At 50.7% G+C, this 136,623-nt stretch overlaps 10 protein-coding genes across 22 annotated transcripts; 4 read left to right on the top strand and 6 right to left on the bottom strand.

Annotated features, from left to right (window-relative positions):
• Positions 1–2,719: 2,719 nt before the first annotated feature.
• SYNE4 (spectrin repeat containing nuclear envelope family member 4) lies at positions 2,720–6,865 on the bottom strand. Of its 3 annotated transcripts, none has more exons than XM_028123588.2 (8): positions 6,412–6,865; positions 6,074–6,125; positions 5,464–5,607; positions 5,055–5,249; positions 4,734–4,982; positions 3,774–3,851; positions 3,011–3,066; positions 2,720–2,919 (listed from the first exon to the last, which is right to left on the bottom strand). In XM_028123588.2, exons 1-8 carry the CDS (start codon positions 6,753–6,755, stop codon positions 2,742–2,744), a joined length of 1,296 nt encoding a protein of 431 aa, XP_027979389.1. In that variant the 5' UTR covers positions 6,756–6,865; the 3' UTR covers positions 2,720–2,741. The 3 variants fall into 3 exon arrangements, with proteins under 3 accessions (XP_027979389.1, XP_027979390.1, XP_027979391.1); XM_028123589.1 differs by having other exon boundaries at positions 5,070–5,249; positions 6,412–6,858; XM_028123590.1 differs by lacking the exon at positions 4,734–4,982 and having other exon boundaries at positions 5,024–5,249; positions 6,412–6,858.
• A 160-nt stretch (positions 6,866–7,025) lies between these two features.
• Positions 7,026–12,101, bottom strand: ALKBH6 (alkB homolog 6, nucleotide demethylase). Of its 10 annotated transcripts, none has more exons than XM_028123618.2 (7): positions 12,042–12,101; positions 11,232–11,310; positions 10,860–10,928; positions 9,291–9,351; positions 8,782–8,933; positions 8,459–8,575; positions 7,026–7,383 (listed from the first exon to the last, which is right to left on the bottom strand). In XM_028123618.2, the coding sequence occupies exons 1-7, from the start codon at positions 12,083–12,085 to the stop codon at positions 7,120–7,122; spliced, it is 786 nt and encodes a 261-aa protein (XP_027979419.1). In that variant the 5' UTR covers positions 12,086–12,101; the 3' UTR covers positions 7,026–7,119. The 10 variants fall into 10 exon arrangements, with proteins under 10 accessions (XP_027979419.1, XP_027979417.1, XP_087884613.1 ...); XM_028123616.2 differs by having other exon boundaries at positions 8,782–8,954; XM_088028487.1 differs by lacking the exon at positions 11,232–11,310 and adding an exon at positions 9,911–10,077 and having other exon boundaries at positions 8,782–8,954; positions 12,042–12,058.
• Positions 12,102–12,556: 455 nt separating this feature from the next.
• On the bottom strand, positions 12,557–24,409 carry CLIP3 (CAP-Gly domain containing linker protein 3). The gene is made up of 14 exons (XM_028123570.2): positions 24,329–24,409; positions 23,788–24,013; positions 20,654–20,793; positions 20,476–20,569; positions 20,103–20,264; positions 19,626–19,744; positions 18,890–19,126; positions 16,494–16,629; positions 16,233–16,361; positions 15,444–15,587; positions 15,241–15,364; positions 14,972–15,036; positions 14,505–14,577; positions 12,557–14,113 (listed from the first exon to the last, which is right to left on the bottom strand). Exons 2-14 carry the CDS (start codon positions 23,951–23,953, stop codon positions 14,059–14,061), a joined length of 1,644 nt encoding a protein of 547 aa, XP_027979371.1. The 5' UTR covers positions 23,954–24,013; positions 24,329–24,409; the 3' UTR covers positions 12,557–14,058.
• A 2,168-nt stretch (positions 24,410–26,577) lies between these two features.
• THAP8 (THAP domain containing 8) lies at positions 26,578–37,933 on the bottom strand. Its single transcript, XM_088026934.1, is given in 8 exon segments — positions 26,578–27,419; positions 28,790–28,959; positions 28,962–29,040; positions 29,042–29,128; positions 29,385–29,560; positions 31,931–32,033; positions 36,933–37,061; positions 37,734–37,933. Coding segments are annotated over 8 exon segments (1,509 nt in total). The 5' UTR covers positions 37,803–37,933; the 3' UTR covers positions 26,578–26,723.
• A 563-nt stretch (positions 37,934–38,496) lies between these two features.
• WDR62 (WD repeat domain 62) lies at positions 38,497–81,186 on the top strand. The gene is made up of 31 exons (XM_028123538.2): positions 38,497–38,718; positions 41,617–41,708; positions 42,618–42,680; positions 45,892–45,949; positions 46,187–46,357; positions 47,146–47,283; positions 47,695–47,877; positions 49,455–49,615; positions 50,920–51,109; positions 58,001–58,138; positions 59,991–60,169; positions 61,570–61,661; positions 63,438–63,563; positions 66,141–66,208; positions 66,290–66,411; positions 67,294–67,369; positions 68,126–68,237; positions 68,333–68,396; positions 69,063–69,191; positions 70,598–70,731; positions 73,034–73,086; positions 74,915–75,133; positions 76,817–76,944; positions 77,277–77,380; positions 78,140–78,274; positions 78,554–78,665; positions 78,787–78,928; positions 79,009–79,069; positions 79,257–79,907; positions 80,445–80,593; positions 80,688–81,186. The coding sequence occupies exons 1-31, from the start codon at positions 38,542–38,544 to the stop codon at positions 80,952–80,954; spliced, it is 4,494 nt and encodes a 1,497-aa protein (XP_027979339.2). The 5' UTR covers positions 38,497–38,541; the 3' UTR covers positions 80,955–81,186.
• Positions 81,187–86,459: 5,273 nt separating this feature from the next.
• On the top strand, positions 86,460–88,823 carry OVOL3 (ovo like zinc finger 3). Its single transcript, XM_088028494.1, has 4 exons — positions 86,460–86,562; positions 86,637–86,701; positions 87,884–88,085; positions 88,569–88,823. The coding sequence occupies exons 1-4, from the start codon at positions 86,469–86,471 to the stop codon at positions 88,775–88,777; spliced, it is 570 nt and encodes a 189-aa protein (XP_087884620.1). The 5' UTR covers positions 86,460–86,468; the 3' UTR covers positions 88,778–88,823.
• On the bottom strand, positions 88,580–90,465 carry POLR2I (RNA polymerase II subunit I). Of its 2 annotated transcripts, none has more exons than XM_028123636.2 (6): positions 89,971–90,465; positions 89,839–89,893; positions 89,454–89,527; positions 89,293–89,367; positions 89,100–89,188; positions 88,580–88,932 (listed from the first exon to the last, which is right to left on the bottom strand). In XM_028123636.2, exons 1-6 carry the CDS (start codon positions 90,027–90,029, stop codon positions 88,760–88,762), a joined length of 525 nt encoding a protein of 174 aa, XP_027979437.1. In that variant the 5' UTR covers positions 90,030–90,465; the 3' UTR covers positions 88,580–88,759. The 2 variants fall into 2 exon arrangements, with proteins under 2 accessions (XP_027979437.1, XP_027979439.1); XM_028123638.2 differs by having other exon boundaries at positions 88,825–88,932; positions 89,137–89,188; positions 89,971–90,455.
• Positions 90,466–90,606: 141 nt separating this feature from the next.
• On the top strand, positions 90,607–98,131 carry TBCB (tubulin folding cofactor B). Its single transcript, XM_028123627.2, has 6 exons — positions 90,607–90,819; positions 91,319–91,462; positions 93,941–94,037; positions 94,660–94,851; positions 97,628–97,700; positions 97,862–98,131. The coding sequence occupies exons 1-6, from the start codon at positions 90,706–90,708 to the stop codon at positions 97,974–97,976; spliced, it is 735 nt and encodes a 244-aa protein (XP_027979428.1). The 5' UTR covers positions 90,607–90,705; the 3' UTR covers positions 97,977–98,131.
• A 14,985-nt stretch (positions 98,132–113,116) lies between these two features.
• CAPNS1 (calpain small subunit 1) lies at positions 113,117–121,464 on the top strand. Its single transcript, XM_028123626.2, has 11 exons — positions 113,117–113,274; positions 114,173–114,390; positions 115,353–115,386; positions 115,670–115,759; positions 115,915–115,972; positions 116,070–116,134; positions 118,341–118,409; positions 118,503–118,581; positions 118,723–118,839; positions 120,669–120,727; positions 120,914–121,464. Exons 2-11 carry the CDS (start codon positions 114,191–114,193, stop codon positions 120,938–120,940), a joined length of 798 nt encoding a protein of 265 aa, XP_027979427.1. The 5' UTR covers positions 113,117–113,274; positions 114,173–114,190; the 3' UTR covers positions 120,941–121,464.
• A 692-nt stretch (positions 121,465–122,156) lies between these two features.
• On the bottom strand, positions 122,157–123,903 carry COX7A1 (cytochrome c oxidase subunit 7A1). Its single transcript, XM_028123635.2, has 4 exons — positions 123,789–123,903; positions 122,956–123,042; positions 122,728–122,812; positions 122,157–122,275 (listed from the first exon to the last, which is right to left on the bottom strand). The coding sequence occupies exons 1-4, from the start codon at positions 123,801–123,803 to the stop codon at positions 122,220–122,222; spliced, it is 243 nt and encodes an 80-aa protein (XP_027979436.2). The 5' UTR covers positions 123,804–123,903; the 3' UTR covers positions 122,157–122,219.
• Between the last annotated feature and the right edge of the window lie 12,720 nt (positions 123,904–136,623).

Consider the following 136,623-nt stretch of genomic DNA (forward strand, 5'->3'; position numbering starts at 1 on the left):
GCAAAAAGGCTCATTAAGCGACCCACCTGGAAATAATCATAGGCCTTCACTGACCAATGGGCTACCTCAAGCAGGCACAATTACCAAAAAGGGGAAAATTCCATACATTCCCATACCTTCTCACTCCACCCGGTAACTATAGCCCCTCACCACCGCCTCTTAGCAGAGTCTCTTCTTTGCTGTCCCGCCCACTGCTCCATTGTGGTGTATTCAGTAAACTTCTATCTCCTTTAAAAAGTAATAGAATTATATTTGTGCCTCACATTATATCTGTCTGGGACAGCACTACTCTAGGAGTCCTGTGGCTTGTTTCCTCACTACAGTTTACCCTAATCACATAATTACAATATAATGACAAAATTGTCTCCCTGAGGCCTTCCTCAACCGCCCTAATTAAATTGTATCCCGTTTCCCTTTGCCTACTTTAGTTTTCTCCTTAACACTTAATCGCCATCTGACCTGTTACATATTTTACCTAGTCCTTTTATTGACTGTTGATCGCCTCCATTAGAATGTTGGGCCCACGGGGACAAGAATTTTCACCTGTCTTGTTCACTGTCGTAGTCCTGCTCTTTGACCAGGAACTGACTGACTCAAAGCAGACACTCAGTTTTGAGTGAATGAAAAAATGAATGGCACAGACTTGTTTCATTACCTAGTCAGTTGGGTCAGTATTGCCAAGACTCTGCCCACACACTGTGTGGTGACTCCAGGGAGACATGGCTCTTCCTTGATTGGGGACAGAGACTTGGTGTGGAAACAAGACAGACCCGGGTTTGTGTTCTGGTTTTTCCCCAAACCTGGAGTCTCTTGGAATCTGCTGCTCCTGCCTCCCTCCCTTGGTGTCCATTCCACCTTCTGGTGACAGCCCCTCGGTTTTCTTTGAAGACCCGCTCCCCCCCCATTTTCAGTACACATGGTTTAGGAGGGCTAAGTGCAGCTGCCAGGGGAGCGGGTGACACTGGCCAGGGGAGCCAGCTTTGGGACTCTGGAGCTGTAAGGGAAGAGTGAAGTCCTATTGGCTGCTAGGTGGGATGTGTGCTTGGAGGCTTTGAGGGGCACTCTGGCTACCACTAGGGAAGCCAAACCAGTGGAAAGAACTGAGAGATGGAAATACCATGTGTGCCCCTGGACCCAGCGGTGCTTGCGGCCTGAACTTTTCAGTTACCCACAAATCAGTTCCCATTTCTGCTTACATCAGTGGGGATTGGGCCTCAGCCACTTGCTCCCTGTGTGGCCTTGAGCCAGAGGCTTCCTCTCTTCCCCCAAGAGCCTCAGTTTCATGTTCTGTTAAGTGGGGACGCACCATTGGGTGGCTGTGAGCATTAAAGAAGGGATGTGTGTTTAGTGCACATCCAGGAGCCTGGCACAGGGCTCCTGCCTCTGTTCTTGAGTCTGGCCCTGTTCCTCTTGTCCTGAGTGCATAAACTCCGAGGAGAGGATGAGCTTAGACACCTGAGGCTGAAGACTGGACTCCGGGACCAAGCCCTGGCAATTCAGCTTGGTGTCATCAAGACCCCGGGGAAGTGGGATTTCATGGTCCTACAACAGGGATGGCCCAGTCTGGGAGTCCGCCATGTAGAACTTTTTAAGATTTTATTTATTCATTTGACAGAGGGAGAGAGAGAGAGAGAGAGAGAGAAGCCGGGGGAGCAGCAGGGAGAGGGAGAGGGAGAAGCAGGCTCCCCACAGAGCAGGAAGCCCGATGTGGGGCTCGATCCCAGGACCCCAAGACTATGACCCGAGCCGAAGGCAGATGCTCAACCAAATGAGCCACCCTGGCGCCCCCCCGCCCCATGTAGACTATTTGAACAGAACACCTGTATGGATGCCGAACCCACGTCACCTGCAGCCTTCCCGCACACACTTCAAGCTTCCTGGGGCAAGCACCTATGCCTCTTTCCTGTGGAGCCTGGACAGGCAGGAGAGGCGGGAAGTGCTGGGGAGTTGGCATTCCAGGAACAGTCCCTAACCAATGAGACACGGAAGTTGGCACATAAATGCCACAACTTCTTCACCCTTTGGGTGGAACCACTTTAAGTGTGTTCCACAGACTCTCCCAGAGGTCCCTAGTGGGATGGACCCCAGATGCCCAGCAACCAGCTCATTAACTGCCTTCCCTGACTCACTTCCCCCACACCCCTAATCAATCCGTTTAGGGGGTCACCTCCCCAGTAAACTACTTGTGCTTGAATCTTTGTCTCTGGGGCTGGGGGACCCCGATCCGAGATGGGGTGATTTCGTTCTGTGTTGTACACTCAAAGCAAAAGGATCTGTGGAGGGGCCGTCCAGACATCAGAGCTGTATCCCAAACTCTGAACTCAATCACCCGATATCTTCTCACATTCTGCTATGGTCTGAACGTGCCCCCTCAAGATTCACATGCTGAAATCCTAACCCCCAATGTGATGATATTAGGAGGTGACGCCTTTAGGGAGGGATTAGGTCATGATGGTGGAGCCCTCATGAAAGGGATTGAGAGACCATGTGAAAGCTCCCTGCCCCTTATGTCATGTGAGGAGACAGCGAGAAGGCGACCATCTGTGAAGCAGGAAGCAGCCCTCATCAGATGCCCAGTCTGCTGGCACCTTGATCTTGGACTTCCCAGGCTCCAGAACTGTGAGAAACAAACTTCTATTGTTTACAAGCCACCTAGTCTGTGACATTGTTACAGTAGACCACACGGACTAAGACACATCCTTTGACAGTGACCGTTTATTACATATGTCCGGGCTACGTACTCAGATTGGGGGGGGACCATTGACATAGCTGAGCACCAGGTAAGGTGTCCTGGCCAGTCGGGCAGGACAGCAGCAGGAGCCCCCTGACGGTGGCAGGAGCAAGGTGACACCCACCAGGAAAAGGAAGAGGAGGAGGAGGAGGAAGGTCAGGCAGTGCCCGGATGCAGGAGGAGGGGCTCTGTGAAGGGAAATGCAGTGTTAAGAGCGTGGTGCGCTGCCACCATGAGCCCTGCTCCCCACTCCCCAGACCCATCTCCCAGGCATCTCACCCAGGGTCTACCTCCAACATCACGTCCTGGAGATTGGGAGATGCCTGCTTCTTGTCCTAAGGGGAGACAGCAGCCAGCAGCAGAATGGATGGAAGTAACACTTAGTCTGGACTCTTCCTTACTACTACAGACCTACAGGGCTGAGTTTATACTTCCTCCTTTCCTGGTGCCCCCTGAACCCTAGGACCCAACCCACATGGCCTTGGAATATCTCCAAGTGGGGTGGATATCTGTGCCTGCCCTCCATCCAGTCTTCCTTTTCCTGATAACGGTGGTTCAATGTGTGAAGGGGGTGAAGGGCATCCTGCCTCCCCACCCTCAGGCCTTTGGGCTCTCCCCACTTCCATGACTAGGCATGTGAGCCCGATCTGGCCAATAAGAGCACTCTATTAGCTTGGCCACTGTGATTGGTTCAGGGTGTAGGTCATGACTCAAGCTGGCCAAGTGGCAGTCAGCCCTGAGACTTTGCTGCCAGTAGGTTGGTGGCGCTCTGCTTCTCCTTGGGCGGGTGAACCAGTGGGACGTGAGTGTTTAGCCACTGGGGCTGCCATTTGCTGAGAAGGAAACCACCTTGAAGAAGAAGAGCCCAAGAGAGGGAAGGACTGAGCCCTGATAGCACCTGAGATCTTTTCAGCAGCACCTGGACTTTTCACTTACATGAAAAAATAGCATCCCTTTCTTTTGTGTAATTCAATTTGGGTTAGGTTTCTGTCACTTGCCATCAAGATTCCCGAGTGATAGCCGTGGCTGAGGACCTGCTCACCTGAGACTTCTGGAGCAGGGAACATCTTTGGTGACCTGCCAAGTGTTTCCAGTGGTTGAAGCCCGACATGAGCATGTCCTGTGGGGAAAGAGAGGTGTGGGGTCCTTGGAGAACTAGGGACAGACACAACGTTGGGCAAGGGCCAAGATGGGCTTGTCACAGAGATGAGATTCTGGGGGAAGAAAAAGATCTCAGGGAGAGAGAAAGAGAGGGGGCAGAGCCGAAGACAACAAGAGAAAAGAGACATTACTTATTCATTCATTCAACAAATATTTAATGAGTGTCTATTACATGCCAGGCACTGTTCTAGAATCTATACACAGGCAAAGTCCTAGCGTCCATGGAGCTTATATTCTAGCAGAGAGAGACCACACATAAATAAATGTACAATGCCAAGATGTGGTAAGTACTGTTAGGAAATAAAGAGGTTAAGGAGTGATCATGTTTGGAAGTCAGGGCAGGCCTCTCTGAAGAGGTGACATTTGGGAGGGGCGCCCGGCTGGTTTGGTTGGTAGAGCATGTGACTCTTGATCTCAGGGTTGTGAGTTCAAGACCCACGTTGGGCATAAAACTCAGTTAAAAAAATTCTTTTGTGACATTTCGGGAGAGACTAGAATGAAGTGAGGAGATGAAGGGGCATGAGTCGGGGGGCTTTGAGATAGGAGTGACTTTGGGATGAAGAACAAGGAGGCTAACATGGCTGCAGAGGGGAGAGTGAGGGAGAGTGGGGGAAATGAGGAAGTGCAGATAGAGACCCCAAGAGGGAAAACAGAAGATGCAGAGACCAAGAGAGGCAGGGGGGAGGGAGGGAGGGAGGACAACATTGAGACAGCAAAAGAGAAAGAGACACTGAGAGAGACTGAAGGAGAGACAGAGCCACCAAGAAGTACCTTAATAAGAGACACACAGAGGTGTCCGAAGGGTGCCTGTGGGGGAGGGGTATCCCCCACCTGCTCTCACCTCAAGGCCTTGTCCCCCGCTCTGGGGGCCTCTGTGGCCACACAGCTCACAGCGAGCCCCTGGTGTCCAGGCTGTCTTTTGCCCCAAGGGCCTGAGGCCTCCAACATCCCCTGCCGGGTCCCACTCCAACTCTGCGGGAGTGGGGGAGCTACTGGGTGCCCAGGGCCCCCAGACCCCACCAGGTCCTGGCCCGTCCAAGTCCCCCTCGACTTCCAAGTCCTGATCCAGTGGGTTGGCCTCCTCAAATACCTGGTCAGAGGACAGAGTCATGGGGGGTGTGGAATTGGTACCTGGGGGAGGGACTGCCAGGGTGGGCCGTACCAGGCTAGAGCTGACCAGCTGGGCCTGCAGCCACCACAGTCGCCGAAAGATGCTGCCTCGGTGGGCTCTGAGGGCCCTCAGGACCTGCTCCAGGGATGCCCGGGCCCGAGGCTCACTCCGCTGTGCCAGCCCCTCACCGAATGCCAGCAGGGCATCTACACGCTCCGCTGCCCCACGCAGGTCTGCCTGGAGGGCCTGGGGATACAAGGTCAGACACCACCCCCCACTCCCCACCCGTACCCCCACACACCAGGAGCACCAGAGGTCTGGGACCTGGAGTTACATCTCTTCTTGTCCTTCCTAGCCAGACACCTGGCACATGGAATAAACCCATTTCCCACCCCAGGAAGCTGGCACCCACTCCTGAGGCCCTGCTCACCCTCCCACATCTTGGCCTCCCGCTGCCCACCTGCAGCTGGCCCATCCTGCTCCGGGCTGATGCCCAGGGCCCCAGGCCTTGCTCTTGGTCCTGCAGCCGGAGGCCCAGCCCCAACAGGCATAGGGCTAGGCTGTCCTGCTCGGCCTCCAATACCTCCTGGCCGGAGCTGAGGTGCTGAGGAATACAGGGGACTGAGTTAAGAGCCGGTGGGCCACCCCTCTGCTGCTGCTCCTGTCGCAGCGTCCATCTCTGGGTCTGCACCAGGGTGGCTCCCACCTGGAGTCCTTCCTGGGGGAACCAGGCCTGAAGACCTCTAGTTCAAAGACTCCAGGTTTCCAAGGCTCCTAGAAACATGGACATATGGGGCCTGGGGGCCTGGACAGGGAGAGGTGATGGAGCTGGATATCCCTACAAGGAATGGGACCGTACCAGGGTCAATATGAAATAATTCTCTCCCAGTTGGTAAAATAATGAAAATCTTCTAGTGTGATTGGTAAGTCATTTTCCAGAGCATCCTCCGCCGCTCCCCCCTCCCCCACCACAGATACCCAACGCTTTTCCAGAATCATCATCTCATCCCCAGAATCTGGGGGAGAGGAAGTGAGGACTGCCACAAGGGGCCTGGATCACCTCAGCTTACCTCACAGTGTTTGCCCCCAGCTGGGTCCTCACTGGAAGAGGGTGTTGGCAATCTGAGGGGACAGCAGCAGGCTCAGTGCCCCTCCACCCACCCTGGAAGTGTTGGGGGGGGTCCAAGGCATCTTGCCCCAGTTCTGGGCCTGGTCCAGTCTGAGAGGTATGAGGCATTGACAGGCCTCTGGGTGCCCACGTGCCCATTATCCACCCTACCTGACCCCTCTCCACAGCTCCCTCTGCCACGTCCCTAGGTGATCATAGCCACAGTACCTCTCACCCTCTATGCCCCCACTACTGCCCCCACCCTTTTGGGACCCAAGTTTCAAAAGCCCCAGCCCCTACCTGTTTCTCTCCTCTCCAGATGCAGGGCAGATGGTACATCCAGCAATGTCCAGTTCCCTAAGGCCTCCAGGGGGGTGGTTGAGGGGCTCTGAGGGGAGTCTAGGGCCCAGAGGTGGGGGCAGGGCCATAGCTGTGAGCCTGGGGATAGTCAGTGAGGATCCCCAGTGAGAGCCCTTTCCCTGGCTCCTGGGCAGCCAGAGGCCCAGGAGCAGGCTCAGCTCTACCTTCCAACAAGCAGAACGTGGACACAGGTAACCTGATGCCCAGCTCAGGTGACAGCAGTACCATTTAACTCCTTCCTCCCTAGCCAGCCAGTTAGCTGAACCTAGGCTCACCCCATTCATCCCACCTAAGGGGTTTCCAGATAGAACCCTGACCCAAGAGCCCTGGATTCTGCCCCATACATCTGACCCCAGGGCCCACACCACCCAAGGTCCCAGACACTGCCCCTCAGGAACCCACGCATCTGCGCCCCCCCCCACCCAATCCAAAACCAGAGAGATTTTTATTGGTTTATTTGAAATGCAACCTCTTCCTGTAGTTCCCACAAGGTTACAGGGAAAATAAATAACCCGCGGCGGGGGTGGGGGTGGGGGTGGGGGTAGGGGCCTCCCGCCTCAGCCCCAGGGTTCCAAGGTCACAGGGTCGCAGCTGCCAGGAGGGAGGAGGCGCAGAGCCGGGGAATGCGAGCGGGCCGGGCGCCTGGCTTCACTTGCTGAGCAGGAGGCCGGTGCGCAGCACGCGGGGCACGCGGCGGATGGTCAGCGAGACGCGCGTGCCGCGCACCAGGCTGGCTCCGGGCCGCGCCGACGGGCAGGCGGCGGCGTTGGGCGGCAGGGAGGTGGCGTCCAGCGCGTCCACGCGGGCAGCTGCGATGCCGTGGAGGAGGCGCGTGTAGGCGGTGCCTCGGAGCACCAGCAGGCTGCGCGGTTCCAGCAGCAGCGAGGTGGCTGGCCGGGGCGGGGACTGGGGCTGCGGGGCGGGCTGAAGGTCAGCGGGTCCCCAGAAGTCAGGCACTTAAGAGTGATCAGCGGACTTTAAAGGTGGGGGGGGGGGGAGTGAGTAGGTCAGCGAGTTCCCAGGGGCCAAGGCTGAGGGCAAGCGTGCTCCCTGGGAGAAGCTCTGGAGTGGAAATCCTACGGGACTCGGTTAGTGGGCGCAGGTGGGGGAGGGGCAAGGACCAGCAGTCCCTTGGCTGCAGCTTGGACCCAGGGCTCAGTAGTCCTAGGAAACTGGATGGAACTGGACTGAGGGCTTGGCTGAAGCGAAGGGGCAACAGTGAGGTGGGCAGGAGCGGGTGTGGTCTGGGCCTGTCTGCAAACATCAGGATGTTTGAGGACACCCACACAGTAGAAGGGGGTGTCAGCCTATCCAGGAGCACATAGGGCTAAAAAGGAGCAGCTGGGATCAGGGTGTCCAGGGGAGTTTCTGTGAACCCTGAGGTATGGGAAATGCATTACTCAGAGAAAGGTCAGGGAAGCCGCTATCATACGCAGCCCTCACAGAAGGGAGTCGGTATATCTGGGGGGGGGGGGGGTCTGTCAGCAGCAAGTCATGGGTTGAGGCCCCAAGGAGAATCTGAGGTTGTCCTACAAGGCAGGTCTACACTACTGGAGTGGCAGAGTGGTCTGTGTTGGGGTGCCCTGTGCAGTGCGCAGAGAGAGGATGTCTAAGAGGATGTCAGGGACACCTGCAAGTACATGGTATTGGGGTATCTGAGGATATCAGTGCCTGTTGGAGTACTGGGGAGTCCTGCATAGGGTATATGGACCTTGCGCTATTGGAGCACTCTGAACATGTGGGGCCAGGGGATCCGTAGGGCATCGGGGCATCCATTTAGCAGGTAAGGGTACTGGGGTGTCTACAGATATCATTTCTAGGGCACCCTGGAAATTGATGGGGCTGGAGTCTGGGAGGATGTGGGTGCATTCCATGAGGGGACGGGGGGAAGGTGTCTGGAAGAGTATCAGGGAGGGACTGGGGCCTCTTGGAGGAGGTGGGATGTCGGGATGCCCACGAGTGGCTGGGGCAGTGTCTCGGGGCCCACCTGCTCTGCAGGGTCATCATCCTTTGGCTGCCGCGGCTCGTAGAGGTCCAGCATGGTGTGGGAGCCCAGGCTGATGGTGCTGACGGTCGGGTAGTAGAGTGGCCCGTCCTCGTGGGGCTAGGGAGTGGGCACCAGGGCTGGACAGGGCAGGAGTCCACACCCCCACCCTCTGGGGCTCAAGGAGGGCGCCCCTGCTTGGGATGGGGGGTGGTGAATGCCTGGCTGGGGTATGTGGCTGCTTAATGAGTAGAGGTGGGTCAACACGATGCCCTGCCCCATGATGGATCAGAGGTCTGAGGGTCGGGGCGAAGATGTGTGCTCACCATGATGCCCTCCCCAGGCAGATACTGGTTCACAAGGACGTGGTTGGCTGGGAGACCCCCAAAAAGGCTGAGGTCAGATACTTTGTCCACGTAGCGCTGGAGCCACAGAGGAAGCCGCTCAGGAACCATCCCCCGGGGATGGGGGAGCCCACCTGGGAGAGGGCAATGGGGTCCTGAGGACACCCAACCGAGGAGCCCTGGCACCTGCAGCCCCCATTAGGGATATCCCAGTGGCTGGGAGCACTCTGACCCTGGGAAACCTCTGACTCTGGAGACCACCATCCGACGCTTCCAAGGCATCCTGACTTCTTCAAACCCCTGGACACTTTGAGATACCCCCAACTCATCAGGAAATCCCTCATCTCTCAGAACCTCTGCTCACCCCTCAGAATCCTCCTGGCCCTTGGAACCCCTTGAACCCTCAAGGACCCACCCATTGTCACCAACCTGAGCCACCTGCCCCAGCCTACATCCCCAAATTGCCCATGCCCCCAGGCAGGGACACTTACCCCAGTTCTGTAACTTCCTCCCAGAGAGCTGGGTCCACTTTGGCTTTGGGGCATTGAAGACCTAGGAGGTGGGGAGGGGTCAGTCCTTTTTCAGGACCACTCTGATTCTCCCACCCAGGTCAACAGAAGGCCCTCTACCTAGGATGGAAATGGGTCATCTCAAAGTCTGTGGGATTGTTCTCTGAGACAGTGTTCCCAGGATTGTGTTGTCTGCCCTCGCCCCTGTGTCTACCAGGATCAAGGAAAGGAACCAGAGCTACACAATCGTGGTCTGAATCTACTCAGAGCTCTGGGCTGGACTGGACTCTTTTAGCCCAGCAAATAGTGTGCCCTTTGTAATTTCCTGAATCCTGGGCTATCTCAGCACAGCCTGACTTCTGGAACCTCTTTGTTCCTATCACCTGGGGGAGGAAATGTGCTAGGCTGGGCTATCTCAGCATATAGCAAAGAGAGTACTTTGAAAATTCTCCACTGCCAAGATACCAAGAGTCTAGAATGGGCAATCTCCAAGAAGTCTGTAATCTACTCAATAATCTCCTCATTCCTTTCACAGTTATGGGGCTGGAATGGGCTACCTCAGCACAAGAGTCTGTGTTCTGTGGGGTGCCGGAATGGGCTACCTCAGCACAAGAGTCTGTGTTCTGTGGGGTGCCTGGGTGGCTCAGTCGGTTAAGCATCTGACTCTTGATCTTGGCTCAGGTCATGATCTCAGGGTCCTGAGATGGAGTCCTGCGTCAGTCTCCACGCTCAGCGGGGAGTCTGCTTGAGATTCTCTCTCTCCCTCTCTCTTAAAAAAAAAAAAAAAAGAGTCTGTGTTCTGTTGCTTACTTATTCCTGGGACTCAACTAGACAAGACTACTTGGGATGGCATAAGGAAGATCTGTGCTCTGTAACTAAAGTCTGAGGCTGCAAAAGCTCTGAGCTTTGTAAATTCTTTTTTCCCCAAACCTTAAGAATAGAATACAGAATACTGGGCCATCTCAGCACAGGTGATGTGTGCTTGGTGACCTTGTTCCCAAGACTCTGGCTGGGTCTATGCTGAGCCATCTCAGCAGAGGGAAGAGTTTACCCTGTAGCATTCCGATGCCTGGGTTATGTCAGCCCAGAAATCTGAAACTGCAAATTCTTAATTCCTCCAACCTCAAGGGCCCGAACTGGGCTATCTCAGCCTATGTTTGTAACCCCCTTTTCTCTATGATAGCAGGATTGAGCTACCTCAGCACAGAGGGCAGGAGGTTTGTAACGTCCTTGTTTCCAGCATAAGGAATCTGTTTCTAGCAATTTCATCTCTTTTGGAGGCTGGACTGGGCACAGGGAGTCTGAGCTGCGTAATAACTACCTTTCTAAGAATCACTTTGGTTTCCCCTAAGCCTCCTGGGAAAGGCTCTTTCTGACAGGCCCCAGCAGGTCCTGCGAGAGAAACAGGGAAGATGAAGGATGGGTGCTGGGTGGCACTCTCCTTCCTGCCAGGATCTTCACTGCAGCCTTAGACTCTCTCACACAGAACCTAGGGTTTGGGGAGGGATCTGGGAAGGAGGGAAAAACAAACCAGAAGGGTGCTGGGGTTACCTGTCGAAGCAAATACTCTTCCTCTTCCTTGGAGATGAAGTCAGGGACATAGTAGATTACAGGTGGTGCCTAGGATAGAGAGCCCCCTGAAGGTGCAGCCCTTAGACCTACACAGGAGCCCTAGTATCACTGAGCAGACTCTGAAGAGAGGCTCCGGATGTTCCCAGACAGGCCAGGGCCTGACCTCAAAGGACTAACGTCCATTTTGGGGGTGGGAAGTGGGGGGTGAGGGTGGGGCCATATCCTGAGGGTAAGAAGGAATTTGGAGGGAGGGAGCAGTCCCAGCCCACAGACGCAGGAGTCATTACCCTTACTCTTATCTCCCACCCTCTAGTCCCCATCTTCACCCTCTGCACCCCCAGTCCTGACAACCTGCTCCACCCTGAATGGTTCCAGGGCTGGAACCCTGGCGTCCTGATCCTCCATCGACACCAACTCCATGCACCCAGTCCTGTGGGGGAGGGGAGGACACTCTGAAGTCACCAAGCCTCCCACCCTCAGGCTATGATCCCATTTTCTTCTTTATCAAGGGCCAGGGCCTCACCTCAGCCCTACAGGGAAACTTACTTGGTTTCTAAAACCCGAGTCCTCAGCACCTCAAAAGCCACCCGAACGCTGCCCCGCTGCCCCAAACTCCATCCACAACGGCCCATCAAACTACACACATTTTTGCCCCTCTTAAGCCTCTCACAGAGAACATCCTCTGACCTCACCGGGAGCCATTCTCAAGAGCTCCACGCATAGCTTCCAGGGCTGCACCCAAAGCCCCTTCAGTTTGAGACCCCATCCTAACAACATCAGGTTACCAAGCAACCATGAGTCTGGCTGTCTAACAATATTCAAAGTCACACCACGCACCCTCTTCCCGCCTCAAACCCTTTCAGATGCCCCATTCTCAACACCCATGTACCCCCAATCTGAGTCTCCTGAGATTTCCCCATTCCGGCCCCTTTCACACTTCTCCTCCCGAGACCCCTTCCCTGCAGCAACCTTGGGCCTTCAGTCCGGAGCCTGACTCCTCTCCAACCTTCTTCCTTACCTGAACCCATTAGACTCCCCACCCCGAGTCTCCTAGTATTCCACACTCTGAGCTTCCCTGGACTCCCATCTGAGCTTCCTCAGGTCCCCATTCTCAGCCCTCTCGGACCCCCATCTCCATCCCCAGCCACCCCCAAAACTGACCGTCCACCAGTGTCCCCTCCAGCACCCGAGTTAAACACCCCCATTCCCTTCCCAGCCACTTCCGCCCCACGTTCCTGACGCACGTTTCCTCGGACCAACGGGAACTCTCAAAGGGCCTAAGCGTCCGCCTTCCACCCAATCGGCGCTCTCACCCAATATTGCCCCGCCCCTTCGCCCTCTTTCAGTGATAGGCTGCACCTCCTGGCCCCTGAGCCACTGGGGATCCTTCGGAGACGGGTCTTCATCAGGCACCGACCAATCAGGCTCCAGGACCCTGCCAGTTCTCACTGCGGAGTGGGCCCCAAATGGGAGGGGTAAGCCTTGGAAGGGGCCAGGTGGGAAGGGAAGCCGCCGGAAGGAGACAAGACTGTTAGAACGACTTCCCGCAGGCTAAATCATTCCGTGCCCATTCCGCAGGGAAGCTAGACTGAAGGAAGGACTTCCTCTCTCGTCCTCCCCCGGCAAGGGTCCAGAGGCAAGCCCACAACTCCCCAAACACTGACCTGACGCAGACAAACCATAGAAACGTCTTTATTGAAGGGGATAGGGGTCATGCTGAGTTCGGGGACATGCAGTGAAGGGGCAGTCGTGAGCTGTCCATGTTGGTCAGGGCCCCAGGTCCACCCTAGACCCCCTGGGCCTTTAGGTTCTCCCTCAGGCTGTTGGTCTGGCCCGGGTGCTGTCAGGTCCTTTGGGGCCAGTGACTCAGATTTGGTGTTTTGGACCTGTGACCAGAACGTAGACTGAAATAGGGGGTCCAGGATTTGGGATCCCCTCAAGGCCTTGGGGCCCTTCATGTATTAGAGATGGAGGCTTTAGGATTTGGGGTTCCCTGGGGGCTGGGGCTCTTTGCATTTGGGTATCTTGAGATCCATCGACTCAGGGCATTGAAGTGCTCTGGTTTCCAGGGATGAGAATTCCTGTTTGGGGTCTCCTGGTGCCTATGAATAGGGCTTGAGGTGCCCTGCGAGCCCGGGATGCATATCCTGACTGCAGTCTCCTCCATCCCAGGCACAAGGACCTCCACGATTGGGGTTTCCTGGGGGCTTGGGATTGAATTTTTAAATTTGGGATTCCCTGGGGATTTGGGGATTCCATGATTTGAGGATCCTGGGAGTTAGGGCCTTAGGGTCCTCTAGGGGCTGTAGGACTTAGGGGCACAGGGGAATTTGGGACATGTCCTCTGGGGTTTGGGATCCCCAGAGTCCCAGAATGGGGCCTCCAAATTTTGGGGTCCCCCAAAGGGGGAAGTCATTACTTAAAAAATAGAGAATTTTCTGGGAGCCTGGCCAGCACTGGGGCTGTGGGCCGTGTGGGATGGGCTTCATACAAGGCACTGGGGGTTTCTTGAGGGTGCAGAGGGTAGGAAGACTTAGGGGTCCTGTAATTAGCACTTCCAGGACTGTTTTGGTGTCTGTAAATTGGGGGTGAGAGTGGGCTAGATAATGTGGGTCTCTTCTTGAGGGGTAAGAGCAGGGATTTGTTAATGTAGGGTGTCTTTGATTGCAGTGTAAGCTTTTGGGGTGACCATGGGGGTCACAACATCTTGAGGGGACTGACGTTAAATGTGGTTGTTACTCTGTTGCTCTGGAGGTATGACCTGTGTTTATTTCAAAGGGATTTGATGGGGGGGGTGTCTTTGTTATGGGGGAGGGTTCTGATCCAGTGATGAACGACTCAGGAATGTTCTGCTCTGGAGCATGATGTAGAGGTCACCATCATTTGAGGTGATGTGGAAATATGTTACTGGGGGGGTCTGCTCTGGGGGTTGGGGACAGGGACTAGCCTGAAGGTGCTACACTCAGGGAATCTCTTTCTGGGTACCATGGGGTCTGTATTTGGGGGTTATCATGAGGGAATCTGTTAATAATGGGGCCTCAGTGATCGAGGGCTGGCTAATGGGGGTCTCTATTCTGGATGTGTTACTGGGAATCTCTATCTCAGGGTGACTTGGGGGCTCCTTGTGTCAGGAGATGCTAGAGGGGACTCTTTGACGCTCTGTCAGGTAGCCAGGCCTCTAAGACTGCATCTCCGCCCTCAGCATCCAGGGAAACCAGCAGCAGAAGAGCAACCTGGAAAGGAGAACCACGTCTGTCACACCTTGATGCAAGATACGGGAACATCTGGATTCATCACCCCACCCCACCCCCACTCCTGCTCTTCCCCAGGTGTCTGGGATTTGGCCTTTCTGGATTCTGTCCCTGCCTGTCTGGCCTATGCCTTCTCAGGCTCCAAGTGGAAGGTGTTCTGCCTCCTCTACCTGCCCCTTAAGAGTGGAAGACACCAGAATTCAGTGTGGGACCTCACTCCCTAAAAACCGTTTCTGGGTAAGCTGACTAGTCACAAGTTTTCCTAACCTCTATTTCCAGCCCCAACCAGAAGTCCAGATCCCTATGTCCAATGGCCTCGTGCAACCTCTCCCTGAACATCCCACAGGAGGTGGGCCAAGGGTTGGCTACCCACCTGGAGATGGAGTTCTCTGATGCAATGTCCTTTGGGGTCCGGACTGTCGTGAAAGTGCGTTTGGGTTGTGTCACTGAAGGGGAGAGCAAGGTCTTGGGTGAGGGGATGACAGACCCTCAATACCCAACCAGACTCCTTGTCATTGATACTTATCCATGTCCCCAATACCCACCTGGACCCCACATTTCAATACCCATCTGGATTTCATGTCAGTAATATTCCCTTTATCCCCCATACCTACGCATGTCCCCAGTGCCTGCCCAGAGCCTTGTCGTTAACATCCCCATACCCTACCCCCCATAGCACTTGGCCTCTTTGGGATCCTGTCTCATCATTTTCCTGGACCCTATGTCCCCTCTTAAGTACTGGAGATTCTGTCACAAGCATATACCTGAGAACCCATGACCCTTCCTCCTGTCCCCAAACCCTCACCCCTCCTCCACCTCCTACACCCAGCCCCCACTCACTTGTCACTTGATGCACTTTTTTGGCTCCGACATTGTCCCCAGGGGGGTCAGTGGAGCCACCAATCCTGGGGAGACATGAGAAGAGTGGGAGGGGTCAGAGTCACAAGAGGCCAGGAGAGCTGAACCCAAAGGGCCTACGCAGAAAGAGCTAGAGTGTGGAGGTGGGTAGCCACACTGTCCTGCTGGTCCGAGAGGAAGAGATACCTGACAGGGGTGGGCAGTCAGGGTTCTGGGAGGCACCCTGGGTTGGGGTTGGTGTTTGGGCTCACCTCTGAATTCGGGATCCTGGCGCAAAGACTCCATGCCGTGGGGGGCAGGTGAAGTACCGGACACCGAAGACAGAGCCATCATGCTTGCCAGTGGGCTGGTCTAGCTCAATGCCATACCAGTAACCTGCAGCAGCGGGGTGTCAGGCTGTCTCAAGGTCTTGCCTGCCCACCCCCCACCACCCCTGCTAGATCACTGTCCTCACCGGGGGCAAAGTCTGTCTTCCCATAGAAGCGCACAATCCCTTGCTTCTGGCCCGCGACAAGGACTTGGTCTCCAACCTCAGCCTTGGCTCCCTCCCGCTGTTGCAGGCTGCCCAGAGACGGGGATGACGGGGGCTTCTTTTTGCCTGAGGTAAAGGGTACAGGAGAAGGGAGTGGGGTCCCCAGATGCCAGCCCTGGGGACCCCATGCCACCCAGAAAGACCCAAGATAGAAATTCTGTCCTGACTCCAATCAGGAACTCTAGAGCCTTCCCCAGAACCAAGAGGGCTTTGGGCTTGAAACAGTCAACTGCCAGAAAACTGGGGGTGGGGGGGGTGTTAGGCCTGAGGGGAAACTGAGTCAAGAACCTGGAGAACCCAAAATCCTTTCTCAAAGCTGAGGTTATTTGGGCCAAAGGAAAAACTGAGTCACAGAAGTCAGAAACCCAGAAATTATCCTTTTAAAAAGAAAGAAGGAGCTGGGTGTGAAGATAAGTCACTAAAGCCAGGAACCCCATAAATGCTTCCCTAAAACTGGGGGAAAACCCTTGACCTGAGGGGAGACTAAGTCATAGAAGGCAGAGAACCTACAGATCCTTTGAAGAACTGGGTGGGGGGCCAGTACTACATCAAAGGAGAAACGGAGTCATAGAAGTGAAGAACTCAGAGATCGTCCTCTAACACAGGAGTTTGAGCCTGGGGAGAAACTGAGTCACCGAAGCTGGGTTACCCACTGAATATCCTCAGATTGGCTTGCCTCGCCTTCCTCACCCAGAAGGTTCCCCCTCTGACCTTTGTGTTCCCTGCGGCCTTTGCCAGTGACACGGGAAAAGTCCATCCGAGGAGTCCGAGGTGTGGAGGTGACGGATGAGGGGGGTGCATCCACTACCTTGGAGATCTTGGACACAGAGGCAAAGAGACCTGGAGGGACAGAGCCTGCTCTGGGAGTGGTCCAAGCCTCTGCCCTCTGCCCTCTGCCCACCCCCATCACCAGCATCAGAACTACGGAGGGGACCCCACCACCACCCCTTCTGAGCCCCAGGTGTGACTGACCCTGCTTGGGAGGGCAGATGAAATACCGGACACCCCCAACGCTGCCATCATTCTTGCCCTCGGGTTCATCCAGCTCCACGCCCACCCACTGGCCACTGGCGAACTCCGTGGTCCCGCAGAACCGAAGTGTGCCCGTCTGAGGAAACAAGGGAGGATATGGTTTTTGGGGGGGGCGGTCCTTGAGAGGCCATGATAGATCACTGGCACACAGGCAGCATGGAGAGTGGATGAGGGAGCCCTAAGCTCAAATCGGTTTGGACATCACCATTTACTGGCTATATGACTTAACGTCACTGAGCCTCTGTGTCCTCATCTATGATATGGGAACAGAAATCACACGTACCTTATAGGATGGTTATAGAACTGCCCTGTCCAATGCAGTAAACAGGCATTAGCCACATATAACAATTTAAATGAACTGAAATTAAATTAAAATTTAATTTCCCTGGTTGCACTCAGCACGTCTCAAGTGCTCAATAGCCACACATGGCTCATGGCTATTTTACTGGGCAATACAGACAGAGTATTTCCATCCTCACAGATGGAAAGGTCTATTGGACAGGGCTGTTATAGCCTCAGAACAGGGCCTGGTGCTGAGTGAGGGATCAGTGAGTGTTGATTATTATTATCTTGCAGCTTTGGTCAAATGACCTCTTAGGGCTCAGTTTCACCTGTAAAATAGAGATAACAAAGCACTTCATAGGCTGGTTGGAACATTTGCAATATACGGAAATTCACTTAGTCGCTGTGAGCCCTCAGTGGGTATGGCTATGATCATTGTGTGAGGCTGCTTCGCTCTCCAAGCCCCAGTTCCTTGTCTGTAAGATGGGTGAATTAATAGTGCCTGCTGTGGAGGACTGGTGTGGGGATCAGAAGAGGACCTGCAACACAGAGAGCTCTTGGAATGCACTAAGCCCTATTCTAAGGGTTTTCCGGATTTTAATTAACTTGAGCTTCGTACAACTACCTGAGGTGGGTACTGTTATTAGCTCCATTTTAAAGATGAAGAAACTGATACCCCGAGAGGTAGAATCAGTGGCCCCAGGCCCTGCAGCTGGAAAGCAGCAAAGCTGAGATTTGCCTGAGTGTGTGACCACTGTGTTATGCTGTTTCTCTAAGGGGCAGATTGTTATTATTGTTCTTACCTTCAAACAAAAGGTTTCACCTCTCTGAGCCTCTTACAGTTTTCTGGGTTGTAGAATGGGGAGAGTCAACCCATTTTGCTTTCAGAATTGTCACATGGATTTGATTAGCTCAGGTACAGAAGGTGTTACAGGTGGGGCTGATGCGTGCAGAACCCTTGATCGGGAAACACAATGTGACTTTTACGATTTCTCACGGTACAAGCAACGAAATTCAGATTCCTTCCAGTGGCTTGCAGGTCGGGTGTGATCCAGCCCCTGCTGACCTTTCCACTTCACCTTCCTGTCTTGCTACCCCTTCCCTCCTCTTGGCCTCTGTACCTGCGGTTTCCTCTGCCTCCATGTTGTTGCAGGTGAGCTCCTTCCCCTCTCAGCTCAGCTCAGACGTCAGCTCCTCACAGAAGCCTTTGGAGCACCCCAGCTCCAAAAATGACTGCGTATGTCCTCAGCCAGGGGCAATTTACTAAATCCAAACATTTTTTTAAGCTAAAAAAAATTTTTTTAAAGTAATCTCAACGTCCAACTCAAATTCACGACCTTGAGATCAAGAGTCACATGCTCTACTGACTGAGCCAGCCAGGCGCCCCTAAATTCAAGCATTTAATGGTTTTCAAAGCCCTTGCTGCTACCAGAAATTATTTTACTGATGGGCTTCCTTGACTGGCTGTGTCTCCTTCATCAGAGAAAAAGCTCCACAAGAGTGGGTCTGGACTCACACAGCCCTTAATTTCCAAGGGCAGGCTGGGTCCAGCATGGAGACTGAGGGACACCAGATAAAGAAATCAAAGCTGGAATACCTGGATGAATGAAGATTCTCTCTGCCCTCTGGGCATTTGTACCTGCTCCCCCTACGTGGGACCCCGGCGTGCATCCGTCCCATCATACCCCTGATCGTTCCGTCCTTTCTTTTTCCCCCAAGTACTGACCACTCTGGGAGCAGAGGTGGGCCCTGACTGGGGCCCACAAGGCCCAGGGGAACTCAAAGGTGCATAGCTGCACTGATCACTCTGCTTGTGCTTCCTGGTGACAGCCACGACTGTTCTGGGCTGTCCCTGTCAGGTGACAGATCTGTCTTCCCTCCCTGGGCCGAGAGCTCAGCCCAGGGTGGAGCACAAAGGAAGCACTCACAGAACAACTGTGGGAATGATTGGGAGGGTGGGTGGCCAAAGGAGAGGGTCTACACTCTGTCCAAGGACCCAGCTCTGAGGCATGAGGGCGGAGGCCCGCCCTCCCCACCTTTCCCCAGTCTCTGACCTTCTGGCCATCCAGTAGCACGCGGTCTCCCAGGCGCAGGCCCAGTGCACTGAGCATGAGATTGCCCGGGACGTTGTCATAGTTGGGTAGCGTGACCTTGGGGAGGGCACAGGAGAGTGGCACAGCCTCCTCCAGCAGGGTTCGCAGCTCCTTGGCCACCAGTGCTGCCTCTGCCTTATCCAGGGACATGTCCATGGGGTCTGGGACCACCTCCGCTGGCACCTGTCCCTTTCGGTTCTGGGGGCCAATGGGAAGAAAGGAAGTGAGGATTCAGGGGCACAAGCTGAACCTCCGCTGAGCCCATGCTCCCAGAGACCCCAGTCTAGGTAAAGCCATGGTAGAACTAGGTCATACCCTAGGCCAACATGGGAATAAGAAGGGGTGAGGCACTGAGGTATAGACCATGTCCCCCAGGAAATCCACCCTCAACCTAAGGCTAGGGATTCCAAGTAACTGAGGGTGGAACTAGGGGTGGAGCCAAGGGAATCAAGGTCACACTTCAGTCTCTGGGTCATGATCTTAGGGAAGCCATGTCCCGGGAGATCCTAAGCCTGGAATGGGACCATGTGATGGTAAATACCAGCTATCACTTCATTTGTTGAGTGTACAAATGATTTTTGTAATGAGCTTTCAGAAACGTAAGTGGTCCTGGCCCCCCCTCATCCTCTGCTGGCCGGGAAAAGGTGGGGAAGGAAGAAGAAGGAAGACACTGGGGGCTGGGCCAGGGGTGCAGTACCCGCAGCGCCGGGTTGGCACCATGCTCCAGCAAACATTTGGCTGCACCCAGGCACAGGTTGGAGGCAGCGATGTGCAGGGCTGAGCCGTGGTTGAAGTCACTGCATGTGGAGTTCACCACTGGGTTGTGGGCGAGAGGAGGGTTCCGGATGAGTGGCCTTGGCACCTCGCCTGGCCCCCCAACACCACCTTACAGCCTCCCCAGGTCCATCTCACAACCCGCAGGCCCCAGTGCCTCCCACAGGCTCGCATGCAGAGCCCTGCCCCTCCCAACCAGTTCCTGCTCAGCCCTGGGGATGGGTCACGGATGTCTGGGCCCCGTCTCCCACACTTCTTGCCTCCAACCTACCACTATCTCCTCGGATCCGGGTCCCCTTGCCCTTCCCCCACCTCCTCCCCCAAACACACCCTCCTCCTGCTTCCAGCCTCCTTCTTAGCCTGGGTCCCATCCCCTCCCAGCCCAGACCCTCCCGCTCACCTCTTGGCCGTGCGCCCTTCAGCAGCACGCGGACCAGGTCGGGCACATCGAAGTAGGCAGCGTAGTGAAGAGCGTTCATGTTGGTCCAGCGGCTGCGCAGCGTTACATCAGCGCCCAACGTCAGCAGCTGCTGCGAAAGGCGCACAGCCGCAGCGGGGTCCCCTGCGCAACAGCCCAGCTCAACTTGTGTACCCTCCTCCAAAGCCTGGGCCCAGGGCATGGGGAAGGCCCTGGGCCTCAGGAACTGCGCTTTGGCATCATGGGCTGCGGATTCGGGGTGGCGGTCTGAAGGCCAGGATTCTGAGTGGTTTTGAGGGTGTCCAGTCTGGGGGCCTAGGTGCGGGGGCTCATGCTTTGGGGGTTTGGACCTTACCAACTCCGTGGGCCCCAGCCTTGCATGCATAGTGGAGCAGTGTCATGTCGGTCAGCCCATCACGATCATTCACGTGGCAGCCTCGACGCAGAATCTGGGAGAACCGGGGTCCAGAGAGGTTTACCCAAACATGTGAGGGACCCTATCCTCTCCCTCCCTGGCTTCCCAAATATCTTACCTCGTTGCCGATGACGTCAATCTTGTGTTGGACTTGGGGCACCCACTGGCGCACAATGGCGAACAGTTCAGGGATGGTGGTCTGGGGGTCAAAGAGAATCTCCTGGCACGCTGGGTCATTGGGATCGAAGAATGTGAAGGCTAGGGTAGTAAGAGGTCCAAAGTCACCCCAGGCAAGCTGACCCCCTCTTTCCATCCTGAGGCAGGGCAGCTCTAGGCCTTTGCCTTTAAGATCCTCTAATGCATGGTCTCAAACCGTATGGTGCACGAGCCACAGACATTTTCTCTGTGGCCAGCATGAGGCTTCAAGATCAGGAGATTTCACATCAAACTCTGGATGCCCCAGGTGTCTTGCAAAGATGGAAGATCCAACAATCCTACAGAGCAGCAAACTCCACTCCTTGAAACAAGAGTGTGGAAGGAGTGCAGTACTTTGAGTCTGCACGTGCCCCCCCCCACCCTGGGGGCTGGGACCTGGCGGGGGGGTCTGCTACTGCTCTAGCGCACTACGGCCCTGGCACAGAATGGGCACAGTCTGGCTAAATCTCAAATTGTAAAAAGGCCAGAAAAACCTGGTTTTTAAGAAAAATCTCAATTTTTCAAATACCGTGCAGTATACATTAAAATGTACCCATGGGCAGGATCCAACCTGCAGCCAGCCAGGGTGGGGGTCTAGAGGAACGTGCATCTCCCCCGACCGAGCTCTGATGACTGGTGCTCTCTGTAGTATTGTCAACACTCGGCACAGGGCCTGGCCCGAGGCAGGAGCTCGGCGCATCCTGAATGAATGAGGAAATGAACACCCGGATGCCACACAGCCCGGGAAAGGGCCACAGACACCGCGTCTCCAGGAATCAGCCTGTGTGCTCCTTTTGAAACCCCAGACACGTCACAGCCCTCCTTGGCTCAGGACCCGGCCCTGGCTCCGCCCCACCCCCTCAGCACCCGCGACACACTCGAAATACTGCCCACTGTCCTCCCCACAGCCCACAAGCCCCGCACAAACCGGGCTCGTCTGTTCTCTGCCCTCTCCCCCTCACCCAGCCACACTGGCTCCTTCTGTCCTCCCAACACGCCGGGCAAATTCCTGTCTCAGTGGCTTTGCACTTGCTGTTTTGCTTGCCTGGGACAGTGTTTTCCCCAAGGCTTCTCGGGGTTTTGCAGGCTTTACTCCAGTGTCACCTCCTCAGGGAGGCCTCCCCAGACTACCCTGTGTAAATCAGCGCCTGCGCCCTTCTCCATCCCGGGCCCTTTTTTCTTTCTTTAATCACAGCGCATCCCACTACTTAACGTTAACTTGTTTGCTCCTTCCTTCCTGTTCTCCCTCTTTTCCTGTTTCTCTTCTTCTCTCTTTTCTCCTCTTTTCCTCTCTCACGTGTCTCCCTCACTAGGCTGTAAGCACTACGTTTCCATGCTGTCTGTTCACTCCCTTCCCCCCAAGGCCCACCATCGCGGTTGGCATGCAGTAGGTGCTCAATCAATGTCTGCTGAATTAATTGCACACATTTAATACACAAATACACAGTTTTTCACCGAGGCCACCCTAGCCCTCTCTCTCTCCTAGACCACATTTCCAGATTCCTTCATGTTCTGTGATCAAACCCTCCTTGTTCTACGAGCAAGATTCTGAGGGAGGCGGGGGTGGGGCACAGGGAGCAGCCTACACCCTCTGACTTCCCACCAGGCCACGGGCCCCAACCACATCTAGCTACATTTCCAAACGAGATTTCCAGTTTCCTGGCATGGATTCCCTGCACCGGACACCCAGGTAACGTTTTTATTTTTCTATCAGACTGAGCTCAATTTGGAGCCTCTCTGACCCACCTCTAGCGGGTGATATGGCCACAGAGGCCATCCCTCCTGCCCTATCCTAGCGATGCCAGCTCTTTGAACCTGGTGTCTAGTTTCTGAACTCACAGCTGTTGGGGATTCCCAGCCAACATCTCCTAAAAGCCCCCTCCACCCTCTGTATCCAGTAGCCACAGGGAACTTTTAAAAATATAAATCAGATCCACCACTCCGCTGCTTTTAAGTATCTCCCCAACTGCTCTCCCTTCATCACACTTATTCAACGTCCTCACAGTAGCCCCTAAGGCCCTCCAAGATCTAGTCATTGCCAAACCCTCACCTCAGCTCCCATCACTCCCTAACTACAGCTCCAGGATGGTCTTCTGTTCCTGCCTCAGGGCTTTTGCACTTGCTGCTCACAGCCGGGAACTATCTTTCTCCAGCTCTCCTACAGCTGATTCCTCCTCATGCTCCGGGCTTCAGCCTAAATGCCACCATAATCAGAAAGACCCACTCTGACCACTCCATCTCAAGGTGCTACCCCCGGGCCCCCCTATTATATGTCCCTCTTTTATTTCTTCTATAGCATTCACTCCATCTGAACTTACGAGATTTAACTATTACTTGTTTCCTCCTGAGAACAGGGATCATGCCTGGATCACTCACCATTAAATCTCTATCACCCAGAAGAAGGCTTGCCACAGAGTAGTAGCAATGGATAAATACGCTTGGTGAATGATTAGACACTTACAGCTTCTCCAAGAGGCCATCCTCCCTGCTCCACAACTTCCTACCTCAGAGCCTTTATTCCTGCAGTTATCTCTCTGGGTATTCCCTTTCCCTCGTTAAACCCCAACTCATCCTTGGGTCTTCCTCAAACGCTACCTCCTCATGGAAACCATGTCTTAAAAAGCTCCTGCAGCATCCAATTCTTGACAGACACAATTCTCATCATGTCTTGTAATTATACAATTATATTATATTATATTGTTATCTGTGTAAGTTGTCATTGAGACCTGTAAGTTCTCTCAGGGCAAAGACTGGGTCTGTGTGGCTCCATGCTTTGCTCCAAGCTCCTAGCATAGAGCCAGGTCCATGACAGGCTTTCAGTAAATGTTTGTTGAATGACTAAATGATTGAATGATGTGTCATGAATCAAAGATTAGGATTATTCCAATTCCATTCTCCAAGGGATGAATGAATGAATAAATTAATGAAGGGGGGGTCCAAGGGCCAAGACTCTCCTGGACCACTTTCAAAGCCCCCAGAATCACCAGCAGAGCTCAGCCCAACCTCCCTGGCCACCCAAGGCTCCAGACCAAATTGCAGGGTGGGGAGGGTAGTTACCGTAGTCCTTGGGGAGGGGGGCAGGTGCCGAGGGGTGCACAACAGGCTTTTGCCGGCGCTCCTGGGTGGGGCTGGGGGCCTCGGGGACCAGCTCCTCCTCCTCCTCCTCTTCTTCTTCCTCCCCCCGGAGTGGAGGGGCCATCGGAGCGGGATCTGTCTTAGTCATAGTCTTCAATGGCCCTCCGGGGGGGTGGGTGCAGAGTTGGGGGCGGCTTTCAGGCAAATCCTGGAGACAGCGGTCAGTTAGAGAGAGCGCCTCACAGGGTCTAGGGTCTAAGCCCCCAGAAGCTCCAAGGCCCCCAGTGGCTCCCACGCCCCCAGTTCTAGATTTTGGGCAATCACAGCGACGACCATTACCCCTCAGAGGACCCTGGTATGTGGGCCCAGCGCCTAGCACTTCCCCCAGGTCCAGCCCCCCATTCTTCTCCTCCCGCGTCAGGCTCCTCAGTCTAGGCCGCCCCCTCCCCGGGTTTGTTTATCTCGGGAGGCAGGATGCTTCGCCCCTCCCCTTCTCCGTGGGCCTCAACTCTACCCATCTTACCTGGGGCGGATGGGGCTGGAGACCAAAGCTGAGACTGGGGAGACTGGAGTAATGGGGTGTCGGTGTCCGGAGAAGTGATGGGGGAGGAGAAGGCGACAGAAGGGGACGAGGCCCGGACGCCAACAGTGGATGGGGGTGGAGAGGGAGGGGCGCGGACGGCGCATGCGCAATGTTACCCCCAACCAGGCGCGGGGGCGGAGATACTGGGAGGCTCCTCGCTTTGATGAAAAGACTTGAGGCAGCGTCGAGAAGGGGAGCGACACGGAGGATGGGGAGAGAAAGAAGAGATGGTCACGAAAAAGGATGTGAGACATCAAAACAGAGAGAGATGAAGCAGAGACAAGGGCAAAAGGAGAGGGATGGGAAAGCGGGCCCAGTTCTTTTTTGTGCATACCCCTGGGATGCAGGCTTCCCGCAGGCCCGCAAACCAGGCCAGTTAGGGCAGGGGTCTTGGTGTGGTGGTGGTGATGTTTTCTCTCTCTCAGGTCTCAGACCTAACCCCTTCTCCATGCTCACCGTATACAAAGGGTGTCTCAGAGGGATGATTTTATAGACTCCTTTCATCCTCTTCGGTCATCAGTCATCGTGGTTATCATCACAGAGGGCTCACAGAGCACTTACCAGGCTCAGAGAGGTTAAGCCACTTGCCCAAGGGCACACAGCAAATAGGTGATGGAGCTAAGACTTGAAACCAGACAGCCTGGCTGGAGAGTCTGGGTTTTTAATCACCATGCTACATGGCTGTAGCAGTGTCTAGGAGCAGAGCTGCCAACGAACCTCTCCAAACCTGAATATCCCCCAAGAAGACCCGGAGCCAGCCCAGGGTGGGCCAGGCCTTCCTGGCTCCTTCATCCTGGTTTGGCTGTCATGCCTGCCTGGCTGTGGCCTGCACTGCCCACAACCCCAGCCCAAAGAGGACTGGGTGACTTTGCCTTCCACCCTTCATCCTTCTAATGGTCAGGGCTGGTAAGTTCCATCTCCAAAGTATTCCTTCCAGAATTTCGTCCCTCACCCCCTCACCCCACACCCAGGCCCTCATCCTGGTGCTTCTGTCACCCTCTCCCACCTGGACTGTGACAGCAGCCTCCTCCCTGTTCTCCCTCCTCGTCCCTTACCCCACAACTTGCTCCCTATAATGCAGCCACAGGGACCTAACACATCCCCCATCAGGGCCCTCCTTGACGCGAAGACATCTGCTTGCTGCACCTCATTCTAGATTAAAAACTAATGTTCTCAACTGCAGCCCCCAAGGCCCTAGGTGAAATTTCCCCCATCATCTCTCCAACGTCTCATCCTCTCACTCTCCCCCGAATCTACTGCACTACACTGGCTTCCTTTCTCCTCCTCAGTGCAGGACCTTTGCACTGACTGTTCGTTCTGCCCAGAATGCTCCTCCCCCAGACACTTGGTTCCCTCTCTCCCCTCGTTTGGGATTTTATTATTGGCACCTTTTCAGTGAGACCTTCTCTGCTCTAAAATTGCACCCCCCCACATACTCTCCCTCCCCTGCTTCAGTCTTTGTCATAGCGACACTGCCTTCCTCCAGCTGACCCCCTGGATGTTGGGCATTTCCAGGGGCTGTTCTTCTCCCTGGAGCATCCAGCACATACGCCTCCATACCAGGTCTTCTCATCCAGGTGTCTGCTCAAATGCTGTCTCCTTAGAGAGTCCTCTCCGTCCATCCAGCTGCCACCCCCACCCCATGACATTTTCATTTAGTCTTTACAGCGCTTATCACAATCTGAAATTAATCTTGTTTATTAGTTTACTAGTTTGACTTCCACTCAAGCAGAATAGGAGTACTATGAGGGCAGGATTTTATTGGCTGTGTTCACTGCTGTATACCCAGCTCAACACCATACTTGGCAAAGGGTATGAGGGGCTCTTCAGAACCAGGTACTATTCTCCCCAAATAAGCAATCCTTGTTCTGCTTCGAGACTGTTTTACTGACCGCGAAGTGTCAAGCTAGGGGTAGCAGGAACCTGGCACCAAAGGGAATAAGGATTGATGGGGCTTGGGCCCAGGTCAGCCCCAAGGTTCAAGGGGTCCGTAGAAGGGGGTGCTTGGAGCCAGGCCCTTGAGGGAGGTGCTACAATGGCCCAGGCATGGGTGGTGGGGCTAGGCAGGCCCATGTATGAGGACTATCTCTTCCTTTTTTTTTTTTTTTTAATTATTTATTTGACAGAGAGAGACACAGTGAGAGAGAGAACACAAGCAGGGCGAGTGGGAGAGGGAGAAGCAGGCCTCCCGCTGAGCAGGGAGCCCGATGTGGGGCTCGATCCCAGGACCCCGGGACCATGACCTGAGCCGAAGGCAGCCGCCTACCGACTGAGCCAGCCAGGCGCCCCTCTTCGTTTTCCGTCATCTGTCCCACCACATTATCTGCCCTGGTCCTTACGCACTGGGGGTCTCAGTGTCCAGGAGCTCAGGCTTGGCATCCAGTGTGGGAGGTGCAGGACTCTGGGCAATGACCACAGCTATGTCAGGCCCTCCACAGATGATGGGATTCCTCCGGTCCAGGGAGCCAGGCAGTCCCAGACAAAGAAGTGATAGAGATGGAGAACATAGGGGAAAGAGGGGAGGGCAGGAGAAAGGGCAGAGAGGACGGCGGGAGAAATGATGAACAGGGAGGCCAAGGTGGGGGGGGGATGCCAGGGAACACAGAGATGTGGGCAGAGAGAGATTTGTGGGGAGACGGGAAGAGATGTGAGGCCAGAGAGACATTCGTGCGGGGAATAAAGAAGTATGGGGACAGAGGAAAATGTGGGGGCCATGGAGAGACAGATACGGAGATAGGCCAAACACAGAGGAAGACAGAGAGGGACAGGGATATGAGGGACACAGAAAGAGGCAGGTGAAGAGAGCAGTGGGGAAACGGGGAGACAGACAGGAGGACGGAGATGGGGCAGCAGCAACATAAAGATGAATGTGGGAAGAGAGAAGGACATGGAAAAATAGGATTGAATGGGGGCAGCGGAGGCAGAGAGAGACACTGTCAGCCCAGGGGCCCCGGCAGCCTTCATGAAGAGTCCCAGGCCTGAGTTGGAGCTCTGTCCCTGCTCTTCTGTATGTCCCCCTTATGCCCCAGCATGGTCAGGTCATCGTCTCAAACACAGAGCGTCCAGGGGCAGTCACATTGCAGTTCCAGCTGACTGATGCTAGCTGCGAATACGAGCCCAGTGCTGCTACATCTGCTGAGCCTTCAGGAAAGACCAAAAATTGTTTCAAAACACTGTTGTTGAGGCCAGAAAAAATCCTATCTGTGAGCCATGTCCAACCCACTGGCTGTCAGGCTGAGACACCTTAGCTACAGGGCTACTTTGGGGGGCTCCTTTTTTTTTTTAAAGACCCTTTTCTTTTTTTAAGATTTTATTTATTTGAGAGAGAGACACACACAGAGAGAGAGAAAACACGAATGGGGTGAGGGGCAGAAGGAGAAGCAGGGTCCCTGCTGAGCAGGGAGTCCACTGAGGGGCTCGATCCCGAGACTGCGGGATCATGACCTGAGCCGAAGGCGGATGCTTAACCCACTGAACCACCCAGGCATCCCAGAGGGGCTCCTTTCTGAAACCCCTTCCCACTTCTCTTGTCCAGCCAGGGCTGAGAGCCCTGGGACCTCAAACTTGGCTCTGGGGGTTTTAAGCAGGGAAAAGCCCTGGTCAAACTGATTCTTCAAGACCAGATACCCTCCTCCAATACTCAGTAGTAAGATATAGGAGCAAAAGGGCCTTTAGATGGGGTCGGGGAGACTCTAGGAGATAGGTTGCAAACTCAAGCTCTATTAGGAGCCAGGCAAGGAGCTCTCCCAACAGGAGAGGACTAGCCTCCTGCGCAGTCAGACACCTGGCTTGAATCCTCGTTCTGCAACTTCCTGGCTGCCTGACTTTGGGCAAGTGACTGTAGCATCCTGGCGCCTGTTTTTTCATCTGAAAAATGGGGACCAGAGCCGCATCAAGGTCATAGTGAGTTTTCAGTAAGTTATTAACGCTGCCTGGCAGAGAGTAAGGGCTCCTTAAATATTATTAATAAATAGAGCAGCCATTACCCTGCTCTGACCAATAGCTGGTAGGTGTTGCCAGATGGACTCTTTTCAAGACAAGCCAGAAACTTGGAAACATGAGTGAAATGTTCTTTTAAATACTGGACTCTAGTTTAAACGAAAATACATATGGGGGCGCCTGGCTGGCTCAGTCGTTAAGCGTCTGCCTTCGGCTCAGGTCATGGTCCTGGGGTCCTGGGTTGGAGCCCCGAATCGGGCTCCCTGCTCAGCAGGGAGTCTGCTTCTCCCTCTCCCACTCCCCCTGCTTGTATTCCCTCTCTCGTCTCTCTGTCAAAAAATAAATAAAATCTTTAAAAAAAAGAAAAGAAAAGAAAATACAAATGCTACGGGGGCCAGGTGGCCCCACTCACCAGGCACAGCATGCCCCGGTGCCCCTGGGTGGCAGGCCCTCCTTGCACACCTGCTGCCCCAGCTGCTCTATAGCCCACAGCTGCCCCTGGGGCTGCTCCTGGCGCCCCTGCAGTCTCCGCACCCGCCGCTGCAGCGCTCCCAGTACTGTGCCCAGCCTGGCCAGGGGTTGATGGGCCTGGACTCCAGGCTGTGGGCCCGGCAGGAGCAGGGGGCAGGGGGGGTCAGGAACACGGCGGTCGTGGCCTCAGGGCCTCCGGATGCTGACCCCAGTACCACAATGTGCACGGGGTCCCAGGGGCCACACAGCTGGTCCTGGGGATAGGGGCGTGGCCTCCGGTGGGGAGGGAGGCACGCCTGCCTTCTCAGTGCTTCGGGAACTCTGCTGCCTCTGGAAGACAAGGCATGGGATTGGGAGTGGGCGGGGGGGGGGGTGGGCCATCAGGGCCAGACTCCGAGGGGTACTGCCCTCAGATAAGGCCAGACCTCAAGGAGGAACTTCCCTCAGGAAGGGAGGGCTGGGGATCAGGCTGCAGGAGGGACTTCCCTCAGGAGAGGAGGGCTGGGGATCAGACTCCACGGATCATTTCCGGGGGGGGGGGAAGACTGGGGGTCAGACTCCAGCAGCAGGACCTCCTTTTGCTCACCTTAGCAGGGGGCGCCGGGGAGAAAATGGACAGCACTGCATCAGCCCACAGGTAGCGCACACCCCAGCTCCACTGGACGCAGGATGGTGGGAAGTGCTCACTGCACAGGTGCTGGTGGCAGCTGGGCACCCAGTCCTCACGGCCCATGTGCCGCAGCCAATCCCTGATCTCATGACCTGAGCGGGTTCAGTGGGAACCAGCCAGGGACCGTGGGGTTACGGTGTCAGCAATATCAGGTGCAGTCCCAGCCTTCTCCGAGGACATGCACACCCAGAGATCCCTGGGCTCCAAACCTCGGTCTCCCCAGGCCAGAAGCTGGCCCTGCCTCCTACCCAGGCTCTCTCTACCACCAAACCGCATCCCCCACTTCAGCTCCACCTTTTAAACACCCAACATCAGCCCACCTCTCCCACCTCTGCTGCCCCTCCCATCCAGCCTTCATCCCCTCCTGGCTGGACTTTTGCAGCAGCCTCCTTCCTGATCTCCCCACCCGTGGCCACTCTGTCCTCCCCCACAATCTGTTCCTCCACATGAGCCTGAGAGAGCAGTTTATAAAACTGGACAAATCTAGAATGTGTCCACATTCATGTGGGCAGGGGTGGGGTGGGGTGGGGTGATAGATTAAAAGAGATTTAAGAAACATCCAATTGCAGGTTGTGGAGCTCGTCTGCAACAAATCATTCCATAAAAAGACATCTTAACACAGTTGGGGAAAATTGAACATGAATGGGGTATTGGATAGTTGTAAGAAATTAATTTTGCTAGGTATGATAATTGCATTGGTTTATGCTTCTAAAATAGTCATCTGTTGGAAAAACATTCTGAAATATTTATAGGTAAAAGTAGTAACATCTGGGATTTACTTTAAAATCATGCATTAAAGGTGTAAGTGGATGGGGAAAGACGGAAAAGATTAGCAAAATGTTGACAACTGGTGAATCTGAGTGACAGATGCATGACAATCCATTCATATAACTCTATTTTTTGTGTATGCTTGAAAACACCTGTTAAAAGGTTTTTAAAACAACTCAACAACAACAAAAATTAACCCCATTAAAAATGGGCAAAAGACTTGAACAGGTATTTCTCCAAAGAAGATATACAGATGGGCAACAAGCATATGGAAAGATGCTCAATACCACTAATCATTAGGGAAATGCAATTCAAAACCATCAGATATCACCTCATAACCATCAGAATGGGTACTACAAAAAAATCAAAACGGGGGGGGTGGCGCCTGGGTGGCTGTCGGTTAAGCATCTTCAGCTCAGGTTATGATCTCCGGGTCCTGGGATTGGGCTCCATACTCAGCAGGGAGTCTGCTTGTCCCTCACCCTCTCCACCCCTGCCTGTGCTCACACACTCTCTCTAATAAATAAAATCTTAAAAAAAAAATAGTAAAAACTGAGGGGCCCCTGGGTGGCGCAGTCGGTTAAGTGTCCGACTCTTGGTTTCTGCTCAGGTCATGATCTCAGGGTCACGAAATCAAGCCCCACGTTGGGTTCTGAGCTTAGTGAGGAGTCTGCTAAAAGTTTCTCTCTCCCTCTCCCGCCCCTCTTTGCACTCGTGTGTGTGTGACCTCTCTCTCTCTCAAATAAATAAATCTTTTTAAAAAATAAATAAAAATCAAAACAAGTGCTAGTGAGGATATGCAGAAACTGGAATCCTGTGCGCTGCTGGTGGGAAATGTAACATGGTGCAGCCACTATGGAAAACAGTATGGTACCTCCTCAAAAAAAGTAAAAATAGAATTACCATATGATCCAGCAATTCTGCTTCTAGGTATATACCTAAAAGTATCGTTAAGTGGGGTCTCGAAGAGATATTTGCACACTCATGTTCCTAACAGCATTATTCACAATAGCCAAAAGCTAGAAGAAACCCAATATCCATCAATGGATGAATGGATAAAGAAAATGTGGTACATGCATACAACAGAATATTATTCTTAAAAAGGAAATTTTTTTTTTTTTTTAAGATTTTATTTGACAGAGAGAGACACAGCGAAAGAGGGAACACCAGCAGGGGGAATGGGAGAGGGAGAAGCAAAGCTTCCTGATGCAGGGCTCGATCCCAGGACCCTGGGACCATGACCTGAGTCGAAGGCAGACACTTAACGACTGAGCCACCCAGGTGCCCCTAAAAAGGAAATTCTGACACATGTTATAATATGGTGAGCCTTGAGAACATTACGGTAAGTGAAATAAGCCAGTCACACACACAAAATATATGAGGTATCTAGAGTAGTCAAATTCATAGAAAAAGAAATAGAACAGTGGTTTCCAGGGGCTGGGGGGACTAGGAAATTGGGATCTGTTGTTCAACAGGTATAGAGTTTCAGTTTTGCAAGATGACAAGGTTCTGAAGACTGGTTGCACAATAATGAGAATATCCTTAATATTACTGAGCTGTATATTAAAAAATGGCTATGATGGTAGATTTTATATGTATTTGACAATTAAAAATACAAATTAAAAATTAAAGCTTAAAAAATGAACTAAATAAAAGCTTTCCCTGTGGAAGTGGGTGGATATTATCTGAGACTCAAGACTGTCCAAGATGAAGATCCCTTTTTCCAGCTTCATATGCAGCCAGGGGTGGCCACATAATTGAGTTCTGGCCAGTCTGTCCTGTGGCAGCTGTCAGCACCTGTGACACATTAAATGTTTATTTTAAGCAGTTAAATTTTGAGATAGTTTGTTATGTGGCATTAGATAACCAAATAGTCAGTCATTCACATTCCACCTGCACAATACCTTCCATATCTGTCACATTATTTAATATTTTTCTTAAAATTGACCAACTTTAAAAATGAAACAAAGATACCTCAAAGAGAAACTTTATACCACAACTGAAAATGGAAGACCAGTATCAATTCCATGAACAGAAGTTGACCAGAAATATAGCTGGATACCTTCATCTGCTGCGGGCTCCGAGGCCCTCTCTCTCTTTGTCAAAAGGGCAGACTCAGGGGTGATAGAGAGTGGGGGACACCACCATCTATAGGAGACAAGGTAACAAATTCAGGCACATGCACACAAAGGAATACCACACAAGCCTAAAACAGAATGTGGAGGCGCTCTATGCACTCACATGCTATTTTCAGGCATATACATTCCGTGAAAAGAGCAAAGTTCTAAACAGAGTATATCTGCTTTTAGTAATTGTGGCAGGCTCGGTAACGGCCCCCAAAAGATATCCATGTTCTAATCCCTGGAACCTGTGAATACTACGTTGCACGACCAAAGATGTGATTAAGTTAAGGCTCCTGAGATGAAGTCATCCTAGATCGTTCATTTGGGCCCAACATGCAATCGCAAGGGTCCTTGTAAGAGGGACGAGCGGATATTACACCAGATGAAAGAGAAGCTGATGTGACCACAAAGGCAGAGGTTGGAGTGACGTGGCCACCAGAAATCGGAAGAGGCAAGAAACGGATTCTCTCCTACAGCCAGCCTTGCTGGGAGAGCAACCCTGCCAACACCTTGATTCTGGCCCAGTAAAACTGACTTGCACTTCTGGTCCCCAGAACGGTGAGAGAATAATTTCTGCTGTTTTAAGCCATCAAATTTGTTTCAGTATCCGCAGGAAACCAATACAGTGATAAAGGGGGAAATTAGGACACGTTTTCAGATTTGCTTGTATTTGCATAAAGAAACTGGAAGAGACACATTAGAAAGGAGGTGGGCAGGATGAACAGAGATGGGCATGGGGGCAAGACTTCCCAGCCAAAGGGCCGACGGATGGGGCGGCTGGGGGTGGGGGTGCAGCTGCTCAAAGAGGACAGAGGGGCTGACTCAGAATCTGAGCTGTGGCGCCCAAAGAGCAGAACCCCAGGGCACCCAGCCAGGACCTCTGGTGGCCACAGTCCTTTTCGCCGTTGTTTGGGATGCAAATCCTCCCATCAAGCCCATTCTGCCTGGACACGCACAAGACATCTCTTGCAGCAGCCTTCCCCGCCCCCTCCTCCTTGGTGGAGACTGACAAGTGACTACTCCACACCTCCTTTTCTTCTTCCTTACTAACAAAACTCCAACTTTAGTTGAGGTCAGCATGTGCTGTGCTGAAAGACTATGTTTCCCAGGTTCCTTTATGTAGGTGGGGCCGTGTTCCGGCCAGTGAATGCTTTCGTGTTGTGTGAGCAATCTGGGATGGTACCTTAAATGCGAAGGGTCCTCAAATGGATCAGGACAGTTCAAGGGGCAAAGGAGGAAAGTATCATGAAAACCGTCCTCCTCACTTGGTCTTTTTCTTACTCTCCTTTGTTCCTCTGGATAGCAACACTTTTATAATGGGCAATCTAAAAATCCACTTTAGGGGCACCTGGGTGGCTCAGTCAGTTAAGCATCTGCCTTTGGCTCAGGTCATGATCCCAGGGTCCTGGGATCAAGTCCCAGATCAGGCTCCCTGCTCCGTGGGGAGCCTGCTTCTCCCTCTCCCTCTACTGCTCCCCCTGCCTGTGTTCTCTTGCTCCCTCTGTCAAATAAATAAATACATCTTTTAAAAAATAAAAATAAAATCTACTTCAAGTGGACAGCCAGTGCCCTCCTTTTCTATAGAATAGTGTAGTCTCGTTGGTCATCTTTCTAGATCATGTAGTGGCATACACTGCTAGAAGTCCTTCTTTAAAAAAAAAAAAAAAAAAGTTAAAATCAATTCAAAATGTCTGCAGGGTGGTTAAATGCCCAGCTAAATTACTACATTTCCCAGTCTTCTTTGTAGTTGGGGGTGACCAATGATGAAGAACTCACCATTGGGTGGGGTTTCTGGGAAGGCTTTATAAAGGGGGCTAACTCAGTTCACAGTTGGAGCCCCTTTTGCTCTTCCTTCTCTTTTCTTCTTACCAGGTGATGATGGCTGGGGCACCTGGCGGCCATCTTGCACGGAAGCCACATGCTAAGGATGACAGCACAGAAAGATAGGAACCTGAGCCCTAATGATTGTGGACCTGCCACACAAGTGCTGGCCTGTCAACCTCTGTATTTGTTTTATTTGAGAGAAAAATAAACCCTTGGTGGATTCTATTATTGTTCAAAATATTTGCTGCCCTTCTCCACATGAGGATTACATCTCTCTACTGCAGTGACCTGAGGCTTGACATAGACTTGCTTTGGCCAAAAAGGACTGACAGTGACATGGGCCACTTCTAAATATAGCATTTATGAGGAGCCATTGGGTGATTCTTCCTACTTTCTCTTTTCCCCCTCCTACAAGACCAGCAATATTCTACACAGGGGAGGCTCCTTTGGCCTGAGTCCCAGGTTAGGATATTGCAGAGTAGGTCCACAAATGGTCTGCAAAGGACATAGTGTGAATGAGAAATAAACCTTTGTTATAGTAAGAGATTTTGTGTCTGTTTTTGCAGCATAACTTAACCACGCTGTACCCTATCACCTCCATAATTTTTTTAAGCCAATAATATTTCACAACTTTCTTACTGCCACCCAAATACAATTCCTAACTCATAGGCTTCCCATTAGAGATGACTCTCATATGTTCTGAAAGGGCTGAAAACAGAACTAATGAATGTTTCTTCTGGCTGCCTGGCAGGCTCTTATGTTATTCCCTGGCAGCCACTTCCTTCGATACGTTTCACCTTGTTCCTTCCTGCCATCCATGCCTTCTCCTGAATCTCCTTAGGAAACAGCTCCTCACCAAACTCTTAACCATGTGACTTCTGCAAGACTGACTCGGCTGTGAGCCTTGAGGTGGAAATGGGCAGCCATTGATGAGATTTAAACATAGACATGAACTGATTTTTATAAAGTCATCTGGTTGCTCTGTACAATTGTCATTGTTCTCCTCGTTATTATATGTGAAGCACTTAGAACAGTGCCTGGCATACAATAAGTGCTCTCCAAATAAGTTATTGTTGTTCTTGTAAGGGACGCAGAAGTATAGGCAGGGAGGCCAGCAAGCAGCCATCTCAATGTCTCATTAACGGAGGATGGCGGCCTGAACTAACTATGAGAGCAGAGGTCATGAGAAGTGATCAGGCTGGAGATGTAGGGGTTTTCTGTTATTTCCTAATAGTTCAGTTAGGATATTCCCATTTGCATTTATAACTGTGTTGCCAAGGTATTAGGGGTTTTGTTGTGATTGATGCAGGGTAGGGATGTGTTTGGAGGGTAAGTCAAAGGATGGGTTGATGGACTGGACGGGGGACAGCAGTGCTGAAGAAAGGATGGGGAGTTACTCCCAGGGTTGGGTGTTCAGTTCTTCAATGTTGGACCCTTCACCTATCCAAGAGCTCTGTCCGGACAGGAACAAGATCTGTCAGGGTCCTCTGTGTCCAGCAGGGGCTTCCTTACTCCAGGAGACACTGAGAGTTGCTGAATTAATAAACAGTACCAGAGTGACATATCTAAAAAAGCGATTCTGGACGCGCTGATTTAGTTTTAAAGACCCCTCTGCGTTACTCCTACTCTGCACCAGGGTCCCTCAAGGGACACGGATTGCTGGGTTTCCTGGGGGAGGCCATCTGAAATGCATTAATGAAATTCATCCAACAAATATTTACTGAGCACCCACTATGTGCCAGGCACTGTTTGAGGGCTGGGGAAATAACAGAGAACAAGACAGAGAAAAATCTCTGCCTTCATGGAGCTGACATTCTAGCAGGGGAGTCAATAAATGAATACATCAAATATGTGATATGCCAGATAGTGATAAGCATTAAAAGGAAAAATAAAGCAGGAGAGAGTTATCATTTTACCTAGAGTGGTGACCATAAAGGTAAGACCTTTCCAGGCAGAAGGGAAAGCACAAGCAAAGTCCCTGGGGCAACAGTGTGCCTGACATGCTAGGGGAACACAGAGTTGCCAGTGACACTACAGCATAGTGGTAAGGTGCAGGAGGAAGGAAATGAGGTCATACAGATATTGGGGATCCAGCTCCTGTAGCGTTTTGTAGGGCTCTCTGTCTGCTCCAGTCTCACCATTTTGTCTTTTCTAGAGCGAGGTGGGAGCCAGGGGAGGATCTGAACAGAGGAGGACTCTGATCTGACTCAGGAGTACACAGTTTCCCTGTGACTATGTGTGGGGATCAGAGTGTGGGTGTGGGTTGACTGCCAAAGAGGCTACTAAAATAGTGCAGTCAGGAGATGGTAATGGCCAGAACCAGAATGCAGACAGAGAAGAGGGTCAGAAGTGGTCAGTTCTGGATATATTTTAAAGGGAGAGCCAACAGGATCTGCTGATGGACTGGATGAGGAATGCGTCCTGGCCCATTTAGACTAAGGCCACCAGGGACACACCTGTAGTCCAACAGAGTCCTAGGTTCATTTACCATGGCAATGAGGGAAACTGCACACTGGAGGTACTATAAGGAGTCTCACCCAACAAAGGAAAAGACAGGTTATTATTTGGATTTGAGAGAAGGGTGAATTTTAGGTGAAATGTAAATGGAATTGTTTGGGTAGGCTTAAAGCAAAGCAGAACTGTGTGGATAGATATCAGGTCTGGATTGTGAAGTGAGTCCAGGGTCCTGTCTCCTTGAAAGCAATAAAGTTTAGGTAGATGTGGAAAACTGTGTCCAGAAATGCCTTACCTGAAGCTCTGCACCTGGACAGAAGCAACTGGGGTTGCTTCTCAGTGTCAAAATGACAACTCCTCCAGACATTAAGTGAGATGTTTCATTTTTACTGCTGTAACTCCAAATGGCGAAGTTTAGGACAGCCTATGATTTTAGAGAACAAAGTTTCCTAGTAAAAAAGCAGCAGTCACTCAGACGGGATTTTTTTTTTCACTTTACATCTGCAGCATGTCCCTGAGAAAAATGTAGAAATATTTTTCCCATTAACTCTTCACCCAGATTTTCCCGTGTCTTTTAGTCCAGCCGGGGAATAATAAATGGGAAGACAGATTTTTTTTTTTAACAGTTCAAGCTAATTTTTACTTTCTCAAGTGCTAGGAAAGAAAAGAGGTAGGGATAACTGTAAGGTTACCAGCCTGACAACAGGAAAGATGGAGGAAGCTCTTAACTGAAATAGGAAAGGTTGTGGAAGGTTTGGGAGGGAGACAAGATCAGCTCAGTTTCGGATGTTTTCCGTTTGAGATATCTCAAATTCGTGGAAATAACGAGTGGGCAGTTTTAGGCTCCTCCCTCCACAGTCCCACTTCTCAAGCTCGCCCCTTTCACTACCTGTAGTTAATAGTCTATCCCTGCGCTTTAACACAACTGCACCTTCGTATGTGCCGTATTTAGTGCAGAGAAGACCGTCTCTTCACTTTGCTAGCCTTACTTCTAAACACCTGCAAGCTGCCCAGGCGCCCGGCACAGGGGCAGTTACCCTCGGGCCCCGCCCCCAGAAGCCCCGCCCCGCGCTTGCGCTCACTTGTAGAAGCTCACAGGGAGGTTGTCAGCGCCCAGTCGGCCCGCAGTGTTGGAGCAGTTCGGAGCCCGGCAGTACTTGGGCATGACTGTTCGACCCTGTTGAGTCCCGCCCAGTCTGCAGTCTCACTTTGGTTCTCGCCGAACGCCGCCGAACCCGGCCCCGCCCGCTCTCCGCCTGCCTCACGTGATGGGCCCTGGTGCCTCGTCACGTGCAGGGGAGGGGGGAGAGAGAGCGCCTGCGCGCTACGCGCCCAGCCGTGTTACCAGTTACGCCCTGGTCACGTGGCAAACGGGGAAAGGCGAGGCCTTCGGCGCAAAGCCTGTTCCTAGCTCTCCTGACCTTACCACGTGTTGGGGGAGAGGTGGAGTCACGGCTTTTCTGAGCCTGCGCCAAGTGGTCCGTCTCGTTCGGCTCCGCCCTACGCTTACATCCGGGTGACTGCTATTGCGTGGGTAGTTGGTCGGGGATGGGGAGTGCAGTAAAAAGCGAACCTGAGGCTTTGGTCTTAGCTACCTAAAAGTTAAAACCTAAATGTCTGTTAATGATAAAAAAACACAAACCGCATAAAAAACGCCACTTCCCTTGATCAGGCATCAAGTAAACTAGCTATGGCTCCACCCTGCCATATACTTCGCTCCGCCTCTCAGCCCTCATTGGTCAAAACCGCCGCCCGGCAGCCCTGACATTGGCCAGACGCGGACGGCCGCGTCCAATGGGCGGCGGCGGCGGCTTTTCCCGCGGCCGTTTGCTCTTCTAGTGGGTCGCGGAGGCGGCGGCGGCGGCGGTTAAGGAGCGTAACGGTCGCCGGGCTCCGGCACGACGATGGCAGCCTTGGGGCCCGGAGGCTACGCGCGGAACGATGCAGTCGAGAAGCTGCCGTCCGTCACGGTGGGAGTTTCGGCGCGGAGGGGCCAGGGCTCTCCGCCCCCCGCTCCGCCGCTCTGTCTCCGGCGGCGGACACGACTCTCGGCGGCGCCGGAGGACACGGTGCAGAACCGGGTGAGGAGCTGTTTGCCCAGCCCACCCCAGGTTCAGGGTCCCTGGGCCTCCCCTGGTCCCGACCTTAGATCGTTGGCCCCGCCTATCAGCCCTCGGCTCATCCCCTCAGGCTCCTCTCTGGCCGGCTTCGTTTCAAGGTCCCGCCCCGTTAGCCAGGGCTCTTCCCACTCCCCCGTCTCCTCCTCTCTCGGGTAATGCCCAACATTCCTAGCTCATTTCTCCCCTCGCTCCCAGTGTATTTTAGTTCTAATCACCATTGGCTCCCTCCTTCCTGCGTATCCCTTCAGTCACCTTTATTTATTTATTTTTTTGAGATTTTATTTATTTATTTGACAGAGACAGTGAGAGCAGGAACACAAGCAGGGGGAGTGGGAGAGGGAGAAGCAGGCTTCCCGCTGAGCAGGGAGCCCGAGGTGGGGCTCGATCCCAGGACTCTGGGATCATGACCTGAGCGGAAGGCAGCCGCTTAACAACGGAGCCACCCAGGCGCCCCTTCAGTCACCTTTAGATGTCTCTCTGGGCCCTTCCATTTTTGTTGACCTCTCTCTTCGCTGGATCTTTAGGGTATCTACCAGTGTTCAGTCCCCAGTCCTACCTACCTCGTCTGTCCCTCAGTTCACCTTCTCGCCTTACCTGCCTTCTCTTTCCTTCTCCCTTACCAGTGTGGAATTCATTACCTATTAACCACCCCAAATTATGGAGACCATTTGAGTAATTGTAAAATCTCAGCAGCGCTTCCGGGGGCGGGGGGCGTACAGAACAGTTCCCTGAGTTCTTAGAGAAAGATTTTAGAGTAGGTAGAAGGAATTCCATTAGCACAGCAGCAGTTTAAAAAATTGTTCTCCAACTCTCTGAGCTACAAAGTCTGTTTTTATAAAATAGAAGTTACAATAACCATACCACGGAGTTGCAGGGAGCAGAAATGAAATTGTGACTATGACCTGCTTGGCAGAGTCCAGGTAGAGGGTGGAAACATGGTAGATGCTGGTGGATCTTGTTCCTGCCACAAGGATTCCTGCTGCACTCTGATTATATCACCCATTCCTGGCTGCAAGGCCTGGGCAAGTGGGCCCTGCCCACCTCTCTGGCCATACCTCCATTGTCCTCCCTTTTACCAATTTTCAGTCACCCTAGCCTGCTTTCTGTTTTCCTGAGGCTCCAGGCTCTTTACCACCTCCTAAGTGCTGAGTCCTCTGGGCTTTTCGCTGCAGTCCACCTGGCTGGCTCCTCATCCCTCAAATCTCAGCCTGAATATCCCTACCCTGAGAGGTCTTCTCGAACCCCAGCCTAAGACAGACATCTACTTTAATCTTTTACCTAGCATCTTGTACTTCATAGCCCTTATCTTGTATGTTCCTGAACGTGCCTTGTGAGCTCTAACCTGTGTATAAAATAAAAGAATAGCAATAGCAATTTCAGAGAGGCAGTAAACAATGTGGTTAAACAGCCTCTGGACCCAGACTGCCTGGGCTTAAACCTTAATTCTGTTTTGTTTTGTTTTGTTTTGTTTTTAAGATTTTATTTATTTATTTTGAGAGAGTGAGAGAAAGTAAGCATGAGCCGGGCGCAGAGGGAAAGAGAGAAGCATACTCCCCGTGGAGCAGGGAGCCCAATGCAGGGCTCTATCCCAGGACCCTGAGATCACGACCTGAGCCAAAGGCAGACACTTAACCCACCGAGCCATGCAGGTGCCCCCTTAATTCTGTTCTTGTTATGAACTTTTCTGTGCCTCAATTTCCTCATCTGAGGAAATAAGGATATAATATAAATGAGAATAATGAGGATAATAATGTAAATATGTATTTATAAATATAAAGATTTTCTTGTAGGGTATTTGTGAGGGTTAAGTGAGCTCACATATCTTAAGCATTAGAACAATACCTGGCACGTTGCAATTACTCTTTTAGTGGTAGCTGCCACTGCTTTGATTGTGTATTTTGGGTAATTGGTGTCATTTATTTATTTTTCTTCTTTGGTGGCACAGAGTCCCTCTGGCTGACATAAGAGCTACTTTAAAAATTACCATTATGGGGTGTCTGGGTGGCTCAGTCGGTTAAGCATCTGCCTTTGGTTCAGGTCGTGATCCCGGGATCCTGGGATCGAGCCCCACATAGGGCTCCCAGCTCAGCGGGAAGCCTGCTTCTCCCTCTCCCACTCCCCCTGCTTGTGTTCCCTCTCTCGCTGTGTCTCGCTCTGTCAAATAAATAAATAAAATCTTAAAAAAAAAAAAAAGAAAGAAAAAGATATTCTAGTATGCCTGGGTGGTTCAGTCAGCTAAGTGTCTGCCTTCAGCTCAGGTCATGATCTATGGGTCCTAGGATTGAGCCCCACATCAGGCCTCCTGCTCAGCAGGGAGTCTGCTTCTCTCTCTCCCACTCCCCCTGCTTGTGTTCCCTCTCTCACTGTGTCTCTCTCTGTCAAATAAATAAAAAAAAATTAAAATAAAATAAAATAGGGGTGACCATTGTGCCTTCTTCCTTGGGTTGTTGTGGGGTTTCAAATCTTTCATCCATATAAAATACTTAGAAACTTATTCAGAGGTCACCTTCTCCGTGAGGCCTTCTCTCCTTCCCCTATACTCCCAATGTCTTTCTCTGCTTTATTTTTCTCTTTGCTCCTATCATCACCTGGCATCTATTTTACATATTTGTTGTTTTTTATATCCTCCCTCCCATCACCACTAGAATGTGAGCTCCAGGAAGGCAGGGATTTTATCTGTCTTCGTCACCATTCTGTGTCCTTCAAAGCCGTGTTGAGAAGATCAGATGTCAGCTGTTGGTAGCCTGACTGTAGAAGCTCGGTGTTGGAGGTCACAGGGACTGAATGGGTGGCTGAAGCACTGGTGCCACGAAGGACCTCCTGGGACAGGTCCTTCTGACTTGGACTTTTTCCCCACAGGTGTCACTGGAGAAGGTACTTGGCATCACGGCCCAGAACAGCAGTGGCCTAACCTGTGACCCCAGCACAGGCCACGTGGCCTACCTAGCAGGGTGAGTGAATGGTGGGTTTTCCATATGTAGACTGCAGATAAGCTGCCTACCCCTGAGGGCTGCAGAGAGGATTCCCTGGGCCCATCCGTGTCTAGAGTAGTACCTGGCCTGTGGTGAGCACTACGAAAGCCTTATTGTGACTGCAGGTGGGAGGTGGCAGTGATTCTGGGAAAGACCCAAGCCGTGGTGTCAGACAACCTGGATTCGTGGCATAGCTCCACCACGTGATCCTCTTGGGAGCACCTCCTTTTCCATCCATAAAACAGAACTAGTGATATCCTCCTCTTGGGTAGTTGAGAGGACTGAAAGATATCCTCCTGCTGTTGATTACACAAATACTGATCTAGCCTGGCACTGTTCTAGGCACTGAAGGGACCCTTTCATGCCTATAGGGCAAGCCAGACCTGTAGTTATTCTTAATGAACTGTATCCGTTATTCAGTCTTTGGGATGCAGTCCAGGATAGGGGACAGGGGTGGGCTCTTGAATCTGACAGCGTATGGATTCATATCCCCACTCTGTCCCTGACCAGCTGGCTTGCCCTGGGCAAAGGATTTTTCCCTCTCTGGGCTGCAAGTTTCCTCATCTCTAAAAGCGGACTGAGATGTCCGGCTTCACCTGGCAGTTATGAGGATTTAAAAAGATTATGCCCAAAAAGTCTTTATTATTCATTAGCCCAGGGTCTGACAGAATAGTTACCACAGAGGAAGTGTTGGTTTCTGTTTAAGAATATATTATTTAATAATGTGCAGTGCCCTAGAATTCTCAGCATAGATACCTGGAGGGGGAGGAGAGACTCTTCTGTTCAGAGGGAGCCTTATTTATGTTTGGGCTCTTGTATTGGGAATGGAATCATCCCTGGACCCTAGTACGTCCTTTAGTTTGGGCACATTTTCCTCTTTCTCCCCAGCTGTGTGGTGGTGATTTTGAATCCCAAGGAGAACAAGCAGCAGCACATTTTTAACACTGCCAGGTAGGCTGGGCCCTGGGCTTTGGGTAGGGGTGGGACCGGGGTCCTGGCACCTACCCCCTTCCCCACATTGCTTGGAAGCTTGTAGGTGGGTGGCTAACTCATACCACTCACCCACTGCTGCTTTGTGCTAGGTAGTGTTCCAGGTGCTGAGGACAGTGAGAATCTCTGCTCTTGTAGAGCTGATAGCTCAGCAGGGGAGACGACTAAACCAGTTGGCAAATTACTAGCCAACTCTGACCATTGCTGTGGAGGAAAGAATGAGGATGTGTTAGGGCGGGTGTGCAGGCAGAGAAGGGTGGGGGAGAGGGGAACCATATCAGAGGGCCCAGGGAGGACCTCCTGGAGGCTGAGAAGTAAGGGGGTGACCCCTGTGAAAGTGTGGGGAGAGTGTTCCAGGTAGAGGGAGCAGCAAGCACAAAGGCCCTGCCTTGTGAATCTTGGAGTTTTTTGGGCGCCTGGGTGGCTCAGTCGTTAAGCGTCTGCCTTCGGCTCACGTCATGATCCCAGGGTCCTGGGATCGAGCCCCGCATCGGGCTCCCTCCTCGGAGGGAAGCCGCTCTCCCTCTCCCACTCCCGCTGCTTGTGTTCCTGCTCCTGCTATCTCTGTCTCTGTCAAATAAATAAATAAAATCTTAAAAAAAAAAAAAGAATCTTGGAGTTTTTGAGGAGCAGCCAGGGAGTCCTGTGCCTGGAATGAAGGAGTGAGTGAGGGAGAGATGAGGCGGAGACAGAAGCCACTTCTGGGTATTGGCAACTTTTAAACTTTTTATATTGAAATAATTTTAGACTTTATTTTTTTTTTTTAAAGGTTTTATTTATTTGAGAGAGAGAATGAGAGAGAGAGAGAGCACATGAGAGGAGGGAGGGTCAGAGGGAGAAGCAGACTCCCCGCCGAGCAGGGAGCCCGATGCTGGACTTGATCCTGGAACTCCAGGATCATGACCTGAGCCGAAGGCAGTCGCTTAACCAACTGAGCCACCCAGGCGCCCAATAATTTTAGACTTTAAAGAACAATAGAAAGAATGCCTGTATACCTTTCACCCGTTTTCCCCAAATGTTAACCTTTTGCCACATTTGCTTTATCATTCTTGGTCTATATATGTGGTAATTTTTTTTTTCTGAACCATTTGAGAGCAAACTGCAGACATGGACACCCCTGTACCTCTGATTATTTCGGTGTGTATTTCCGGTGGGGAGGAGCATTATCCTTCAAAACCACAATGTGATCAGCAAAGGCAGGAAATTAGAATTGGTACATCACTACTATCTAAGCCTCTTTCAAGTTTTACCATTTATCCCAAGAATGTTCTTTAGAGCGAAAGGGTTCTGTCCAGTATCACATGTTGCATTTAGTTGTCTCTTCAGGTTTCTTCAGTCTGAAGCGGTTTCTTCATCTGTTGTTGACTTTGATGACCTTGACACTTGAGGATTACAGGCCAGGTATTTTGTAGAATGCCCCAGCCTTTGGGCTTGTCTGATGTTTCCTCATAGACTGAGCTTCTTTATCAGAAGGAATTCTGCTTTCGCCTCTGCATTCTAGCGAGAGGCTAGATACTGATCTCTCCTACGACGGGTGGTGTTCACTCCGGCCCTTGGTGAAGGTGGTGTCTGCCAGGCTTTCCCGCTGTGAAGCCTCTTTTTCTCTGGTGATTAGTGAGTATCTTGCGGGGAGCTTCTGTGAAATTGCAGATATTACCCTGTTCCTCACCAGACTTTTCATTCACTAGTCTTAGCATGGCTTTGACATTTTACAAAGGCTCTGCAGGGCATTCTGATGTGCGGCCAGGGCCCTGCCCTGTCAGGTTAGGTCACATGGGCAGGACTTCCCTGTGTTGAGGTCTCCTCATCTCAAAACTGGCTAAGAGTCCTGACTCCATAGAGTGCGTTGGAGGAATTAGTGCTGTGATGTCCGTATAGCATTTTGCAGAGAGCCGGGCACAGGCTCAAGGCAGGCGACAGGTTAGGAGTGGCTACAGACAACAGAAACCCACAGCAAGCGTGGCTTCAAACACAAGGGCATACCCTTCTTGCCTGGATGAAGTCTGGAGGTGGGCACCCAGGCAGCTGGTGTCTCTGCAAGCATCAGGAACCCCCAGCTGCCTGTCTTTCTGTTCCACCATGCCTATTGTGAGCCTCAGGTTCTTGAGGTTGTCTCATAGTCCGAGATGGAGTTCTGGCTGTCATGTCCTTGATTTGGAAGGGGAATGACTGGGCATCAGGGCAAAGAGTTCCCTTTGAGAAGCTCTTCTGGAAATCACACACAGCATTTCAGCTTACCTCTTGTTGGCCAGAATAAATTGTGCAGCTGTGCCTGTGTAACTGCAAGAGAGGTGAGGAATTGCACTCGCGCTGGGGATGCTGCCATCCCAATTAAAACTCAGATTCTTTCGGTGTGGAAGGAGGGGCAAGTGGCCATCGGATAGGCGGCTTGCCTTGTCTGCTGCTGTAGGAGCGATGGGAGGCCACCAGAGTTGAGGTGACGATGATAAATGCTCTGTGAGATTGTCAAAACGCAGGATTTACTTACATATTTGCACACCGGTTAACTCAGGTGAGGGAGGCAATTACTAGACTATTAAGGAGCACAGATAAAAAAGAGAGGGGAGAAGAAAACAGTGTAGTCCGGGAACCATGAAACTTGCTGCCAAAAAAACACACAGACGAGTCTGGTGACTCAGTCCTTGTGCAGGCTAGAGAGAAACGTGTTGATTGTTCATGGGTTTTCCAGAACACCGTGCATGTTTAGCTGTGGAGCGCATGCTGCAGGCTTGTGTCTGGGTGCGGTCTGCCAGGATCTGCCCTTCAGTACCACCCCCCCATAGTTAGGCCAGATCGGTGCCATTTCCTGTACCTGAATTTCTCAGGGTTACAGGGTGGGTGGGGTCTTGGGGAGCTCACTCCTCCTGAGGGAGAGGAAAGGAAGGTCCCTGTCCAGTGACCCCCCCATCTGGGTTTGGGGCTTTTGCTTTGACCCCCATTTCCCTGTGCCACTGACCCCCTTCTGGCAGCAGGGAATGCAAGGGACGCCCTGTGTGCTCTGCTGGGCACACAGGCAGCTTTGGCTCTGTGGGACCTGATGGCACTCCCCTCTCCTGGCCTTTTTCAAGGCTTGGAAGCAGAGAGTGGGCAGAGTTCTGTGAGCACAGCCAGACAGGGGTCCGGCTGCCTACCGCCCTTGGAACCAGTGACCAGCCCCTTTCTTTACCCCCAGGAAGTCTCTGAGTGCTCTGGCCTTCTCCCCTGATGGGAAGTACATAGTGACGGGGGAGGTGAGTTGTGATGGTGATTGAGTGGGTGGGGAGGGATCTGGGGCCATTCCTTCTACCCCCCAGTAGGTCTGGGAAGTCCCTAGAATAGCTTCTTCCCGGGCCAGAAAGCCCCATGGCAGATGGGGGAGGTGGCTTTTGGACACATCCTGGGGCAATGCCAATTTCAGCCCTAATAGCCTTTCTAGCCCTGCCTGGTGCAGAACCTATCCGCAGTAATGGCTCCACCGCCTTCCCCAGAACGGGCACAGGCCTGCTGTGCGCATCTGGGACGTGGATGAGAAGAGTCAGGTGGCAGAGATGGTGGGCCACAAGTACGGCGTGGCCTGTGTGGCCTTCTCCCCCAATATGAAGCACATTGTGTCCATGGGCTACCAGCACGACATGGTACTCAACGTCTGGGACTGGAAGGTGAGACGACCGATGGGGGTGTGGGCAGGCAGCCAGCTGCCAGAGAACTCTGAGGCCAGGCATTGAGCGAACTAAATGAGATAATTTGGTAAAGTGTTCATTTATCCAGAAAATATTTATTGAGCACCTATTGCATGCTGATCCCTGTTCTAGACGCTTACTGTGAGGCATATGACAAGCTTTCAACTAGTGGAATTACATAATTATTTTCATATCAACCAACTGTGACCTTGAGCAAGTGACTTGACTTCTCTGTGAGTCTGTTTCCTCATCTGTAAGGTGGATATGCCAGCATCTACCTCATTGAGTTGTGAGAATTCAATGAGTTATGTGCTGGAAGGCTGGACTTTGGAACAGCTAGGGGAGGACTTGGCGGTGGCAGAGGTGGGTACCAAATCCTGGCTTTGTTCATTACCTGCTGTGTGACCTTAAGTACATGACACTATCTCTCTGCGCCTGGCAGAGGTGGGCAGAAGCACCTTCCACATAGGATGATGGAGAGGATTTCATGCTGGGAAGGCTCAGCCGTGTGTGAGCTATAGAGCATGGACTCCTGGGGAGAGCTCTGGAACTTACATGTGGAAACCTTTCCAAGCCTCAAGTCTCCTCTGTACTGGGAAAGATAAGAGTGCCACACATAGGTTTCTCCATAAAGCAGCTCACTGGAGGACCCAAAGAAAACTGACTTGGTGCAGGGGAGGGTGAGGAGATATAGGGCTGAGAGCAAAGGCACAAATGATCCAATGGATGGGTGCTGGCATGAACTTGTCTGCATTGATTTTTTCCAGAAAGACATTGTGGTGGCTTCCAACAAGGTATCGTGCAGGGTCATCGCCCTCTCCTTCTCAGAGGACAGCAGCTATTTTGTCACTGTAGGGAACCGGCACGTGAGGTTCTGGTTCTTGGAAGTCTCCACAGAAGCAAAGGTAGGTTTCTTACCCTGCCCCCTTAGCCAGGCTGGGGGAGTAACCATTAGGAGCAGTATGGACTCCTGTTTTTACCTGAGGTTTGGAGGCAATGGCCTCAGAGGTTGTCTGGCCTCTGGTTCAACTTCTGCTTCTGGGCCTGCTCTGTAGGTGCTAACTGTCAGGCCCTGCTGGGAAATCTCCTCCCCACCCACTGACCCTGGGGCCAGATCTCTTTCTTGGACTGCTGCCTTCCAGCCCCTCTGCCTGGAAGTGTGTGTTCTGTTTTATTCTTCCCTTCTCCATTTGGAGGAATGTCCTAGAGTCCTGTTTAGCTATGTGTCATAGTCTCTGGCCATGAGAGTCCCATTGCGACCTTGCTGGGATCTAGGCCATATGGACAGCATCTTACGTGCCCTGCTATGCCTCCAGGTGACGGGCACGGTGCCCCTTGTAGGGCGTTCGGGCATCCTGGGTGAGCTGCACAACAACATCTTCTGCGGCGTGGCTTGCGGCCGGGGCCAGATGGCAGGCAGTACCTTCTGTGTGTCCTACTCGGGCCTCCTTTGCCAGTTCAACGAGAAGAGGGTGCTGGAGAAGTGGATCAACCTGAAGGTACCCCACCACCCCTCCCTGCCATCAAGGGGAAAACACTCTTCCCAGGATGTGTGTCTCCAGGGACACTCAGTAATATCCCTGCCTGATAGTTGATCCCGCTTGCTCTGGGTCTGACTCCTCAGAAGTTCTGCTTGTGAGACTCTGGGTGAGTCACTCTCCCTCTCCGAGCCTCAGTTTCCCCATCTGTAAAATGGAAATCCTGCTGCCCACCTCACAGAGTTGATCAGGGAGTCCCATGAGATAATATGTAGAAGGCAGGCAGCGCAGTTCCTGGTTCCCTGTCATGGGTTCAGGGTTACAATTTTCTCCCATCACTGTTTGACCCAGTTCCCATTTCTTTTCTTCACTGAGTACTCGTAGCTGGTGGGCAGACTGCATCTTTTTTTTTTTTTTTAATCTAAGGTATTATTCACTTTGTTTTTCAGTCAAAAAAGGACTATTTTAAAAATACATAACATTTTATTTTATTTACTTATTTTTTTATTAAAGATTTTATTTATTTATTTGACAGAGAGGGACAGAGCGAGAGAGGGAACACAAGCAGGGGGAGCGGGAGAGGGAGAAGCAGGCCTCCCGCCGAGCAGGGATCCCGATGTGGGTTCGATCCCAGGACCCTGGGATCATGACCTGAGCCGAAGGCAGACGCTTAATGACTGAGCCACCCAGGCACCCCAGAAATACGTAACATTTTAAATTAAAGGATGACATATTTATAAATTGCAGAACCACTTTTCTTTACATTCTAAGGGTTTGAATCCAAACCGTTTTCCTGTTCTGAGACTGGATGGCTCTCAGCAGGAGCATCATGGTTTTCCCTCCTTTTCCTAGCTCTGTTCCTGTGGCTCCCCTTTAGAGCTCACCTTTAGGGCTAATGGTGTCAGGCCTGTGGAAGAATTGGGAGTTTCATCTGTTTTTCCTAGATGGTTAAATGTCATTTGTTTTTTTCTCGTTTGAATCCTTTTTCTAGAACTTTAGCAGCTTAAGCAAGTCCAAAGCTTTCGACAGATGGATGGTTAGCCCCTGAGCAGTTGTCTTAAATGACTTATAAATTAAGTCCCTCTAGATTTGAGAAAGCTCCTCTAATCAGCGTCCAGAGGTCTGGCACTTCCTGTCCCTTCCATCTGGGTATCCTGGCAGGATAGAGAGTCCAAGAGTCTTTCCTGTATACAGTCACATTTTTCCGTGTTGCTCTGAAGTCTAATCTCTCTGAAGTTGTTTTTAAACAATAGGGAATAAAACATAAGCCCCCAATTCCACCTTGGTTCTGCATGTTACCTCTCCGAGGTCATAGTCTGCTGAGCAGATGATTTTCCACACACAGCTGAGTTCCTCTATAGACAGTGATGACAGTTCTGTCGCAGTTTGTGCCTCTGCCTGCCTGCTGGCATGTTTCCTTCAGTAGTGACTGCTAATATTCCTGATTCCAGAAGTTTGCAATTTGCTGAAATGGGTTTCTTAGACCCAAGGAACTCTAAGGCTTCTCTGGAGGCTGACGTCTGCTCTGTTAGTCCCTATGTCTCTGCACTGGGTTATGTGGAGCATCAAGTCCACTTGGGTCCCCTTTGCCCCCACAGGTTTCCTTATCTTCCTGCCTCTGTGTCAGCCAAGAGCTCATCTTCTGCGGCTGCACAGATGGGATAGTCCGCATCTTCCAGGCCCACAGCCTGCAGTACCTCGCGAACCTGCCCAAACCACACTACCTTGGGGTGGACGTGGCCCAGGGCCTGGAGCCCAGGTACTGCCAACAGAGGGTGGGAGAGGGGTCCACCCAGAGTCTGTCTGCTGACATCTGTTCGTGCTTTCAGCTTAACGTACCCACCTGGCCAGCCCTGGGCTGGAAGGATAGAGTTAGAGCGAGGCAGCAAAATCTCTGCCACCATGAAGTCTGTGGTCTAGTGAGGGAGCTTGATGATAAATAAGTATATAAACAAGCTCATTTCAGATAGCCCTAAGTGCTCTGGTGACATAAACCAGGAACTCAGGAAGGAAAGTGCCTGGGGGTAGGGCTGTGTTGCTTGGGAGCCAGAGGAGGTGTCTCTGGTGAGGAGGAGCCAGCTATGTGGAGAGGTGGGTCCTAACAGCAAGTATCAAGACCTGACTGACAAAACGCCCTGGGCTTGGCATGTAGCGTGAACAGCTAGGGGCTGTATGGCTGGAGCCCAGTGCGCCAGGGGAGGATGTTAGAAGACAGGTCTGAACACTGATGGAGGCTGGCAGGGGGAGCTTTGTAGTCTTTTCTGAGGTCAGTGGGTAGCCACTGGAGATTTCAGGCATTGGAGTTAGTTATATGGTCGGCCTTAAGCATTAGAGCCCTCTGGCTGCCATGTTGAGAGCGGGTGGAAGGGCTAATCTGTGGTGTAAGGCGGCTGGGGGGAGGGGCCACCTAACCAGGGGGTGCTGGGTGCTTGGGGTTGCCTCTTTGTAGACTGCCAGACGCTACCTCCTGGGTACATTTTCCGAGTGACCCACAGTGCTGTGTTGCGGTAGCCAGGCCGCTCAGCTCTGCCACCTTCGCTGTGTGTGCTTTAGTTTCCTCATCTGTGAAATAGAGTACCTACCTCTCTTGGAGACTGTGAGAATTCAGTGTAGCTAGAGCTCTCAGATCGGCCCATAGTAAGTGCTCAGTAAACTATAGCCTTTGCAGGGAGGCCCCAGGCCAGGTGACAACTCCCCAGTCCCCCTGGCATAGGGATTTTTGGTCATGTGCTGGTGGGGCTAGTGAGGAAGAACTAAGGTACGTGCCCATTATCCTTCCATGCTCAAAGAGAGGATGGAACTTGGGTGGGTGAAATGAGGGGAGGTGAAAATTCAGATGTTCTCAGGGGCCAGGCAGAAGCTTCCAGTTTACAACCTCTGCACTAGAAGAAAAGCAAAGGAAGAAGGAGGGAGGAGAGAGTAGAGTTGGAGTGGGAGATGACCTACTCCAATTATCATAAGGGATGGCATTGCCAGGCAAGAGGCAGCTCGAGTGTCACCAGAGGCAGCTGTCACTACTGACACTGACATCGATGGTGACTGATGACCATGTGGCCTTGTTAGCTTCCTCTTCCGCAGGAAGGCAGAAGCAGTCTACCCGGATACAGTGGCACTGACCTTCGACCCCATCCATCAGTGGCTGTCTTGCGTGTATAAGGACCACAGCATCTACATTTGGGATGTCAAAGACATCAACAAAGTAGGCAAGATGTGGTCGGAGCTCTTCCACAGCTCCTACGTCTGGAACGTGGAGGTGAGCCCCTCTCTTCCTACCTCTGCCCCTGCTCAGCTCCCCTCCGGGGCTCAGCTGGGGAGAGCTTCTGCAGTTTGGGGAACCCATTCAGCCCTTCCTTCACAAGATACTCGTGGCCCCAGCTTGGTACCAGATGCTGTTCTAGGTGCTGGGGACATAGCTGGGAAGGAAACTGGCAAAAGTCATGCCCTGCTGGAGCTCACATTTGGGCAGGAGAGTAAACACACACATCATCAGTAACAGCCAAGCGGCACTACCTCTGCAAAGACAAAGCAGTGTAGGGGAAAGGGGACCAAGGGTGCTGTTCTAGAGAGGAGGCTGATCAGGGAAGGCCTCTCTGAGGACGTGACATTCAAGCAGAGACCTGCAGGAGGTGAGGGACAGAGGCAGGCAGCCACTGGGGAGAATGGCGGCACGGGTGTGTGGACCTCGGAAAACTTGCTGTGGAGGGCCGCTTGTGTAGCTGAGTGCTTTTTTCAAGTGTTGAAGTTTTCGGAGAATGAGTCTTTGAGGTGTTTTCATTCTCTAAAGCTGTTCTAAGTTTTCCTTGCAAATAAGACAACTGGTGGGGAAATCATTGTCTTCTACCTCCCCCTGCCCCTGAAAATTTCTTACTGCTAGGAGCATTTGTCCTGGAGAAATTATGTTTTCAGTAGCCCAATTCAGAATTGGGAGAAGTTACTTGATCCTTTTGAATAAGCATTATTCAGCCCTTTGACGCTTGAATCCATCTGCCTTCGTGGATCTGACATTTCTGCTGATAGTACTTTTCTCACTTAACAATGTTTTTTAAATAACTTTAAAATTTTGTATATAAATATATTCTCTTTGGAAAAAAAAGGTGAAATATTATAAAGCTAAAGTCTGTTTTGATCACCTCCCCACCCCCCAGTCCTGCTCTCTCTCACCCTCACCTTTGTTATTAGTTTATTATGTGTTCTTTCAGTTCATTTCCTTTGTATCTGCCTGTTGTTTATATATATATATATATTTGTCTCCTCAACAAAAATATCTGTGGGTGCATCTTTTTATCAGTTCTGGAAAGAACAGCCAGTACAATTTAAAAATTGCCTCTACCTGATTCTTTCTCTTCTTCTGCAACTCCCAATGTCCTAACTCTCTATTCTTCATATTTTTTTAAATAACACAGATCTAGAAAACCACATGAAGGAAATGTACAATTTATTGATTATTGTTAGCAGCTGTTGATGCTCAATGCCTAGATCCATTTATTCCTTGGGGGTTGCGATATGGTGATATTCTAATTCTATCATTTCTTTTTATTAGTTGGACTACTTATATGAAGAAACACTTCCCCTCATCTACTATTTGGTCACCCAGTGGTACACTTCATATAGGAAAGGCAGGATAAATGCTTGATTCTTTCCCTTTATTTACCAGTTTTCAAGATAATGAATTGGTTCCCTGTCCTCTAAAGGTAACTAGTTGTTTTTATTTAATATCATTATATACTCATATATGTAAATATATTGGATATATTTTAATCCATTGCAATTATTAACATTATTGAAGCTCAGATTGTCCCATCTTTGACCATTAGGAGCCTCTCCAAGTTGGCTCCTGAGTCCTTTGGATATGACCCTGGTAGTCTTTCTTTGGGAGCTACCTTGCTATTTGAGATGACAAGATGTTCCAGCCACATCTTGTACATTTCCTATCCCAGACCTAGAATCAGCCATTTCTTAAAGAAGCCCTCAGTTTTGTTTTCAGTTTGAATTGGTGTTTCACATTCACAGTCTAAGTGCTGGGGATGCTCATAGGTATTGGATTGATGCTTTTGGAAAGCTAAAGACGGGGATGATGGAATTAGAATATCCCCGTTAATCATTTACTTATTCCCACATTATAGGTACAACAGTCTAAGAATGACCATTATTCAATTTTGAAAAGAGTTAAAACAATTTTTTTGCATATGTTCTTTCCATTCTCCCTCAATTTTTTAAAATAATTATACTACATCTACGTGATCTGATCATGTAGCCATTATATACCATATTCTCTCCCTTATGACCCCATTTATTTAGGAGGATGTAAGTGTACATATATATTATGGTAAAATACACATATCATAAAATGTGCCATTTAAACCATTTTTTTTTTTAATTTTTATTTTTTGAGAGTGTGCACACGCATGCATGCGCAGGATGGGGGGGAAGGGGCAGAGGGAGAGGAAGAGCGAGAATCTTAAGCAGACTTCAAGCTCAGTGCAGAGCCTGACTCGGGGCTCCATCTCATGACCCAGAGATCATGACATGAGCTGAAATCAAGAGTCAGACACTTAACTGACTGAGCCACCCAGGCGTGCCCCTAAATCATTTTAAAATGTACAAGTCAGTGGCATTTAGTACCTTCATAATGCTGTACAACCATCCCTACTATATAGTTCTGGAACATTTTCATCACCCCAAAAGGAAACTCTGTACCCGTTAAGCAATCACTCCCTATTCCCACTCTCTCAGCCCTAATCTGCTTTCTATCACTGTGGATTTGCCTGTCCTGAATATTTCATACAAATGGAATAATAGAATACGTGGACTTTGTGTCTGGCTTCTTTCATTTAGTATATATTCAAGGTTTATCCATGTTGTAACATGTTTCAGTTCTTCTTTCCTTTTTAAGGTTGAAGAATATTCCATTGTGTGGATATACCACATTTTATTCATCTGTTCATCAGTTGATGGCCATTTGTGTTTCCACCTTTTGGCTATTAGGAATAGTGCTGCTCTGAACATTCATGTACGAGCTTTGTTTGAAATCTGTGTTCAGTTCTTTTGGGTATATACCCATGAGCAGAATTGCTGGGTCATAATGGTAATTCTGTTTAGCCTTTCGAGGAACCACTAAACTTTTCCATGCTGTACCATTTTACGTTCCTCTTTTTTTCTTTTTAAGCAATTTCTGCACCCCAGTGTGGGGCTTGAACTCACGACCTTGAATCAAAAGTCGCATACTTCCAACTGAGCCAGCCAGGCGCCCCTCACCATTTTCCATTCCCACCAGTGATGTATGAGGATTCCAATTTCTCTGCATCCTGATCAACACTAGTTTTTTGGGTTTTGCCTTTGAATTAGAGCCATCTTAGTGTTTGTGAAGTGGTACTGTGTTGTGGTTTTGACTTTCATTTCCCTCATGGTTAATGATGTTGAGCATGTTTTCGTGTACCAGTTGGTAATTTGTATGTTTTTGGAGAAATGCCTATTCAAGTTTTTTGCCCTTTTTTTACTTCGGTTGTTTGTCTTTTTGCTGTTGAATTGTAAGAATTCTTTATGTATTCTGGATACTACATTCTTATTAGATATATGCTTTGCAGATATTTTCTCTCATTCTTTGTTATCTTTTCACTTTTTTTTTTGATGGTGTCTTTTGATGTGCAAAGGTTTTTAATTTTGCTGAAGTCTGATTTATCTGTTTTTCTTTTGTTGCTCGTATCTTTGGTGTCATAGCTAACAAACCATTGCCAAATCCACAGTCATGAAGGTTTACTTTTAAGAGTTTTATTGTTTTAGGGGCGCCTGGTGGCTCAGTCAGTTAAATGTGTCCACCTCTTGATCTCAGCACAAGTCTCGATGTCAGGGTCATGAGTTCAGGCCCCGTGTTGGGCTCCACAATGGGTGTGGAGCCTACTTTAAAAAAAAAAAAAGTTTCATTGTTTTAGCTCTTTCATTTAGGTCTTTGATCTCTTTTAATTTTTGTATATACTTGAAGCAGGGGTCCAACTTCATTATTTTGCATGTGAATATATAGTTCAAGCACCATTTATTGAACAAACTATTCTTTCCCCATTGGATAACCTTGGCACACTTGTTGAAAATCAATTCACCATAGATGTATGGGTTTAAGTTTGTACTCTCAATTATATTCCATTGATGTAGGTCTATCTTTATGCCAGGAGCACATTTTTTTGATTACTTTGAAAGCTTTGTAGTAAATTTTGAAATTAGGAAGTATGTTTCCTACAACCTTGTTCTTTTTTTTTTTTTTAAAGATTTTATTTATTTGAGAGAGAGAGAGAGAATGAGAGAGAGCACGAGAGGGAAGAGGGTCAGAGGGAGAAGCAGACTCCCCGCTGAGCAGGGAGCCCGATGCGGGACTCGATCCCGGGACCCCAGGATCATGACCTGAGCCGAAGGCAGTCGCTTAACCAACTGAGCCACCCAGGCGCCCCAACCTTGTTCTTCTTTATCAATATTCGTTTGACTACTTGGGGTCCCTTACAATTCCATATGGATTTTAGGATCACCTTTCCCATTTCTGGGGTGGGGGGGAAGTAATCTTTATTTTCTTCTTCCTGTCAGCTTTTGGTGTAGTTTGCTCTTGTTTTTCTAGTTCCTTAGGGTGAGACCTTATTGATTTGAGATTTTTTTTTTAAGATGTATTTTTTTTATTTTGAGAGAGAGAGAGTGAGTGGGTGGGGGCAGAAGGAGAGAGAATCCCAAGCAGACTGCGCTGATTGCAGAGCTCACGTGGGGCTCCATCCCATGACTCCAAGATCACAACCTGAGCGAAAACCAAGAGTTAGACACTTAACCAACTGTACCACCCAAACACCCCTGAGATCTTTTTTTTCTAAGACTTTTTTTTTTAATTTATTTGAGAGAGAGCATGAGCAGGGGGAGGGGCAGAGAGCGAAGCAGACTCCCTGCTGACCAGAGAGCCCAACTTGGGGCTCCATCCCAGGTCCCTGGGAGCATGACCTGAGCCGAATGTAGACACTTAACCTACTGAGCCACCCAGGCACCTCAGTCTTCTTTTTTTAATGTAGGCATTTACAGCTATAGATTTCCCTCTGAGCATTGCTTTTGCTGCATGCCATAATTTTGGTATACTGTGTTTTCATTTTCATTTGTCTCAGAGTATTTTCTAATTTCTCTTTGATTTCTTCTTTAACCCATTGATTGTGTAAGAGTGTATGGTTTAATATTCATGTATTTGTTAATTCTCCAAATTTCCTTCTGTTATTTGTAATTTCATTCCAGTTGTGGTTGGAGAAGATTGTATGATAAGAGTCTTTAAAAATGTATTGACTTGTTTTGTTACCTGATATGTGGTCTATTCTGGAGAATGCTCCATGTTCACTTGAGAAGAATGTGGATTTTGCTGTTATTGGGTGGCATATTCTTTATATATCTGTTAGTCTGTTTGGTTTATGGTGTTTTTCCAGTCCTCTGTTTCCTTATTGATAATCTCTCTAGATCTGTCTTTTATTGAAAATGGAATGTTGAAGTCTCCAACTGTTACGAAACTGTGTATTTCCAATTCTATTCAGTTTTTGCTTCATGTATTTTGGTTCTTTGTTGTTATGTGTGTATGTTTGTATTTGTTATATGTTCTTTTTTTTTTTTAAAGATTTTATTTATTTATTTGAGGAGGGGGCACGAGCAGGGGGAGGGGCAGAGGCGGAGGGAGAAGCAGACTCCCTGCTGAGCAGGGAGTCCAATGTGGGACTCGATCCCAGGACCCTGGGATCATGACCTGAGCCGAAGGCAGATGCTTAACCAGCTGAGCCACCTAAGCGCCCTTTGTTACATATTCTTGATGATTGACCCCTTTATCAATATATAATGCACTGCTTTGTCACTTGTAACAGTTTTTGATTTAAAATCTATTTTGTCTGGTAGTACTATATACATACAATGTTCTCTTCTAGTTACTATTTGTATGGAATATCTTTCTCTGTACCTTCACTTTCACTCTGTATGTGTCTGGATATAAAGTACCCTCTAATGGACAACAGACAGTGGATCTTTTTTTTTTTTTAAGATTTTATTTATTTATTTGTTCAGGGAGAGAGCGTAAGCAGGGGAAGAGGAAGAGAGAGAATCTCAGGCCAACTTCATACCAAGCACAGAGCCCGATGCAGGGCTCGATCTCATAACCCTGAGATCATGACCTGAGCCAAAATCAGGAGTGGGACACTCAACTGATTGAGCCACCCAGGCGCCCTGTAGTGGATTTTTTTTTATACATTTTGCCAGTAATTTCCTTTTGATTAGAGAGTTTAATCCAGTTACATTTAAAGTAATTGCTCATAAGATAGGATTTTTAGATGAAAAATCTATGCTGCTGCTATTATCATCTTCTCAGAACCCAGTGTTCTGTATTTTGAAATCCCTTTATATGTTATCTCTTTGACTCTCTGAGATGCATTTTGTTTCTAAAAATAGTTCTGTTTTGTTCTTTTTCAGCTTTGCTTGGTTATTCTTTATAGTTTATGGTTGGCTACTCTTACTTTTGTCAAAGTTCTTCTATTTCTTTAAATATATTAAACAGTTATTTTATATTCTGTCTAATAATGTCAGTGTTTGAAGCTGGACTATTGTTTCTGCTGCTTCTTGCTCATGGTACCTTGATTCCTTTTGTGCTTAGTGATTTTTTTTTTAATCTTTTTTTATATATATATATATTTTTAAGATTTTATTTATTTATTTGAGAGAGAATGAGAGATAGAGAGCACGAGAGGGAAGAGGGTCAGAGGGAGAAGCAGACTCCCTGCCGAGCAGGGAGCCCGATGTGGGACTCGATCCCGGGACTCCAGGATCATGACCTGAGCCGAAGGCAGTTGCTTAACCAACTGAGCCACCCAGGCGCCCCTGTGCTTAGTGATTTTTGACTGAGCTGAACTATTTGCCTTGGAAATTTATGTTTGGGGATGTTTCATGACCTGGGCTGAAGACGGTGCATGGACAATATATAGTAGTACTTGGTGCCTTTTTTTTCTTGTTTATTTTTAACGTAGAAGACATTACATTATGCCTGTCTGTCTGCAACATACTTTTTTTTTTTTTCACCAAAATGCAATAGAGTATCACAATGCTGTCATTGAAGTGGTTGTAATGAATTGCCCTTTGCATTATTCTCTGGGAACTGTAGGTGTATCCTGAGTTTGAAGATCAGAGAGCTTGTCTGCCATCAGGATCTTTTCTTACTTGTTCCTCAGACAATACCATCCGCTTTTGGAATGTGGATAACAGCCCTGACTCTCACTGGCCGAAAAATATCTTCAGTAACGTGAGTGGCTTAATTGTGAACCATATTTTAGGAGGAACAGAGGCGTACTTTAATCTAGGATATAGAGGCAAGAGAGAGTCTTGTGGACCTTGGTATTAAGCTTCACTGGGGGCAGGAACCAGGAAGCACTCTGTGTCTCCCTCTCTCTTGCTTCTCTCTTTCTCCTTCTTTTTCTTTCTGAGGTAGCATGGCCTGTCCTCCCTGCTTCTCTCTGCCAGTCAACTCCTGCTCTTTGGGTATGTGTCAACATAGCTACCCCAGGCAACCTAACATATTCAAAAGAAATGAAGTTCCCTAAGTCTTGAGTCAGAGCTCCCTGGAAGAGCACCTGATGGACCAAACCAGGGAGGGGCTTCCCCTGTCTAGCTCGCTGCCACACTGTGAAGTCTTGGGTGAGGGTGCTGGCAGGACCCAAAGGGAGCCATGATGGGAGGGTAGGGAGAAAATACTTTGCTGAAGAAATGGTTGCTAATGCTAGGTCAGTGAGGGAGCGTCTCTTAGGAGCTGAGACGTGAATCATGCGTTCATTTAATCTGCATTTGCTTATTAAGATCTCTGCTAGGTGCTGTGCTACCTGCTGGGGACACATCAATGCCTAAGACAGACCCTCCTCCTGCTCTTGTGGCTCCCACAGTCTAGTAAGGAAATGCAGACAGGCAGTGAACCAATAACTGTACAAATTATGATATAATCGTTTTTAAAGATTTTATTTATTTATTTGGGAGAGAGAGAAAGAACAGGCAGGGGAGTGGCAGAGGGAGAAACAGACTACCACTGAGCAGGGAGCCCAACATGGGGCTTGATCCCAGGAGCCTGGGATCATGACCTGAGCCGAAGGCAGACGCTTAACCAACTGAACCACCCAGGTGCCCCATAAATAATAATTTCTTTTAAAGATTTATTTATTTGAGAGAGGGAAGGAGTGGGGAGAGGGGCTGAGTGCGGAGCCCAATGCAGGGCTCAGTCTCACAACCCTGAGATCGTGACCTGAGCCGAAATCAAGAGTCGGATGCTTAAGCGACTGAGCCACCCAGGCGCCCCTATGATAGAATTATAAGCGTGATCAGCACCATGAAAGAAAATTGGAAGTGCTGGTAGGTTATATAACAGTCATCTGATTTTATCTGTGGTGTCAGGGGCAGCTTCCCAGAGGAGGAGTCAACTGAGCTGAGATGTGGAGGATTGGAATGAGTAAAGAGGGGAGGGGAGAGTGTCCTATACCAAGGGAATAGCCTGTGCAAAGTCCCTGAGGGAGGAAAGAGTTCGGTGAGGTGGAAAACCTGAGCTGTCAGTGTGGCTGGAACAGAAGAGGCCCTTAATGCAGGGTGTGTATGGCAGGTGCCCCTTTACCCCCCCAACCCAGCACTACCATCTTCTCTTCCACACCTGTGATATACATGTTACATTTGGCTGCATAGAATAGAAAAACCCAAAACAAGTGATGAAAATTTGGTTTTCTGACTCAGGCAAACAGTCGGGAGGTAACCAGTCCAGGCTGTTTTGGCAGCTGCAGGAGGCCCTTAGAGACCCCCCCCCTCCCCGAGCCTTCAGCTCGCCACTCTGCCCTTTTGGAGTGGCTCCCATCCTTGTCACCCAGTATGGCTGCTGGAGCTCCAGGGGGCAGGACAGAGGAGAAGGGAGCAGAGGGTTCTCACTTCTCATCGACCAGAGTTGATTCACAGAGCCTCATCTAGCTGCAAGGGAGGCTAGGCAACAGTTATTCTGAGTAGGGAAGGTTAAATCTGGAGGTCTGTTACTAATGAAGAATGGGAGGTGGGCTGGTGGGAGACACAACTGCAGAGGTGCTTCAGACCTTCCCAGAGCACTGACCTCAGCCCTCTCCTTCCTGCAGACCCTGCTGAAGGTAGTGTATGTAGAGAATGACATCCAGCACCTGCAGGACATGTCCCACTTTCCAGACCGGGGGAGTGAGAATGGGACACCTATGGACGTGAAGGCTGGGGTGCGAGTCATGCAGGTCAGTCCTGATGGCCAACACCTGGCTTCAGGCGACCGAAGTGGAAATCTGAGGCAAGTGAGGCCTGGCGGGTCAGGCTTGGGTCCTGAGGGTGGTGGGAAGGAGCCCTGGCCTGGGCACCTGTGCTTCCCCATTGGGAATGAGGGACTGTGAATGGCAGTCTGGAAACCAGCCATTCCTGAGAACCTAAGCTAAGAAGTATCTTCCAGAGGGCTGAGATAGGGGAGGTCCCAGGACCTCAGCAGCTGGGGCTTGTGAACGGTGCCTGCGTGGTAGACAGGCAGGCTTGCATTCTAGGGTAGGGTGACACTTTTACCAGCCATGTGACCCCAGTGCTGAATAGTCAGGTTGCCAGCTGTAGCTTGGGGGGCCCTGGTGGCACTGGGAGGGGAGCCGGGAGGATGGGACATTTGAGGGTGCAGGCTGTTTACCCACACTATAGAGGTGTTTTTAAGACGTTCCTGGCACGGTAGGTGCTGACAGAATATGAGCGCTCTCACGGGGACCAGGTTTACGTTGAATGACAGCTGTGACCACCTGGGTGCTGAGGCCATTGAGGAAGGGAAGGGATGGGGAGAGCATGGGCTCCATCTTAAAGGGGCAGCTACCAAGCAGTAGCGGGATCGCAGGCTCCACTGTCCGATGTCCCCATTGTCCAAGAAGAGTGAAGTGCAGGGTTTTTCGTGAAATTCCATGGTTTTTAAATGGTGGCAACTGTTTTGACACCACTCACTGTGTGAGGCAGCCCGATGTGTCCGTGGGCTGCGCACACTGACAGCGTTCTGCTGTGCGAGGTGAGACCAGTCACGAGCTAACTCGGGTATAGCACTCCTCCCTGGCTGGCCACGGGCCTGCCGCTGTGTGCACCGCCCAACTTAGCCCTTTCCCCCACCCTCTGATGGGAGCACTGGTATTAGCTCCATTTCCAGATGGGTTAACTGAGGCAGGAGAGGCCAGTGGCTAAGCTAAGCTCACACAGGAAGAGTGGAGGACCTGAGAGGACTGTCTCTTATGTCGTCCTAAATGGCCTGTTGGTTGGTTGACTTCATTTGGAGAGAAAGGAAAATTTAGATTTGAGAGTCTTTAAGAATGGGAGATTGGAATCAAGTACTCCTCACCCATAGGTCCTATCCTTGAGTATGACCTCTGACCCTTGGTCCCTCCCCCACCCCCAGGGATCTCCTCTGACACAGCCCTGCCCTAACTCCTGTTCCCGCAGAGGACTGTCCTAGACCTGCCCCATGGAGCCATAAGGGGCTGGGTGCCCACTTAGGTGGCCCAGGCTTGGCACTGCCGCCTTTAAATAGCAGGTTTCTATACGAGAAGAATGGTTGGGCATCTCTAGACTAGTTGGCCAGGGCAGGGAGTTCCCCATGTTGCCTCGCTGGCAGAGCACCTAGAGCTGAGGGGTGGGGGCACGGGCAGGGTACAGTGGACAGTGTGTGTCTCCCAGGATCCACGAGCTGCACTTCATGGATGAGCTGGTCAAGGTGGAGGCCCATGATGCTGAGGTGCTGTGCCTGGAGTACTCCAAGCCTGAGACCGGTAAACCTATGCAGGGTGGCAGGGGGAAGGCAGGGGAGCATCCCCCCTGGCAGGGCCACAGAGACGGGGAGTTGATGTCTGGTGGGGCTCTGAGTGACAGCTGCACTGGGCCCTGAGACCGGGGTAGCTGGGACTCTAGAACGCAAGACTCTGGCAGGCAGGACTGGGCTGGACTTGCTCTGGTTCCCAGTGTCCCAAAAAGCGCTCAGGTTAAAAAGGTGAGTGTTGAATGAGAGAATGTATGGATAGATCAACAGTTGTATATCATATCTATATCAAATAATATCAAACATATTATTTTGAAAAAGTTTGATGCCTACAGAAACATTGCAAGAGTATTAGAATAAATACCCATGTTCTCTTCACCCAGATTCCTCAGGTTTTTTTCTTTTAAATTCTATCTGACCCTGTGACTGTGTGTATGACTTCATCTGCTTCCGCATCTCCACTTCTGTCTCCATGTTTGTGCACGCGTGTGTACATGTGCTCACATTAATAAAATACTAGCATATACATTTTTTTAAGTAATTTTTGTAAAAAAAATTTTTTTTTAAGATTTTATTTATTTATTTGACAGAGACACACACAGCAAGAGAGGGAACACAAGCAAGGGGAGTGGGAGAGGGAGAAGCAGGCCTCCTGCCGAGCAGGGAGCCCGATGCGGGGCTCCATCCCAGGACCCGGGGATCATGACCTGAGCCACCCAGGTGCCCCTAGCCATATACATTTCTTTTGCTGACTTGTTAGAGAATAAGTCAAAGGTATGGCCTTTCACTCTTCACTGGGTCTGTGAGGACATCCATTTACATGACCATGTGCACTTATCAGATGTGGAAGTTTCACTTTTTCCTGTACTGTCCTCTCTTTTGTGGTCCTTATTCCCATTTTGCCGGCTGTCCCAATATTGTCCTCTGTAGCACCTTTGTTTTTCCAGTCCGGAAACTCGTAACTCTTTTATCACCTTTTTTCTGGAACATTTCCACAGCCTTAATTTGTCTTTATGACTTGACTTTCTGCAGAGTATAGACCAGTTGTTTTATAGAATTTCCTTCCATTTGAGTTTGTCTGTTTTCCTCATGATTTCATGCTGGTGATACATTTTTGGCAGGAATAGAACTTAGGTGGAGTCGTGTCCTGATAGGTAAGCAATCTTTCCCATGCTCTTTCCTCCTCCTTCATTTCCCCGCACCCTCTGGCCTACCAGTTTTTCTTGAGATCTCTCTTCGTTCAGTCCATCCTTCCTGAGCTCCCGTCTGCCTCGGGTCATGTGTTCGCCCTGAGACATGCCAGGCGACCAGGGTAAGCGCTGTCTGAGGGGGCGCCCTGGCAGAAGGAGGTGTGGCAGCGGGCCGCCAGTAGGACCTGGTCGAGACCCAGATAGCCAGAGCTCAGAGAGTAAGGGAACAATGTTCTGGGGAGGCTGGGGAGTTGCAGGGCTTCGTGGCATGCCTAAGAGTCGGACTTGGCAGGAAGGAGTGCTGGGCTCTGCTAGGATGGCTGCTGTGGGGACAGGTGGCAGAGCGTCCATGTGTACCTCAAGATTCATCCGCTGGACTGGTGGCACAGGGTGGGAAATGCCAGGGTTTGGGGGGCTCTGGGGAAAGACTACAGAGAGCAGAGGGAATGGCCCCTTTCTGGGTTTGGGGCAAGTTGGCTGCAGGTATAGAACCAAAGACCCCTTCTTCAAGGCCTGGAAAGCTCAGTCACGTTGCTGTCTGGGAGGCCATGGCAACGAGCAGCCTCCGGGGAACCCAGGGCTACCTTGTCCACTCACAGGGCTGACCTTGCTGGCCTCGGCCAGTCGGGACCGACTGATCCACGTGCTGAACGTGGGGAAGAACTACAACCTGGAGCAGACCCTGGACGACCACTCCTCCTCCATCACGGCCATCAAGTTTGCTGGTGAGCCCTTTCCTTCCTGCTTGCTCCACCTTGTTTGGTGCGCTCCTTTGGCTACAAGTAACAGCAAAACTCCCTTTAGCTTAAACAAAAAAGGGAAAAGCAAGCTCTGGATTCAGGCCCAGCTGGATCCAAAGGTTGATGATTTTTTTTTTCCCTTATCAAGACTCCCTCTGTCAGCTGCACCTTTCTGCGGTGGGCGGTATCTTGGTTATCACTGTGCCACTGGAAGATTTCCCCTCTTTCTGTCAATTTTGGCAGAAATGGGGTGCTGACTTCCCTTGTGCTGGCTTGAGGCACCTGCCCTTTTCAGAACAGTTATGGGTGCCAGGGCTTTGGGGTGTTTTCTTGGGCCAGGTCTGACTCAGGTGCCCCCAGCCCACACCTGCCTCTGCCTCTGATCCAGGAGGACTGGAATTAGGTGAATGTTGTTCCCCAAAAGGAAATTGGGATGCCAGTCCTGCAAGAGGGCAGGATGGACACTGGTGACCTTGGCAGAAAAATAGGTGACCATGAAAATCGCGGGAAGCTAATTCTGTGCTGGCAAGGATCCTTGCACTGCAGTTTGCCCCTTCCTTACCCCACCTGCAGCTAGAGTCACACAGCCAGGAGGTGCAGGCTTAGAATCTTGCCTCAGGCTGCCCTGCAAAGCCCACACTCAACAAGGAAATCAAAGGGATTTCCTCTAGACTTGAAAGGTTAAGCATGGAGGTCCTTGGCCCTAAAGGATTCTGAGGGGAGGGGAGGTGGATCCTGTAGGGTTTAACTGATCAGAACCCAAGAGCATATTCAAAACTATATTCCAGAAGAAAGTTGTTCATGGAGAGAATATATCCACATACTCATTCTAAGTTCTTGACCATGAAGAGTTTTTTTACATGTAATCTTGTGACTGGAAGGTATTAATGTCCCTTGATCCTCCCTGCTTCCTGCCCTACCTCTCTGTAGCTAAAACAAGTTAACAATGGACAAAAGTTAACAATGTTTGACGTGTCTTGATGAAGACCTCCAAAGCTGATCAGCTAAAATTTCTCAGACACCTTTAAAAATCTATTCATTTCATGGGATAGAGTTAATTAGAATAAATCAGTGAGTCTAGCTGTTTGGCCACCAGTGACCTCAGCTTTCATGAATGGTATGGATCCAAGAGCGGTGATGACAGTCCAAGGGGTGGCCCAGGAATTGGTCCTTAAGGCCACCTTCTGCAGGGTGTGGCTTTTCATCAGAGCCCCCAGCCAGTCCGACAAGACGTAAATCCTCAACCCAGCTCCTGAATGCCCCGTTCCGGCTGCGTTTTGCTCAAAACATTGACAATTTTAGTATAAACTGGGCTCCAGCCAGTCGAAACCTAACAGCAGCTGCCCTGCTAAAGAAGGATTCCGTCCTTAACAGTTTTATCTGAAACATATCCAAACAAATGAATACAATAGATGTAGTTTACAGAATAATGCAATGAACTTCCCATCAAGGTTCATAATCAGTGGATATGAACTAGAACAGACACACCTATTGTTTATAACCAGTAACTGTTCTGATTGCTTGTGTTCTAACATTGCTGAGTACTTGGGCTCCCCACCCCACATTCAGAAGCAGAACATTACCAGTAACTTGCAGGCCTCTCTGGGTCCCTCCTAGGTCACACTCCCTCTCCCACACAGGACTCACTCCCTTCTGTGGGCCAGTGACTCCTGCTTGAGTAACAACTTGTGTATCAGGCCCTAGCTCTCTCCGATGTCCTGCCACGAAGCAGCAGGTTTGTGGTGCCCGGGCTTCATATTTATTTATCCTCAGTGTTTTATATCCCGTCTCTGCATCATCACCACCACTCTGAGGTATTTGTGCTGTTATCATTTTAAGTCTATAAAGAAAGAAGAAGAAAGGCAAGAATATGTAGAGTGCTTACCAGGTTGCAGCCACTGTTCCACAGGCTTCACAGAACTCCGTGGGGCAGGGGCTCTCATAGGCCCATTGTACAGAAAGGAAACTGAGGCATGGAGAGAAAGCCAGGGCTCAGAGCACAGTGTTTAGCCAGAAAATGCCTGAGTCTAATCCTGGCCCTGTCCTGACTCTCTGCGTACCCTGGGCCAAGGACTGTGTGACTCTAAGCCCTGGGTTCACATTTGTACAGGGGAGTGGCCAGTGAGCAGTCAGGAAGGGAGGCACCAGTGGCTTGGGCCCTGACCTGAGGTGCATGTGGATGCTCTGATTGCTCAGGATGGCATGGACCTCCCAACAGTCTGCCTGTCTCCGCTTGCCCCCTGATTTGGTCCCGCTTCCACTTGGCTGCCCAGATCATCTTTCCAAATCCCAGATCAGACATGGTGCCCCTTTGGTGTCCCTGGCCTGTTCCCTATCTGCCCTTGCTCTGCAGAGGCCTGCCAAGCCACTGCTCTAGCTGTCCCACCTCATGCACACAGCTGCATGATACATGCACCCAGCACCCACTCCCCTCCTCCAGGAATCCCTCCCTGACCCCCAGCAGAGTTCCCTTGCAGGGAGTTCCCTAGCTAGGATTCCTGGCCCCAGGCAGGCTCGGCAGTGGCCCAGCCTCACCTAATGTACCACCTCCTTCTCCTCCAGGCAATAGAGACATCCAGATGATCAGCTGTGGGGCTGACAAGAGCATCTACTTTCGCAGTGCCCAGCGGGTAGAGTGAATTGGCCTCCTTGGGGGCTGGGGTGGGCAGCTTGTCAGGGGCGTCCTCTGAAGGCCCTGCCTGCCCTGCCAGACCTCAGATGGACTACACTTTGTCCGCACCCATCACGTGGCAGAGAAGACAACCTTATATGACATGGACATTGACATCACCCAAAAGTATGTGGCCGTGGCCTGCCAGGACCGCAATGTGAGGTGAGGAGCTGCCCTGGGCTCTGAGTCGGCCTGGCCTGGTTTCTGAGTAGGGCCTGTATGAGACCTAGTCGGGTCTGTCTGCTCGTGAGCTGTTTTCTTCCCTCTGCTCATCTGGTCCCTCGGGAGCTGAGTTGGGTGGAAGGACCCAGCGGGTGTTTCTCAGGAGCTGGGCTCACCCAGGTCTAGCCTCCAGGTCAGCAAGGGGATTCCTTCTGGCTCTCCAGAAGCCTGTGTGGGGTGACTAAGAGGTGCTGGTGTGGCTCATAAATTCGTTCACTCACCTCCCTTCCTTGAGCACCCAAGCTGGGACCGACAGTGCAGGAGACGCAGCAGCGAGCAGGGCAGCCCCAGGCCTTGCCTTCACGGAACTCACAGTCCAAGGGAGGCGAGATGGACACCTCACTAGACAGTGACAACATGGAGCGGTCAGGGCTGGGAGAGCCCAGGGGACTTGGGGGGCCCAGCGAGACACCTGATCCTACCTGGGGATCAAGCAGGGCTTGATGGAAGGAACATCTGAACTGAGACTGGAAGAATGAGCCAGGGGAGGGGAGAGCTTGTGCAAAGAGGTTCTCCACCTCTTTCATCTGCTCATTCAAATTGAGTGCCAGGCACTCTGCTTGCTCTGTAGCAGGGAAGACAGACATGAACGCAACAGACACTAACTCCATGGACACCCCAGTACATAACCTCCATGACCTCAGCCTGAGATGGCATCTCATTCTCTGAGGTGCGATCTCAGTCCAGGCATCAGATTGGGGATGAGAGGTGGCAAGGGGCTTTCGGGAGCGAGGAAGATGGTCCAGTAAGGCTGAAACCAGAATGTAGGAGGGGGCAGGTGGGCAGGGCCATGTTGGCCATGTTGTGCCCCTACCTCTGCAGAGTCTACAACACCATGAACGGGAAGCAGAAGAAGTGCTACAAGGGCTCCCAGGGTGATGAAGGGTCCTTGCTGAAGGTGAGTAGCTGGGACCCCCGTGTGAAAAGCACACACATTCCCCCCGGTCCGTCTTCTGCCCTGATGGGCCACCTGAGGCCTGTGGCCTCCTGGGCACCTGATCAAAGATCACAAGCTGGCCAGCACCCACTCTGGCCTGGCTGACCAAGGAGGTTGCTTGGGAGCTGGGGGTGTCACAGACTATTTTACCTTTATTTACTGAGCCCTTTTCCAAACCAGGACATTTAAGTGGTTTCTATTTTGAGTGGCCATGGTGTGGTGAGAACAATCAAAGAGGCCTGGGCTTCTTTACCAGGCTTGCCCCCTGCTGTGTTATCAGGACAAGTTTGGGGGACCTTCTCAGAGCCTCTGGAGTAGGGGAGTTGTTATGAGTTCAGGGTTTAAGGTCAGACTGTCGCAGCTGTGCCTCAGGCTGTGACCTTGGGCAAGTGTCATCTTCTCTGAAGCCCATTTCATCACTTGTAAAATGCAGATAGAAAGAACCTCTGTCATAGGGTTGTTCTCTGGAAGAAATCAGTTTGCATGCATACAGTGCTTGGCATAGGGCCTGGTTGGTAATTTTTTCACTTGTGAAATGGGAGCAGGAGTTTGATCCTAACCAGGGTGTATGCCCTGCGGGCTACCTGGGACGAGTCAGCGTGCCAAGTGTCCCGCACGAGAGGGTCCTCCATCCGTGGAGGCTATGGGGTTTGACCCAGCTTTGCCAGAGGGAAGAAGCAGGCAGCCCCGCTGTCATGTGGGTCCTCTTCTCCCCAGGTCCACGTGGACCCCTCGGGCACCTTCCTGGCCACGAGCTGCTCGGACAAAAGCATCTCGGTGATTGACTTTTACTCAGGCGAGTGCGTTGCCAAGATGTTTGGTCACTCAGGTGGGTGTACCTCCCTACATGGGACGCCTCCCCACGCGTCCCCCCACCGCCTTCTGACTCAGGAGGTCAGCACAGCTTCTCTGCTCTGCTTTCAGAAATCGTTACCGGCATGAAGTTCACCTACGACTGTCGTCACTTGATCACAGTATCCGGAGACAGGTGGGAAAGGCCTGGAGGCCGCCCCTGGCTGGCCTCCCTCTGGGAGTGGGCAAGACTGGTACTGTGGGGGGTGCAGGGGCTCAGACAGTGGGAACACCATGCTCCCGGCCTGCCCTGCCCACGCAGAGAGCCCTGCGAGGGTTCCAGCTTACTGCTCTCTCCTTTGACGGCGTGGACCTTGGTGTTACACCCAGCCCTGAGTTCAAATCCCAGATCTGCCACTTACTTGGCACCTTGAACAGGTCATTTCCCATCTCTAAGCCTCAGTTTGCTCCTTTGTAAAAGACAGATGACCCCAATGTCCCAGACAACTGTACAGTGAGAATCAAATGAGGTGGCATATAAAGTCCTTAGCATGTGGTTGGTGCCAAAGAAGTCCCTTTTGTTGCTCCCTCTAGTTTATTACAGTCCTTCCGCAGCCCCCTTCCTTGGGTCTTGAAGACTTCAGAACAGGTCCTGGTTTGCTGGGATGCTCTGAACCGCGCCCAGGGTGTAGAGCCCACGTGGCCTGGAGCACCCGCCCTGCGCCCCAAGCAGAAGGGGGGTGTTTTCTGGGAGGGGCCAGGGAATGGGGTCTTGGCTGTGGTGACCTAGGGGGCTCCAGGGTCAGATGGCTTCTATGTTCACTGTTCCCTCCCCTTCCACATCTCTCTTTGGCCTCTGCAGCTGCGTGTTCATCTGGCACCTGGGCCCGGAGATCACGAACTGCATGAAGCAGCACTTGCTGGAGATTGACCACCGGGAACAGCCGCAGCAGCACAACATGCAAGACGGGAAGTGGAGCAGCCAGCCCAGGTCCTGGCGGTGACCCGGCCATCCCCCACCCGTCTTTCTGTCTGCCAGAGAAACGTTTTCCCACCCTGGGCCCCGTGAGGAGTGATGCCGGAGACAGCCATGGCCAGGACAACCCTAGGCCCTGCCCTTTGTGCACCCGTGGCTCTGTTGGGGAGACAGATTTTGAGTACAAAGTTATGATAGTATATAGGAGAAGTGTTTTGAAGTGGAAAAGCGAAGTGGAGAGCCTGTGGGCACTGTTTTGGGGGAAGAAGCTCTGGGGCACTGTGGGCACCAGGGGAGGCCCCTGCCCCAGCGTGCAGTGGGGAGGGACATAGTCAGGGAAGCTTCGCTCCAGTGGAGGACCCTTATTCTTCAAAGTTTTTATGCTGCAAGACCAGTTTCATTTGGAGTGAGGTCATATTCTTTTTTTTTTTAAGATTTTATTTATTTATTTATTTGAGAGAGAGATAATGAGAGACAGCACAAGAGGGAAGAGGGTCAGAGGGAGAAGCAGACTCCCCGCTGAGCAGGGAGCCCAATGCGGGACTCGATCCCAGGACTCCAGGATCATGACCTGAGCTGAAGGCAGTCGCTTAATCAACTGAGCCACCCAGGCACCTTGGAGTGAGGTCATATTCTAATTTCTGATTAGGGAATTTGAGTTTGGAGGTCTCAGTCGAGTGGGAGATTTGGGGGTTTATCCTCCCTCCTGCCTCTGGAGCTGTCCTTGCCTTTCTCTGCCTTGAGGCTTTGCCATTGCCTCCCCACAGGGCCCAGGCCTGAACATGAGCCTCCCGTCCTGCGTGGTATTGGAGGTCTTGCAGATCTAGGTACCAAGGGAATGGGCAGCTCCTCTTGGCTCTTGGTTTTGAGGCTTACACACTGCCCCAGGTGCCCTCCAGTGCCCACCTTGTGTCAGGCGTGTTTTAGGCTCCTGTACTCCAAAGGAGATAAAACCTTATTGCTACCCACCCCCACACACTCCCCGCCACACACACACACACACACACACACACACACTCTCTCTCTCTCTCTCTCTCTCTCTCCCCCTCCCTCTCCTTCCCTCCCTCTCCCTCCCTCTCCCTCCCCCTCCCTCCCTTCCCCCCCCCCACCCCCCCCCCCAGAATGGAGTGTATCAGCTTAGTACTCAAGCCCCACTATCTGCTTTGCTTTCTGTCCCATTGCTGTGGCCCTTAGAGAGTTTGTCTTATTTTTTGAGTGCAGTCTTATATCTCATTTATCGTGGTGATATTTCCAGCAGAGCAGGTGTGGCAGGGAGATCTCCCAGCACCATCTTGACCGGAAGTCAGCAGTATGTTCCTATGGAAGCTAGCACAGGGCCCAGCCCTGGCGAGATCCCTATCCCTCCCGCCACCACCCCATTTACCTATTTCTCTCCTTGCTGTTCTCATTCCTGGCCTCAGGCAGGAGACCTATACGTCCGTGCCCAGCGAGATTTGCTCCTTAAGCCCTGGAGAGCAGACGGAAGATGAACTGGAGGAAGAGTGTGAACCAGAAGAGTTGCTGAAGACACCATCCAAAGAGAGCTTGGACCCAGGTTGGGAAAGGGGTCCATTCAAAGGGGCCCTATTTTGAACTTTCCGTGTAGGGATCGTTGCTGGGTTTTGCCCACTACCTGGAAATGAAGCTCAGTAGTCATATCAGTCAGGACTCTTACTGGCTTCAGCTGGAAAATTTATTGGTTCATATACCTGAAAATCAGAGAATTTGGCTTCAGGCAATCACTGGATCTCTGTAGTCAGGTGATGTTAAAGGAATATATTTTTCCTCCATCTTTTGGCTCTGCTTTTCTCCATGTTGGTTTTGCTGTCAGGCAGACTCTCCCTTTCCTGATGGCAAAGTTTCTCCCAGCAGCTCTAGGTAATCAAACTCTAGAGAAGAGAACATCTCTTTCCCAGTAGCTCAAGCAAAATCCTGGGGTCGTGACTCCTGTTTCTGGTGTGCGTCATGTAGCCAGTAGCTGTGATTGGCCAGGCCTGAGTTCTGTGGTCATCCCTGAAGGGGGAGGCTTGACCCAGCTCCACTGGAGCCACCTGACTAACGAGGGTGGGCAGGGGTGCAGGGGATGTCACGGGAAAAACAAGGTGCTGTTAACCAGAGACAACAGATTCTGTTGTTCAGGCAAAAGGGAGAATAGTAGCTCAATGACTATAGCAGGCCAGGCTTTCTCTAAATTTCTGCCCTTCTGCATGTTGCCTTGGCTTAGGCCCTCATGGTTGCAAGATGGCTGCTGTTTGCATAGGACAGTCACTCCTCCAACCTCCTTTGGAGAGGAAACTTGCCCACAAGCTCCCAGCAGGCTTCTCTCAGGTCCCATTGGCCATGGTTGCTCCAACTAAGAGAGGCTGGGAGCTTTTAGTGTGGGGCCGGGGCCTCTGCCAACAGGGGCTGACTAGACAGTAGGCAACAGTAATGTAAGAATTCAGCCTTGGAAAAAATCAGAGTAAGCAGACTTTCTTTGTTGCCACCCTCACACCCAACCCCATGTTCTCTCCAGGGTGGCCACTTCTATCAGTTTCTTATGAATCCTTATAGGCCTTTTCCTGAACGTTAATATGTATATGTACACAGCCATCAGAACATATCATATTTATGTACATAAATTATATTCTGCAGACATTCGGTACCTTTTTCGTCTCAGAAATATTTTATCAGGGCGCCTGCGTGGCTCAGTCAGTCCGACTCTTGGTTTTGGCTCAGGTCGTGATCTCAGGGTCGTGAGATCAAGCCCTGCATCAGGCTCTGCACTCATTGTGAAGTCTGCTTGGGATTCTTTCCCTCTTCCTCCCCCTTCACCTCTGCTCCTCCTCGCACTTGCATTTTCTCGAGCTCTCTCTCTTTCAGATAAATAAAATCTTTTTTAAAAAAGAAGAAATGGGGCACCTGGGAGGCTCAGTCGTTAAGCGTCTGCCTTCGGCTCGGATCGTGATCCCAGGGTCCTGGGATCGAGCCCCACATCGGGCTCCCTGCTCAGCGGGGAGCCTGCTTCACCCTCTCCCTCCGCCTGCTGCTCCCCCTGCTGTTCTCTCTCTCTCCCTGTCAAATAAATAAATAAAATCTTTAAAAAGAGAGAGAGAGAAGAAATATCAACCTCTCTCAAATAAATAAAATCTTTAAAAAAAAAGAAAGAAATAGCCACCTATTGGTGGATACAAAACAGAGGCCTCTTTCCTTTTTTTTTTTTTAAGATTTTATTTTATTTAGAGAGAATGAGTGCGAGTCGGGGGAGGGGCAGAGGGAGAGGGAGAGAGAATCTCAAGCAGACTCCATGCTGAGCTGGGAGCCTGGCACAGGACTGGATCTCACCACCCTGAGATCATGACCTGAGCCTGAGCCAAAATCAAATCAGATGCTCGACCGACTGAGCCACCTAGGTGTGCCACAGGCCTCCCTCTTTTAACCAACAGCATGGTGGGATATTTTAAGGTATTTGCCTCTGGCTGGACATTTAGGGTTTTCTAACTGTACCCCTTGGTGAATAAGGCCGTGCTGACCACTCCTAGGCCTCCTCCGGCATATGTGAGGGTGGTTCTCCAGGACAGGGGTGAGGGCTGGTGCTGCCGGCTCTGGGGTTAGTTACACTTTTTATTTCAAAAGAGAACCCCAAGGGCCCTCCACATCTAGTTACTGCCCCACCTAGCAGGCCCACACTTTGGCCAACACATGACATATGAAGCATTTTAGTTTTGGCCCATTGTGTAAATTTGCCTTTTCCTGACAATGAGTAATACGTTTGTTGTTTCTTGTATTGTCTCTTTGGAGAATTGCCTATTTACATATGTTGCCCATTTGTCTGTTGGGTGGTTTATTCTCCTAATGGATTCCATGTGTCTCTCCAGATCCTCGGTGTCTGCTGACCAATGGCAAACTGCCACTCTGGGCAAAGCGGCTGGTGAGTCTACCCAGAGACCGGGATGCCTAGGGCTGGCAAAGTGGGTGTGCTCTCCTTCATGCTCTTTTTTCTTCTGGGAGCCCATTTCCCTCTCTGTGTCTCTCTTTTCCCTAGAGAACCCCATCATCCTTCTAGTCTCAGCTTAGACCGTCCTTCATGCTTGTAACATGTATAGTGACCCCCTTCCCTGTGCCAGTCTTGTTCTGACCATCCGGACGGCAGGGAGCAGGGCAGACAAAACGTCAGCCTTCACAGGCTCATTTTCTAGTGTGGGAGATGGACAGTATCCACATCAAACCGATGAGTTGTATAGTATTTTGGGAGCTGATAAGTGCTGTGGAGGAAAAAAATTGAGAAGGAAAATAACAAGTATTGGGGGGAGGGGGGCAACAATTTTATGATGAACAGAAAAGGCCTCACTGGGAAGGTGATATTTGAACAGAGTTGAAGCAAGGGAGCAATGCAGTTCCTAGGAAAGAATGTTCCAGGCAGAGAGAACAGTATGCAGGACAAAGACCATGAGGCAGGATTATGCTTATTAGCATGTTCGAAGAGGTACAGGGAGGCCCAGCTGCCTGGGTTGAGGGTGAATGAGGGTTGGGGGGAGAAGGGCTCACGGAGATGGTGGGGGCCAGATGGTGTGGCACCGTGTGGGCTGCGGTGCATTCCCTAAATACTCCTCATTGTCCTCCCCACTTATTTTTATCTCTGGCACCGAGTGAGATGGAGGCAAAGGAGGGCTCTGAGCTGAGGAAGGCCATGAGGTAGCGCCAAGTGTGAACATGAAGGGGCAAGCAGAGGGCCAGAGAGGAGACTTGGGATCATCCAGGCCGGAGGGTGGGAGGCTGGATAGATTTTGAAGGTGGAACCAAATGACTGGATGTGAAAGAAGATGATGTTAGGATTGAATGAATGTTACTTAGGGGAGGCGCAGGCTAGGAGCCAGTGGGTTAGAAGCTGGCGGCAGAATCCTACACCCAAGGTTGGTTGATTTATTTCAGTAACAGTGTCAGTCCTCAGATCAAAACCTAACTGTCAGCTCCTCAGGGAAATCCTCCCTGCCATCCCCTCCCCTGCAGACCAGGTCTCTCAAGACCCCAAGCTTCCCCTTATCCGTAAATGCTATGAGTGGAATTACATTTAACAAACATGCATAGCACACTTAACTCTGTACAGGCTCTGTTCTAAGTATTTTGAATGTATTATCTCATTTAATCCCCATTGAAGTATAGGACCTTTTCATATCCCTATTTCACAGATGGAGAAACTGAGGCCCAGAGAGGTTAAGTAACTTGTCCAGGGTCACACAGCTAGGAATTCGAGGACGTGGGCTGCTCCAGAGCTGAGTTCTCAAGCACCCACCCTCCATTGTCTCTCAAGCCACAGTCTTATTCGCAGACAGTGTTGGGCAGGACCAGGGTGGGAGAGGTGGCCATATGTGTTTGGGTGGCAGAGCTAACAGAATTTGCTGAAGAAATACAATGTGGAGAGTATGAGGGACAGTACAAGAATGAAGGATGACCTCAAGGTTTGGGGCCTAAGCAGCAGGCAAGAATAAGATAAGGAAGGCTTTAGGAGGAGCCAGTGTGCGGGGGAAGATCAGGAGTTGCTTTCAACATGTGTTCGCTTTGAAATATCCATATAGATGTAGAGCAATTGCACGTGCGCTTCTGAAATTTAACAGATTCAAGCTGGAAATGTTTCTCTGGAGGCCGTTGCTGAGTGGTGTTTAAAGCCGAGACTGGATGGAGTCCATGCAGAGTCCCTGGCTCCCATTGGAGTTGGTGATCTCTTGGCTAGCTGTCTGACCATCCCCTGTCACCCTCAGCTAGGAGATGATGATGTGGCAGATGGCACAGCCTTCCATGCCCAGCGCAGCTACAAGCCGCATGGCCGCTGGGCAGAGCGTGCTGACCAGGAACCCCTCAAGACCATCCTGGATGCCCAGGACCTGGATTGCTACTTCACCCCCATGAAGCCTGAGAGCCTGGAGGACTCTATTCTGGATACAGTGGAGCCCCAGAGCCTGGCGGCCCTGCTGAGTGAGGTACAGACCGCCCCAGCCCAGCCCACGGTCCCTGCATTGTGACTGCCCACCTGGGATCTGGGGCCTCGGCAGTATCATTTTGAAAATCAGGCTGATTTTCCCACTCTAGGGGTGCAAGATGATTACATGATGTGGTGGAGGGCAGGAGGGTGAGGCCCTGGGCCTAGTGCAAGTGAGACTTCCCAGGCAGACCAGGAGTCTGGGAGGTGGGTCCTTTGGGGGTGAAGAGCTTGGGCCCAAGAGCAGGCCTGTGGCTGGCTGGGGACGGGGGCAGGGGGGACATTTGAGCAGCTAGAGCCCTGACCTTACCCCTTCCTTGCTGTGTGACAACTTGCTGCGAGGCTTGCTTCTCTAGGTTTCTGCTTTCAAAAAAGAAATGGTCATTAAAAAAACGATAACCGGGGCGCCTGGGTGGCTCAGTTGGTTAAGCGACTGCCTTCAGCTCAGGTCATGATCCTGGAGTCCCAGGATCGAGTCCCGCATCAGGCTCCCTGCTCAGCAGAGAGTCTGCTTCTCCCTCTGACCCTCTTCCCTCTCGTGCTCTCTATCTCTCATTCTCTCCCTCTCAAATAACTAAATAAAATCTTAAAAAAAAAATCTTTAAAAAAAAAAAAACGATAACCAAGATATACACAAACAATGAATCATGGAACACTACATCAAAAACTAATGACGTAATGTATGGTGATTAACATAACAATAAAAAATTTAAAGAAAAAAAAACGATAACCAAGAAAGAAAGACTTCTTAAAAATGGTCATAAAAAGAAAGCCCTCAGAGGGCTTTGATAGGAATCCAGCACCAATAGGCCCTGGGCCCTCAGAAGTGCTGAAGCAACTTTAGCTCTTGTTCTATTATTTTCCAAACAAAATTATCTTTTTTTTTTCTTTAAATTTTTTTATTGTTCTGTTAATCACCATACATTACATCATTAGTTTGTGATGTAGTGTTCCATGATTCATTGTTTGTGTATAACACCCAGTGCTCCATGCAGAACGTGCCCTCTTTAGTACCCATCACCAGGCTAACCCATCCCCCCACCCCCTCCCCTCCAGAACCCTCAGTTTGTTTTTCAGAGTCCATCGTCTCTCATGGTTCGTCTCCACCTCCGATTTCCCCCCCTTCATTCTTCCCCTCCTACTATCTTCTTCTTTTTTTTCTTAACATATATTGCATTATTTCCAAACAAAATTATCTTTTATTCTGTTGTATAAACCGTCTTTTTTTATTGTGAAATGATACACATACACCTGTGTGTGCAAATCCTAGGTACACAGCTTGACAAATTATTGCCATGTATGCACCTACGTATCTACCACCCAGGCCCTAAGATATAGAGTATCTTCTGCCTCCTGGAAGAGACCCCCTTGTGCCCCTGCTAATCGGTGCCCCCACCTGAGACACAGCCTTTTAACCTCTCACCGAGGATTAGTTTGTTCTTGAACGTCACACAAATCGGATTTTGGAGGGTTGGAGCCTTGCCCGTAGAGGGGCTGATGACCATGCAGGAGGAGCGCAGAGGGAGCTCCAGATGAGCACATAACTGGGCCCAGGCCCTGGCTCACCGGGATGGTCCAGCACGTCTTTCCTGTTGTTGCGGGTGTTGGCCGTACGCCCGGCGGCTTGCAAAGGGCCCTGGCTGCCAGGACCGCCTCAGATGGCTGTGTCCTCTCCACCCTGCAGTCGGAGAGCCCCCAGGAGGTTGGCGGGGGGCATCCCTCCTTCCTGCCCCTACAGAGGGAGTCCTCTGAGGACAGCAAGCTCATCATCTACTCCCTGGAGGCGGAGGTGACGGTCACAGGGACAGACAGGTGGGTGTCCTGTGCACCCAGGGAAGCCTTAAGGCATTGGAGAGAGGAGGCCTCAGCTGATAGGCACGCGCTGGAAGAATTGCTCTCCGCTCTCCCCATGGGCCTGTAGGAGTGGGGCAGAGCTGTAAGGCCTGGGTGGCACGGGAGCCTGGCCCTGCAGCCTCAGTTGCCCTGGTTCCAGGTGGAGGTGCAGGGAGCCTTTGTTGGAGGCAGGAGAGGCGAGGCAGTGCTCAGTAGGAGCAGGGCACAGATGTCTAGGGGGTCAGGGTGGGGGCTAGCTGTTTACTACCTAGTATGTTCTCATTCCCTTGCCCCACCCCCCGGCACTGCAGCGAGTACTGCACGAAGGACATCAAGGAGGAGCCCAGAGACCAGCAAGGTGACTCCTACCTCAGAGTCTCCTCCATCTGCCCGAAGGATCAGAGCCCACCTGAGGGTGAGTGGTGGCAGGCAGAGACCCTGCGGTAATCTGTCCAGCCGCGCCCCTTTCTGGGTATTAATGGCGACCTTGACTCAGTCTTCCTGAAGCTCAGAGTCTATCACAGAGGCAGACATGGTCCCTGCTGTTTCCTGAGGATTCTTGAGCCCAACTGCTGACTGGCAGGAGCCCAGCTCTGCCACTTCCTCGAATGTAAACTTGCTGGTCCATAAAAACAGAGAGTGGGTATTATTACCCCCATTCTCCAGATTGGAAAACCAAAGCCCTGGGAACCTGAGCCACTTACCTGACTCACCCAGCGAGGGCCTGGCTTTGGGCTCCTGACTCCCGCTCTGCCCCTCCAGACTCAGGGGAGTCAGAGGCTGACTTGGAGTGCAGCTTCACCACCAATCATGCCCCCCCTCCACGGCCAGCCCCAGACCCTCGGTTTGACATGATGATGCCCCCCACCCTGGGTGAGCAGGGGCCAGATGAGGGGAAGACGGTGCGTGGGACTTGCTCGGGGATGGTCATGATACATAATCACTTTCCCCACCGCAGCCCTGCACTGGGTGCCCACTAAGCCTCCATTTTCTCGTCTAGGAGGCAGAGCCATTAGCCTCTCTTCGGTCTAGTGGCAACAGGGTGTGTGACGGGCGAGTCCAGCTTTCTCCATTGTTAAGCGTCTGGCGTCTTTCTCTGGGCGTCTGCCGTGACTCATGGTGTTGACGGTTCTCTCCTGCCCACCCTCTTGGCCTCCCCTGCGCCTCTCCCCAGGATGCCCAGGTTCTTCGGAAGAGTTATCCCAGCCCGAGGTGCCAGGCGTATCCAACGGCTCCCTGCCCCAGACCCCTGAGCAGGAGAAGTTCCTCCGCCACCACTTCGAGACGCTTGCTGACGCTCACCCCGAGGGTAGGGCCCTGCCCAGGCAGGCCTTCCAGTGCTGGGCACAGCGTGGGTGTCTCGGGTAGGGCTTCCCTGCAGAGCTGGCAGGGTTGGTAAGAGGGCTTGCATTTTCTCTCAAGGACTGAGCTGTGCAGGCTCTTCTCCCTGCTGTGTTTGCTCCCCCAGGCATGTGTGTGATCTATTGATGGCGTTTCTGGGGATCCACCTGCTGGTCTGCGGGCCTTCCTGGGCCCAGGGCTGAGTGGCTAGAGGGATTCTGAAGACTCCCTTGGCATCTTCCCCCAGAGCTCTTCCATGGATCCCTGAGAGAGTTGGAGGCCCCTGAGGCTGAGGACTTCTTCAATCCCCGGCTGAGCATTTCAGCCCAGTTCCTCTCACGCCTCCAGAAGACATCCAGGTAGGAGCTGGTGAACCCCCACCCCACCCCTATCTCTCTCTGTCCCCCCCCCAGGGGGTGGGGGCTGTGTCCCCTCAGGGACCCCCAGGACAGCCACAACCACCTGGTTTCCTTCCCACAGGTTCACCCACAGCTTCCCTCCCCGGCTGCCCCTGCACCTGGTGAAGTCCCCAGAGGTCCCATTCCCGGAGCTTGGGGGCAACCAGTCCAGAGCAGAGCCCCTGAGAGCAGGCACTGGCTACCCGTCCCCAGGCAGGACCAACGTGAGTACTGGGGCTGCCTCCCTCAGGACTTCAGGCTGGGAGCCGGGGGGCCTTGTCCTCACCACATGCTGTGCTCGTAGGTCCTTGCTGGGAAGAAGGCTGAGGAGCCCCTTGAGACCCCAGAGGCCTGGCACCCACTGAGTGAGTGCCCCCATCCGCAGACAAACAGCCCTGGGCTTCTCCGCAAACGGTCCTGGATGCCCATCCGAACCGTGGGGGCAGTGGGTTTGGGCAGGGTCCACTCAGGCCTGGAAGCCACCTGGGGTGGGCCCCTCTCCATCAGCTCTGCGGCTGGGGTGTGAGAGTGAGCCAACTTCTTCCTTTACAGCCCCCCGCCTCCCCGGCCTGGTGCCCTGTGCCCCCTCCTCAGTGCTGCCCACTGACGGGAAGCCTCCGACGCCCACGGCCCTACCCACTCCACGCCTGTCTCAGGCTGTCCACGGCCCCTCCACCCACCCCCGCATGGAGGCCACTGCCAGCTCCCAGGCCAAGATGTCACGCAGCACCTCCCCCGAGGACAGCGAGGGCCCTGTGCTGGCTGAGCTGGCCAGGCCCCTCCACAGGCCCTCCTCCTTGGGAGAGATGGCATCCCTGGGCCAGGAGCTCCCAGCTATCCCCACCATGGCAGCACCCAGCTCTAACAGTGAGGGCCGAGAACCTGCCTTGTCCTCCTGGGGCAACCACGAGGCCCGGGCCAGCCTGAAGCTGACCCTGTCAAGCATCTGTGACAGGCTCTTGCTGCCCTCTCCCCCGTTGGAACCTACAGCCACCCAGCCCAGTGTCACCATCACAACCACCACCTTCCCAGTCCCCAGCCCCGTGGATGCAAGCTCCCTGAGGCTCCACAATTCCACCTTTCTCCCAAGGCTCCTGGCCCCTGAGCCCCTCAAAGCCCCTGCCCACCCCAACAGTGCCCCATTTCCGGAGGCCAGGCCTGAGGTCCCTGGCAGTGTCACCTCCCTCCTGGAGCCCACCCCTGGTAAGTACCACTCTTGGGACAAGGGATTGCCCCCCGAGCTCATCCCATGTACAGCTGGCTTAGCTCCGAAGGTGGGCACTTGACCCAGCTTGGGGGTTGTGCCATTCATTCGTTCGTTCGTTCGTTCTTTCACTTAGATATTTAGTGAGCACTTCATATGTGTTGAGCTTTGTTCTAGACCCTGGGCACATGGGGCTTGTTGGTCAACAAGACTACAAAGAATGAACACCCTCACTGGGGAGATGGGCAGACTAAATGTAAAGCAAAGTGTTAAGAGTATCCCGAAGGAGTATGTGCTAAGGACAGAAATAAAAGGGTTTAGGGAGTGAGAAGTGGGGGCACAGTGGCTAGAGTTTTCAGCTGGATAATGAGAAAAGCCTTCAAGGAGAAGGGGGCATTTGAGCAGAGCGGGGGAGAAGTGAGCCTTTGGGGACTGAGGGAAGCATCCCCGGCAGAGGGATCAGCCCAGCCACCCCGGCCTCTCAGACCAGCTAGAAAGTGGAGATGTCTTTCTCATTCCCTCCCCTCTCACCCCAGATGCTCTCAATCTGGTCCAGGGCAGCCCTGGACACTGGGAGGAGCCTGGGGTACCGGCCAGGGTCCTGCCCCCAGCTCCCCGTGAACTGAGTACTGTCGTGCACAGACTGCAGACCGCCTTCCAAGAAGCCCTGGACCTTTACCACCTGGTGAGCCCAGCCCCGGGGCCAGGGGAGAGGGCTGGGCGGCTCCTCGGGACTGCCGGGGCTGGGTGGCCCCTGACAAGGTCCGTACCCCTTGCAGATGGTCTCCAGTGACCAGGTGAGCACTGAGCAGCAGAGGCAGGCACGGACCGAGCTGGCCTCCACCTTTCTTTGGATCCATAACCAGTTAGAGGCCAATGACTGGCTGGTTAGGACTGACGTGGCCCAGGCCCAGGCCCAGGCCAGCCCAGGTTCCCCCTCCCCTACTACACTGTGCCCCCTGGCCAGCCCAGATTTGCATGCCCTGCTGGAACACTACTCGGAGCTGCTGGTGCAGGCCGTGCGGAGGAAGGCACGGGGACACTGAGGGCCAGCAGCCCCCTCTCCACGCCAGCCCTGCTGCTTCTGAAGAGATAGGTGTCTTAAGCAAATAAACTGACAGCTTAGAGGAATGGTTCCTGGTGCCTGTCGGGGCGCATGCACGAAGCTCCCTCAGGTGGATGCGGGGAAGGAGAGTAGGGTGGACAGCAGTGTTGTGTTGGACCAGCCCGGGGAACGTGGGTGGATGAACTTTGCAAGGGATGAAATTTGTATGCGGCAGGTGTTAGCCACGTAGCATTGTACCCTCACCTGCTCTTCCTCTTCCTGTCTCACCTGGGGGACATCAGCCCCAGCACAGGACTCCGTCAATGGGACCAGATTCCTAAGAAATTAGGGAACTGCAATAATGATGATCCCAACACCTGGTATGCCATGTCGTCCATCCCCCCTGAGCTGCTATGGGGTCAGTTGGGGTCCTGGCCCAGTGGGGCCCAGCTGTTCCCCAAGGAGGGGCCAGCCCTTCCTCCCTGCCCCCTTACTGGTGCCCAAGAACCCACTGGAGCCACTGCCATCACCATGTGCCAGACCCTGGCTCCCAGGACACACACTGCCACCCCATTGGTTCGGGCCCCCCAGGCCAAGCCCAGGTCGGATCCTGTGAGGTCCAGGCTTTTGTCCCCACCTACAGCAGGGGAAATTGAGGAGAGACCAGCAAGCTCGGTGACTAGACAATCAGGCAGCATGCCCAGGCCGTCCAGCACCTGGGACAAGTAATTCCCCAGCGGGATGATTCTATCCAGATTCATCCCATGAGCTCCCAGCTGTGGTAGCAGCTTCCCCAGGCAGCCGGCATCTAGCCATGTGGCATGTCTGCCAAGAAAGCCACTCCTGTTACCACAAAAGCCCCCACTGTCCCAATTCTCTCTAACAAGGAAGCTGGCGAGGGAGGGCCCTCCCCTAAACCACAGCCCCACCATGTGGCTTGCTGTGGCCTCAACCACCGCTTGCCTGAGTCCCTCTCTGCTCCGTCGGATGGTCACGGCCCACCAGAAACAAGCCCAGAGAGATCCAGTCTTGCTTCGGATTCCACTTCCACACAGCTGGGACTCAGACCTAGGCTTGCCTCGTGGCAGAGCCAGACCGTTCAGCATAAGGCCATGGCCCTCTGCTGTCTCCGGAAACACTAACACACATCACAACCAATCCTGCAGGGTACTGTCTGTTGCACACGCTGGGGGTAGTGGGAGGAACAAGACCAGCAAAGCATCTGCCCTCATGGCATTAGCCTTCTAGAGAGCAAAACAGGACGTAAGCAGTATCTGTGGAACTGTAGGTAAGCTGAGGGAGTTCATTGTGCTGGTTGATGAGCCAGGGAAGGCCTTTCCGGGGTGACATTTGAGCTGAGGCTGGAGAGAAGGCACAGGTCATGTGGACATCTTGGGAAGATGCCCGGGCAGACAGAACAGCCAGTGTGAACATCCCACAGGGGGATCAAACATACATGGAAGGAATGGAGTGAGCTAGGAGAAAAGGTAAGAGAGGAAATGGGAGGAAGAACAGAGTTCAAGGGGGCAGGGCCTTGTTACTTCATGACATTTAAATCCAAGAAATACAACACAATTTTCCCCCGTAAATAAGATGCCTGATCTTGGTAGCTGAGGAGATGCCCAGTATTGTTTATTTCTCAGAGGCCCTGCCCCTGCCCTGCCCCACAGGTTACAGACCCCTGGGCACCCTCTCTCCTTGCCCCTTCCTTGCCTGGCCACTGAAGATCCCTGAAGCAAGGCTTGGCATCCAGGCCCCTAAATACCCAGAGGACCATCTTGAGCTTTTCCCTAGTGGAATGTACCCCTTCTCCCACGCTGTATCATAATTAAGCTTTCAGGGTGCCTGGGTGGCTCAGTCGGTTAAGCGTCTGCCTTCGGTTCAGATCATGATCTCGGGGTCCTGGGATCGAGTCCCACAGGGAGTCTGCTGCTCCCTCTGCCCCTAACCCTGCTTGTGCGCTCTCTCTCAAGTAAACTTTTTTTTTTAAGGTTTTATTCATTTGAGAGAGAGAATGAGAGCAAGCACGAGAGGGAAAGAGGGTCAGAGGGAGAAGTGGACTCCCTGCTGAGCAGGAAGCCCGATGTGGGACTCGATCCTGGGACTCCAGGATCATGACCTGAGCTGAAGGCAGTCGCTTAACCAATTGAGCCACCCAGGCGCCCCTCTCTCAAACTCTTAAAAAAAGCCTTCAACGCCCAAGTAGCAAACGGCTGGCTTGTGGGGGCCCACGCTGCAGGGACATTTGTTACTCTTGATTATGTTCCTGGCCCCGGTACCCTCTGAGGCTGAGTTCCACCCTCCAGCTTAGGCCCTCCGAGCTGCAACATGGTTGCCATACCGGCACTTGGGCAGTACGCCCTCAGCTAACCAGGAGCAAAGGCCCGAAGGAGGGCAGCTGCCAGGGTAGTAAGAAAGGTGCTAAGCCTTCCTAGACACTTCCCCTTTCAGAGCATTTGTAGGCAAGAATGGAGATGGCTTTGATTCACTTGGACCAACCATCTCCTGTCCTGGCCATATCGCTGTTCAAAGAAAGTTGGGTTCTCTCAGCACAAGAGGAGGGTGCGCTGGTAGAGAGGACCCAGTGTGTCTGCCACTCTCCACTTCCTAATGCTAAGCTCTTCTGCCCTGGAAAGACCAGACTCTCTCCTCTGACAAACTGGCTGGTTAAGAAACCACTGCCGATGAATGTGTGCGTGTGCGGTTTGTGGACCCACAGGACCCCAGCGGGAGGAGGACAGAATGCTCACACGGGATGTTTCAAAGAGAGTTCAGGGCGCCTTGGTGGCTCAGTTGGTTAAGCGACTGCCTTCGGCTCAGGTCATGATGCTGGAGTCCCGGGATCGAGTCCCACATCGGGCTCCCTGCTCAGCAGGGTGTCTGCTTCTCCCTCTGACCCTCTTCCCTCTCGTGCTCTCTATCTTTCATTCTCTCTCTCTCTCGAATAAATAAAAATAAAATCTTTACAAAGAGAGTTCAGTGAAGGGATCATTTACAAAGAAGTGGGCAGGGGATAGGGAAATCCTAGGGCTGGTATGGTATCCTGGACTGGTCCCAGAGAAGAGCTGTTACTCCCACCCTAGCCTTGAGCTATAGATGCAAGGGAGCAAAGTGGGACCCAGAAGAGCCAATCCTGGAGAGAGGGCTGCCTGAGGGGAGCTGTGTGCCTGGCAACTCCATAGGGAGAAAGTTGGAGAAATCCTCTCTCCCGTCTTATGTGGGGCTCCCTGTTGTCGAAATCCTATTGGGAGCGAGGGGGCATGGGAGGAGTGGGACAGAAAGGGTATGGGGACAAAGACACCCAGCCCTGAATTTCTTCCCTAATTTGTTTTCAGTAACACAGGAACCACTTGCCCCAAGAGACACGGTGCTGGGCAGGGAGAACTGGGCACGGGGAAAGAGACAAGATGGCTCCCCGTAACCATTTGCTAGCTCATTCTTCAGTGCAGCTTCCGCCCTGTACTCCCAGGCTGGACTGATCCTAGATACTGGGCTGCCAGACTTATGCTGCACACACCAGTCTCAGGTGCATGAAATCCAACAATTGTGAGATGGAGACAAAACACATTTTAAAGAACTTGAGATTTTATTTGCTGGAGAGAGAGAGCGCACAAGCTAGGGGAGCGGCAGGCAGAGGAAGAAGCAGGCTCCCTGCTGAGCAAGGAGCCCGATGTGGGGCTTGATCCCAGAACCCTGGGATCATGACCTGAGCCAAAGACAGACGCTTAACTGACTAAGCCACCCAGGTGTCCTGGCACTTAACACTTACAGATGGACTGACTGAAACTCACATGCTTGCCTAGCCACCCCTCAAGACTTCCTAACAACCACCCTGTTTAAATGCTGCATGCTGGGCGCCTGGGTGGCTCAGTTGGTTAAGTGACTGCCTTCGGCTCAGGTCATGATCCTGGAGTCCCGGGATCGAGTCCTGCATCAGGCTCCCTGCTCAGTAGGGAGTCTGCTTCTCCCTCTGACCCTCTTCCCTCTCGTGCTCTCTCTCATTCTCTCTCTCTCAAATAAATAAATAAAATCTTTAAAAAAAATTAAAAATGCTGCATGCTAAGCACTCTTCCCACATGATCTACATGGATCTTTGACACAAACCAGTGATAGGGAGACACATTAGTCCCATTTTCCAGATGAAGAAACTGAGGCCAAGCAAGAAGTGACTTGCCTGGGTTCTGCAGAGATAAAGTGGCAAAGCTCTGGGCTAACAGACTCTCAGTCCCGCCTCCCGTGCTGCCCCAAATGAACCAGCAGGACTCTCAGGGCATGTGAAGAAATGAAGAAATAATGCTTCTCTCACCACCAAGCCTTTGCATAGACTGTTCCCTCTGCCTGGAACACAGGCAGATGAGGTTTCACCTGAAACCTCATCTTCCTTCAGGGCTACACCCAGCAGTCATCTCTGAACCTTTAGGCTGGATCAGGAGCCTCTTCCGGGCTCCCTTGAGCCCCCTGGGTTTTCTCTACTGCAGTTGGGATCACTTTGCCTGTGCACCCCCCATCATAGCTTTGGTCATTCTGCAGTGTCACTGGCATGTCTCCCCCATGGGCTAAGTTATGTTTTCATTTTTAGTGCTGAGCTAGGCCTGGCCCATAGTTGGAGCTCAGGAAGTCACTGACTGGATAAATGAGAGGCAGTAACTGCACAGAGAATATTCAAAATCCTTAACCAGGGATTAAGCGATCAGACAATGATCAATCTAGAACACAGACTCGCTTGAATGTAGGGGTGGGGTTCTGGGAGCCCCTGGCTGTGTCAGGTCACCCCCTTTGGCTCCTGGACTGTGGGAGAGTGGGGAAGTGGTGTCCCAGGCAATCACTAGGAGCTGGACTATTAACACACCAATATTCTAATACCTGCTACATCTGAACAGTATTTCTGGCTGGAAGCTTTGGGCATCTGAAAATCGGAAAGGTAGGGCTTTCTGTTGGAAGATGCAGAGCCTATATCCTCCCTTTGTCCTTCCCTACTGCACCGTGCTGTCTCTCCAGCCTCTGGAGCAAGCAATCACACCCACTCCTCACCCCCACTTCCTCAGACAGCTGCTGTGATTTGAATAACCAAACAGGCTGTTGGATGTCCGGTTGGTAACGGATTTGCCTGGCAAACAGACCCTCAGGTCTTTAGCCCTGCTACTTTGAGAAGACAGCTTCCCTGCAGTCTCTCTTTCTTTTTTCCCACTCCCAGGAGCTGTCTAGGCTTTAATCTTGCCCTTGCTTGACGTTCTTGGGGGTCCTAGCACTTGGCCGCCCCTGGTGGCTGGAGAGTGCCCTCAGGAACCTGATGTAGGAGAAGGGGGAGGAATGGTGGGTTCGGAGGCAGAGGTAACTGAGCCAGCTAAGTCGGCTCCCTGGGCTGGTCACAAAATTTGCATGGAGAGAATGAGGCTCCTCCAGGGCTCCCCCCTCTCTCCCTCCTTTCCCCCTCTAGTCATCCTGGGGCTGAGGTGTGACTGCAGGTGGAAGAAGCAGTCGTCTGTGTGGGGCCATCTCACCATTCCTGGAGGTGATGCCCCGTGCCTTCCTGGTCAGGAGTCGGCGTTCACAGCCACCCAACTGGGGCCACCTGCCTGATCAGCTCCGGGGAGATGCCTATGTCCCAGGTGGGCCCCTCATTGCGCCTGGAGGTGAGGGGTAGGTGAGACACAAAGCATCACCGTCTGGCTTCTCTCCTCAGACTGCAGCAACCAGCAGGGCCCTCCAGCACACCAGTCTTCTGGCTTCGGAGACTCTTGGGTAGCGGTGAGTCTGCAGCTGGACCACAAGACCCTGCTCAGTTTCATCTCTGCCCGCTCTCAGCCTCAACATAACCTGACTGCCCTTTACTTCCCGAGCCCATTGCACACGCCCCTCCAGCCTCAGGACCTTTCCACCTATTGTTTTCTCTGCTGGGAGTGCCTTTCCTTTCTTTTTTTTTAAAAAAGATTGTGTTTATTTGACAGAGAGAGAGATAGTGAGAGCAGGAACACAAGCAGCGGGAGTGGGAGAGGGAGAAGCAGGCTTCCCGCCGAGCAGGGAGCCCGATGCGGGACTCGATCCCAGGAACCCAGGATCATGACCTGAGCCGAAGGCAGGCGCCCAACGACTGAGCCACCCAGGCGCCCGCCTTTCCTTTCTTAGTAGAGCTCACTGTTAGGCTTCATCCCAGGCACCATTTCCCTAGGGTGGGCAGTCACATTTCCTATCCCGAGATCCCTCTGTCCAGTGGGGCAGAACAAGATTCAAGCCAAGTGGATGGCGATTTCCTTTTTTAAGGTTTTATTAATTAATTAATTTATTTATTTATTTATTTATTTATTTATTTGACAGAGAGAGACACAGCGAGAGAGGGAACACAAGCAGGGGGAGTGGGAGAGGGAAGAGCAGGCTTCACGCCGAGCAGGGAGCCCGATGCGGGGCTCGATCCCAGGACCCTGGGACCATGACCTGAGCCGAAGGCAGACGCTTAACGACTGAGCCACCCAGGCGCCCCTGGCGATTTGCTATATGTCAGATCAGAAAAGGTGACAGGAGCAGGACGGGAAGACTGGGGGTTCTCAGAAGGGATATTCAGCTGTGCATGCCCTGGAAGAAGGAAAACACTAGCCGGAATAGAAATATGACCGGGATTATTTCAGTATTAGTTGAAAGCCAGGAAGTGTTCTAGACAATGGATATTTACCAGGAATAAGACAAAAATTCTCTCCTTCCTGGAGCTTATGATCTGGTGGGGGCTACAGGGATAGACGATAAAATTAGAAAAATCTATGTTACATTGGAAGATGTGCTATGGGGAAATACAGAGCAAGGTGAAGGCAATGGGGAAGGGTCAGGGAAGGCCTTTGCACACACGAATAGCAGCCTTCCCAGCCCTCCTTGGTTCCTGACTCTAGGTATTCTATTTGCTCCGGCCCAGGGCGTCTAACTCCCATGTCCCTCCCACAGCCCATGCAGGGCAGGCTGGCCTCCACTCCCAGGGGCCCGGGGACACTTGGCTGCCCGCTCTGCCCCAAGGCCTTCCCTCTGCAGCGCATGCTGACACGACACCTCAAGTGCCACAGCCCTGCACGCCGCCACGTGTGCCACTGTTGTGGCAAGGGCTTTCACGATGCCTTCGACCTCAAGCGCCACATGAGGACTCACACCGGTGAGGAGGGGCAGGGGCAGGGAAGGGCGGCTGGGCCCCAGGAAAGTCTGGAATGAAATGGGAGAGAGGTGCCCAGGATGTTCCAGTGTTTGTGTTCATGGGGTGAAGACTCAGCCATCAGGTGGCTTGGAAAACCTACTTAAGATCCCAGCCAGTGGGTGTTAAGGTGGTGCCAGGGTGGAGGCCTGCTGAAGGGTGCAGCGTGAAGACAGTAGTGGCTACAGGATTCAGGTCCTAGATGGAAGGGCGCAAGGAAAAGCCTCCCTCCTCCTCCTGGAGAAGGAATATCCTGATGAGCAGGTGGGGAACACAGGTGTCTGGCCCATGTTTGCACGGGTGGAGGTAGCACATGGTGGGACACAGGCAGAGTCTGCACAACTCGGAGTAGGAATGCGGGAATGCTCATGGAGGGCAAGGTGGAGAGGCTTTGGTTTGGAGGCCATTGCCCTGTCTGTCCTCTCCCCCCTCTGCCCTTTTGCACAGGGATCCGGCCATTCCGCTGTGGAGCTTGCGGGAAAGCATTTACACAGCGCTGCTCACTTGAAGCTCATCTTGCCAAGGTGCATGGGCAGCCGGCCAGCTACGCTTATCGTGAGCGCCGTGAGAAGCTGCATGTGTGTGAGGACTGTGGCTTCACCTGCTCGAGGCCGGACGCCTACGTGCAGCACCGCGCCCTACATCGCGCTGCTTGAGAATGTGCATCCCACACAACCCACAAGAGGCAAATAAACGCAGGGAATGCACGCACAAAACACAGAATTTATTACACACAGGAGCGGACAGTTCACTCGGTCCAGCGGTGGCCACAGTGTGGGGCCGTGCACACATAGTACAAGCGCATGGCGTCCTGGCAGAAAGGGTGCATGGTTAGGGTCGGCACCCCACGGAAGTGTACAACACACAACCTCCATCCAGCAGAGCCACACCCCAAAATAATAGGCAAAGGGGCCTTCCCCACTGGTAAGGGTCCCCCTCCCCCCAGTATTGGTATCCCTGCCCCCAGGGAGGACCAACCCTGGGACACGCAGAAAGCCTTCCTCCTGCCGCTCACCTCGGCCCGGGCACTATGTGACTGGAAGAACACCGCCTCCTTGTGGCCACACCTGGGAGGACAGTCAGCCCCTCAGCCAACTATACCCTTCCTTCCTCCCTTCACCCAGTGAGAACGAGCCACTCTCCATCCCCAATACCAACAGCGCGCTCTCACTTTTGGCACGGGTGGTCCTCGGTCCGCGGCAACGTGGGGTCCTGGGACACGTCAGCGATAATCTGGGTCAGTTCGCTGAGGGAATAGAAGGTGAATAATTATGCCCAGACCAGGCCCCCCAGCCAACAACCCCGTCCCCCGGCTCTAGTGCTGCCACTCACTCCACTTCGTGCGTGATCTTGTTGACATAGATGCAGCTGTTGTCGGCTTCCTGCTGGTAATCACAATTCCGGCACTACGAGAGGGCGAGTGTGGCGGGAAGGGGGTCATGGAGAGATCGGGGAAGCGACTGGAAGGGAAGGCTGAGTCTTCCCTGGAGGGAATGACTAGAGCGTGAAGTCTCGAAGTTGGGATAACGGGGTATATTGAGAATCACTTCGGGGATGGGCAAGACGAGAGTAGGGTTCACTCGGGGGATAGGAGGCGAGACCAAAAGGCGTAGGAGGCGTAAAAAGGAGTAAGGGTCACGTGGAGTAGCTTGGGGCCACACTGGGAACAGGTGGACCGTTCTGGGAAGACCCGGGCACTCCGCAGGCTCGTGCTCACCGCGTAGAGCAGAATGCGGTTCTCCTTGTCCTCCTTGGGGTAAAGCATGTTGTTACTGTGGGAGGGAGAAGTCAGAGGTCAGTCCTGGGGCCATTACTTGCTTCCCTTACACACTCGCAGGCCCAGCCTCACCATTCTTGGCAGAATCGAATACCCACGAAACCCGGCTCGTAGGTCCCGTCTGGTTCCATAGCTACACACTGCCCGCCAAGCAAGCCTTCCGCACTTGCTCCGCCGCGCGACCGGTCGCGGGAAGGGTCAAGAAGCCTAGTTGCTTCGCCAAAGGAGGGGCGGAGCTACGCACACGTACTGTCTCCCTGGGGCTTTGTTCTCGGCTCTCTGTGCCGAGGTTCGACTAATAACTTGCTTCAGTTTTTTTTTATATCCTGCGGTAATTGTTTCCAACTTCCGAGCCTCGCTTCCCCCGTTTGTAGAATAGCATGGTACGAGAGCCAGGAATAAGGAATACGATGCTTTACGTAATATGCAAGGCCGGGAGCATAAATGAAGCCATTGCTTTTTGCTGGCTGAAGGCTAGTGCACATGCGCGGACGAGGTAACTCTTGCCAGTCCTTCCTGTGGGCTTCAGCCTTCGCTCGCCCGGGCAGTTTCCCGGGCGGCTATTGGAAGAACGATGCACCATGGAAGGCCTCTCAGGATTGGCTGGGCCTACCCAAGAGTACGGGAGAGCCCGCTTCCTGGCGTGGAAAAGAGACGGCGGCGATTGGCGGACCCTGCTTGTGGGAGAGCATGGATTGGCCAGGTCGGGAGCAGGGGCGGGGCTGATATCCCAGACGCGGCGGCGGCGGCTGCGGAGCTGGCGTGAGGCGACTGACCGGGCTGCGGACCCCGGCAGGGCGCGGCGAGATGGAGGTGACGGGCTTGTCGGCGCCCACAGTGACCGTTTTCATCAGCAGCTCTCTCAACAGCTTCCGCTCTGAAAAGCGGTACAGTCGCAGCCTCACCATCGCTGAGTTCAAGGTGTGGCCGTGGGGGCGGGGTTCGGAGGGCGGGGCGTGGGGGTTGAGGGGGCGGGGCAAAGGAGAAATGGAGGGTCTTCCCGAACGCGGGGTGGGGCCAGGGATCAACTGAGGTTGAACAGACTGGGGACTGGGCCCCGGAGGGGCGGGCCCAGAGGGAACTTGAGGTTCCAGAAATTGGGGGCGAAGCCAGGGGAAATCAGAGGTTGCATAGGGCGTGGCCAGGGATAACCAGGTGGGTCCTAAATGGTGGGTTTCTTGGAGGAGCAAGGATGGGATGATTGTTACAAGGGGCGGAGCTTAGGGGCGCCTGGCTGGCTCTCCTGGTAGAGCTTGCGATTCTTCATCTCCGTTCGTGAGTTCGAGCGCCGCGTTGGGCGTAGGGTTTACTTTAAAAAATATGAAAATATATAAATATACATACCTTAAAAAAAGGGGGTGGAGCCTCAGGGCAGAGGGTGGGGCCGCTAACAGCCTTCCATCGGCTGCTCCCCGCGCAGTGTAAACTAGAGCTGGTGGTGGGCAGTCCTGCTTCTTGCATGGAACTGGAGCTGTATGGACCTGACGACAAGTTGTACAGCAAGCTGGATCAGGAGGATGCACTGCTGGGCTCGTACCCCGTAGACGACGGCTGCCGCGTCCACGTGAGACCTCCCCTCCATTCATTTATTTATTGAATACTTGCTGTACATTGTTCTGTGTGATAACCGAGATAGGCCCTCCTCTCGTGGAGCCCCCAGTCCAGCAGGGAGAGAGACAGAACCATCACTGGACAGTGACAGCCAAAGTAGTCTGAACTGGGCTGGGAAAAGCCCAGGGAATGGGGAGCCCCCAGAGGGGTACTTGACTCCTCCTGGAAATATCAGAAGAGGCTCCCTGGGGGGGGTGGGATGCCTGAGCTGAGACCCGAAGGATGAGGAAAGGGCAACTTAGGATAAGGGGTGGGAGGAGCATGCCAGGAGGAGGGAACAGGGTACAGAGGCATAGTTTGAGGTGGGTCAGGGTGAGTGATGAGACTTGGATGCGTTGGGAGAAGTCGGAACACAGAGGACCTCTGCATGCATCAACTCACGTCATCCTGTGTCCTCCCCTTACTCTTCAGGTATCCCAGCGTCCCAGGTGACCTCCACCTCAGGGCTTTTGCAAGTGCTATATACCCTGAGCCTGCATGGTTCTTTTTCATATGGCTTCACATGGCTCACTCCACCCTTCCTCACACACTTGGAGGGTGTGAAGCCTTCACTGACCTTAGTATAAAATTTAAATCTCCTCTCTTTTCCACTTTACTTGCTTTTTGTCCTTAGCTCCTAGCACCCTGTGACATACTGTGCATTTCCCCCAGCACCTGGAATAATGCCTACTACAGAGAAGATGCTCAGTGAATCATTGTTGGATACTGACCTGAATCCCTAAAATAAGACTTGGAAGATGGTGTGATTAACCCCATTTTGCACAAGATAAAACTTAGCTTCAGGATGGAATTTACTTTCCTAAGGATGAACTATAGTTAGACTTTTCAGCTCAATCTGCATGACTCTGGAAGTCACTGTGCTCAGAGAACTGGTTCTTTGTTACCTTTTAAGTGTTCATTGAGCATCTGTGTTATGCTAGGGGTATAACTGTGAGCCAGGTCTGACCAGGTCTCTGTTTTAGCTCTGTCCAGTGTGTGAGGTAGATGTTAGCTAAACATTCACAGGAACAAATATGAAATGTCAGAGACACGAGAGCCATATAGGAAGAGCTCACAGAGCTGGGAGCACTGATACTGGGGGAACCTGACCTATCAGTGAGGTCTGGGAGGACTTCCTGGAAGAGGTGATGCCTGAGCAGAGACCTGAAAAACAGGAAGAGTTAACTGAGGAAAGGAAAAGAATACTCCAGGAAAAGGGCACAGCATGTGTGCAGACACTGAGGTGGAAAGGAGCACAGTTAAGGACAGGGACTGAGGAGTGGCCTCTCCTCTGGCAGACAGAAGTGGGAGCCAGGGGAGGGCTCTGGGCCAGGACAGTCCTGGTCTGGCTCAGGTGTTCACAGGCTCCCTTTGACTGTGTGTGGGGAGCAGACTGCAGAAGACCAGAGGAGTAGGGAGACTGGGGAGGCGGCTTCTTCCATAGTCCAGGTGGTGCAGTGGGGCCTGGATCATAGTGGGCGTGGGTCAGGATAGTACCGCGCCCCCAGGACTGAGACTTTGGTCTGACAAGTGGGCAGCCTCAGCCCCAGATGCTGGTGGGCCAGGCACGGGTCGTGGCGTCCTCAAACAGGAGGTTTTCACACATGGATTCAGGTGTCGACAGGCCTCTCACTTTTGAGGCCAGTTGAGGAAGGTTTCCTAGAGGTGCAGCCTCTGGGGAATTTTTTTTGTTTGTTTTAAATTCTTTTCCTGTTTATAAATATTCCCTGTATTTGAAGTGCCTGACTGGCTCAGTCGGTAGAACATGTGACTCTTGCTCTCAGGGTTGTGAGTTCAAGCCCCATGTTAGGCACACAGATTACTTAAAAACAATTTTTAAGTATATATATAAAATATATTAATCTATATTTGTTGCCTAAAATAATAGCCACCTCAAATTTACAAGATCCTTAATACAGAAAGTAGAAATTCTTAGCGATCCTGGCCAGAGAAAAGGGCCGTTTCTGTTTTGCTGTGTTACCCCAGTGGCTCGGGCCAAACACCTGAGAGTCTTTGCTGACCCCTCTCTTTTCCTCACACTTATATCCAGTCTGTGTGCAAACCCTGTGGACTCCACCTCCGGAATCTCTCTCGAGTCTACACTCTTCTGCCCCACTGCGCCTGCCCTGTCCCAGCCTCCATCTCACTCCTGGACTCCACAGCAGCCCTTCCCGGGGGGGGGGGGGGGGCGTGGGGGCAGGCTGCAGTCTGCTCCCCACCTGCAGCCAGAAGGAGCCTGTGAGGCCCTGAGTCAGGTCAGGGCACTCCTGGCTCAGAGCCTCCCTGGCTGCAGCTCAGTCTGGGTAAAAGCCAAAGTCTGCAGTGATCTGTTGTGTCTCCCAGCTTCCCCTGGCTCGCCTCCCCAGCCGCCATGGTGTCCCTGCTGTTCCTGAAAAGGGCTAAAGACATTTCTGCACCCTGCTCCCCACTGACCTCCCTCCCCTCACTACAGGTCATTGACCACAGTGGTGCCCGCCTTGGGGAGTATGAAGATGTGTCCAAGGTGGAGAAATACCAGATCTCACAGGAAGCCTATGACCAGAGGCAAGGTACAGGCACAGAGGGACGGGTGGGGGCATTGGGGGCCAGAAGGCATCTGTGCGGGCGGACAGAGGTCAGGGGCAGACAGGGACCCTGTGGGGGGGTCGGTGGTGTGGGCAGTGGGGACAGACAGACATGGCAAGTGGAGGCCATGGGATGAGGTTGGTGTGTGGACAGATAGGGCTTGTGGGGGCACAGGGTGTGGGGCGTGAATGGGGGAGGTGTGAGGGAGCGCGGGTCAGCAGACAGGGGCATGAGAGGGAAGTCTGGGGTGGGGGGGTAGTTAGGGTCCCATGGGGGCATGAGCAAAACAGATCAGAACGTGTAGTGGGCAGGATGAGAGGCTGGATGGAGGCAATACGACACTGAAGGGATGTCGGAAGATGGGGCAATGGGAGGACTGGAGGCAGGCACCTTCCTTTTAGTTTCTGGATTGTGGAGAGGCCCCAGGAGTCCTGGGGAGAAGCCAGGGCTGTAAGTGGGAGACTCGGGGCTTGGGTGGCAGCCCTCCAACACCCAGAAGAGTTTCTCTCTGGATGTTAGCCCTGTGTGGGTGGAAGGTGATCCCCTTAGGCCAGAGGCCACACCAGGGAAACCATGTCTAAGCCTTGTCCCCCACCCCACCCTCAGACTCAGTCCGCTCCTTCCTGAAGCGCAGCAAGCTGGGCCGTTACAACGAGGAGGAGCGAGCACAGCAGGAGGCCGAGGCCACCCAGCGCCTGAACGAGGAGAAGACCCAGGCCCGCGCCATCCCCGTGGGCAGCCGCTGTGAAGTGCGGGCGCCCGGGCAGCCCCCTCGCCGGGGCACCGTCATGTATGTAGGTACGTGGCCCACGGAGGCTTTCTGCTCGGCCCTGAGGTGGGCAGTGCTGGCAACCCAGCCCTCGAGGAGATCCCAGTCCAGCAGGAGAGACAGACCCAGCAATGACAGTGACGGCCCAGAGTGTCCATGGCAGGGCAGTGGGACGCAGAGGTAGAACAGCGTGCACTGTGATGGAGGAGGCGGAGGCCGGAGGGGTCAGTTCTGAGGTGAAAGCACGGGGCGCCGTGCCCGAGCGGAGATGGGGAAGGCACGGGCCAAGGTGATGAGGGCGGGGAGGAGGCAAGCTTCGGGGGCCTGTGTGAGCTGAGAGGCAGTGCCAGACCCGTTCTCGAGAGTGATCCCAGAGGCTTCCCGGGGGAGGGACTGCATGAAGGAAAGGGTGCTCCAGCCAGAGGGCACAGGGAGTGCAAAGGCCGGGAGCAAGAACAGCAGGGCCTGTCTGAGGCAGAGGAAGGAAGCTAGGGAGGGAGGCTCGTGGCTCTTGGGAAGGAAATGAGGGGAGAGGTAAGAGGTAAGGTCTGGGCAGGAGTGAGGCCGCCATGCAGGGCCTCAAAGACAGTGGAGAGCAGTTGGGTGTTTATGGGTTTTTTTTTTTTAATTTTTTTTTAAAGATTTTACTTCTTTATTAGAGAAAGCGAGCGTGAGCAGGGGAAGGGGTAGAGGGAGAAGCAGGCTTCCCGCTGAGCAGGAGCCCGAACGTGGGACTCGATCCCAGGACCCTGGGATCATGACCTGAGCCGAAGGCAGACACTTAACCGACTGAGCCAAGGCAGGCGCCCCGGGTCGTTTTTTTTATAACAGCTTTATTGAGATATAATTCACATACCATAAAACTTAAAGCATACAGTTCATTGGTCTTAAGTATGTTTACGGAATTGTGCAGCCATCACCACAATCAATTTTAGAACATTCTCATCTCGCCAGAAAGAAACTCCATAAGCATTAGCAGCCACTCCCCATTTCTGAAACCTCGACTCCCCCAGTCCGGGGCAGCCATTAATCAATGTTGTCTCTGTAGACTGTTTTCGACATTTCATATAAATGGAATCCTGTAAGACGTGGTCTTTCGTGACTGGCTTGTTTCACTGAGTTCTCGAGGTTCATCCGTGTTGTAATACGAGTCAGTGCTTTGTTTCTCTTTATGGCCGACTAATTCCGCATTGATCGGCTACACCACATCTTACGGATTCGTTCATCAGTTGATGGATGTTTGGGTCCTTTCCGCGGCTTGTCTGTTATGAATAATACTGCTGTGGACATTCTTGTATAAGTTTTTGTGTAGACACGGATTTTCATATTTGGCATGTAGGAGTGGCATTGCTAGGCCACATGGTCACTCTAACTTTGGAGGAGCTTACGCCATGTCATGGGCACACCAGCGGTGTATGAGGGCTCCACCTTCCCCACATCCTCGCCAACACACTTATTATCTGTCTTTTTAATTATAGCCATTTTAGTGTGTACGACGTGGGACAGCATTGGGGGTTTGATTTGCATTCCTTTGATGGCTAATGAGATTGACCATCTTTTCATGAGCCATTTGTATATTTTACTTAGAGAACCGTCTATCCAGATCCTTCACCCATTTTTTAACTGGGTTGTTTAGTTGTTGTTGTGTATTAGTTTTATGAGGCGGCCTTAACCAAGGAATCACACACCGGATGGGTTAAATGACAAAAATGTATTTCTCTGCGTTTTGGAAGTTGGCAGTCCCAAGATCAAGGCCTTGGCGGGTTTGGTTTCTTCCGAGGCCTGCTTGGCTTGAGATGGCTGCCTTCTTGCTGGGGCCTCACATGGTTTTCCCTCTGTGTGCGGGCACGTCCCCGGTGTCTCTTTGGGTGTCCAGATTTCCTCCTTTTATAAAGACACCAATCAGATTGGATTATATCCCACCCTAGTGGCTTCATTTTAACTTAATCACCTTTTTAAAGGCCCTGTCTCCAAATACAGTCACATTCTGAAGTAGTGAGGGTTAGGAAATCATCATGTGAATTTTGGCAGGCACAATGCAGCCCATAAGTTGTAAGGATTCTTTATATATTCTAGATACAATTCTCTTATCAAATATATGATTCGCAAATATTCTCTCCCATTCTTTTTTTTTCCCCCTCCCATTCTGTAGGTTGGTTGTCCTTTTACTTTCTTGATAGCGTCCTTTGAAGCAGAACATCTTAAAATTTTTATGAAATCCAATTTATTTTTTGTTCTTGCCTATACTTTTGGTATTATATCTAAGAAACCAGTGCCTAATATAAAGGTTTACTCCTGTATTTTCTTCTAAGAGTTTTATAGTGTTATGTTTTGCGCAATGGTCTTAGACCCATTTTGAGTTAATTTGTGTGTGTGACGTGAGATGAGTCCAACTTTCTTCTCTTGTGTGTGGATATCTAGTTGTCCCAGAACTATTTGTTGAAAAGACTATTCTTTCCTCCTTGTATAGTCTCAGCACCCTTGTCATTTGATCATAAGCATTGTGGATTTTATGCCAAGTGGGATGGGCGGCCTTTGAGGAATTTGGGGCAAGGTAGCAGTGCTATTTACTTTAAATTTGTACAGACTCCTCCAGCTGGGGGTGTTGAGTAAATAGGGGATCCGGGTTAGGAACAGTGAGACCAGTGAAGGGGGCTATGATATTAGTCTGGGCAGGAGATGGAGGTGGCCCTGGGTGGTAGCAAGCAGAGGTTTTTGCCAGGATAGGCTTTGTACTCAGTGGGTGGGAATAAATCTGGGGTGAGCTGCATCCAGAGGTTTCATTGGGCTTTCTTTCCTGGGCAGGACTCACAGATTTCAAGCCTGGCTACTGGATTGGCGTCCGCTATGATGAGCCACTAGGGAAAAATGATGGCAGGTAATAAGCAGTCCTATTTGGGCATCTGTGTGTGTGTCTGGGCCTGTGTCTGAGTGTGCATATGTGTGCTTATACTTGGAAGTGCATGTTGGGTGAGCATCTGGGGTGGGAGCCGTGTTGGGGCCCTTTCTGACCACTGCCTCCCCCATCATGCCCTGCAGTGTGAATGGGAAACGCTACTTCGAATGCCAGGCCAAGTACGGCGCCTTCGTCAAGCCATCAGTGGTGACAGTGGGGGACTTCCCTGAGGAAGACTATGGGTTGGATGAGATGTGACACCCAAGGAAAGGCATCCCCCTGCTCCAACTAATTCGCCTACTCATTGCCCCTCCCTGTGTGTGCCCATGGCCCTCTTCCCTGAGCCCACTTTTATTTTATTCACCTTGCCATTGACTTTTGAGACTCATGCAATAAATTTGCTGGAAACCTGGGAGGTGTTGGAGGACTTGATGATTACTGGAGGGGTGGGCGGTGGCTGGGTGGGTGAGGGTGAAAGAGGAGGCTGGGTAAAGAAGAGGCTGGGCAGGATAAGGCAATATTCCTTAGCTCATAGCTGGGGGCCCATGAGACTGTTCTTTGTCCTTTATTAGTTACTGTAATGTTTTTGCTGCTTAACAAAGGGACCCAAAATAATAGTGGCTTAAACAAGGTAGTTTATTTCTCATGTAAAGTCTCATGTAATCACCAAGAGCTGGTATGGTGATCTCTCTCTGTCAGTGGCCAGTCTCCGTACATGTATCTTATTGCTGTCCCTTCTCCTCACGATTGCCACATCATCAGCTCCAGGCACCAGGGAGAGGGGAGGGGAAGGCTACCTCTTGCCTTTAAGGAATATGTGCAACTCAAAACTTGTTTCTCTTTCATTGACCAGAATTTTGTCTCATGGCCACATGTAGTTGCAAAGGAGACTGGGAAATGTAGTTTTTATTCTGGGCAGCCATGTTCCTAGCCAAATATCAGAAGTTCCTATACTACAGAAGCAGGGGAGAAGGGATATTGGGGGTCAATAAGTTGTTCCACCACAGTTCCTGTGGGTGGAAGACCTTACCTGTTCGCTTAATAATACTTTTAAAAAGAAATCAAAAGACTAGAAGTAGGGGCGCCTGGGTGGCTCAGTCGTTAAGCGTCTGCCTTTGGCACAAGTCGTGATCCCGGGGTCTTGGGATCGAACCCGCATCGGGCTCCCTGCTCTGCGGGAAGCCTGCTTCTCCCTCTCCCACTCCCCCTGCTTGTGTTCCCTCTCTCGCTGTGTCTCTCTCTGTCAAATAAAGAAAATCTTTAAAAAATGTATTAAAAAAAGATTGGAAGTAGCATGGAGCCCCTAAGCGTTGTCAAGCTGGGCAAAGTACATTGTGCCCTCAGGTATGACTTGTACGCATGCAGTCCCGGCATTCTGGGGAACTTGGGTCACACTGCGCATGTGCAGAAGCCCCTCATTAGCTCCTTGAAGTTTTTCCTGGGGTGACTCACAGATTCTCTCTCACACACGGGGAAGCCACACATACACATAGGAAACACTGAGATTCACATCAGACACCCACGGTGATAGATACGCCCCTGTACATCTACTGAAACTGTCAATGTATAAAAACAACAAAATAACTGGTTACTTTAGAAAAAGATCCCAAGGCTTAGGCCTTTACAGTGTCAGAGTGAGGAGCCTTAGAGGGGAGGTCCCCCAACTTCCCAACCAGCACCTACCAATTTAAGTTCAGCCAGAGTCCATGAACCTTGATTTCATAAGTTCTCAGGTCATTGCAGATGGAAGACAGTAAATATCCAACACTGTCTACAGTTTTTGAGCGCCCCCACTGTATGTCAGGCCTCATATTGGGGACACGTTCATGAAGTGGACACAGTCCTTGCCTGGGAGGTAAAGGCAGACAGATTGTCTCTTATCTTTTTTTCCACTGTGATAATTATGAATCAGGTTGCCGGCAGTGGGGGAAGAAGAACAAAATCAGTACATCGGCTAGTGGTGCTGGGATAGAGACATTTGAACAGGAATCAACTGAACAAGAAGGGACAGGGCTCTGTAGGCCTGAAATCATCCCTTTGGTGATTCATGCCCATCAGGAACTTGATCCCTTTGCTAAACACAAAGGCTGAATGCGGGGGGGCCTGGGTGGCTCAGTCGTTAAGCGTCTGCCTTCGGCTCAGATCATGATCCCAGAGTCCTGGGATCGAGCCCCGCATCGGGCTCCCTGCTCCGCGGGAAGCCTGCTTCTCCCTCTCCCACTCCCCCTGCTTGTGTTCCTGCTCTCGCTGTCTCTCTCTCTGTCCAATAAATAAATACAATCTTTAAAAAAAAAAAAAACAAACTTAGGCTGAATGCAACCTTTGTCTTGGAGCTGAGCTGAATCAGTAACTGAACATGCTTAATGGCTTGCTGGAGTTGATTCATGTGCCAATTAGAAACGGGATTATTCAGTAGGTTAAGAGAGGTGGTGTAACTTTACTGAGGAAAAGCACAGACTTGGAAGCCAGGCAGCCTGGGTTCAAACCCCAGCTCTGTCATGCGGCCCCTGGGGGACTGAACAAGTATTCCTTCTCTCCGGGTTTCAGTTTCATTCCTATAAATCGGGGGTAATGACAGCACTTCCCCCTAAATGACTGTTGTAAGCATTAAATGAGCTAATACATAGTAAGCGCTTAAATCAGAACCAGCTCCAGGCACATAGGTAAATGCCTACTCAGTAAATATTACTAGTAGGTACAGTAACGACTACACACAGCCAACAATAGTAATGCTGGCTTTATTTAAGCCTCACAGAGGGACCTGCCCCTAATTTCTTCACCCTAATTTCTTACCTCACCCCAAGTTTGCACATCTGGGGTGAGTCACCGTCTCGAGAGGAGATTCCCAGAGATTCCAAGATCGACGACGCTAGTTTCCCACGTCTCTGCAACCTCAGGCGGCCCAGACGCGTGCAATAACCACCAGCCGCCACGTGGGGGCAGCAGCGCACTGCTCAGCGAACAGCGCGCAGGGCCTCGTGAAGCGCGGAGTCTCGCTGGCGTTGGGCGGTGGCTCCAGCCTGGCACGCGAACTGCATTTCCCAGAAAACCATGCGACAACCTCCCCCTCGTTTTGCTCAACCGAAGCTCAAGTGGAGGTCGCGGGGAATTGTGGGGTGAAGGGATTTGGGCTCCTCCGCGGAGGGCGATGTTGCGCAGGCGTGGATGGCTGCCGGCCTGCCGTCAGAGTTTAATAGAGGGTGGGAACCGACGTCTTGGCGGGGGCGGCAGAGCGGACTTTCTGGGCTCTTCGAAGAACCCAGACGAGGTCACTTTGTGGCCTGGAGCTGGCTGGGCCGTCTTCCTTCCTTTCGGCTTTCCTGCATCTCCACCGGTCATTCACTCTCTAGGCTTGTGGTCGGCAGTCAAGCCGGGTGAAGGCGCTCACATCTTAAATGAAAAAATATCCCCTTTTTCCTCTTTTCTGTCTTCTAAACAGTTAAATCTTTTTTCCCCAACGTATTAAGAGAATTTTAAATTAGAATAGTTAAGGATTTCCCAAGTACCCATCACCCAGCTTCTGTAGTTGTCAAACATATGGCCAATCGTGTTTTATTTATTCTGCTTCCTCTTCTCCTCTTCCATTATTTTAAAGCAAATCTCGGGCAATATATCGTCTCATTTGGAAATGTTTCTGTACGTATCGCTAAAAGATAGTTTCAATCACACCTAAAAAAATGCAATAATTCTTTAACATCTAATATAGGTCAGTATTCAGAAGTCTCCGGGTGTTTCATAAATGTCTTTTTTTTTTTTAAGATTTTATTTATTTGAGAGAGACAATGTGAGAGAGAGAGCACAAGCCAGGGGCAGAGGGAGAAGAGACTCCTTGCTGAGCAGGGGGGCCCATGCGGGACTCGATCCTAGGACACTGGGATCAAGACCTGAGCTGAAGGCAGACACTTAACCAAGTGAGCCACCCAGGTGCCCAAGATTTTATTTGTTTTGAGAGAGAGCATGAGCAGGGAGCAGGGGCAAAGGCAGAGGGAGAGAGAGAGAATCCCAAGCAGATTCCACATGGAGCTGGACTCAAGGCTGGATCTCATGATCCTGAGATCCTGACCTGAGCCGAAATCAAAAGTTGGTCACTTAACGGACTGAGCCACCCAGGCACCCCTCATAAATGTCTTTTTCCTGTTGGTTTGTTCAGATCACAATCCAGATGATGAGGGAAACAAAGGTAAGAGAAATGTAGATTAAATTAAGTCTCCTTACAGCTTGTAGCCCACGGACAGATACCTGAAACATGCAGAGCGTGACCTTCCTCAAGAAACTCATGGCTGTCTTAATGCCTTAATGTTTATGTTTTAATTTAAAGCCTAAAGGTAACCTTATCTTAACAGCAGCTAGCCCCTCAAGGCCCTGAAAGCCTTGCTTCCAAATTCCTTAGAGACCTATGCTATCCCTAAACCCCACTAATTAAAAAGTATATAATTAGGGCGCCTGGGTGGCTCAGTTGGTTAAGCGTCTGCCTTCGTGGGCTCAGGTCATGATCCCAGGGTCCCAAGATCGAGTCCGGCATCAGGGTCCCTCAGCAGGGAGCCTGATTCTCCCTCTGCCTCTGCTGCTCCCCCTGCTTATGCTGTCTCTCTGTCAAATAAATAAATAAAATATTTTAAAAAAATAAATAAAAAGTATATAATCAGACAATCCCAGTGCAGTTCTTTTTGCATGGGTCCTGTCCCTATGCTGTAATATCACCTCTTTACACCAAAAACATCTCAAGAATTCTTTCTTAGCCGCTCACTCACAAACTCAAAAACTTCCAAATTTCATCACAGACAGGGTTCACACACTGTATTTGATTGATATCTAAGTCTTTTATTCTGCCACATTCCTCCTCCCTCTCAAGCTTCTGGTGGGATTTCTTACAGTCTGATTTGCTGGTTGTACCTCTTGGTATCCTTTACTATATTTTTCTATTCCTGTATGTTCTATAAATTGGTAGATTCAGAAACTAGGTCAGACACAGGTTCAATTTTCGGGTACATATACTTTATGGGTGTTGTTTGAGTTCCTCCATGGAGAGGTACATATGTGCCTCTTGAGTTTGCAACCCCTGTTGTGGTGGTTTTAAAATATGTTCCAAGTTAGGGGGTGCTTGGGTGGTTCAGTCAGTTAAGTATCTGACTTCGGCTTGAGTTATGGTCTCGGGGTCCTGGAATCGAGCCCTGCCTGGACCCCTGTGTTGGGCTCTGTGCTCGGTGGGAAGTCTGCTCCTCCCTCTTCCTCTACCCCTGCCCCTGCTTGTGCTCTCTCTCAAATAAATCTTAAAAAAAAAAAAAAGTTCCATGTTCTTTGACACTTCTCTTTTTAACAGCCCTTCCCTTGAGTGTGGTGGGCTGGACTTAGTGCCTCGCTTCTAAGGAATAAAGCATGGCAGAAGTAACAGTGTTGACTTCTAAGACCAAGTCATAAAAGGCATTGTATTGGGATCACTTGCTTGGGGAGAAGCCAGCTGCCCATATTGTGATGACACTCAGCCCTATAGGGAAGACTATGTGGTGAGAAATGGAGGTCTGCGAAGAGTCTGCAAGGAATCGAGGCCCCCTGTCAGCAGCCCTGGGAGTGGGCCCGCTTGGAAGCTGATCCTCCACCCTTGTCAAGCCCTGAGATAAATGCAGTCCTGACCAACTGCATCCCCATGAGAGCTCCTGAGCCACACCACCCAGTTATGCCACTCCTGAATTCCTGACCCAAAGAAAATGAGATAATAAATGTTTTAAGCAGTAACATTTTCTGGGTGCCTGGCTGACTCGGTCAGAACTGCATGCATCTCTTGATCTCGGGGTCAGGAGTTCGAGCCGCATGTTGGGTGTAGAGATTACTTAAATAAATGAGTGAGCTTTGAGCTGTTAAATTTGGGTTTTAATTTGTTAGCAGCAACAGGTACTTAATGTACCTGTGTTCCAGTTACCTATTGCTGGATTAAATATGATCGAAACCTCCGCAACTTAACTCAGACATTTTGTTTTTCCCGCATTTTTGTAGATCAAGAATTTAGGAAGGGTTTAGCTTGGGATCTCTCATGTGTCTGAGTCAGAAGTTGGCTGGGATTGGAGTCCTCTCAAGGCTTGACTAGGCTGGTTGTCCAAAGTGACTCAGCAACTTGGCTGAAAGTGATGCTGGCTGTTGGCTGGGAGCTCAGCAGGAACTAAAACCAGAGCACCTCTACATGGCCTTCCAGCATTGCAGTCTCAGGGTAGCGGGACTTATTTTTTTTTTTAATATTTTATTTATTTGACAGAGAAAAGAGAGCACAAGCAGGGGGAGGGGGAGAGGGAGAGGGAGAAGCAGCCTCCCCACTGAGCAAGGAGCCCAATGCGGGCTCGATCCCAGGACCCAGGGATCAAGACCTGAGCTGGGGCGCCTGGGTGTCTCAGTTGGTTAAGCAACTGCCTTCGGCTCAGGTCATGATCCTGGAGTCCCGGGATCGAGTCCCACATCGGGCTCCCTGCTCAGCAGGGAGTCTGCTTCTCCCTCTGACCCTCTTCCCTCTCGTACTCTCTATCTCTCATTCTCTCTCTCTCAAATAAATAAAATCTTGAAAAAAAAAAAAAAGACCTGAGCTGAAGGCAGACGCTCAACTGACAGAGCCACCCAGGTACCCAGGGTAGCTGGACTTCTTACCTGATAGCTGGCTTTCTACAGAGTGAATGTTCTAAGAGAACCAGGCAAAGCTGCAAGGCCTTTTCTGACCCAGCCTCAGAAGTCACATAATATCACTCCTGTTGCTGTCTCTCTCTCTCTTTTATTTTTAAAGATTACTTATTTACTTATTTGTCAGAGAGAGAGAGAGCCCGTACACGAGAGAGCATGTACACAAGCTAGAGGAGCAGCAGGCAGAGGGAGAAGCAGGCTTCCCGCGGAGTGGGGAGCCCGACACGGGGCTTGATCCCAGGACCCTGGGATCATGACCTGAGCCAAAGGCAGACGCTCAACTGACTGAGCCACCCAGGCACCCCTCTTTTTTTTTTTAAGTAATGTCTACACCCAACATGGGGCTTGAACTCACAACCCTGAGATTAAGAGTCACATGCTCTTCCGACCGAGTCAGCCAGGCGCCCCAATACAGAATGTTCCTTAAGGCACTAACTTGGGTCCTTTTACTCTCCCCATTATACACATTCTCCTCTAATCTATTCTTGTGACTTTAATTGCCATCTACCTGCAATTCCCAGGTCTATCTCTAGCCTAGATCCTTTCCCGATTTACAGAGTGATTGCCAAGAGGACAGCTCCCTGCTTCTGCCTTAGGTGTTGCTTAAGGTACCTCAAAAACCAGGCTGTGCCAATTTAAATTTCTGAACCACAGAATCATGAAGAATAATAAAAATTATTGTTGCTTTAAGCTACTAATTTTGGGATAATTTATTATGCAGTAAAAGCTAACTGATACAGGATTAAGGAAATGTTTTCTGGCTAGCTACAGGCTTTGCAGAAGGGACTATATGTTTCTCACAACATAAATAATCACAATGCCTGATATGATACTGTATGTGGAAAACCCAAAAGACTCCACCCCAAAACTGCTAGAACTCATACAGGAATTCAGTAAAGTAGCAGGATATAAAATCAATGCACAGAAATCAGTGGCATTCCTATACACCAACAACAAGACAGAAGAGAGAGAAATTAAGGAGTCAATCCCATTTACAATTGCACCCAAAACCATTAGATACCTAGGAATAAATTTAACTGAAGAGGCAAAGGATCTGTACTCAGAAAACTATAAAATACTCATGAAAGAAATTGAAGAAGACACAAAGAAATGGAAAAATGTTCCATGCTCGTGGATTGGAAGAACAAACGTGAAGATGTCAATGCTACCTAGAGCAATCTACACATTCAATGCAATCCCCATCAAAATACCATCCACTTTTTTCAAAGAAATGGAACAAATAATCCTAAAATTTGTATGGAACCAGAAGAGACCCCGAATAGCCAGAGGAATATTGAAAAAGAAAAGCAAAGCTGGCGGCATCACAATTCCGGACTTCCAGCTCTATTACAAAGCTGTCATCATCAAGACAGTATGGTACTGGCACAAAAACAGACACATAGATCAAATGGAACAGAATCGAGAGCCCAGAAATGGACCCTCAACTCTATGGTCAACTCATCTTTGACAAAGCAGGAAAGAATGTCCAATGGAAAAAAGACCATCTCTTCAACAAATGGTGTTGGGAAAATTGGACAGCCACATGCAGAAGAATGAAACTGGACCATTTCCTTACACCACACACAAAAATAAACTCCAAATGGTTGAAAGACCTAAACGTGAGACAGGAGTCCATCAAAATCCTAAAGGAGAACACAGGTAGCAACCTCTTCGACCTCAGCCGCAGCAACGTCTTCCTAGAAACATCGCCAAAAGCAAGGGAAGCAAGGGCAAAAATGAACTATTGGGATATCATCAAGATAAAAAGCTTTTGCACAGCAAAAGAAACAGTCCACAACACCAAAAGACAACCGACAGAATGGGAGAAAATATTTGCAAATGACATATCAGATAAAGGGCTAGTATCCAAAATCTATAAAGAACTTATCAAACTCAACACCCAAAGAACAAATAATCCAATCAAGAAATGGGCAGAAGACATGAACAGACATTTTTCCAAAGAAGACATCCAAATGGCCAACAGGCACATGAAAAAGTGCTCAACATCACTCGGCATCAGGGAAATCCAAATCAAAACCTCAATGAGATACCACCTTACACCCGTCAGAATGGCTAAAATTAACAAGTCAGGAAACAACAGATGTTGGCGGGGATGTGGAGAAAGGGGAACCCTCCTACACTGTTGGTGGGAATGCAAGCTGGTACAGCCACTCTGGAAAACAGTATGGAGGTTCCTCAAACACTTGAAAATAGAGCTACCATACGATCCAGCAATTGCACTACTGGGTATTTACCACAAAGATATAAATGTAGGGATCCGAAGGGGTACATGCACCCCAATGTTTATAGCAGCAATGTCCACAATAGCCAAACTGTGGAAAGAGCCAAGATGTCCATTGACAGATGAATGGATAAAGAAGAAGTTTTATATATACACAATGGAATATTATGCAGCCATCAAAAGGAATGAGATCTTGCCATTTGCAACGATGTGGATTAAACTGGAGGGTGTTATGCTGAGTGAAATAAGTCAATCAGAGAAAGACATGTATCATATGACCTCACTGATATGAGGAATTCTTAATCTCAGGAAACAAACTGAGTGTTGCTGAGTGGTGGGGGTGGGAGGGATGGGGTGGCTGTGTGATAGACATTGGGTAGGGTATGTGCTATGGTGAGCGCTGTGAATTGTGCAAGACTGTTGAATCACAGATCTGTACTTCTGAAACAAATAATGCAAGATATGTTAAGAAAAAAGAAAAAGAAGAAGATAGCAGGAGGGGGAGAATGAAGGGGAGTAAGTCGGAGGGGGAGACGAACCATGAGAGACGATGGACTCTGAAAAACAAACTGAGGGTTCTAGAGGGGAGGGGGGTGGGGGGATGGGTTCGCCTGGTGATGGGTATTCAAGAGGGCACGTTCTGCGTGGAGCACTGGGTGTTATGCACAAACAATCAATCATGGAACACTACATCAAGAACTAATGATGTAATGTACGGTGATTAACATAACAATAAAAAATTAAAAAAAAAAATCACAATGCCAGCACAGGGCCTGGCATATTGTATTCATTCACCCATCCATCCACTCATTCAATCACGTGTTCATTTACTCATTCATCCCATAGATATTTATTGAGATCCTGCCATGTTCTAGGAACCTTACTAGGTGCTGTTGCTACTGCAGTAACAAACAAAATCCCTGTCCTCATACAATCTAAAGTGTGGTGTTAGTGTAAGAACAATGTACTGGATAATGTAACAGAATGGTTGGCCAGACTAGAGAACATAAGAATTTACAAGGTAGGGGCACCTGGGTGGCTCAGTCATTAAGTGTCTGCCTTTGGCTCAGGTCATGGTCCCAGGGTCCTGGGATCGAGCCCCACATCGGGCTCCCTGCTCAGCGGGAAGCCTGCGTCTCCCTCTCCCACTCCTCCTGCTTGTGTTCTCTGTGTCTCTGTCAAATAAATAAATAAAATCTTTAAAAAAAAAGAATTTATAAGATAGAAGCATTGTGTCTCATCAGTTGGACTGATCTCTCATTTATTTGGAGAAAAATATCAGTTTGGAATCCCATCTTACATGATAAAACAAAATAAACTCCAGCTGGATTTGAATAATATGTGTGTGGGGGAATTGCACAGTGAAAATCTAATGGATGTTTTTACCAACAATATAATAATATTGAATAACTTCTGGATGGGGAAAGACATTCTGAACTTCAACACAGTGAGGGGAACAAATCATCAAGGAAAAGACTGATGAATTAGGCTGTACAAAGAACTGAATCTTCTATTTTTTTAAAATATTATATTTATAAGAGAGAGAGAGAGAGAGTGGGGGAAGGGGCAGAGGGAGAGGGAGAAGGAGACTCTTCGCTGAGCAGGGAAGCCCGATGTGGGGCTCCATCCTTGGGATCATGATCTGAGCCCCAGGCAGACACTTAACTGACTGAGGCACCCAGGCACCTCAGAGCTGAATATTTTATATGTCCAAAAAGGACATGGGCAAAATTGAAGTAAATATGCATTAGAGAAGTATATTTGCAACAAAAATGATAGACAATTGGTTAACATCCTCAGTGAATGAAGATATTAACAAAATAATGTGAAATTAACATGAAAAACCGACAAATAAAAATGGGCATGGACTATGAGAAAACAATTTGTAGAAGAAATATCAATGGCCAAAAAAACATGAAAACCACATTCACCCAAGAATGTTACTTAAAATACTGGGACACCTCCTTTTGTCTGGCAAATCAGCAAAGATCTTAAACTATGGTTCCCCAAGGCTGAGGACAGTTTGGGGCAATGAGAGACTCCATCCACCACAGTTGGGATGTGAATGGCAATGACCTTTCTGAAGACTTTGTAGCTTGAGTCCAAAGCCTGAAAATATGCCCATCTATTGATCCATCACTGACATTGCTAGGAATTTAGCCCCTGGAAATAATCAAGGAAGTGGGTAAATATTTTACTAAAAGGATTTTCAAGACACCATTTTTTTTATTATAAAAAAAAAGGAAGGAAGGAAGGAAAGGAGGGAGGGAGGGTAAGGAGGGATTGAGGAAGGAAGGACCAAATGTCCAAGCAGAATTTAACAACATTTCAGGAAGTGTTAAGAATACTCAAAGATTGGGATGCCTGGGTGGCTAAGTTGGTTAAGTATCTGCCTTCAGCTCAGGTCGGGCTTCCTGCTCGGCGGGGAGCCTGCTTCTCCCTCTCCCCACTGCTCATGCTCTCTCAAATAAATAAAATCTTAAAAAAAATTAAATAGGCTTTACGCCCCACGTGGGGCTCGAACTCCCACAACCCCGAGATCAAGAGTCACGTTCTCTACCAAGTGAGCCAGCCAGGCCCCCCACTGAGTTTAAATCTTGACTCTGGTACTTACCAGCTGTGTGATCTTGGACAAGTAATCCCATCTCTCTTCTCATTGGCTTGATAGTAATAACTTCTACCTGCATCAGTCAGAATACGCTAGGTTATGCTGTAGTAACAAATGAGCCCTAGACCTTAGTAGACTAACTCCTCAAATTTTATTTCTTGCTCATAGAAACAACCAGATGTCCTCCATGCCATGGCTCCAGCTAGCTTCCTTCATGTGGCACCTCTGTGCTTGTCCAGCTCCCAAAGTTGCCTAGGCAGGGGATGAAAGCATAGAGCATCCTGCACTGGCTTTTGAATGCTACATTTAAAAGTGACGCTCTGGGAGTGCCTGGTTGGCTAAGTCGGTTAAGTATCTGCTTTCAGCTCAGGTCATGATCTTTGGGTCCTGGGATCAAGCCCCACATCGGGCTCCCTGCTCAGCGGGGAGTCTGCTTCTCCCTCTTCCTGCTGCTTCCCATGCTTGTTCTCTCTCTCTCTTAAATAAATAAATAAAATCTTTTTTTTTTTTTTTTTAAAGTGACACTCCCACCAGCACCTGGCTGGCTTAGTCTGTAGAGCATACAACTCTTGATCTCTGGGTTGTAAGTATAAGCTCCACATTGGGCATAAAGATTACTTAAAAATAAAATAAGGGGCACCCAGCTGGCTCAGTTGGTGTAGCATGTAACTCTTGATCATCGGGTCGTAAGTTCAAGCCCCACGTTTAGTGCAGAGATTACTTAAAAATAAAATCTTTAAAAAACTAAATAAAATAAATTTTAAAATATTAAAAGTGACACTCCCAATATTTCTGTTCACATTTTATTGGCCAAAACAAGTCAGATAACCAAGCCTGAGTTCAAAGGAGTCTGGAAGTTGGTGGAGGGCTTTAGTAAGGCTTTTGCTGTACTATCTCATCGATGGTGCTGACATTCAATGAGAAACTTCACCCAAAACATTTTATTCATTCCACAAATATTTACTGAGTACCTAAGATGTGCCAGGCATGTTCTAGGAAGTAGGTACACAGCAGTGAACAAGACAGGGAGCAGCCCCTTGAGGAGCTAATATTCTAGTGGGGGAGAAAGACAAAGAACTGGATAAATAAACTATACATTATGTTAATAGGTGATAAATGATAAAGGCAGTGTAGGGGTGGGGTGGGGTGGGGAGTGTGGGCCTTAAATCAAAGATCTGAACGGACCTTCGTGAAGCGACTAATATGCAGATTTGAGACACTAAGAGGTGAGGCACTAGGTGTGGCTAGAGAGGGCCTTGGTAATGGGGTAGCAGCCCTCAAGGGCACCAGGAAATGGGCTGGTTGGGTATTGCTGCACTTGCAGAGCCTTCTTGTCAGTGTTCAGCTGGGAACATCCAGGTTAAGCTGCCAGTAGGGTGGGTTTCTTCTCACTTTCTTAAGAGGGAGGAGGTGAGGTCAAAGAGGTGACAGGACAGATCCCTAGCTTAGTGACCATGGTGAGGACTTTGACTTCTTAAGAGGAGAGAGGTGCAGTCAAGGGATGGCCCTGACCTGACTCAGGGTGTCACAGGCTCCCTCTGGCTGCAGATGGGGAGCAGAGCGTGAGGGCAGGCAGGGGAGCAGGGAGCCCAGGGAGGAGCTGCTGTGGTGTCCAGGACTGGGAGGATGGAGCCTGGGCCAGTGCTGGTGGAGGTAGTGGCTGGGCCAGTGCAGGTTTCCTGACAGGTTGGAGTAGGTGTGGAAGAGAGGTCAGGGATGATCCTGGACAGAGGTGCCATCAACCTAGATGGGGAAGTGGGGGAGGGAGCAGGTTTGGAAGTCAGAAGCTCAGTTTAGGATGTGTGAAGTTTGAGACACTTCTAAGATCCCCACGGAGAAGGTGAGGAGAATGCAGTTTGTAGGAGCCTGGAGATGTCTGGGTGGAAGACAGAAATCTGGTTATTAACAGCCTAGAGATGGAATTTAACCATGTATTTGGTGGAGATCCTCTATGGCATGAGTGGGGTACAGAGGATCCCACTGAGGCTTGGAACTGGCCAGGGCTAAGGGGTCAGGGAGACTGATCTAGGTGACAGTAAGTGGCATGAGATGGCAGCGTGTGTTACGAGAAAGTATAAGTTACAAGCAAGCAACTGCAAGCCTCACCCAGTCTCGGGTGGGGGAGGAGACAGGGAGTGCTTCCTAGAAGTGACTCCTGAGCTGACACCCAAGCCTGAGTACCTACATCACCAGGTAAAAAAGTCAGGAGTGTTCCAGGTCGAGGACACAGCCCAGGCAAAGGCCTGGCAGCAAGTGAGTCCTGGAGAGGGCAGACAGCGGAAGCTTTCCAGTGTGGCAGGGAAGGGTGTGGTGAGAAGGGAATTTGGATGAGTCATCACCAAAAGTTTTGGCATCAGCCATGCCCAGGTTTACACCTGGTTCTGCCATCCTGTGTGACCTCGGGCAAGTGACCCGGCCTCCAGGTTTCTCTCCTGTAAGATCCTGCTTCATAGGCAAGGCTTGTGTAGCAATTCCTTGGCCTGGCTCCTAATGCAGTTTTGTCTGTGGTGATCTTGTTAAATGGGCTATTATCATATTAATTAATTATTTTTTTTAAGTTCATTGTTTTTAGTAATCTCTACACCCAATGTGGGGCTCAAACTCATGACCCCGCGATCAAGAGTTTCATGCTCTTCCCACTCAGCTAGCCAGGTGCCCCAGTACTAATTATATTACTGAAAAGTCAATGCATTAGGGTAGTGGTTAAGGTTACAGGCTAGGGAGTTTACCCTGAGTCAGTTTATTTGTAAAATGGAAATGCTGCGTACATCCATTCCATAGGACTGTTATAAGGGCATATGAGGTTATATGTAAAGTGCTCAGGAGAGTGCTTGGCAGTTATTTTTATCAGTATTATCTAAGGGTGAGTCAGTCAACCACCTGAGGAATCCAGGTGGGCTGCAGGAGGAGGGAACATGGGTACAGGCACACAAAATGATTCCTCTCTACTAAGCGTTTACCACTTAATTCTGCAGGGGAATGGGAACCCCTGTTCTCATTTTACAGATTATTAAGTCCTTGCTTAAACAAACCAAAACAAAAAACAGCCTTGCTCGGAGCCCAAAGGATCCCACTTATTAAATAGCAGAGCCAGGATTCAGACTCAAGCTAAGCCAGCCTCCAGGGGAGATTCTAAGGGCCAGACATCCAGAATGCCTGGGAACCAGATTTAACTCCCTCTGAGGAGCCCTGAAGTTTGGAGGCTGGAGCCCGAGAGCGAACGATCTCCAAAGGAGGTTTCAGTCGCCATTTTCCCTGCCCGCTTCTGCATTCCCCAGCCCCTACTCCTCCACCAGATCTCGGGAACATCTAGCCTCAGAAACCAGGCCGTGGCCAGAGGGACTCTTCCTGTGCCCAGGCCCCTCTATAGAGATGGGAAGAAGGAGGCGACACTTGGCGACCCTGACTCGGGGTAAAAAGGTGCGGGTGGAGGAGGCACAGGCGACTTTTGTAGGCGGCAAAGTTTGACCGCCATGCGGGTTGCTGCAGGGTCCCGGGAAATCTAGTCTAGCCTTAGCCCCCGCCCCAAATGCGGGCGCTTGTCCCCGGGCTGTGGGCCAAACAAAATTCGGGTCTCCAGATGCTTTGTCGCGACAAGGCTAGGACAGGGGCCGCGTGCCAGGAGTCCCTTTTCCAGCGGACCGAAAACCGCACCCGTGGCCGCATGGAAGCGAATCCACACTGCAACAGTAGGGGGTGATCTGGGCCGTGGCGACTGAACTTCCCCCGTGGATTCATTCACCTGACCCGGAGAACAGGGGACGAACTCAGACCTCTGGAGTCTGGGCGGGGTCGGAAGCCACAGCTCAGGAAACGAGCGGGGCGGAGCCGCGGCGGCCGCATCCCGTTACGTGAGGCGGGCCCGGCGCACGCAGGCGCAGCTTCAGTGCAGGCTTTAGGACCGCGCGGATGCTTGGTGGGCCGCCCCGCAGAGCCTAACCCGGTCCAGGCAGCCTGAGTCACCGGCCCCGCCCTACGGAGCCGGACGCGGCCAGAGGCCCGGGAGCAGCTCGGACGAACGGACCGGAGGACGTGTGAGCGAGGCGGTGAGCGCCCGATCTGGTTACCCCTGTACTCCGTAATCCCGGTCCTTGCGGCCCCCATATCCCACGAAACCCTTAAGTCCTGATCTCAGGGGTCGCCCAGACTCATGATCTCAGATTTGAAGCCCCAGTCTGTCCGGCACCGAGTTATCCCGCCGCGGGGACTCTTCTACCCTCTGCCTCAGGATCTAAAATTCGAGCCCATGGATTTGAGAGATCCCACACATTTCTGCCCAGGGTGGGGTACCCAGAACCACGATCCTTAGATCCGTTTTCTAAATTATAATGGGAACCCCGTTATCCCGGGCCCCGGAATTCATACCAACAGTCTTAGACCCGAGCGCACAGAACCAGCGGTGACATTGTAATCCCGCTGCTGGGAGTACTCGAAACCCTCAGGCTCACATTCTGGGATTTCCTAAACCCTGCCCCAGAGGCCTCCAGGTGGAGAATCTCTGATCGGCGCCCCTGACCCGCCCAAGACCCCAAAGTCCAGTTCTGGGGCTCGATCTCAGATTCGTGTGCCCAGACACGTCAAAGATGCCTCACACCAACTTGGGCCCCCATCTTGAGAACCCCACCAGACCGGGACCCTTACCCTTAATGATGCCTATGCATAGACTGAGTCCAGGGTCCCTCTAGCTAGACGGAGATCCTTTGGACCCAGAGGGGATTTCAAACCCGATCTTCCGTCCCTATCCCACCCATCCGAGAACTACACTACTCCAGAAGCCCCGACCCCATCCCAAACGGACCCTCAAGCTCCAGCCGGAGGATAAGTTCCCGCCCGGAGGCCACATATTACTCCCCCGAAGTCCAGCTGCCAGAAAGGCGTATTTTTGTGTGGAGGGAGCGGGCTCAATGGCGATGCGGCCTTTTGACCCCTTTTTCCCCCCCTCAGGAATCTTAATTTGCAGCCATGTTCCTGGTTAACTCGTTCTTGAAGGGAGGCGGCGGCGGGGGAGGCGGGGGCCTGGGCGGGGGCCTGGGGAATGTGATCGGAGGCCTGATCAGCGGAGCGGGAGGAGGCGGCGGAGGCGGCGGCGGCGGCGGCGGCGGAGGCGGCGGCGGTGGCGGAACTGCCATGCGCATCCTGGGCGGGGTCATTAGTGCCATCAGGTAAGGCGGGGCCCGAAGAGGGGAGGGGCCTGGCGGAGGAGCATGTCCCGCCTGCATAGATTGAGGTAACCTGGCGGCTGACCTGCAGTCTTAATTAGGCTGGGCTGGGCCTGGGCTGCGGGATCCGCCTGGAGGGGGCTGACCGTCAGGAGGCTGATGGCAGTTCAGGAGGCGGGGCTTGACATGGGCGGAGTCTGACTGTTGAGGGGACGATCTGATGGGGCGCGGCTGGGGTTTCGGGAGGTGGGGCTTAATGCCTGCTTCCAGCTACCCGGGCGACGAACGTTAGGGGGCGGAGCCGATGAGGCTTGGGGTCTCTTCAGGCCGGCATGACTTGCCTTATGGGGGCACCCGCATGGCCGTCGTAGTGGGTCGGTGAGGGGGTGGACCCAGAAGAGGCCGAGGCCTAATGGGATAGGGGAAATGATCTTGAAGGGGCTGGGTCTGTCTGGGAACTGTCTGGATTAAAATAGAAATATGACCTGGTGGAGGTGGAGCAGGTTGTCGTTAGGGGCCTAATTAACCATGGCCACCCCTCGAAGGGGTGGGAACTCATGGAGCTGGGGTGGGGTGTTGGGAAGACACAGGCGTTTAGGAAGCCATAGGATGGAGTCGGTTCCTAGACAGAAGGGACCTGAGGAGGGTGAAGCCCCAGGAAGCTGGGTCAGAGCTTCTATGAAGCTGAGCTGTCGAAGGGGCTGGATCTGTTGAGGAATCTGCCGTTGGGCAGGTGTGCCCTGGCAGGAGTGGCGCCTACTGTGGGGTCGGGGCTCTGAGTTTCCTGCCAGGTGCAGCCAGAGCAGCAAAGATAGGAACGGGTGAGGACAAGGACAGATAAGTCAAGCAGAGGGAGAGGTAGGGAGGGTGGTGGGCTGGGGTTTGGGGGGTTGGGGCGCGGGGGCTGCGGTGGTCTTTGGAGGCCCCGCCCACTGGCGCTAACTCCCTTATTTGTCTCCCCTCAGTGAGGCAGCTGCACAGTACAACCCAGAGCCTCCGGTAAGCACCCCCCTCCATAATCAGAGACCCTGCTTCTCACTCCGAGGCCTTTTTCAGCATCCATCATTGTCCCTTTGTCCCTCTTATGAAATTCCTCTCATTAAGTCTCTCCCTTGCCATGTCCCCAAACATAGTCATGGATCTTAGCTATAGCCACTGTCCACTGACCATCTCTCATTCCTTTGATCACCCAGCCACCAAGCCCACTCTGACTTTCCCACCTAGGGCTGTCCTGGCCAGGGCACCCCTACCCCACTCGCTCTGAGATCCTCTCCCTCTGTAGCCTCCACGCACCCATTACTCCAACATTGAGGCCAATGAGAGCGAGGAGGTCCGGCAGTTCCGGAGGCTGTTTGCCCAGCTGGCTGGAGATGTAAGTAACCCTGGGCCCCCATCCTTGTCCTAACTTCTCCATGCCTTCCTTTGGGCTGCCCTTGCACACACACTCAACAATGGCAATCCCCAAAGAATCCCCATTCTCCCTCATGACACTCTTCCCTTTTAACCATCCCTGACTTTTCCCCACAGGACATGGAGGTCAGTGCCACAGAACTCATGAACATTCTCAACAAGGTCGTAACCCGACGTGAGTTATTGTGCTCAACATATAGGGCAGGTTTAGAGTCATGGGCGCTGGGGTAGCTGTGACCTCTGGCCTCTGACTTTCAACCTGTCCCCCACAGACCCTGATCTGAAAACTGATGGCTTTGGCATTGACACATGTCGCAGCATGGTGGCCGTGATGGATGTATCCTTGGGGGCAATCTGACTGGAGCCCTGGGTGAAGGAGTTTTGTGAGAGCACGGTTGGGACAGCCAGGGTGTAGCTTGCACACCCACAAACGTGGACATGCGTATATCAGAAGACACACCCACTACCACACACCAGGCCTTGTGGCAATAAATAGTAACATCAGCTGGCGCGTCACAGCCATGATGTTAAACAGGCAGATTTTTTTTTTTTTTTTTAAGATTTTGTCTATTTGTCAGAGAGAGAGCACAAGCAGGGGGAGAGCCAGGCAGAGGGAGAAGCAGGCTCCTTGCTCGGCAACTCGATCCCAGGACCCTAGGATCATGACCTGAGCTGAAGGCAGACACTTAACCTCCCGAGCCACCCAGGCATCCCAAAAAGGCAGAATTCTTAGAGTTCATTTTGTAGGCAAAGAAATTGAGACTCAGAGAGAGGCAATCATTTGTCTGAAGGTATATGAAAAGAGTAAGTGCCAGGATAGGAATTTGGACTCAGGTTTTTAGGCTTGAGAGCCCAAGCTTATTTTCTTTCTTTCTCTCTCTTTTTTTTTTTAAGTAAGTACTACACCCAACGTGGGGCTTGAACTCAGGACGGGGAGATCAAGAGTCGCATGCTCTACCGACTGAGCCAGCCAGGTGCCCCAAGAACCCAAGCTTATAACTGCTGTAGGTGTGGCCGTATACGTGCACATGTATACAAGGGCACACCGTATAAGTGAAGATACGTGAAGGCATGTTCACAGGAACACACATGCATGTTTGCACATGGGCCAGTCATTAGCTGATCTTGGATATGTGCACGCTCAGCACATAGAGAAAATGTAGACACGTGTGTTGTCATGTGATCACATACATATGTTGCACAGAGTTCTACAAGCTTGGCTGTGCCGCTTAGCAAGGTTATTGAGCCTCTTTGTGCCTCATTTTGCCTGTCTGTAAAATGAAGTGAATGATAATGGTGAAACTGAATTGGAGCTACATGCAAAAGGTTTAGCACAGCATGTAGCACATGGTAAGAGGTCTGTACGCATTAGCTGCTACTATGATCTTAGGTAGATGTTCATCTCTGAATCGGTTTCTTTTGCTGTGACTGGGGAATAATACTGGTGAGGCTGGTGTCTTAAGGATTTAGTGAGAAAAGTGATGTTCCTGAGAAGCTTAGCACTGCCTGGCATGTACTAGGTAACTTGATAAATCTTGGCCATCATTATTATTGAGAGTTTATCAAACATTAGCCCCTGAGCTAAGGGCTTTATCTCATTCTGCTTATATCACAAACCCAGCAGGTATGTACTGTCATCACCTGATTTCCTTAGAGTTCTAAGATACCCTTGTTTTTCACATGTCCTGACATTCATGAAATTGAATTGCTATTAAGAATTTTAGGGGTGCCTGGGTAGCTCAGTAGTTAAGCGTCTGCCTTCTGCTCAGGTCAGGATCCCAGGGTTCTGGGATAGAGCCTCATATCGGGGTCCCTGCTCCACCTGGAGGCCTGCTTGTCCCTCTCCCCCTCCCCCTGCTTGTGTTCCCTCTCTCTCTGTGTCTCTCTCTGTCAAATAAATAAATAAAATCTTAAAAAAAAAAAGAATTTTATACATGAGGGCACCTAGGTGGCTCAGTCAGTTAAGCATCTGACTTTGGCTCAGGTCATGATCCTGGAGTCCTGGGATCAAGCCCCACGGTGGGCTCCCTGCTCAGCGGGCAGTCTGCTTCTCCCTTTTCCTCTGCCTCTCCCCCTGCTTCTTCTCTCTCTCGATCCCTCTCTCTCTCTCTCAGATAAATAAAATCTTTTAAAAAAATTTAAAAAAATGCTGGAACTTAAAAAAAATGTTTATAAATGAGAAGTTAGTTACTATTTTTAGGTGAGGAATTTATAGTTTAGAGAAGTTATGGTTATGGCTTATTTTTAATTTATTTTACTTAAAAATAAAATATATATTTATTTAGTAATCTCTACACCCAATGTGGGTCTCCAACTCACGACCCTGAGATCAAGAGTTGCAGGTTCTTCCAACTGAGCCAGCCAGGAGCCCCCAAAATCCTAAAAAAAAAAGAAACATGAACTAAACTACGTATGGATAAAAAGAAAAGTCAAACCATATCCAAGGTTTTAGCCTAGACTCCCCTGCTTGGTCATGATCACAGTGCATACAGCGCATGCATCTGGGTATAGTCATTACACTATTCTTAACACCCCTCCACCAGAGTGACACCACTGGCAAGCTGGGCTTCCAAGAATTCAAGTACTTGTGGAACAACATCAAAAAGTGGCAGGTGCGTGGTGACCTCAAACTCAAAAGACCTCAAGCCATGAAGATGCCACGCCCTACGATGTTCAATTGAATCCTTACCTCCCTGTCCCCACAGGCCATATACAAACAGTTTGACCTTGACCGTTCAGGTACCATCTGCAGCAGTGAACTCCCAGGGGCCTTTGAGGCAGCAGGTATGGCTGACAGGGATATGGTATGACTGGGGGTGGCATTGGTAAGGCAGCCCCCCATGAGCTGGTCTGAGCCTGAATCCTAGGGGTGGGAGTGGGTCGGGCCTTTTGGCCCCCACACCTGAGAAAGGAAACCATTCTCAGGGTTCCACCTGAATGAACATCTCTACAACATGATCATCCGACGCTACTCGGATGAAGGAGGGAACATGGATTTTGACAACTTCATCAGCTGCCTGGTCAGGCTGGACGCCATGTTCCGTGAGTGACACCCTAGCTCTCTTCCTCGGGGGGAATTTGTCCCACCTCCTTTGGCCAGGGTCTTCTCTGAGCCTGACCCCGAGGTGAGCAATTCCAGGGACAGCAACAGCCCAGTTCCCGCCTTCACGTCACTCACAGTCCACTGGAGGAGAGGCAAATCACCAGACGGTGACTGCTCAGAATGGTTACAGTTGGGATAGGGGAAGCTCAGGGCAGTGATCAGGCCTGGGAGGAGAAGCTCAGGGCCGAGTGGCTTTAGATTTGTTAATGGGAAAGCCCAGTGAGCTATCTGAACCTAGGAGGCACTCGATGCAGACTCTGAGGTCAAGAAGGGCTTCCTGGAGGACGACAGGTGTGAATTGAGGGATGAAGAGGAGTGACCCCAGGGAGAGAGTGGAGACAAGTGTTGCTGTGGGAACAGCCTGTGCAAAGGGAAAGAGAAGGCAGTGCTTTTGGTGTTTTTTGTTGAACTCAATTCTGAATGCTGGAGAGGGGTTGGGATGCAGAGACATAAGGCTGGGAGGGGTTAGTAGGGGCTGGATTGTGAGGGCTCTCATGAACATGAATGCACTGAATCTTTAAGACCACGGTCAAGTGGGAATTATTGTCCCCATTTTCTGGAGGAGGAACCTAGGGTTCAAGGAGGCAAAACTGCTTGCTCCCAGCCACTCAGCTAGGAAGTTGCAAAGCCAGAATTTGAACTTGGATCTGAGAGAACTGAGTAAAAGGAAGCAGGAGCAATCGGCACGGTCAGGCCATGCAGGGCTGTGAGTGCCATGTTCAGGGGTGCTCCGACATTACTGGGGGCAATGGAGAGCCATAGCAGGTTCTAGGCAGAGGAAGGATGGGGTCAGGTTTGGCTTTAGGAAGATCTCAGCCTCTGGAAGAGCCCAGGGAGGGCAAAGCATTTAAACCGTGGGTAGAGGGGCGCCTGGGTGGCTCAGTCGTTAAGCGCCTGCCTTCGGCTTAGGTCATGATCCCAGCGTCCTGGGATCGAGCCCCACATCGGGCTCTCTGCTCTGCGGGAAACCTGCTTCTCCCTCTCCCACTCCCCCTGCTTGTGTTCCTGCTCTCTCTCTCTCTGTGTCAAATAAATAAAATCTTTAAAAAATAAACAAACCAACCAACCATGGGTAGAGAAAAAGGGGCAGGTATGTCAGGGACATGAAGGGAAGGGGGAATGGACAATAAGGGCAGATGATTCCAAAAGTCACTTATGAGAAGGCCTAAGAAATGGCCATTAGATTTACCAGCAAGAGGGCCAGGAGGAACTGCAGTGAGTGCAGTGTCCAGGACACCACATGTGTGGATACTTGAGGGCGGTAACTGAGTTGTTAGAGAGGGAGCAAAGACAGTGTAGACCCTGGTTTGCCTAGGTTTCGCTTTGGGTGGGGAACATGGAGTCAGGTTTCAGGACATGAGTGGGGACTACACCAGACAGTAGGAGCAGGAAGTGGGTGCCCCTATTTTATTATTTTTTTCATATAGATACATAGATAGATAGATTTTTTTTTTTTTTTAATTAAGTAAACTCTACATGCAATGTGGGGCTTTAACTCATGACCCGGAGATCAAGGGTTGCATGCTCCACCAACTGAACGAGACAGGTGCTCCAAGTGCTAGCCACTATTACCATCATCCCATATGTTAGTATATTTTTATCTTTTTTCTTTTTAAGATTTTATTTTTAAGTTATCTCCACACCCGATTTGGGGCTCAAACTCACGACCCTGAGATCAGGAGTCGCATGCTCTACCGACTGCGCCAGCCAGGTGCCCCTGTATATTTTTATCCTAAAAGCCAAATCCCCCAACCCTTTCCCTCTCTAGGTGCCTTCAAATCTCTTGACAAGGATGGCACTGGACAAATTCAGGTGAACATCCAGGAGGTAAGAACTCCCGTTCTGGGATGTGGGTGCCCAGGAGGGAAGCCCTTCCCCTCAGCTCCTTGTACCAACTCAGAGCTTGGGCTCCCTCCCTCCTGTTTTCCCAACAACCCCTGGGGGGAGAGCAGAGAAAGGTGTCTGCTATTCTTTGGTTCCCTGCTCCTCACCCTGTGCCCTTCCTCTCCCCAGTGGCTGCAGCTGACCATGTATTCCTGAATGGGAACCCCAGACCTGCCCCCTCATCACCTCACTATAGGAGTCACCTTGGATTCTTCCGTCTCTCCCAGGGTTGAGCCAGGCTGCAGTCTCGTCTTCATGGGCCCTACTGACCTTGGTTCCCCCAACCCTTGGCACTCAGCTTCTTAGTCAACAGCCGGGGCCCAACATGCCCCGACATGCCATGCCCTGAGTTACCTGTGGCTCTGAGAAACTCCAACACACCCTGTCCCGAGGGTCACCCCGCCCCCGGTACACCCATCCCACACCCACTCCACAACCTGCCTCATGCACCTGTGCCAAACCCAACAGTTACGTGGTTTCCACACCCCAAGGGCCCTTCTCTTGGTTCCCGGAGGGTCACTCCAGTCCCTGCACACTCTGGCACACCTGTTCACACTTAACCACCCTGGCAGCCAAACTCTAGGCCCTAACAGGCCCAGGTGCCCCTGTGCCTTTGTCTGCCTCTGCTCTCAGCCTGCCAGGCCCAGGAGGAAATAAAAGCACCCCGGTTGCTGCTCGGAGATCTGCTTCCTGTTCTGAGCGTCGAGGGGTGGCTCTGTCTCTGTCGGGGGCAGAGGGAAGTCTAGGTCCTGGAGTACAGGGGTGGTTCGGTCTGTCTCATGTCTATCCCTCTTCTTGTCTTTGTCCTTTTTCTCATACTGGATTCTGGTTGAGCTGCAGTCTCATTCTTGCTGAGATCCCTTACAGATCCTGTGGAGGCTGAGACTGGGACCCAGAAGCCTGGGCAATCTGTGCTTCTGCTGTAAGAGCCAGGCCCTTGGGAGGTCTCAGTATTGCACCCCCTCTCCCCGCTCTGTTCCCCAAGGCCATGCTTGCTCCCTCTTGGCTCTGTCCTGAGTGAGTCTGTCCTCACTTACCTCTGCCTCTGTTGTGTCATGGACCATGCTCAGTATCTTCCTTCCCGCCCTTGAGCCTCTGCAGGGAGAAGGGCTGCCTGATACCAGAATAGAGCCCCTCTCGAGTTCCAGGACATGATCCCAGATCCCCAAGCCCTGCAAGGCAGCCCAGGGGTACTGTTTGGGCTCCCCAGCCCCTCAGGAGGGCTGAGAGGCAGCAATATCCTATGAGTAGCCTTGTAGTCATTCTCCAGCATGAGGGACTCAGGGCTGGGGCAATGGGCTGTCCTAGTGTGGCGATTCCTTGGTGGTGGGAAGATGGGCGGAGTACAAACAAATGGAGGCCACAGCTGGACTGGGTTCCCCAAAGAGCCAGCATATTTATTAATGCTTGTGCAGGTTCTGCAAGTTTCTTGGTCTCACTTCTTGTGAGGGAAGGAGGCCCAGCCAAGGCAGTACAGGCTATAGGCGGTACCTAGGGAGGGAGGAGGGTGACAGCGTGAGATCCTAATTGCCTCCCTGGACCCCATCTCAGCTTTTAAAGCCCCTCTGCAGGCTCCTCAATCATCAGTCTGGATCCCAGCTCCAGTTCAGACCCCAGCTCCCTTCCCAAACTGCACTTCAGGTGGAGAATCCCCTAGCCTTGATCCAAACCAGGCTGCCAACTTTCCTCACGGTTCCTGCCTGGGCCCCACACCCCCTCCTGGGACAGAAGCCCAAGCCCTAGGTGCTCCCTCCCTATCTGCTAGCCTGGGCTCCTGGACCATCCCCAAACCTGGCCAGCTCAGAATTCAGTCCCCTCCCTAAGCCCCTGCCCAGCCCCTAGCCCTCTCCCCAAACCTCAGCCTGGGAACCAGACCCTTCCTCACTCCAGCTCGAGCCCGCCACCTCCCCCAACAGCTCAGACGGTGGCTGTCCGGCACTCACCCCCTAGACAGAGCCCCATGGTCACTCGGTACAGGATGTTGTCGGTTCCCCCGCCCTTCAAGTGCACCGGAAGGTCATTGTCCGCCTGGGTGGTGGAGGCATCGGATGAGAAACGGGTACAGGTTGCTCTGTGGACTATATCCCTATATCCCGTCTCCCCCTACTCTGCTCCAGGACGGAGCCTGGGGTCTGGGTTCTTCCCCCTCTCCCCACCCCTGCTCCGCCTACCTGGAAGAGTTTCTGTTTCTCAGCCACTCGGTTCTGGAAGCGGTTCCGGGCGGTTGAGCTGAAAGAGCGAACCAGCGCCTGGGAGACCTGGCGGGGAGGAAGTGGATGGGTATCGGAGACACCTGAAAGGGTGTCCCCAGAGGGCCTGGCTGTGCGGGGTGGGAAGAGGATACGGGCTCTCTGAGGCCCGGACACCGGGACTGCCCTATTCCTTGCGTATGTCTCAAAGGCAAGATCCGAACTGCCAGTGCGAGGAGGGAAGGGCTTCTGCCGAGAAAGGCCCAGAAAAAGGGGACTCGCGCCTAGAGAGGCTGGCTTAGAGGTTTCCCGGTTGTCTAGAGGGTCCTGGAAGAGGAGCCGACCCAGAAAGGGCACTTGTTCTGCGGGTCCAAGTCCCGAGATGGTGGGGTTTTTTTGTTTGTTTGTTTTTTGGTGGGGAGGGTTTCCTAGATTAACGGGGGGAGCCCAAGTCCCGGGAATGATCTACTCCTGGATCCGGGTGCCTAGTGGGCTTTCCATACTGCCTAAGAAGTCCGGGGGACGGGAAGCGGTGTTAAGTTCCCAGGGCCTACGTCGCGAGATGTTAAAGGGGCCCTGGATGAAGGGAAGAAGCTCAAACCGGGCCGCTGGGCCATGTTAGGGGTCCCCGGCTGTCTCAGAAGCCCTTGGGTTAGGAGGCGGGCGTTGAGGGTCCCAGGCTGTTTAGGAGGGAGTCCCGAACCCTGAGGGGGCTCACGTTCCAAGGCCCCAGATCTCGGGATGTTTAGTGAGTCTCGTATTGGGGCGAGGGCTTCCGGGTTAGGTTCCCCGGCCCGGCCCTTGGGGGCCCTCACCCGCAGGGCCCTCATTCTGCGTCCTCCTCCTCGGCCGGAGTCACCTCCCCTCTCGGCCCAAGGACACACAGCGCCCTCCCCTCCCCGGGAATCCCAGGCCACGCCTTCGGCGCGCCGCGTGACCGCCCTGGCCGGGGGTCTGTGGCGGCGGGCGGGGTGTGGGGGAAGCCGGGCAAATCCGGCTGCCGGATTCGGATTCGTGCAATAGGCGTGCCGAGGGGACGCTCCAGTCCCGCCCCCCGCGCCAAGAGGTCCGAAGCATCCATCTGTTACTCGGAATTTCTGCTGGTGCAAGTGGAGAGAGGTAAATGGAGCCTGGGAATACATTTTTTGGTTTGTTTCTGCGGAGATACTCGTCTGGGGCAAGTGCAGTTCCTCTCCCGGGGTCTCTCAGATCTATCCTTACCGGAGTTCGTATTGGAGAGCGAGTGAGGGAGCAGATAAAAGGATTCCAGCTTCCTGTTCTATGTACATAGACTGGGTGATTGCACCTCCGAGCCTTAGTTACCGTATCTGTAACGTGGAGGCTAAGTCAGGATCTTCTTCAGAGGTGTGTTGAGAGCATTAAATGAGCTCATAGAACGGCATAACTGAGTTAACAGTTATAATCATGGTAATAACCTGCAAAATTATTGCATAACTGAGCTAATCACAACTGCACAGAAACAAATAAGAGCCCTTATTTTTACTGCTTTCTAGCGGTAGGCTTGTTAAAAAACAAATTTAATTGAGTAAATGTGAAGATCTGAAAGATTTTATTAAATGATTCATGAATTGGGCAGCATTTCATCTAGCGAATGTTAGGGAGCACCCTGCAGCTACAGAAAGGGAAAGGTTTTGAAAGGCCTGGGGGTGGGGGCAGGAATTAGCAAAGAATGCATTGTTTTAGGCTAGGTCTCCCTTCTAAGGGGAATGGTTGGGGTTTATGGGATTGCCTCCTAGTGTTGACCAGTAAATTCCCCTTACATTCCTGGGGGTATGGAAACTACAATTAGGTTAGGTATTAAGTCTCGGTTTACTGAAGTGGGGCCTTAGCATAAGTGACTCTATCTTGGGCCTGTGATTTTTCTTTTTAACAGAGTTATATATCAAGTATTTTTATACTTAATTTTCCTTTTACTGTGGAAGATTTCAAAACAGAAAAGCAGGGAGAAAGGACCCATCACCTGCTTCAACAATGACCACGATTACAGTGTTTTTCATGTATTTGCCCCATTCAACTCCTTTTTCCCCTTTATTGAAGTATTTTAAAGCAAATGCCAACATCATATTTCATATTTACATATGTATCTCTAACAGATAAGGGCTTAAACAAAGGAAAACCCTGATGATCCACAATTTATAGATTGAATCTTGGATTAGGAAAAATCACTTAAAACTTTTTATTTGTGGGACAGTGGGTGAATTTTAAAAAAAGGTCTGTGGATTAGACAATAAAATCGTGTCAGTGTTAATTTCCTGATTTTGATGATTGTGCAGTGGTTATGTAACAGGATGTCCTTGTTTTGGGGAAATACAGGCTGAAGTATTTGGGAGTAAAAGGTATCGTATCTGTAACTTATTACCTTAAGATGGTTAAGAAACAAATTATATATCTATATTCATATCTATTTTTTTAAGATTTTATTTATTTGACAGGCAGCGAGGAAGGGAATGCAAAATCAGGAGAAATTAATAGATGCTTATTATTTGAAGTCACTAAATTTGGGGTAGTTTGCTACTGACATAGGGACATGCATTTCCACTTCACCCAAGTCCCCACCAACCCCTAATATCTTATACCTATTTCACTTAATTCATATTCCTTGCCCTGTCCTGGTAGGCATTTGAGTTGGCCTCTCATGGGACAGGGCTTGGTGTGGCCAACTGCTTCCAATTTTCAGCATTGTTCCCTACTTCCCCATTCCTAATTCCTGAGGAGGGATCCTGGGTCTCTCACTTCCGTTCACCTCTTTTCCCCAGCTCCTTCACCCTGGTCCAGGCCACCCTGTCTTCTCCGTCCTGGTTCACTGCACCAGTGTCTCTTCTGGTCTCCCCTCATAGATCTGTAGGCACAGAGCTGCCTCATTGTTAAGCAGAGAAAAATAATTTTTCATTGTCTCTTGCCCATGGGCCACCCAGCTACTCACATAGGACAATTGACCTGGCTTTCATCACATTGCCCTAAGAGTAAGGACTAGGGCAGAGAGAGCTGATGCACTTACTTACTTTGAGTTGTTTTTTTTTTAAAGATTTTATTTATTTATTTGAGAGAGAGAGAGAGAGCACACATTTATCCATGTGAGACATGGGAACCAAGGAAGTAGTAGATTATGCCCATATCTCATACTCACTCGGGAGCATATGCTGTTCACTCCTTGAGTGGAATGGAGGGCAGCATAATTTTCCTTGTTTGAATGGGTATTTTTGTGTGTGTGTGTGATGTCTTGGCTTCTTGTGAATCCATATTTGACTCTGCATTTGTTAAACATGCATACAAAATGACTTGGCTGCATAGCAACTGTCTTGGCTGCTTCCTGTCTTACCCCACCTCTGTGCTCAGTTTGTCACCCTGGAGAACTGTAGCTTTTCTATTTATCCATCTGTTGACTTAGACTCCATTGCATCCCCAGCATCTGGCACATGGGTGGATTTGATAAATATTTGTTGAAGGAAATGTAATCCAAATGTTCTCTCATTTGCTCACTCCCACACATTTTCTTTTAAAGATTTTGTTTATTTGAGAGAGAGAGAATGAGAGATAGAGAGCACGAGAGGGGGGAGGGTCAGAGGGAGAAGCAGACTCCCTGCCGAGCAGGGAGCCCGATGCGGGACTCGATCCCGGGACTCCAGGATCATGACCTGAGCCGAAGGCAGTTGCTTAACCAACTGAGCCACCCAGGCGCCCTCCCACACATTTAATAAAGGAGGACCTCCGTGCTTGTCTTACTTCTATGTTCTAGATATTTCTGAGCGTCCTCAGGGAATGGCCGCCCTTGTGACACTCATCCACTTGTACCCTGTTATCTGCAGCCGTAGCATCAGTGTTCAGGGAAGAAAATAGAAATCCATCTAGGGATTGAATGCCGGAAAGGTTGGAAAGACTGAAAGAGTGCCTTCTAATCAGGATTGCTACCTAATTTGTGGGGACTGTGCAAAATGAAAACGTGGGACCCCTTCTTGAAACAGCAGGGAAAAAAGTGCCATTAAGAATACTAAAATATATTGGGGCGTCTGGGTGGCTCAGTCAGTTGGGTGTCTGCCTTCAGCTCAGGTCATGATCCCAGGGTCCTGGGATCCAGCCCCACATCAGGCTCCCTGTTCAGCGGGAAGCCTGCTTCTCCCTCTCCCACTCCCCCTGCTTGTGTTCCCTCTCTCACTGTCTCTGTCAAATAAATAAATAAAATCTTTTTAAAAAATCTATTTAAGAATACTAAAATATAAAGCTTTTTCCTTTTTTTCTGTGATCTCTCTCAACCTGTCATAGTTTTTTGAATCTGCTATTTAATTCTGTGCTCCCTCGGGCAATGGATAACTTCTGGGGTGAGCAGGGACAGGCATCTGGGGCACCTGCCCTGCAACTTTTTGTATGCCCACAAATGTGCCTAATGACAGCATGTGTCATTAACTAGACTGCCCACTGGCTGCTGGCTTCCCCTCTCCCCACTGGCCACTGCACCAACTCCTTGTGTCCTGGCCAGAGATGGGGAAGTCAAACCAGGCATCTGCCCTTCCCATGGGCATGGTGCCTGGGGTAATGCAACTTCAGTGCCAAGAAGAGCCAGGGATCAAAGGTGGGCAAAACATTCTTTCCTGCTGGGTTACCTGTTGAATGTGCCATGGCATGGTGACTGAAGGGGCAGGGCTGACCCTCTGCCCTGCCCTCAGAGGTCATAGACAATGGATGCGTATTGGACCTTGACCCTCCTGATGCCCTTGCACAGGTCCCAGGCCCTAGGGAGGCAGAACAGGCAGCCAAGAGCTTGCCTCAGGGAGGGGCGCCTGGGTGGCTCAGTCGGTTAAGCGGCTCCCTTCCGCTCAGGTTCTGATTGAGTCCGGTATCAGGCTCCCAACACACATCTTGCTTCCAGGCTAGCGATCCGGGAATGACTGGAAGCATCTAAAAGCTGACCTCAGAAAGCCGTTTGCTCAGAAGTGGCCCTTTCAGGGATGAGGTTGAGAACACACCCCCCCTGTGGCACTGACCTGGAGTCAGGAAGCCCGAATCAAGAAGCTGCTGCTGTCATTGCTCAGATCTCTTTTAGAAATGGTTTTGTCGACTTGCAGGACAAAAGAGCTCAAACTCTGGGTAAGGAGCCAGCTGGGGGATATAGACTATGCTGCCCTGTATTAGCTAGCTTGAAGACTTTGTTGCTGTAACAAAAAGGCGACAAAATACTGTGGTCTAAAGACCATGCCTATACCAACCAATGTCAATATGTAGACCTTTTTGAACAAACAGTCAAAGAAGAAATTGTGACATTTTTGAGACACTTGGAAACTTGAACAATAATGGACTTTTCCTTCAACATTTTAGTACAAAAAAAATTTTCAAAGTTACAGAGAAGGTGAAGACATCTTAGAGTGAACACTCATATACCTAACACCTAGATTTTATTTTACCGTAAACATTTGCTATATTTGCTTTATCATATAACTAGCCATCTATATCTGTATCAATCTATATCTTTTTTGATGTGTTTCAAAGTAAATTGCAGATATCTGTATTCTTCCTCTAGATACTTCCCCAAATGCTTGAATATTTCATTTTACAAATAATTTGAAAATTTTTATATGTGACATGGTTTTGGTGGTTGTGTTAAAAAAAAAAAAAAGTCTATGTTTTAGAAATACATACTTAGGGGAGCCTGGCTGGCTCGTTGGTGGAGCCTGTAACTCTTGGCCTTGGGGTTAAGAGTTTAAGTCCCATGCTGGATGTAGAATTACTTTAAAAAAATAATTTTTTAAAGATTTTATTTATTTGAGAGAGAGACAAAGAGAGCACGAACCAGAGGAGGAGTAGAGGGAGAGAGGGAGAAGCAGACTCTCTGCTCAGAGGGGAGCCCACCATGGGGCTTGACCCCAGGACCTTGAGATCATGAGCTGAGCCAAAGTCAGATGCTGAACCAACTGAACCACCCAGCTGCCCCCCACCAAAATAAAAATCGTAAAACACACACCCCATATACCTAAATATTTTTTGGTATGATGTCCAGTGTATTAATTACTGCCAATTAACAGATTACCCCAAAATGTAGCAGCTTCAAACAACATTTATTATCTTATACAGTTTTTGTGGATCAGGAATCTGCGGATGGGGGTACCTGGGTGGCTCAGTGGGTTAAGCATCTGACTTTGGCTCAGGTCATGATCTCAGGGTCCTGGGATGGAGCCCTGCCTTGGGCTAACCCATTCAGCAGGGTGTCTGCTTGTCCCTCTCCCTGTCCCTTTGCCCTTCCCCCCACTCATGGGCTCTCTCTCTAATAAATAAAATCTTAAAAAAAAAAAAAAAAGGAACCTGGGGATGGTTTAGCCCAGCCAAGTCAACAACTCAGGGCAAAAGTGGGCAGGGACCCACCAGGATTTGCCCCTTGTGGAGGTGGAGGGAGACTGACTCAGACACCCTTCCAGACACCAAGCTTTGGTGTCACTCTGCTGCCATCTTGTGGCAGGCCTAGAACAGTCGCCCCTCCCACCTGGACCTTCCACACTGATCCTCTTCCATGATGTTTTAGGATTTGATTTTTACTTTTTTTAAAGATTTATTTTAGAGAGAGCGGGAGGAGAGGCAGAGGGAAAGAGAGTCCTCAAGCTTATTCCCCGCTGAGTACGGAGCCCAACGCCTGGGTCCATCTCAGGCCCCTGAGATCATGACCCCAGCTGAAATCAAGAGTCCTACACTCAACCAACTGAGCCACCCAGGCACCCCAAGGACTTGATTTTTTTTTTAAGATTTTATTTATTTATTCTGAGAGAGAGAAAGAGCACACAAGCAGGGGAAGGGGCAGAGGGAGAGGAAGAGAATCTCAAGCAGACTCCATGCTGAGCGTGGAGCCGGACTCAGGGCTCGATCTCATAACTCTGAGATCATGACCTGAACTGAAATCAAGAGCCAGAGGCTCAACCGACTGAGCCACCCAGACTCCCCCTAGGACTTGATTTTTAAAACTTTTAACTTACGGGGCACCTGGGTGGCTCAGTCGTTAAGCGTCTGCCTGTGGCTCAGGTCATGATCCCAGGGCCCTGGGATGGAGCCCCACATCCGGCTCCCTGCTCAGCAGAGAGCCTGCTTCTCTCTCTCCCTCTGCTGCTCCCCCTGCTTGTGCTCTCTTTCTCTGTCAGATAAATAAATAAAATCTTAAAAATGTATATACAATGGGATATTACTCAGCCATCCGAAAAAATGAAATCTTGCCATTTGCAATGACATGGATGGAACTAGAGGGTATTCTGCTAAGCAAAATAAGTCAATCAGAGAAAGACAATTATCATATGATTTCACTCATATGTGGAATTTAAGAAACGAAACAGAGCAGCCTAGGAGAAGGGAGGGAGAAAGAAAACAGGATGAAATCGGAGAGGGAGACGAACCATAAGAGGCTCTTAACCATAGGAAACAAACAGGGTTGCTGGAGGGGAGGGGGTGGAGGGATGGGGTAACGGGGCGATGGGCATTGAGGACATGTGATGTCATGAGCCCTGGGTGTTACATACAACTGATGAATCACTGACCTCTACCTCTGAAACAGTAATACACTATGTGTTAATTAATTGAATTTAAATTAAATTTAATTTAATTTAAAAATAAAATTCGTAAGTGTGAATAGGGAGAGAAGTCTTATCCCCCTGAAGACTCCGGGGGAACAGTTCCATGTTATTTGTATCTTGTGTGTCCTTCCAGGGAAATTTTACGTGTACATAAAAAACAAAAGCAAAACCCAGCACCCCCCAAAAATATAACAACACCCCCCAAATATACTCAGCTTTCTCAGTCATAAAAGAATAATTAATTCCTGAAATCAGTAGATTCATTCAATAATATTGGTCCTGATTTGAACAAAAAATGTGCATATGTTTTGAACAAACAAAAAATATAAACATATATATGACCCAACGAGGAAATGTGAACACTGACTGGATATTTTATTGTTTTAATGAATTAATATTAATTGTTTAGGGGTAATAGGGAGTTATCACTTAAAGATGCAACTTTTAGTATTTATGGATGAAATGATAGGATGTCTTGGTTTGATTTGAAACCCATCATGGGGGAAAAGCGAGTGGGAGTGTAGATGAAGCAAGTTTGCTGAGGATGGGTCATAGAAATGAGGAAGTGGGGCGCCTGGGTGGCTCAGTCGTTAAGCGTCTGCCTTTGGCTGAGGTCATGGTCCCAGGGTCCTGGGATCGAGTCCCACATCGGGCTCCCTGCTCGGCGGGAGGCCTGCTTCTCCCTCTCCCACTCCCCCTGCTTGTGTTCCTGCTCTCGCTATCTCTCTGTCAAATAAATAAAATCTTAAAAAAAAATAAATAAAATCTTAAAAAAAAGAAAAAAGAAATGAGGAAGTGGTGTTCATTATTCTGTTTGCTCTACTTTTGTATATGTTTGAAATTTTCCATGATTAAAAATTGAAATATATTTCCTGAGCACCTACTGCGTGCTGGGCACTGTTCTAGACACTACGGATTAGCAGTGAAGGAAACTGAAAAGAACCCCATACATTCATGTAGCTTACATTCTGGTGGGATGATAATAGCTAACATTTACTGAGCACTTAACCAACACTAGACTCTGTTGTAAACTTGTTGGAGTACATATAAGTACATAAATACCTTCCTCACTCTCTCTATTTCTTTATAAGTTGTACTGTATTCCAGTGCATGGATTTTCCACGATTCATTTAACCGGTTAGTTTGCAAAGGTTAAATGGACAAATAGGATTTTATTTAATTTTAATTTTATTTATTTGAGAGAGAGAGCACAAGAGCACGAGCGGGGGTAGTGTCAGAGGGAGAATCAGATTCCCCGCCGAGCAGGGAACCGAATGGGACTCGAGGCTTGATCCCAGGACCCTGGTATCACAACCTGAGTTGAAGGCAGACACTTAACCAACTGATGAGCCACCCAGGTGCAGGATTTTAAACAATATTTGCTATTTTATTTCATTCAAACCACCTTAACATTGTTCTTTTCAATACATTGCAACAATGCTGGTGATTACTTTTGTTTTGCTTGTCCAATAATTTCCTTTGGAGTCCTTGAATATGTTCCACATGTTGAAACATATAATTCCCCCTGTACTTTCAATGCAATCCATTAAGAATGCAAAGAGTAACAGTTAAATGTGTCAGTTTTTGTTTGTTAAATAGCAGCTTTAAAAATATTTGCCAAATGAAATTACTTTTCAAGTAGGAAATGTGTATCTCATTACGGAGTTCAGTTCACCCTCAATTAAATTCAGGATGGTAGCTCCAATCTTTGAACAAAATATGTTATTTCAAAAATTCAGCTCTTTGGGGTGCCTGGGTGGCTGGGTCGGTTGGGTGGCCCACTCTTGATTTCGGTTTGGGTCATGATCTCGGGGTCCTGAGATCGAGCCCTGCATTGGGCTCCGTGCTTGGGATTCTCTCTCTTCCTCGCTCTCTGCCCCTCTCCCCGCCCCTCCCCCGACTCATGCTTTCTCTCTCTCTCTCTCTCAATTAATAAAATCTTTTAAAAAATCAGTTCTTTGATGAGCTTTATTTAAACAATTCTTGCTGCATTTTCAAAGCTACTTCATGAGATTCAGAAGAATCTCTTTGAGTGCCAGAGCTTTGTTATATGAAGAATTGTTCCTACAATTCTTCCAACAATTTAATAGCTCCCCTGGTTTTTCTGGTTATGCTTGTAGGTCCATCACTTGTAATTCCTTTTACAAATTTGCCAGTTTAATGTATACTGATTAACAGTGTCTCTTCCCAATCCTATTAGTGTATTCGGTCTTGTGCATATAAAGTTAAATTTAAATACAGTTAAACCTCCATAAAGGAGTTTTATGTATCTTGCCTGATATGTAACATTAGTGGAAAGTATTGTGCAGCGTGGAGTACTAGTGCTTTAAGGAAATAGACTATCAATTCCATGGCAGACTTAATTGCCTAAAAAAATTGTTTATATTTATAAGAATTGGGGTTCTGGGTTGTTCTCAAATAATAGCCTAGATTTGATAAGATACAGTCTTATCACTGAGAGGTAGAGTTCCTAATTTATCACAGTTGATTTGTCCCTGAAAAATTATATACTTCATTAAATATACCAAAATAAAATAAGAATATTGATTGATATCTTGTCATGCCAGATATAATTAAATACAATAAAAATAAGGGGTGCCTGGGTGGCTCAGTCATTAAGTGTCTGCATTCGGCTCAGGTCATGATCCCAGGGTCCTGGGATCGAGCCCCACATCGGGCTCCCTGCTCAGCGGGAAGTCTGCTTCTCCCTCTCCCACTCCTCCTGCTTGTGTTCCCTCTCTCGCTGTCTCTCTCTCTCTCAAATAAATAAAATCTTTCTTCATTAACACTCATAGCACAATTAAAATATTGAGCTGAGAACTTTGATCTTTTTCTTGCTCTGAAAATATTAGAAAGGCTGAAGGTCCACAGGAAGCAGACTCTTAAGAGGTCTGCATTCAGGATGTTTGACACGTGGTGCTATGGGATCAGCATCTGTTGGAAGATTGAAGGCAGCAGAGCTGGTTAGGGGCAGAAGTCCGGCTGCAAAGCAACAGCGACATGCCTTTGTCAACCCACCAGGAGCTGTGGAACTGGGATAGGCTGGCCCTACAGAGCTGCCCGGGGACAAAAGGGCTGAGCCATTGTATCTCGACCCTTGGTAGATGAAGGCCATTATTATAGGAAGGGCTGAATGGAAGTTCCTGAAACTTCTTTCCCCTTCAAAGACAGTAAATAGCAAGCAATACTGCATCCTTGAAGGAATTGCAGAAAGTAATTACTTGATAAATTGATACCTTCATTTAATTCACCGGTTTGGCTGCACTATTGTAAAGTTAACCTGATGGTGCTCCCATTGCAGCTCCTGTCCCATACGTAGTACTTCTACTAGAAAAAATCAACATATCCCCACCTACCTGGGCTGCAGCTACTGGCCTGGCCAATGCCTTTTTCTCGATACCAATTTGGAAGAACTACCAGAAGCAATTTTCTTTTACCCATGTACCTTCACGGTGTTGCCTCAGGGTTGTGTCAGCTCTCCTGTTCTTTGATGTAAAGCGGTTTGCAGAAATCTTGATCAGAAGATCATCCTGGTGCATTACATCGGTGACATTATGCTGACTGGATCTGAGAAGCAGGAATTAGGAAGGGCTTTACATACCTCAGTAAAACATATACACAAGTGGGTAAGAAACAAACTCCCCGAAAATCAGGGGCCATAACTTCAGTGAAATTTCTTGGGTTCCGTGGTCTGGAGGATGTCAACGTATCTCCTCCAAAGTATATCACCTACAATGAACAAAGAGGCACAAAGTTTGGCAGGTTTTTGGATTGTGGAGGCAACATGTGTGACATTGGAATGTGCTATAGTCACACGTACAACTGCAAGTTCCTAGTGGCAATCAGAACAAGAGAAGGCTCTGTGGAAAGTTGAGGCTGCAGTACAAGCCATTTGACCACTTGGCCTTAGGATCCAGAGGATCCCAAAATACTTGAGTGTTTATGGTAAATAGGGATGCTGTACGGAGGCTCTGGTAAGCACCAGTAGGAGAATCACAAAGCAGACCTCTAGAATTTTGGAGCAAATTACGCCATCTTCTGCAGCTAATCATTCTCCTTTTGAGAAACTGCTTTTGTCTTGCTACTGGGCCTTTGTAGAGACTGAAATCCTGACTGTGGGGCATGAGGTGACCATTCAGCCTGAGCTTTCCATCATAAGCTGTGTGTTGTCTGACCCATCTGGCCATAAGGTTGGGTGTGAGCAGCACCAATCTATCATCAGATAAGAATGGTACAGAAGAGACCAAACTTGGGCACGTCCAGAAGGTACCAGTGAGCTGCACATGCACAAGCAGGTGGCTCAGATCCATATGGCACCAACTCCTATGGCATTGACTCCTCCATGCCTACGGTCCACATGGAATGTTCCTTACAATGGGCTGACTGAGGAAGTACAAACATGAGCCTGGAAAACAGATGGGTCTGCATGATACGCCGGTGCCGCCTGAGAAGTTGATAGCTATGGCATTACAACCCTACTCAGAGGTAATCCTGAAGGACAATGGTGAAGAATGATTCCTTTCAGTGGGCAGGACTTTGGGCAATATATTTGGTTTTTCTCATTTGGCTGGCTTAGAGAGAGAGCCAGAAGTATGAATCTGCATGGTTTCGTGGGCAGTTGCTAGCGTTGGTCAGGGACTTGGAAGTAACAATATTGGAAAATTGGTGACAAGGAATTCTGGAGAAGAGGTATATGCATTGAGCTCTCTGATGAGCACAGGCTTTCAAGGAGGACTTCCATATGAATGCCCACTAAAGAACTCCCGCTGCAGAGGGAGCTTCTTAATAATCAGGTAGACAAAAATGACACATTCTGTGGATGTCAGCCTTCTTCCCCAGCCAGCCAGTGCTTTCTTAATGGACCCATGAACAAAGTGGACATGGTGGCATGGATGGAAGTTATGCATAGGCTCAACAATGTGGACTTCCCTCATCGAGGCTGACCTGGTTAATACTAGCCAGTTAACTGCCAAGTGCTTAATCTGCTAACAGAAGACACCAACATAGTGTCCCTGATAAGGAATCTTCCCTGTAAGGACCATCAACGTGGTGGCAGGTTGGTTGGGCAGAGATTTATCCTCATGAGAATAGACATATATTCTGGAAAAGGACTTGACTTCCCTGCCCATAATGCTTGTGCTGGAGCCATTATAGGTGCACTCACAGAATGTTTTATTCACCATCATGACATTCTTTACAGCATTGAATCTGGTCAAGGAAGTCATTTCACAGCAAAGGAAGTTCAATAATAGTTTCATGCCTGTGGAATTACTTGGTCTAACTACATACCCTATCATCTGGCACTGGCTAGCCCAATTGAAAGGTGGAATAACTTACTGAAGACTCAGTTATGGCACCAGTTGGGAGTCAACAACCTGGAAAGATGGAGTTCTGTTTTCACAGGATTTAGTATGTGCTTTGACTCAGAGACCCTCATATGATGCCGTCTCCCCCATAGCCAAATACATGGACCTGGGAATCAAGGAGTGGAAGGAAGAGTGGCTCCTCTCATTGTTATACCCAATAACTGGCAGAATTTTTCCTTACCTTCCTGGAAACTTGGAACTCTGCTGATTTGAAGATCTTTGTCCCCAGAGAGAATGCTTCCACTGGGGACACATGAGGATAGAAAGTAGGAAGTTGACCAAGTAAACTGATGACCTTGACACCCTATCTTAGGAAGTCGAAGATCTTTTCTGTCAGGCAAACAATTATAAGTCATGATTAATTTTCACACTGAACTGCATGTTTCAAGAAACTCTGGTGACTAAATGGACTCTAAATGTTCCTTTATTTTCTAAATGTAATCTGTTATGTTTATCAACACCGAAACAGTTCTTATCTTTACTTTGAGTACCCAAAACTAGAACAGTCATTACCCTGTACCTCAATGTTTTGTTATTTTTGTGGTTGCAGAGCATCCTTCTCTCTCATTTCAGATGAGATCACAGTGACCCTATCACATCACAGGAAATAATGGGCTGTGAGGATGAGCTGAAGCAGCTTGGGTACTTCCAGTGGGAGGGCTAAGAGATGGAGCTGGTGAGCCCAGCTCCAGTCACATAGGTCCAAGGTTGAGGGGTCAGGG

This window comes from Eumetopias jubatus, unplaced genomic scaffold, assembly GCF_037043125.1.
Source record: "Eumetopias jubatus isolate StellerSeaLion01/CBP00866 unplaced genomic scaffold, mEumJub1_p1.0 scaffold_10, whole genome shotgun sequence".
NCBI lineage: Eukaryota > Metazoa > Chordata > Mammalia > Carnivora > Otariidae > Eumetopias > Eumetopias jubatus.

Excerpts from the sequence above, each read along its gene's own strand:
- OVOL3 (XM_088028494.1), top strand. The coding sequence starts at position 86,469 with ATGCCCCGTGCCTTCCTGGTCAGGAGTCGGCGTTCACAGCCACCCAAC. Across the intron at positions 86,563-86,636 it reads GGGAGATGCCTATGTCCCAG|ACTGCAGCAACCAGCAGGGC; the intron begins GTGGGCCCCTCA and ends TTCTCTCCTCAG. Across the intron at positions 88,086-88,568 it reads CCACATGAGGACTCACACCG|GGATCCGGCCATTCCGCTGT; the intron begins GTGAGGAGGGGC and ends CCTTTTGCACAG.
- POLR2I (XM_028123636.2), bottom strand. The coding sequence starts at position 90,029 with ATGGAACCAGACGGGACCTACGAGCCGGGTTTCGTGGGTATTCGATTC. Across the intron at positions 89,894-89,970 it reads ATTCGATTCTGCCAAGAATG|TAACAACATGCTTTACCCCA; the intron begins GTGAGGCTGGGC and ends TCCCTCCCACAG. Across the intron at positions 88,933-89,099 it reads GGCTTTCTGCGTGTCCCAGG|GACGCCATGCGCTTGTACTA; the intron begins GTTGGTCCTCCC and ends CCTTTCTGCCAG.
- COX7A1 (XM_028123635.2), bottom strand. Across the intron at positions 122,813-122,955 it reads AGAAACAGAAACTCTTCCAG|GCGGACAATGACCTTCCGGT; the intron begins GTAGGCGGAGCA and ends TCCACCACCCAG. Across the intron at positions 122,276-122,727 it reads CATGGGGCTCTGTCTAGGGG|GTACCGCCTATAGCCTGTAC; the intron begins GTGAGTGCCGGA and ends CTCCCTCCCTAG.
- CAPNS1 (XM_028123626.2), top strand. The coding sequence starts at position 114,191 with ATGTTCCTGGTTAACTCGTTCTTGAAGGGAGGCGGCGGCGGGGGAGGC. Across the intron at positions 114,391-115,352 it reads GGGGTCATTAGTGCCATCAG|TGAGGCAGCTGCACAGTACA; the intron begins GTAAGGCGGGGC and ends GTCTCCCCTCAG. Across the intron at positions 115,760-115,914 it reads TTGCCCAGCTGGCTGGAGAT|GACATGGAGGTCAGTGCCAC; the intron begins GTAAGTAACCCT and ends TTTTCCCCACAG.
- WDR62 (XM_028123538.2), top strand. The coding sequence starts at position 38,542 with ATGGCAGCCTTGGGGCCCGGAGGCTACGCGCGGAACGATGCAGTCGAG. Across the intron at positions 60,170-61,569 it reads GACCGAAGTGGAAATCTGAG|GATCCACGAGCTGCACTTCA; the intron begins GCAAGTGAGGCC and ends TGTGTCTCCCAG. Across the intron at positions 66,209-66,289 it reads ACTTTCGCAGTGCCCAGCGG|ACCTCAGATGGACTACACTT; the intron begins GTAGAGTGAATT and ends CTGCCCTGCCAG.
- SYNE4 (XM_028123588.2), bottom strand. The coding sequence starts at position 6,755 with ATGAATGGGGTGAGCCTAGGTTCAGCTAACTGGCTGGCTAGGGAGGAA. Across the intron at positions 3,852-4,733 it reads GCGGGGGACAAGGCCTTGAG|GACATGCTCATGTCGGGCTT; the intron begins GTGAGAGCAGGT and ends CTTTCCCCACAG. Across the intron at positions 3,067-3,773 it reads CCCTGCTCCAGAAGTCTCAG|GACAAGAAGCAGGCATCTCC; the intron begins GTGAGCAGGTCC and ends GTCTCCCCTTAG.
- CLIP3 (XM_028123570.2), bottom strand. The coding sequence starts at position 23,953 with ATGACTAAGACAGATCCCGCTCCGATGGCCCCTCCACTCCGGGGGGAG. Across the intron at positions 16,630-18,889 it reads TGCTACTGGATGGCCAGAAG|ACGGGCACACTTCGGTTCTG; the intron begins GTCAGAGACTGG and ends TTGTTTCCTCAG. Across the intron at positions 14,114-14,504 it reads TCAGAGAACTCCATCTCCAG|GTTGCTCTTCTGCTGCTGGT; the intron begins GTGGGTAGCCAA and ends TCTCCTTTCCAG.
- ALKBH6 (XM_088028482.1), bottom strand. The coding sequence starts at position 11,512 with ATGGGCCGTTGTGGATGGAGTTTGGGGCAGCGGGGCAGCGTTCGGGTG. Across the intron at positions 9,352-10,859 it reads AAGAGTATTTGCTTCGACAG|GTCTTCAATGCCCCAAAGCC; the intron begins GTAACCCCAGCA and ends CCCACCTCCTAG. Across the intron at positions 8,955-9,290 it reads GAGGAAGTTACAGAACTGGG|GACCCCATTGCCCTCTCCCA; the intron begins GTAAGTGTCCCT and ends GGGTGTCCTCAG.
- TBCB (XM_028123627.2), top strand. The coding sequence starts at position 90,706 with ATGGAGGTGACGGGCTTGTCGGCGCCCACAGTGACCGTTTTCATCAGC. Across the intron at positions 90,820-91,318 it reads TCACCATCGCTGAGTTCAAG|TGTAAACTAGAGCTGGTGGT; the intron begins GTGTGGCCGTGG and ends CTCCCCGCGCAG. Across the intron at positions 94,038-94,659 it reads AGCCTATGACCAGAGGCAAG|ACTCAGTCCGCTCCTTCCTG; the intron begins GTACAGGCACAG and ends CCCCACCCTCAG.